This window comes from Pan paniscus, chromosome 2 (genome assembly GCF_029289425.2).
Source record: "Pan paniscus chromosome 2, NHGRI_mPanPan1-v2.0_pri, whole genome shotgun sequence".
NCBI classification, from domain to species: domain Eukaryota; kingdom Metazoa; phylum Chordata; class Mammalia; order Primates; family Hominidae; genus Pan; species Pan paniscus.
Genome location: NC_085926.1, coordinates 75,860,200 through 76,004,378, shown reverse-complemented (window position 1 = coordinate 76,004,378; position 144,179 = coordinate 75,860,200). Strand labels below are relative to the sequence as shown.

The 144,179-nt window shown below is 40.0% G+C and overlaps 1 protein-coding gene and 1 long non-coding RNA gene across 2 annotated transcripts in view; both read left to right on the top strand.

Annotated features, from left to right (window-relative positions):
- Positions 1-64,722, top strand: part of LOC134730005 (uncharacterized) — a 98,177-nt gene extending 33,455 nt beyond the window's left edge. The window contains exons 2-3 of the long non-coding RNA XR_010111587.1: positions 59,589-59,739; positions 63,122-64,722. This is a non-coding gene — a long non-coding RNA (uncharacterized LOC134730005). The remainder of the gene's footprint in view (positions 1-59,588; positions 59,740-63,121) is intronic.
- A 19,180-nt stretch (positions 64,723-83,902) lies between these two features.
- ZNF717 (zinc finger protein 717) lies at positions 83,903-143,887 on the top strand. The gene is given in 11 exon segments (XM_063602827.1): positions 83,903-84,028; positions 84,888-84,915; positions 86,046-86,104; positions 132,117-132,243; positions 132,485-132,577; positions 134,503-134,826; positions 134,829-135,309; positions 135,311-135,888; positions 135,891-136,228; positions 136,230-136,436; positions 136,439-143,887. Coding segments are annotated over 9 exon segments (2,733 nt in total). The 5' UTR covers positions 83,903-84,028; positions 84,888-84,915; positions 86,046-86,047; the 3' UTR covers positions 136,967-143,887.
- Positions 143,888-144,179: the final 292 nt, after the last annotated feature.

The window sequence follows — 144,179 nt, the reverse complement described above, 5'->3', positions numbered from 1 at the left end:
TGAGAAGCACCAGAATTTAAGAGCGGATGAGAGAAGCCTAGAAAGAATAGCAATGGGAGACCTTAGAGGCATAAGTAAGCCAAGCAAACATGGTGTCACAGAAGCTTATAAGAGAAGGTAATTTAAAGAATGAGAGGCCAAAAACCATATACTTACTTACATAAAAAACAAAACAGAAACTGGAGCCTGCAAATGAATACAGCCAAGAATCAAAAGTTTGACCAACACTTCAAGGCTGGCACTACTGGCAACTTGATAATGTTTGTATCAGTTGGGATTATCCCGTGAATTAATGAAAATTTAGCTACAGGGCACATAGGATCAACTTCAAGCAACCTGAGGTTAATAATTGTGAATTACCCATTTTTCTATCACTACTCCCCCAACATATTTCATAATACCTAGAGTATTGTGAGTGATTATTATATCAACTATACCTTTTGTTATTCAGTAGCAGACTGAAATGGCAAAAAGATTGGATCCAAAGTGACAGCACATGAGAAGTTAATGTCATATTCATTCATTTTTATTGTATATTTAATGTTTTGATACACATATACATAGTAAAATGGTTTCTATACTCAAGCAAATTAACATATCCATCATCTCAGTTACCTTTCCTTTTTTTAAAATCATACTTTAAGTTTTAGGGTACATGTGCAGAATGTGCAGATTTGTTACATATGTATACATGTGCCATGTTGGTGTGCTGCACCCATTAACTCGTCATTTAACATTAGGTATATCTCCTAATGCTATCCCTCCCCACTCCCCCCACCCCACAACAGTGCCCAGTGTGTGATGTTCCCCTTCCTGTGCCCCTGTGTTCTCATTGTTCAATTCCCACCTATGAGTGAGAACATGTGGTGTTTGGTTTTTTGTCCTTGTGATAGTTTGCTCAGAATGATGGTTTCCAGCTTCATCCATGTCCCTACAAAGGACATGAACTCATCATTTTTTATGGCTGCATAGTATTCCATGGTGTATATGTGCCACATTTTCTTAATCCAGTCTATCATTGTTGGACATTTGGGTTGGTTCCAAATCTTTGCTATTGTGAATAGTGCCGCAATAAACAAACGTGTGCATGTGTCTTTATGGCAGCACGATTTATAATCCTTTGGGTATATACACAGTAATGGGATGGCTGGGTCAAATGGTATTTCTAGTTCTAGATCCCTGAGGAATCGCCACAATGACTTCCACAATAGTTGAACTAGTTTACAGTCCCACCAACAGTGTAAAAGTGTTCCTATTTCTCCACATCCTCTCCAGCACCTGTTGTTTCCTGACTTTTTAATGATCGCCATTCTAACTGGTGTGAGATGGTATCTCATTGTGGTTTGGATTTGCATTTCTCTGATGGCCAGTGATGATGAGCATTTTGTCATGTGTCTTTTGGCTGCATAAATGTCTTCTTTTGAGAAGTGTCTGTTCATATCCTTCGCCCACTTGTTGATGGGGTTGTTTGTTTTTTTCTTGTAAATTTGTTTGAGTTCATTGTCGATTCTGGATATTAGCCCTTTCTCAGATGAGTAGATTGCAAAAATTTTCTCCCATTCTGTAGGTTGCCTGTTCACTCTGATGGTAGTTTCCTTTGCTGTGCAGAAGCTCTTTAGTTTAATTAGATCCCATTTGTCAATTTTGGCTTTTGTTGCCATTGCTTTTGGTGTTTTAGACATGAAGTCCTTGCCCATGCCTATGCCCTGAATGGTATTGCCTAGGTTTTCTTCTAGGGATTTTATGGTTTTAGGTCTAACATTTAAGTCTTTAATCCATCTTGAATTAATTTCTGTATAAGGTGTAAGGAAGGAATCCAGTTTCAGCTTTCTACATATGACTAGCCAGTTTTCCCAGCACCATTTATTACATAGGGAATCCTTTCCCCATTTCTTGTTTTTGTCAGATTTGTCAAACATCAGATAGTTGTAGATATGTGGCATTATTTCTGAGGGCTCTGTTCTATTCCATTGGCCTATATCTCTGTTTTGGTACCAGTACCATGCCATTTTGGTTACTGTAGCCTTGAAGTACAGTTTGAAGTCAGGTAGCGTGATGCCTCCAGCTTTGTTCTTTTGGCTTAGGATTGACTTGGCAATGCAGGCTCTTTTTTTGTTCCATATGAACTTTAAAGTAGTTTTTTCCAATTCTGTGAAGAAAGTCATTGGTAGCTTGATGGGGATGGCATTGAATCTATAAATTACCTTGGGCAGTATGGCAATTTTCACGATATTGATTCTTCCTACACATGAGCATGGAATGTTCTTCCATTTGTTTGTATCCTCTTTTATTTCATTGAGCAGTGGTTTGTAGTTCTCCTTGAAGAGGTCCTTCACATCCCTTGTAAGTTGGATTCCTAGGTATTTTATTCTCTTTGAAGCAATTGTGAATGGGAGTTCACTCATGATTTGGCTCTCTGTTTGTCTGTTATTGAAGTATAAGAATGCTTGTGATTTTTGCACATTGATTTTGTATCCTGAGACTTTGCTGAAGTTGCTTATCAGCTTAAGGAGATTTTGGGCTGAGACGATGGGGTTTTCTAGATATACAATCATGTCATCTGCAAACGGACAATTTGACTTCCTCTTTTCCTAAGTGAATATGCTTTATTTCCTTCTCCTGCCTGATTGCCCTGGGCAGAATTTCCAACACTATGTTGAATAGGAGTGGTGAGAGAGGGCATCCCTGTCTTCAAAAAATCAATGAATCCAGGAGCTGGTTTTTTGAAAAGATCAACAAAATTGATAGACCGCTAGTAAGACTAATAAAGAAGAAAAGACAGAAGAATCAAATAGACACAATAAAAAATGATAAGGGGATATAACCACCGATCCCACAGAAATACAAACTACCATCAGAGAATACTACAAACACCTCTATGCAAATAAACTAGAAAATTTAGAAGAAATGGATAAATTCCCCGACACATACACTCTCCCATACTAAACCAGGAAGAAGTTGAATCTCTGAATAGATCAATAACAGGCTCTGAAATTGAGGCAATAATTAATAGCTTACCAACCAAAAAAAGTCCAGGACCAGATGGATTCACAGCTGAATTCCACCAGAGGTACAAGGCGGAACTGGTACCATTCCTTCTGAAACGATTCCAATCAATAGAAAAAGAGGGAATCCTCCCTAACTCATTTTATGAGGCCAGCATCATCCTCATACCAAAGCCTGAGACACAACAAAAAAAGAGAATTTTAGACCAATATCCCTGATGAAGATCAATGCAAAAATCCTCAATAAAATACTGGCAAACCGAATCCAGCAGCACATCCAAAAGCTTATCCACCACGATCAAGTGGGCTTCATCCCTGGGATGCAAGGCTGGTTCAACATACGCAAATCAATAAACGTAACCCAGTATATAAACAGAACAAAAGACAAAAACCACATGATTATCTCAATAGACGCAGAAGAGGCCTTTGACAAAATTCAACAACCTTCATGCTAAAAACTCTCAATAAATTAGGTATTAAGGGATGTATCTCAAAATAATAAGAGCTATCTATGACAAACCCACAGCCAATATCATACTGAATGGGCAAAAACTGGAAGCATTCCCTTTGAAAATCTCAGTTACCTTTCTTTTGGATATGTGTGTGAGGAAAGAGTACCTATAAACTACCCTTTTAGTAAAATGTCAAATACAATCAATATTAATTCCTACAGTCCTCATGTTGTACATTAGCTCCCTCAACTTGTTAATTCTACATATTTGCAACTTTGCATCCCTTGAATTCTCTATCTCCATTTTCTCTCCTCACCCCCAGCCCCTGGAAACCACTGTTTTATACCCTATCTCCATGTATTTAACTTTCTGTTGTTTTTGTTCTGAGAAGGTTTGTTGGGACTTTCAGCTAGGAAATAACATGTTCTGAGTCTTGGGTATCTCAAATGATAGCACGTAAGAAGTTTCTCTTGTCTGGAGAGCAGAGTGCCAGTGAATAATTTTATGCAGAAGAGTGAATAAAGAGAATTCTCTACTTAAAATTTGAATCAGAAATATGGCTCATATTTTTATGTACAACAATCTCTAAGGCTTCTTGGAAAGGAACTAGCTGCCTGATTTTTTTTCATTTGAATCCACTGATACATGAAGAGGATGATTCTCCCATACCAATCACAAGAATGATATCTGTAGAATCAGAAGTTGAAATCCTATTATCCTAGAACTTTTTAAAGAAAACTTTCATATGTATTGAAATGTCATGCTGGTCATATATTTGATAGCAATGAGGAATTTATTTATTATATACTTCAGCTTTTTAGCCCTTTCCCTGCCCACCAGAAATGTTTCTTTTGAATCCAATTTGGTCCTCAGAGTTTAAGAATGTTAAGGCATGTATAGGGGTTTCTTTTTTCCTTTCTTTCTTTTTTTTTTTTTTGTCAAGCTATTGTATATTTTTACTTTACCTGTTTGAAATGTAGTTACTATTTGTTTGGACTCTCATATCAGAAAAAAAATTATAGTGAATTTTACATGTATGGAGTCTTCATTAATCTGTATAAACTGACAAGTTTAGAATACCAAAGTCAACACTGTAAGAAATGAAGTGATCCTTTATCTGGTCTATCTCCTTGCAAATAAAAGAATAATAAATTCTGTACTATTATGAAATATATGAGCTTGAAAATTTTTCAAGTGCCTTGTATAAAATGGCTTTTCGAATTCAAGGTATAAACTACAACAAAACACTTTCGAGATCTAGTTTGATTGCAGAGTGCATGCTTACTCATTTATATATTCTCTGCAATTTCTGATTCAAGATATTTCACAATTCTAAAGGAAAACCAAAATAGGATAATAATTACAAAACAAAACAAAAAGTAATTGAGGAAGATAATTGAGCAACTTATTCTCAACAACTAGCTTTTTAACAAACAGAAAAATGCACTAAAAATACTGCCTAGTTGTTTAAAGTAGGCTGAGATTGACTGTATGCCCTAAGTGAGTGTCATAAAGAAAAAATTACCTTTGAGGGAGCACAGTGGTTAAATTTAAAAGATTTATTGTTTAACCTCAGGAAGACTTTCAGTAACTTCTTATAAAATGTATACATTTAATGGAAGACATGCTATGCTTCTTGTAAGAATTTGTTCCAAGTCACTGTGTATAATTAATGGCTTGTCTACATATTTTTTCAATAAAACTGTTCGTGCAGAATTTTAAGTAGGCACTTTCAATACCAGAATGAATGTATCTTTGTGAAGATACCATTTATGTACCATAACATCCAAAGCATAATAAGGAGATTTTGATACACTGCAGATTTAGAACTGAGTTGGAAAACAAAACTTCAGGATACTGTCTTGTCAGCACAAAGCAAATAAATTCATGAAAGTTGAGATTTAAATTCACAAACTTATCAGCAATAAAATCAAAGTAATTTTATTATAAGTTTTTTGACACCAGATTATATGGGGTAGATAATTTACTTTCTAATCAAGCAATTGATACATATAAACCTGAAATAGAGAGTTCTGCCTTTTAATTAGATACATTGTTAAGCAAAGAATGGTTGAAGCAACAGTTGAGAATTACCTTTTTCTCTTTTTGCTGTTCTTACAAGGACAGTTTCTAGAATTGTTTTCAAAACAATAGAAAAGAAAATTTCACTTACTCACTTAATTTAACTTTTGTTAATGTACTTTGCCAAAATTAGCAAACTATGAAAGGAAAGTTTGCCTTTTCAATATATATGTAAGTGGCAAGTAAAAGTTGTTCTTAAATCACATGATCTGATAGAAATAACATGGGATCCAAAAGAGTTCTGAAGGTGTTCAGGAAATGCCAGCCCTAAGTGGATTGCTTTGGTGTACTGATTACATCGAACTGAAAATATTTGAAAAACAACAAATGCGGGACATGCTTTCTCTGCACTCCCTTTACCTTCCTCAAGAGAGACCCTCCAAAAGGAACTTTCAGTACCAGAATGAATGTATCTTTGTGAAGATACCATTTATCTACCATAATATCCAAAGCATAATGAGGAGATTTTGATACACTGCAGATTTAGAACTGAAATGGAAAACAAAGCTTCAAGATATTGTCTTGTCAGCACAAAGACATTCATCTCCTTCCTAGGAGTTTCATTAGCCAGGGAAAATTGACTCCTCCTATCACAGGAGAGAAGACTAAGAGTCCATACCACACCAAGACAGACTGTCACAAACTATCATCTATTCTGCTAAGGGTCTGGTCATCTTTCCCAAAAGTCATTTGCTCTCCCCTAAGTTTTCTACATTCTCCCTCCTGCCTTCCCTATAAGCTCCTAAATCTCACTGGGTTTTTTCTTGGTGGCGTTTTGTTTTGTTTTGTTTTGGTTTTGCATCCACTTTTCTCTCCTGTGATTCCCCCATGCATGTAATAAATGTGTACACCTTTTCTTCTTTTGACATGCCTGTTATCCATTTATTTCATAGACTCAGTTATCATTACGATAACCTTCAGAGGGTAGAGGGAAAGTTCTCCCAGTCCTACAGTTCCAAAAGAAAAGAGCTTGTAATTGAAAATGCAAAAGTCATATAAACTTTGGACAAAGTTAGCTTCTTATACAATATGTTCAGAAAGAAGAGGTGTGTTGCAGACGAAGGGACATTTCCCTGGTCTTAGCTCCTAAGTTTCTCTGAGAAGAAGCAGTTACCAGCAGTTAAACACCGGACTCCCAAATTATAAAAGCCCAAGTGTTGAGGTTAAATCATTAGTTGTCACCTGTGAATCATAAAGTCTGAACTCTTTAAATTACAAACACACATAGAAAGGGGATTCTTATACAGGGATCCATGTGTGGAACTGCAAAGTTTTGTCAAAATCTGTATATATGTTTTCTTTTTAAGGGTCATAGATTTCAATATATGTTAAAAAATATCTGGAGCCAGTAAAGATTAATAATCATTTTCAGTTTTGTGCTGAAGCTGGCTTATCCTGGCCTGTACCAGCTTTTGAGAGCTGATTATTAAATTTTCAAAAATGTTGTGAACTGGTTATCAAATTGCTGGTAGCTTAAAATTGGCCAGGGTGGGAGTATTTAAAACATGGAAATGGGCAAGTTGTACAAATTATGGCTTTTCCCCCTCCAACACACCCCCTCCCGCCCCAGCACACCACTGGCTCATCTTTATTTTCAGGAGAGAAAAAGATATTTCATATGAATAAAGGTAAATTATACACTTGTTTGTTTTATACTTTTCCACCTCTTAAGCTTAATTGTGTTTTAATAATGTGTAATTGAATACATTAACATTTAGATGTTAGTAAACTAATAACAAATGTTCATTAATTATTTCTCTTGAGTAGAGGAATACAAAATTTGCACCTGTTGTTGTATAGAATGATTTTTAAAATCTCATTCAATCCCCCAGAAATTTAAGATTTTTTTTCAAGAATTTATATATAAAATTTTTACTTATAAACAGATAGCTCACAAAAAGTATGGGGTTTTTTTGGATTATAAATGAACTATTCCACTCACCAAACTGCTGAGACATTTTATTTTCTGGTATTTTGAAATGAAAACAAAACACAAGAATGTGATGATGAAGCAAGTGAAAATTAAAAGGGTACAGACTTTAGAAGTATCATAAGCTAAAAATAAAATGAAACAAATCTGTAAATGAACCAAAAGCCCAGGCAGATATAACACAGTAAATTATGAGAGGCTAAAAAAATGAGGAGGTGACAAACAATAAAGTGAAAATCTCTGATAAAGCCAAAAATATTTGAATGGCAGTCAACAAAATAGAAGAAAAACATGACACTCATGACAAGGCAGAACTATGGAAATGCATCCCCGGGATAAATACAATAGAGCTGTGAATTAGTGGAGGCGGATCACCAATACTGGGCAACTAAAGCCCGCTAACATAATTCAAAGGATGGAGAAATTCTGTAAAGACAAAAAGTCTGAAATCTATTATGGTATAGTCAAATGAGTGTCATTTCTAATATACACACTTATTTTTCAAGAGTTGATAATATGAAGTAAAAATTTAGTATGCAAAGTTCAAATTTTCCATTTGTTGACCAATTCATTTTTATTAAATATTTTCCAGCAATTAAGCTAAAGTGGTACCAGAACAGAGTAGACATTCTGAGCTTTCACTTTACAAAAGCTACACATAAATCTAGATACTTTTTAAGGGTATAAACAAAGTCAGAGCCTGTGTGATATTTCAATAAACAACTGGAGAAAAATTTTCTTTAAGAACAGATTACATACATATTGACCTCTTTGAGATACTTATTCTGAGATTCAGTTCAGAATCTGGGGTTTTGTTTTGTTTTGTTTTCAGACGGAGTCTCTCTCTGTCACCAGGCTGGAGTACAGTGCACAATCTGGGCTCACTGCAACCTCCGCCTCCTGGGTCCAAGCGATTCTCCTGCCTCAGCCTCCCGAGTAGCTGGGACTACAGGCACGTGCCACCACACCCAGCTAACTTTTGTATGTTTTTTTAGTGGAGATGGGGTTTCACCATGTTGGCCAGGATGGTCCCGATCTGTGGACCTTGTGATTTGCCTGCCTCGGCCTCCCAAAGTGCTGGGATCACAGGCGTGAGCTACTGCGCCCAGCTCAGAATCTGGGTTTTAACCAGATTTGCCATTATAAAATGAAATGAAACCAAAACCACCAGTCAATATCTGTAGCAGTGTTATTGTTGGGGAGCATGCACATTTGTTTGAGCTTATTTATATATACAGAGCTGTTTAGCTTAATATTTAAATTGAAAATTTTTAGTATTTTTAGAATGTTTTAGATACTTTGATGAATAAATTTTGTGTTAACAAACTACTATTAAAAAAACTTATAGGTTATATATTTCTGAACACATTGGCAGATGTAAATGACAAAGTTATATTCACACAATCATCAGTTTTTCTTGTACAGAATTGACATTTTGTCAAAAAGTTAAAATCTTTGAAATGTATTTTCTGTCCTCATCCTTCCCCTTTTGAGCCTTTTTTTCCCCCTGGGTTGGTTATAAAATGTTCCCTAACTTCAGGCATCTGATTAAGTTTTGGGTTTTCTCCCTTCCTCCCAACTCATATGGATTGGTAATGATCTGATAGAAGACAATTGCCAAAAATCAATGAAATATGTTTTAAATTAAACTTCTCCAAGATAATATTCATATTAATCCTTCTTTAATTGCTGAATGAGGAATAATTGTTCATTGACCCTTAAAATCCTAAAACTTAATCAGCTCACTGGAGTGGATGAATGGATATTTGTCCAGATGAGAATGCTAAAGGTCTACTTCAAGGGGTTCATAATAGTAAAAATGTCCTTTTCTTCCATCAGAAGCTTCATCCTGGATCTTTTCATCCTTGTTTTTCTACTAGCTCTCCTTCTCCAAATACACTGACTTGGAACCCCAGTTTCAGTGGTGGACTGCATGGATTTGATTCTAAGCTATGCTATAATGAGAAAGTAGCTCTAACCCTATTCTTATTTTCTTCATCTGTAATATAGAAATCAGACAATATACAGACAGGGGCCAGTTACTTCATGATAATAATAGGTGAAAAGGGAGAGTATGTGGGTGTAGACATGGGAAAGTGAGTTTAAATGGTTTCAGGAGTCTGTGGAAGTTGTCTTTGGGTGATTCAATGTTCTCAGGGAAGCACAACCATAAAAGACATTGAGGATTTCTGGGGAAGTGTTAGGGATTAGAGACAGGATAAGATACAAAACTAGGTAAATTAGTGAGTGAATAGATGGGAACATACGTAGTATGATTGATTGATAGGCGGCACTGAGATTCTCAGTTTCAAGTGGGATATTTTTCAATTTGCTCCATATAGCTAGTTGCTCAAATATATGTGGGGATTTGGTGGAAATTTGGATCTAACCAGGGTTATTTTCCTGGTTATATTCAGCAAAGTGAAAGAGAAACAAGAAAGTTGAAGTTTCCTGGGAATGGTTGGCCATGGAATTTAGGCAGGAGAACAGGCAACAGAGTACATCAAGGAGGTAAGGGTCATTGTGAATATGATAAAATAATAGTTTGGAGGTCTCAGAGAGATTGAAAGATTTTATGTCAGGGTATGAATGGGAATGATTATAGGAGGAGCACAGAGAATGGGATAAATGAAATTGTGACTAGAGAGAAGTTGCTGTTCTAAGTAATGACGATGTTTCACTCAGTCCTTCTGGAAGTGTGGTCCCTGTGCTAGCAGCATCAGCATCACCTGGGAACTTACTAGAACTGCATATTCTCAGGTTACACCCCCAGATCTACCAAATCTGAAATTCCAATAGCAGGCCTCAGCAATCTCTTATTTTAACACAACTGTAGGCAATTTTGAGGCACACAGTAGTTAGCACAACTGGTCTAGGGTATGTCCTATTTGGTCTTCTTCCCCAGTTCATGGTACAGAGTTCCTAAAACTTGAAATTTCCTGATAGAGATGAGAGGACCATCCTTTACTAGTCATAAGTCCCTTTTAGCCATACCTGAGTTTATGCTATTGACATGACATGACTGGTGGCTACAGACCCGTATAGCTTCAGGGTGGGTGCTGGACACCAGAAAGATGAAGGCATAACTAGATGGTTGAAACTGTCAGCCCTCTCCTCCATCACCTCTGAGGTGCTGGGAGGGTGACACAATGATATACCCAGAGGGCATATGGCAGCTTTGTGTCCCTTTTCACCATACCTGGCCCGATGTGTGTCTTCTATTTGACTATTCCTGATTTGTATCAGACAGTAAATGTAAGCAAAGTGCTTTCGTGGGTTCTGTGAGCCATCTTAGCAAAGTATAGAACCTGGGGAAGGAATCCATGGAAGTCCTAATTTACAGCCAGTTGGTCAGGAGTGTGGGAGGCCCACAACTCATCTCTAATGGTTGTGGGGGGGGCAGTCTTGTGGGTCTGAACCCTGAACTTGTGGGATCTGATGCTATCTCCAGATAGATAGTCTCAGGATTGAATTGAATTGTAGGACACCAGTTGGTGTCCTGAGAGTTGAAGAATTGGTTGGGGTGAGACTAAATCCACAAATTTGATCTCAGAAGTTTGAGTAGAAACAATTCTGTTGGAAAACATTATCATTAGATCAAAGGTGTTCATAGAACTGAGAGATCAAGATGAGATTAGAATTTAGTAAATGCTATTTTTAAAGACATTAATCTTTACTTAATTAATGGAGATAATTACTTAATTATCTCCATTTTGACTTTAAATTTATAACTAAAATATTGCTATTTTATCTATTTCCCATAAATGGAAATTGAAAAGCAGTAGCAAAATGCTTCGACAGAAAATCTGCCCTTTTTATTCTCAAGAGGAAGAATGGCCTTAAGCACAAAGTTAGAAAAACTTTCATAATTTTTTAAGTTGCCATATTTTATAGCTTTGAACAAGTTGAATTGTTAACTAGTCTGCCCAGGGAATGGAGCCCTCTAATATAATTTCCTTACTATTTAGATAAGATCTTTGTTGTTGAAAATCTTAATCTTTTTAATGATCCTGTTTTCAGAGCCTGATATTAATGATTCATGAAACTCATTAAATGCAGTTGTGCATCTGATTTGAAAATCATGAGGGAGATATTTGGTCAGATATGCATAGCAAATCTATGTCACTAGATATATGTCCCTGCTACCCATGTCACAACCTTTATGTCTACTCTTGAATTGAGCTTTTGCTACATGTTTTATTTTTGAGGTTTAAGAATTATTCATTTATCTGATGGAAAATTGTGTTTCTCTTGGTAGAACAGAGCCCAATTTATCTTTTCTATTTTTCATGGAGACATGAAAGCATGTGAATTTGGAATCAGACAAACCTGAGTTCCACCATGCTTTCTTCCTCTTGCAAGCCATGAAATCCACAGTGGGTTAGTGGACATTACAAAGCCTCTGGTCCCACCTTCTTAAGACGGAAAAAAAAATACTAATTGAAAGAATGAATGTGATAATGAGAAGAAATGGTATCAATAAAGTTTTTGGAACCCAGTAAGTTCTAACAAATGCTAGTTCTTTTCTTTCATTATTCAAAATCTAAATAGAAGCCAGTTGGTAATTCCAAAATAATAGTATGAAGACAAACAAAAAGTTTGTTAACTGACCTTCAACCATTGAGACCTTATGTTATAAGAAGCAAAATTAACAAATATTTTCTCCCTTTTACAACTGTACACCCTCTGAGAAAGACAGACAGTGTTCCAATCAAGACAATGATAGTATTCTGTGCACACATAGGAAGGGAAGAAGAATAAGAGAGAACCTTTAAAAAGACAATTTTAGATAGGCACTCTATTTTTACCAGCAATAATATTTTTTAGAACTTATGGCATACAAAATAGACCTTAAAAGGACTCAGCGCTGAGAAATTTTTATAAGGGTGCGTTATTTTCTTCTATGGTAAATCTAGGAACCAATAAAATAGCTTTGATAATTCACTCATTACATTCTTTCCTAACTAAATTATTTACATTATACACTTTGTTGATATGCTATGCTTTTGCATTAATAACTCTCGCGTGTCTCATTTGTGAATACGTGAAAACTAGTTGTACGATAAGGAAAATGTAATTTTGAAACATCTTCAAAAACAGTTGCATAATTTAACAAATGTTTATAAATTTTCATCCTTACTCTAAAAGCATAGATATCCTAAAAGTGATTGAAGGTAAAATGATTTCTTTAAAGAACTGGATTTCTCACCATGAGTTATTTTATCTTCATACAAACTGTAGTAGTGTTATACAATGGTTAAGAAGAAATTACTTAAAAGTGAGAATAAAGATACAGCTTATTAACACTTCATTTTGTGGACGAGACCTGAAAAATTAAACCTTTCTTCTAGAGACAAGTTGGAGTTAGTTGTGTATATAGAGTGTGAATAGATAGTGTCCATATTTTAGTGTCATTATTTAAACAGAAACATGTAATTTGCACTTCAAAAACCTATTACAAATTAGCTGCATCATTTGGAAGTGTCAAATTTACCTCATTAATGATCAGATAGGCTTTTGGCTCATTGTAATTAGATGTTCCTATAAACCAAAGTTGAAAGACAAAGACAGGGTTTGGAGTCTTTAATTCTTGGTAAAATCAGTAGCTCTATTTAGGGCTATATTTGCAAAATACTATTTCTACTCAAGCATATTTTTATTTACAAGGCATTTCACAAATGTTGACCACAAAAATATTTCTACCTAGCAGAAATAATTATAGTTACATATAATTGTCTAGGAATATATTAAACATAGGGATTAAAATAACTTTCAAGAACAAGAATAAATGTTATACCAGGCATTTTTGTATCTATTACTCTATTTCAGTGCGATATTTGTGGCAATTAAACAACATAAATGGCTTGGATATATAGTTAAGATATCAAAGGAAAAATATGCAAAGGCATGATTATTTTATAAATATGCTGCATATGTAAATTGAGGTACAAAACCTCTAAGTTTAAAATTGTCTTTTTAAAGAAGTCAAAATAGACAAGTGGGCAATGAGTTATGGATACTATTATAGGGTACCCTGATAACCTAGTAACAGGAAGACTTTTGGTACTGAAAATTCCAATTAGCCATGTGCCTCCATTAAGACCATGATTACTGCCAATTTTTACTCACAAAGGCAGGAGCTAGAGTTATATGGAATCCCATATGTACCTAAACTATAGATTTATCAATTATCACCTAAAACACAACTTGGAGGACACTATCCAGAATTTGTAGGGCTTGGCCTTATTCTGGAGAAACATACACTGGAATAGGCACTTGGATTTTAAATTCAATCTTAAATCTCTTAAAAATGATGCAATTTTCTGAGAGATGAGAAATTGTCCGACTCTCTTGGCTTATTTTAGATTTGATATTATACAGTTCAAACACCAGGGAGATTTACTTATCTGAATGAACACATACCAAATTAGTCTTTGCTCCAGTCTCAAAATCTGAGATTAATTCTGGCAGCTGAATAAATTTTCCAGGGTTAGGAGTACGTTTCAACACTGGTGACCGGTACTACTTTCTGGTAAACTATAGAGGACATGTGCCCTTTCACTGCCTAAACTCACTTTGTAGAACACCATTAAATGAAAATCATTACCAGCACTTTGGGAGGCTAAGGCGGGCAGATCATTTGAGGTCGGGAGTTTGAGACCAGCCTGGCCAACATGATGAAACCCCATCTCTACTGAAAATAGAAAAACTTATCCAGGCATGGTGGGATGCACCTGTAATCCCAGCTACTTGGGAGGCTGAGGCAGGAGAATCGCCTGAACCCAGGATGTGAAGGTTACAGTGAACAGAGATGTTGCCATTGCACTCCAGCCTGGGCAACAGAGCGAGACTTCATCTCCAACAAAAGGAAAAAAAAAGAGAGAGAAAGAAAATTATCAGTGTTCAGTGACTCTTTTTTTTCATGCTGATAAACTATTACACAGAAAAAGAAAATTTTCATGCTGATAAACTATTACACAGAAAAAGAAATGTATACATTATGGACAATTAAAAGGGCTATACAACCTCTCTCATTGTGTGATTCTGGTTTTCTTTCTTTTCCTTTTCTTTTTTTCTTTTTTTTTTAAAGACAGGATCTCACTCTGTCACCCAGGCTGGAGTGCAGTGGCACTATCTTGGCTCACTGCAACCTCAGCCTCCCGGGTTCAAGCAATTCTCCTGCCTTAGCCTCCTGAGTAGCTAGGACTAAAGGCATTCACCACCACGCCCCGCTAATTTGTATATTTTTTTTTTATTACAGGTGGGGTTTTGCCATGTTGGCCAGGCTGGTCTCGAACTCCTGACCTCAAATGATCCTTCTGCCTCGGCCTCCCTAAGTGCTGGCATTACAGGCATAAGCCACCATGCTTGGCCTGATTCTGTTTTTTAACACAATTCTTATTACTTCTCTTTTAATTTTACAAAGCCATAGGTTTTTAATCTGGGAAACCTTTGAGAAAGCATCCAGATAAATTTATAAATAGAAAAATAAATTCAGATATATAGAATTAAGTTTATGATCTAACTAGTGGGTGGCAACTGAAAAATTTCCAAGTTCCATAAACTGAAGTGAAAGGATCACTTTCCTGAAAATATTACAAAGGCTTGATAATTACCTAGATTGTACTAAAACCTACACAATCTAGTATATTCTATAGCAGCAATTCATAAAGACAGCTTCACTTACCATGTAGAATTCATATGTACACTAAATTTAAGGAACGCATTACTTGTTATTGGAGTAGGATAATAAACTCCCAGCAGAACTGATTTGCATGAATGCCTATTAAACTATCATCGATGTAGAAATTAAACAATATATTCAGCTATTCAGCCCCAGATGTGTGAGAGACAGAGACAAATTTCAAGAGTTCGGCACCAAATCCTTTCCTCAATAGCTCTTCGAGTCTCAAGACAGTTTCAACCACACACAGCCTCAGAGTCTTATGGTCCAAACAACATTTGACTGCAGCTCTAAAGTAAGCAAACATTTGAAAAGAAACAATCAAAGATCTATGCCTGTAGTTATGGTCAAGGAGGTCCACCTACTGGTGGATGACCATGGCAAGGATAGGGACTAACCCAAATGATGGGTTTACCAAAAGAGAAACAAGAGAAGCCACTGGAAGCAGAGTCCAGGTTATAACAGGAGCGCAGGCACTTGATGTGGGAACCCTATTTGTCTTATTTAGCAGCTGGAGTTTTAACGTCCTATGAGGCAGAGCTAATGCCCTTCATTATTATTTACTTTTTGTAATTGACTGCAGTTTAGAACTATGCTTTGAATTTAATATCTGTTGAATAAATGAATTAATAATGATGAAAATCTGTCCACAGGTTGTGTGCAGCACTGAAGAGTGACTTCAGCTATTGAGGTGTCTATCAGAAGTCTTACTCTCTAAAAAGCCTCTCGTTAATTACTGACATAGGTTGCTGACAATTTCACTCCCACAATGTACGGGAAGCAGGAATGTTATCTGGCCTTTTGGCTCCTCTTCCTTTGCCTTCCACAGCTGTCTCTGCTGGTTCACAGAGGCACATTTTTGTGGCTCTCAGTTCATTTTGCAATTCTGCTAGAATCTCGTTCCATCATCAATTGTAACCAGCTTGTCCTCCGCCCAACGCTTATTTATGGAGAGACAGACAGCAAGAAGAAATCGCACTCTGGATTACAAAGCGGGAAGACGCACCCCTTGGCCAGAATGCCTGCCTCCTATGTTCATGATGGATATTTCTAATTGATCTTGGCACTCTTTTCCATTTAGCCCATGCCCCAAATTGGCCCTGAGTTAGGGAGATGGCTCTAGAGTGGGAAAGGTGTACCCAAAACTTCCCTAATCTGACTATCGAGCCTAAAAAATTAAACTTTCAATTCAACATCCCTTGTTTCTCCAGCTCGGAGTGCCTGATGATGTGGGAAGCCCCTATTCATAAAAATTCATAGTTGAAGATTGTTGGTAATTTTGCCCAACCTCCTTCTTTCATTTTTTTTTATTATACTTTAAGTTCTAGGGTACATGTGCACAACGTGCAGGTTTGTTACATAGGTATACATGTGCCATGTTGGGTGCTGCACCCATTAACTCATCATTTACATTAGGTATATCTCCTAATGCTTTCCCTCCCCTAGCCCCTCACCCCACAACAGGCCTTGGTGTGTGATGTTCCCCTTCTTGTGTCCATGTGTTCTCATTGTTCAATTCCCACCTATGAGTGAGAACATGCTGTGTTTGGCTTTTTGTCCTTGCGATAGTTTGCTGAGAATGATGGTTTCCAGCTTCATCCATGTCCCTACAAAGGACATGAACTCATCATTTTTTTATGGCTGCATAGTATTCCATGGTGTATATGTGCCATATTTTCTTAATCCAGTCTATCATTGTTGGACATTTGGGTTGGTTCCAAGTCTTTGCTATTGTGAGTAGTACCGCAATAAACTCCTTCTTTCTTTGCCTAGTTACACCTCAATGCAACCTCCTGGCAGGCCAGCCTTAAGCCCAGCAGTCCAACCATGCATCTAAGCTGAGTTCTCATCAGAGCCAACTTCAATTATAAGCAACTGAGACGATGCCAGAGGCCAGAATCCCTGAGAACCCAATTTGCTGTCATCACCGTGGCTGAAACAAGGCACTTGGCATCTAGAAAAGCTGATGTGTAGGAAATTTCCAATAGAGTTCAATTTTTTCTAAGTTTAAAGTGTACAATATCATCAAGGTCAGACGCTCGAGATAAAACTAGGCTTGCGTTTAAATAGAATAAGAATATTTGAAGAATAGTAAGAGTGGTGACTACTTTTACATAGGAATGTTTTAAATAAATTGTTTTTTTCTTGTGTCTTTTAAATTTAGTGATTTGTCAATGAGATGCTGACATATTTTTAATGAAGCATGCCTTGTAAAATAATAAGTGAATGAAAAATACACAGTAATATTTACATCAACAAAGCTAGAAGACTGCATGTCTCAAGAGGCTCCATCATCTACCCAGTGGCCACTTGACCAAATTAAGACCCAAATACCAAAAAGAAAAGTAATTAAAATTTGTGTTGTATGCCTTACAAGACCAAACCTATAAAATGAGGGGAAACTTCACAATTACTTGTAATTTGCTCTGTGGAATTGTAACAGATGGATTATAAATATGATTCCATGATAAACATCTAAATGTGGTTACTACCTTCTGTGCTTTCTTGGTTCATATTTTTATTGTTTTTTCTTTATAAACAGATAATTCATTCTTATCTATGGCAATGCAAAATTTTCAGATGTATTGAATATGTCATGGTTTTTTTTCTATTGTAGGCGTCTCTAAAAAAGGTACAAAAAACAAACACAGCAAAGTCTGGTGTTGGAAAGGAGAGAGGAATAAAGCTTGTAAAGGAATGAAAATCAGAGCTTTCTGGAGACAAAAATTCTTAGAAGATACAAAAGCTAGTTACTGAATTAGATGAAGGTTCTTTTTCAGTTTTTCCCAGTTGTTCATCTCTTAGAAGGCACATATTCACATCAGAAAAGAAAGAAAGGGTTAAAACGAAAATACCTCCGTATAGTGAGACTGTAATTTCACGAAGGCATTACTGAAGACTCACCTTTTCCAGCATCACTCAGCATGGTATTATGCATGTGTGTAATGTAAAGGAAAGTGAATACTCATTCTTGGATGGGTGATCAAATCATGATTCCAGAATATAATCAGAAGCTGATTCATTATCCTCTTCAGATTTCACAATCTTTCCATCAGGAATTAAAATTCAGAAGAGGGTGAATGCATCTAATCTTCTGAAAGTTAAAAATTAGAGGGTGGAGACAAGATGGCCGAATAGGAACAGCTCCAGTCCACAGCTCCCAGCGTGAGCGATGCAGAAGACAGGTGATTTCTGCATTTCCAACTGAGGTACCGGGTTCATCTCACTGGGGAGTGCCGGACAGTGGGTGCAGCAAACCGTGCATGAGCCGAAGCAGGGCGAGGCATCGCTTCACCTGGGAAGCACAAGGGGTCAGGGAATTCCCTTTCCTAGTCAAAGAAAAGGGTGACAGATGGCACCCAGAAAACCGTGTCACTCCCACCCTAATAATGCGCTTTTCCAACAGGCTTATCAAATGGCACAACAGATTATATCCCGCACCTGGCTGGGAGGGTCCTACGCCCATGGAGCCTTGCTCATTGCTAGCACAGCAGTCTGAGGTCAAACTGCAAGGCGGCAGCGAGGCTGGGGGAGGGGCGCCCGCCATTGCCCAGGCTTGAGTAGGTAAACAAAGCGGCCAGGAAGGTCGAACTGGGTGGAGCCCACCACAGCTCAAGGAGGCCTGCCTGCCTCTGTAGGCTCCACCTCTGGGGGCAGGGCACAGACAAACAAAAGACAGCAGTAACCTCTGCAGACTTAAATGTCCCTGTCTGACAACTTTGCAGAGAGTAGTGGTTCTCCCAGCACGCAGCTGGAGATCTGAGAACAGGAAGACTGCCTCCTCAAGTGGGTCCCTGACCCCCGAGTAGCCTAACTGGGAGGCACCCCCCCATAGGGGTGGACTGACACCTCACACGGCCGGGTATTCCTCTGAGACAAAACTTCCAGAGGAACAATCAGGCAGCAGCGTCTGCGGTTCACCAATATCCGCTGTTCTGCAGCCTCCACTGCTGATACACAGGCAAACAGGGTCTGGAGTGGACCTCCAGTAAACTCTGACAGACCTGCAGCTGAGGGTCCTGACTGTTAGAAGGAAAACTAACAAACAGAACGGACATCCACACCAAAACCCCATCTGTATGTCACCATCATCAAAGACCAAAGTTAGATAAAACCACGAAGATGGAGAAAAAACAGAACAGAAAAACTGGAAACTCTAAAAATCAGAGCACCTGTCCTCCTCCAAAGAAATGCAGCTCCTCACCAGCAACGGAACAAAGGTGGATGGTGAATGACTTTGACGAGTTCAGAGAGGAAGGCTTCAGAAGATCAAACTACTCCAAGCTAAAGGAGGAAGTTCGAACCAATGGCAAATAAGTTAAAAACTTTGAAAAAAAAAGTTACATAAATGGATAACTAGAATAACCAATGCAGAGAAGTCCTTAAAGGACCTGATGGAGCTAAAAACCACAGCACAAGAACTATGTGACAAATGCACAAGCCGCAGTAACCGATGCGATCAACTGGAAGAAGGGATATCAGCGATGGAAGAAGAAATGAATGAAATGAAGCGTGAAGAGAAGTTTAGAGAAAAAAGAATAAAAAGAAATGAACAAAGCCTCCAAGAAATATGGGACTATGTGAAAAGACCAAATCTACATCTAATTGGTGTACCTAAAAGTGACGGGGAGAATGGAACCAAGTTGGAAAACACTCTGCAGGATATTATCCAGGAGAACTCCCCCAATCTAGCAAGGCAGGCCAACATTCAAATTCAGGAAATACAGAGAACGCCACAAAGATACTCCTTGAGAAGAGCAACTCCAAGACACATAATTGTCATATTCACCAAAGTTGAAATGAAGGAAAAAATGTTAAGGGCAGCCAGAGAGAAAGGTCAGGTTACCCACAAAGGGAAACCCGTCAGACTAACTGCTGATCTCTCGGCAGAAACTCTACAAGCCAGAAGAGAGTGGGGCCAATATTCAACATTCTTAAAGAAAAGAATTTTCAACCCAGAATTTCATATCCGGCCAAACTAAGCTTCAGAAGTGAAGGAGAAATAAAATACTTCATGGACAAGCAAATGCTGAGAGATTTTGTCACCACCAGGCCTGCCCTAAAAGAGCTCCTGAAGGAAGCACTAAACATGGAAAGGAACAACCTGTACCAGCCACTGCAAAATCATGCCAAATTGTAAAGACCATCCAGGCTAGGAAGAAACTGCATCAACTAACGAGCAAAATAACCAGCTAACATCATAATGACAGCATCAAATTCACACATAACAATAGTAACCTTAAATGTAAATGGGCTAAATGCACCAATTAAAAGGCACAGACTGGCAAATTGGATAAAGAGTCAAGACCCATCAGTGTGCTGTATTCAGGAAACCCATCTCACGTGCAGAGACACACATAGGCTCAAAATAAAGGGATGGAGGAAGATCTACCAAGCAAATGGAAAACAAAAAAAAAGGCAGGGGTTGCAATCCTAGTCTCAGATAAAACAGACTTTAAGCCAACAAAGATCAAAAGAGACAAAGAAGGCCATTACATAATGGTAAAGGGATCAATTCAACAAGAACTAACTATCCTAAATATATATGCACCCAATACAGGAGCACCCAGATTCATAAAGCAAGTCCTGAGTGACCTACAAAGAGACTTAGACTCCCACACAATAATAATGGGAGACTTTAACACCCCACTATCAACATTAGACAGATCAACAAGACAGAAAGTTAACAAGGATATCCAGGAATTGAACTCACCTCTGCACCAAGCAGACCTAATAGACAACTACAGAACTCTATACCCCAAATCAACAGAATATGCATTCTTTTCAGCACCACACCACAGCTATTCCAAAATTGACCACATAGTTGGAAGTAAAGCACTCCTCAGCAAAAGTAAAAGAACAGAAATTATAACAAACTGTCTCTCAGACCACAGTGCAATCAAACTAGAACTCAGGATTAAGAAACTCACTCAAAACCGCGCAACTACATGGAAACTGAATAACCTGCTCCTGAATGACTACTGGGTACATAATGAAATGAAGGCCTTTGAAACCAACGAGAACAAAGACACAACATACCAGAATCTCTGGGACACATTCAAAGCAGTGTGTAGAGGGAAATTTATAGCACTAAATGCTCACAAGAGAAAGCAAGAAAGATCTAAAATTGACACCCTAACATCACAATTAAAAGAACTAGAAAAGCAAGAGCAAACACATTCAAAAGCTAGCAGAAGGCAAGAAATAACTAAGATCAGAGCAGAACTGAAGGAAATAGAGACACAAAAAAACCCTTCAAAAAATCAATGAATCCAGGAGCTGGTTTTTTTGAAAAGATCAACAAAATTGACAGACCACTAGCAAGACTAATAAAGAAGAAAAGAGAGAAGAATCAAATAGATGCAATAAAAAATGATAAAGGGGATATCACCACAGATCCCACAGAAATACAAACTACCATCAGAGAATACTATAAACACCTCTACACAAACAAACTAGAAAATCTAGAAAAAATGGATAAATTCCTCGAAACATACACTCTCCCAAGACTAAACAAGGAGGAAGTTGAATCTCTGAATAGACCAATAACGAGCTCTGAAATTGAGGCAATAATTAATAGCTTAACAACCAAAAAAAAGTCCAGGACCAGATGGACTCACAGCTGAATTCTACCAGAGGTACAAGGAGGAACTGGTACCATTCCTTCTGAAACTATTCCAATCAGTAAAAAAAAGAAGGAATCCTCCCTAACTCATTTTATGAGGCCAGCATCATCCTGATACCAAAGCCGGGCAGAGACACAACCAAAAAAGAGAATTTTAGACCAATATCCCTGATGAACATTGCTGCAAAAATCCTCAATAAAATACTGGCAAACCGAATCCAGCAAAACATCAAAAAGCTTATCCATTATGATCAAGTGGGCTTTATCCCTGGGATGCAAGGCTGGTTCGACATATGAAAATCAATAAATGTAATCCAGCATATAAACAGAACCAAAGACAAAAACCACATGATTATCTCAATAGATGCAGAAAAGGCCTTTGACAAAATTCAACAACCCTTCATGCTAAAAACTCTCAATAAATTAGGTATTGATAGGACGTATCTCAAAATAATAAGAGCTATCTATGACAAACCCACAGCCAATATCATACTGAATGGGCAAAAACTGAAAGCATTCCCTTTGAAAACTGGCACAAGACAGGGATGCCCTCTCTCACCACTCCTATTCAACATAGTGTTGGAAGTTCTGGCCAGGGAAATCAGGCAGGAGAAGGAAATAAAGGGCATTCAATTAGGAAAAGAGGAAGTCAAATTGTCCCTGTTTGCAGATGACATGATTGTATATCTAGAAAACCCCATCATCTCAGCCCAAAATCTCCTTAAGCTGATAAGCAACTTCAGCAAAGTCTCAGGATACAAAATCAATGTGCAAAAATCACAAGCATTCTTATACACCAATAACAGACAAACAGAGAGCCAAATCATGAGTGAACTCCCATTCACAATTGCTTCAAAGAGAATAAAATACCTAGGAATCCAACTTACAAGGGATGTGAAGGACCTCTTCAAGGAGAACTACAAACCACTGCTCAATGAAATAAAAGAGGATACAAACAAATGGAAGAACATTCTATGCTCATGGGTAGGAAGAACCAATATCGTGAAAATGGCCATACTGCCCAAGGTAATTTATAGATTCAATGCCATCCCCATCAAGCTACCAATGACTTTCTTCACAGAATTGGAAAAAACTACTTTAAAGTTCATATGGAACAAAAAAAGAGCCCGCATCGCCACGTCAATCCTAAGCCAAAAGAACAAAGCTGGAGGCATCACGCTACCTGACTTCAAACTACGCTACAAGGCTACAGGACCCAAAAGAGCATGGTACTGGTACCAAAACAGAGACATAGACAAATGGAACAGAACAGAGCCCTCAGAAATAATGATGCTTATCTACATCCATCTGATCTTTGACAAATCTGACAAAAACAAGAAATGGGGAAAGGATTCCCTATTTAATAAATGGTGCTGGGAAAACTGGCTAGCCATATGTAGAAAGCTGAAACTGGATCCCTTCCTTGCACCTTATACAAAAATTAATTCAAGATGGAATAAAGACTTACATGTTAGACCTAAAACTATAAAATCCCTAGAAGAAAACCTAGGCAATACTATTCAGGACATAGGCATGGGCAAGGACTTCATGTCTAAAACACCAAAAGCAATGGAAACAAAAGCAATGGCAACAAAAGCCAAAACTGACAAATGGGATCTAATTAAACTAAAGAGCTTCTGCAAAGCAAAAGAAACTACCATCAGAGTGAACAGGCAACCTACACGATGGGAGAAAATTTTTGCAACCTACTCATCTGACAAAGGGCTAATATCCAGAATCTACAATGAACTCAAACAAATTTACAAGAAAAAAACAAACAACCCCATCAACAAGTGGGCGAAGGATATGAACAGACACTTCTCAAAAGAAGATATTTATGCAGCCAAAAAACACATGAAAAATGCTCATCATCACTGGCCATCAGAGAAATGCAAATCAAACCACAATGAGATACCATCTCACACCAGTTAGAATTGTGATTATTAAAAAGTCAGGAAACAACAGGTGCTGGAGAGGATGTGGAGAAATAGGAACACTTTTACACTGTTGGTGGGACTGTAAACTAGTTCAACCATTGTGGAAGTTGGTGTGGCGATTCCTCAAGGATCTAGAACTAGAAATACCATTTGACCCAGCCATCCCATTACTGGGTATATACCCAAAGGATTATAAATCATGTTGCTATAAAGACACCTGCACACATATGTTTATTGCCACACTATTCACAATAGCAAAGACTTGGAACCAACCCAAATGTCCAACAATGATAGACTGAAGAAAATATGGCACATATGGATGAAGCTGGAAACCGTCATTCTCAGCAAACCATCGCAAGGACAAAAAACCAAACACCGCATGTTCTCACTCACAGGTGGGAATTGAACAATGAGAACACATGGATACAGGAAGGGGAACATCACACACTGGGGACTGTTGTGGGGTGGAGGGAGAGGGGAGGGATACCACTAGGAGATATAACTAATGCCAAATGACGAGTATAATGGGTGCAGCACACCAATATGGCACATGTATACATATGTAACAAACCTGCACGTTGTGCACATGTACCCTAAAACTTAAAGCATAATAATAAAAAAAAATTAACAGGAGCCTTTTATACAGATAAGTTTGCTTTGCACCATGATCAGCATTAAAGAGCATCATAGATTTAAACCATATTTACACAGTTAAAACAATATAACCAAATATGCAATATATTATGTAACATTGTACAAGATGCTTTTCAAACATGCAAACTGACCTTTAAAACAATTTTTCATAAAATAACATTTTTAGGTAAGAGAAAAGACAGGCATGTGGTTAGGGCAAAATATTACTGTTCAAATTACAAAATCCTGAATGACAAATCACAGGATAGAAAAAAATTATATTGTACCTGGAATTTGAAATCTTCAAATTTATTTAGATATATATATCTATATGTACTAATAGAGACATATTTAACTAATTATAAGTTTAGAACATTTATATTTTGAAGATGTCATTCTTTAAAAAAATTATTAATATTTACAGGATTGCTACAGGTATTTTAATTTTAAACACATGTTTTTCACTAATGTGACCAGTATTTATGTCCTATTTCATTAAAGAGACATTTCAAGATTCTTTTGGAGTTAATTTTTAAAAATTAAGTATCACAAATATTTCTGAAGTACTACCTTTTAAAAAAAAACCCTTTCCTGGCTTTCCATATAGTTAAACATTTTCCTAATGACTAAAAAGAAAAATAAATTAACAACCATAATTAAATTAGAATTCTACTTTTTATATCAGATGAAATACTATATAAAATGTCCAGAAAATCTAGTGTTAATGAGGCTGTGCAGCCTGGACATTTGAGTCCCATCTGTGGGAATGTGAACTAACCCAACCATTCTGAATAATTATTGGCTCTGTGTGTTAACAGGCTAGAGTCCTGAAACAAGGATCTTAATTCTAAAATAAAATCCTATTCCAAGAATATGCCAAGGGTTGATAATCAAGGAAGTTTCAAAGTTATAGAGAAGAACCTTCATCCTAGCATTATATATGTAATCATCCATATAAACCAGATAGTGTTGAATGAAACTGCAGAAAAACAAAGAGCCGACAGAATATGTTTCTCTTTGTGTACAACTGTAAATGTACACATCTATCCATGTAAAAATTTACATCTCAGGAGGATAGGTACCAACATGTTAACAATGCTATATCTATAAGATAAGAAATTTTACTTTCCTGCAATTTCATACACACACACACACACACACACACACACACTCACACACAGAGGATATATATGCACACATATATATAAACATACGTATTTATATAGATACACATGCACATACATATACACAGATGGTCACCAACTTATAATGGTTCAATTTATGATTTTTTTAACATTATGTTGAAGCAAAAGTGATAGCTTTGAATAGAATATAACTATTCTGCTTTTCACTTTCAGTACAATATTCAACAAATTACATAAAATATCCAATACTTTATTATAAAATGGGTTTTGTATTCAATGATTTTGCCCAGCTGTCAGCTGATGTAAGTGTTCTGAGCATATTAAAGGTATGCCAGGCTAAGCTGTGATGTGCAGTATGTTAGGCATATTAAATACATTTTTAACTTACAGTATTTTCAATTTATGATCAGCTTATCAAGACTTAACCCCATTGTACATTGAAAAGCATTTGTATTGCATTAAGCATGTTATATAATATTTTTAATTGAAATTACTGGCAACTTTTGAAAAAATGAAATGAAATAATGTGCTTTGCTATTGGTTAAAATGTTTTTGGCCAGGGTCAGTGGCTCACGCCTGTAATCCCAGCACTTTGGGAGGCCAAGGCGGGTGCATCACTTGAGGTCAGGAGTTTGAGACCAGCCTGGCAAACATGGTGAAACCCCATCTCTACTAAAAATACAAAAATTATCCGAGTGTGGTGGCATGTGCCTGTAATCCCACTACTTGGGAGGCTGAGGTGGGAGAATTGCTTGAACCAGACAAGCAGAGGTTGCAGTGAGCCAAGATCATGCCATTGCACTCCAGCCTGGGCAACAGAGTAAGACTCTGTCAAAAAAAAAAAGAAAGAAAGAAAGAAAAGAAAAAAAATGTTTTTAGCTTCAAGTAACAGAATAGTCAACTAATTGTAGAAAAAAACAAGGAGCAAATTTTACCAAATCGCACAACAAATAGATGGTATCAGTGGTTAGTTAATTCAACATGATCCACTTCTTTGTGATTCTCTTATCTCTCTAGCTATGTTTTCAAGATGGCTATGGCATTCCCAGCCTTACAACTGAATGTGACAAAATCCAATGGCAGGAAAGAATAAGTGAGGGCGTTTTGGAACTTTAAGGAAGAACTTTCAGAATTGGAAAACAGAGATGCCAAATGTCCAGTAACATGGGATAGCCGCTCCTAATCAAGGATTGCTATATGTCCTGAATGACTTTCTAACGTAATGAAGGTGAATAACCTGCTTTGTTTAATTATACAAACCCAAATGTAACTGCCTAAGTGCCAAGTACTTTTGCATGGTTTTAATATGCCATGAATTTTGCAGGAATGAAACTATGTACATGAGAAAAGATGGTAGATTTTTTCATTTAGATACTCATTTCACAGTCTCAATAGGAAAAAGAGAACACACCCAAACTAAGATAATTTAACATGGGTTTATTTCCAAAGAGACTACTTACGAAAATATCAGGGGAGAAGGGTGAAGGAATCACAGAAATCACACCCCACAATAACTCTGGGTTAGTAGCAGCAGGCAGAGTTCCGGGGAGTAAACTGCCCTGATCACACAAGGAAACACTGATTTTCTTATGAAAAAGATTGGTCAAGGAGACCTAGCAGAGAGGGAGTTTAGGCAATAACCCCCAATCCCATTTCCTCCTTCCCTTTAATCTCATGAACATGCATAGAAGGTAATGAGCAAGGGAACCTATTGAGATATTCAATATGGACCATTCCACTTGGACAAAAGCCAGTAAATAGGGGAGTATAACAGGGGACAAGCAGCAAACAGAAAGTATCTATTACATTTACCAATGCAGATCAATCATGTCAACAATAGAAATGGCAGTTTTGGTATTTGGTTATTCAATGAAACTATATTTGTAGCTTTATATTTACAATGTTTCAAGGTATGGGTGAAGATATGAAAATTTCATCATGTTCTATTGTATTTGATATGTAAATATTCTGGCACAATTATATACATTTTGGATTATATATTGACAGTAAATTATTTCTTCTTTGTTAGCTGCAGCATAACATTAATATTTTCAACAACTTGAATGCATACATTGTGTTTATTCTAATAGTTTAGAATAGTGAACGGGTCTTTGAAGAATTTCTTATGAAGTAGAGGCATTGGGTCAGACAGAGCTGAAACCATTGGCTTAGATTAATCACTATTTATCCTAGGGCTGAAGAGGGCCAAATGAAGACACAAATGTCCAATCCCTCTATGACCTGGGAGTTCTATGAACCAGAGAAATAGAGACTGGTTCTTAAGGAGGTAATAAGTATGCCTTCTATGGTTTATAATAATATGCATTGTCTTAACAATCGAATACTTAAAAGTTAATGCCCTAATAATATGCAAAATTTTTAATAAGTACTTTGGTCCCTGTGTTCAAGTAGTTGGCAATCAAATTGCTGAAGTATGTAAGTCTTTTGAAGAGCATTAAAGAGCAGAGAATGTAAGAAATTTGTCTCTATAATAGTGTGGGCCTTCTGTGTTTCCTAAGGGCACATTCATATGATCTAATAACTGAGCAGAGAGAAGCCTAAAGGACAGTTTATGGTTTCATTTGTTTGTTTTTGCTAATTAACATACATTTCTAGATTAAAAGTCAACTATCCTTTTCTCAGGAGTTGACTATAGGAGAAGATAGCAAAGAGGCAAGGAAAATTACAGCAGCTCAACAGCTTTACCCTGGAAATATCTGTATTGTGTCCCGCTATAGCCTACCTTTATCAGTCAGATAACAATGTCAAAGAGGCAAGCTCGGCACCATTGCTCTTAGTGAATCCCTGCTGCCAGCCTTTTATCCTAAGTGCTCTCAAAAGACCCATTTAATGGACCTTCCTGAAATTGTGCTCAGGATCAATATAAGATTCATTGATACAGCAATTTTGGAACTCACCATCTGCTTATTTATTAAACCTGGGATAGTTGCCCAACTTCTATCATCTGAAATCGTCTCCATGACTTTCAAAATTACCAACATTGGTTCCAACATCATTCCTAGAAAACGTTTCAGTGGAGTATATTTATCTGACATTTGACTGTATTTATAGCAGTAAGAGTCTATGATGATTCCTCCCAAAAGAATCCCACAATTACCCATTTTGGGTCACCTTTGAGGGTCTTATCCTTATTATCAGAGATCCGTTCTATACATTTGAGTCTTAGAAACAATTACTAGTTTCTCTCTGAATTTAACTGAAGTTCCTTACTTTTATTCAGCCTATTACCCAAATTACATAATGTATTGAAGGCTAAAAACTGTCCAAATTTCTGACTACATTTAGTTAAAAATGGGAATATGACTTTTTCTTTTTCTAACTTGGCAAAGATTATTTTTTTTTCATGAAGAAATATAGGCATATTTAAACACTCAGGATCTGAGAATTTGAAATACATGAAACTTAGCAAGTGGTCTTTAAGTAGTTTTTGTTTCTAAATTATAGTACATACCATTGAATTCTACAGAAGAAAAGACAATGGGAGATTACTCATAAACATTGCCTTTATGATATCCTTCCAAAGAAAACCAAGTGTCCCTGTGCTTGGACTCATAGAGCAGGAATGTTTACCTTGCTTTGATGTCACTAACAAACACTTGTGCCTAGTCATTGAATTCTAATGCATTTAAGCCATCTTGAGAGTAGAGAACCTAGGGAAAACTACAAATGGAAAATTCATTGATTTTTGATTTTGCTTTCCTATGGATTAAATTTAACACTTTCTTATAAACCTCTCCCTTTGCAGACCATATGTGATAAATAGTTATCCAACTTTCTAGATGTCCACCCAGAGCTGCTTCCATATGAAGAGGTGGAAATGGATTCCATGCATGATACTGGTTAGGCTTGGGCACTGTTTTTTTAAAGGAGATTTTAAAGAATTTGTTTGTTTTCCTTGTACTCATAGCCATAATATTGTGTTGCTAACTGCCTCTGGGAACAAAGTCATACCAATCACAAATACATTGTCTAAAGCAGGAGGCTTATTACTCTGCTGTGAATTCCATCTCCTATTATGTTTTAAAGATGCTACAAACTTGAGACATTACTATGTAGATGACATTCCCAGCAAATCCCCAAATAACACTTAATGAGATTTCAAATACCAGGATTATGAAACAGTAAAAGATATAAGGAAATAAAGAAAAGCACAGTATATGTGTAGAAGGCATTAAAACACAAATTTTATAATTATGAAAGCAATTATAACTATTTTATAATTATGAAAGCAATAAGAACAAGTTTTATTCTAAATAGCAATTAAATCAGAACTACCACACAGGGAATAAAAGTGAATATTAAACCATTGTACCAACAATAACAGAGCCCTTTTTCTGCTGCGTGATGGAATTTAGTGTTTACTAAGGAAGAGAAAAATGCAAGATATCTTAAATTTGGTACTTTTCAACAAATTTAAGAAATGTGTACACACTTGAGGAGGCTTAAGTCTCTGACTAAAACATTGGGAAAGAAAAGCAGTGAAAAGAAAAATAACTATTACTCAACAATAACAACATTTATTACTATTATATTAATATTAAACACACTATTAAGCAACAACATTTCAGTTACTCACTGAGCCCAAAGTCATTTTTCATGAACCATTCATGACACTGATAATCTATTGAAAAATGACTGAAAACAAAAAAGCTTATTGCTCTCCAAGTCCTTTTAAAGCCTTCTCACGTGTCATTTCTTATAATCCTTATAACGAATCTATGAGGTATATACTGACTTTATCTCTGTACAGAAAAGAAACTGAGTCATATTCAGAATAAGTTGCAGAGTTCCCCAGATAATCAGTGTCATAGGTGAAATTTGATGTCACAGTCTAGTCAAGTATAATTAAGGGAAGCAGTACAAATGATGGTTGAAAGCACAGGCTCTGGGGTAAATAACCTGAAGTCAAAATCTAGTTCATATCCTTAGTGGCTGTGTGATCTTGGGAAATTTCCCTTAACTCTGTGACTTGGTTTTATAGTTTCATCCATTTTTGCCTCTCATATGAGCTGGTGAGCATCACACTAGTTTATGCTTCTAGGAAACTTAAAACAGTACCTGGCTCTTGATAAATATTAACCATTTTGTTTCATTTTCTTCACCTCGAGTATTTCATGGCCAGATGGAAATCAATGTCAATATGAAAAAATGTTCATAATTCAACAGGAAGAAATACAAAACCATATAAACAACTCTGTTTTACTGGCAAGTGTATTTGGAAGCTATGTTAAATTGAGAAAGGGAAGGGAAAGCCTTTAAGGGCATCGATTAATCAATGACCAAAAGCTGATGAGATTATCTGGAATTTTTTTGGAGACTCTGAGACTTAAAATTTTGACACAGATAAGGAGATGAATTGAGTAGTGTAGAACAGACATTTTCTGAAGTCAGCAGAGAAAGGAGAGACAAATATGGTAAGGGGAAAATGGTATTAAGTAATAATATCTATGAAGTGCTTTCTAAAGTATAACACAAGTAAATTCTGTTAAATGTAAACTATCATGATTATATCACTACTGTCTGACTGATACAACTATATCCACCTCAGTTAGCCACATAAGATCAATTTTCCTATACCTTAGAGAATACCAGTAACCTACAGTTCAGAGACAGCATAAATATCTATCCACAGCTGAGCAGACACATACAGCTAGCTACCAGATGAAATGGGCTATATCTTCAAATACTATTGTTTTCCATTTTTTAATTGTGGCAAAATACACTCAACAATTTGCATCTTAACCACTGTTAAGTATACAATTCAGTGTTATTAAATGTATTCACAATGTTGTGCAAGCATCATCACGACCCATCTCCATAATTCTTTTTGTCTTGTAAAATGGAAATCCTGTACCCATTAAACAGTGACTCCCCATTCCCCGCCCTCCCAGGGCAACTACAGCTTTACTTTCTGTCTTGATGAATCATACAATATCAAATGCAAATTTTAAGATATTTAAAGTCTTTTAGAGGGGGAGCCAAGATGGCCGAATAGGAACAGCTCCAGTCTACAGCTCCCAGCATCAGCGATGCAGAAGACGGGTGATTTCTGCATTTCCATCTGAGGTACCGGGTTCATCTCACTAGGGAGTGCCAGACAGTGGGCGCAGGTCAGTGGGTGCAGCACACCGTGTGTGAGCCGAAGCAGGGCAAGGCACTGCCTCACTCGGGAAGCGTAAGGGGTCAGGGAGTTCTCTTTCCTAGTCAAAGAAAAGGGTGAAAGGCAGCACCTGGAAAACTGGGCCACTCCCACCTGAATACTGTGCTTTTCCAATGGGCTTAAAAAACGGCGCACCAGGAGATTATATCCCGCACATGGCTCAGAGGGTCATACACCCACAGAGTCTCGCTGATTGCTAGCACAGCAGTCTGGGATCAAACTGCAAGGCAGCAGCGAGGCTGGAGGAGGGGTGCCCACCGTTGCCCAGGCTTGCTTAGGTAAAAAAAGCAGCCAGGAATCTCAAACTGGGTGGAGCCCACCACAGCTCAAGGAGGCCTGCCTGCCTCTGTAGGCTCCACCTCTGGGGGCAGGGCACAGACAAACAAAAACACAGCAGTAACCTCTGCAGACTCAAATGTACCTGTCTGACAGCTTTGAAGACAGCAGTGGTTCTCCCAGCACGCAGCTGGAGATCTGAGAATGGGCAGACTGCCTCCTCAAGTGGGTCCCTGACCCCGACCCCCGAGCAGCCTAACTGGGAGACACCCCCCAGTAGGGGCAGACTGACACCTCACATGGCCGGGTACTCCTCTGAGACAAAACTTCCAGAGGAATGATCAGACAGCAGCAATCACGGTTCATGAAAAACTGCTGTTCTGCAGCGACCACTGCTGGTACCCAGGCAAACAGGGTCTGGAGTGGACCTCTAGCAAACTCCAACAGACCTGCAGCTGAGGGTCCTGTATGTTAGAAGGAAAACTAACAAACAGAAAGGACATCGACACCAAAAACCCATCTGTACATCACCATCATCAAAGACCAAAAGTAGATAAAACCACAAAGATGGGGAAAAAACAGAGCAGAAAAACTGGAAACTCTAAAAATCAGAGCGCCTCTCCTCCTCCAAAGGAATGCAGCTCCTCACCAGCAACAGAACAAAGCTGGATGGAGAATGACTTTGATGAGTTGATAGAAGAAGGCTTCAGAAGATCAAACTACTCCGAGTTACAGGAGGAAATTCAAACCAAAGGCAAAGAAGTTAAAAACTTTGAAAAAAATTTAGACCAATGCATAACTAGAATAACCAATAAAGAGAAGTGCTTAAAGGACCTGATGGAGCTGAAAGCCAAGGCTTGAGAAATATGTGAAGAATGCAGAAGGCTCAGGAGCTGATGTGATCAACTGGAAGAAAGGGTATCAGTGATAGAAGATGAAATGAATGAAATGAAGTGAGAAGGGAAGTTTAGAGAAAAAAGAATAAAAAGAAATGAACAAAGCCTCCAAGAAATATGGGACTGTGTGAAAAGACCAAATCTACATCTGATTGGTGTACCTGAAAGTTACAAGGAGAATGGAACCAAGTTGGAAAACACTCTGCAGGATATTATCCAGGAGAACTTCCCCAATCTAGCAAGGCAGGCCAACATTCAAATTCAGGAAATACAGACAATGCCACAAAGATACTCCTTGAGAAGAGCAACTGCAAGACACATAATTGTCAGATTCATCACAGTTGAAATGAAGGAAAAAATGTTAAGTGCAGCCGGAGAGAAAGGTCAGGTTACCCACAAAGGGAAGCCCATAAGACTAACAGCGTATCTCTCAGCAGAAACTCTACAAGCCAGAAGAGAGTGGGACCAATATTCAATATTCTTAAATAAAAGAATTTTCAACCCAGAATTTCATATCCAGCCAAACTAAGCTTCATAAGTGAAGGATAAATAAAATCCTTAACAGACAAGCAAATGCTGAGAGATTTTGTCACCACCAGGCCTGCCTAAAAAGCTCCTGAAGGAAGCACTAAACATGGAAAGGAACAACTGGTACCAGCCACTGCAACATCATGCCAAATTGTAAAGACCATCCAAGCTAGGAAGAAACTGCATCAACTAATGAGCAAAATAACCAGCTAACATCATAATGACAGCATCAAATTCACACATAACAATAGTAACTTTAAATGTAAATGGACTAAATGCTCCAATTAAAAGACACAGACTGGCAAATTGGATAAAGAGTCAAGACCCATCAGTGTGCTGTATTCAGGAAACACATCTCACGTGCAGAGACACACATAGGCTCAAAATAAAAGGATGGAGGAAGATCTACCAAGCAAATGGAAAACAAAAAAAGGCAGGGGTTGCAATCCTGGCCTCTGATAAAACAGACTTTAAACCAACAAAGATCAAAAGAGACAAAGAAGGCCATTACATAATGGTAAAGGGATCAATTCAACAAGAACTAACTATCCTGAATATATATTCACCCAATACAGGAGGACCCAGATTCATAAAGTAAGTGCTGATGACCTACAAAGAGACTTAGACTCCTACACAATAATAATGGGAGACTTTAACACCCCACTGTCAACATTAGACAGATCAACAAGACAGAAAGTTAACAAGGATACCCAGGAATTGAACTCAGCTCTGCACCAAGCGGACCTAATAGACATCTACAGAACTCTCCACCCCAAATCAACAGAATATACATTTTTTTCAGCACCACACCACACCTATTCCAAAATTGACCACATAGTTGGAAGTAAAGCTCTCCTCAACAAATGTAAAAGAACAGAAATTATAACAAACTCTCAGACCACAGTGCAATCAAACTAGAACTCAGGATTAAGAAACTCACTCAAAACCGCTCAACTACATAGAAACTGAACAACCTGCTCCTGAATGACTACTGGGTACATAACGAAACGAAGGCAGAAATAAAGATGTTCTTTGAAACCAACGAGAACAAAGATACAACATAGAGGAATCTCTGGGACACATTCAAAGCAGTGTGTAGAGGGAAATTTATAGCACTAAATGCCCACAGGAGAAAGGAGGAAAGATCCAAAATTGACACCCTAACATCACAATTAAAAGAACTAGAAAAGGAAGAGCAAACACATTCAAAAGCTAGCAGAAGGCAAGAAGTAACTAAAATCAGAGCAGAACTGAAGGAAATAGAGACACAAAAAACCCTTCAAAAAATTAATGAATCCAGGAGCTGGTTTTTTGAAAGGATCAACAAAATTGATAGACCGCTAGCAAGACTAATAAAGAGGAAAAGAGAGAAGAATGAAATAGACGCAATAAAAAATGATAAAGGGGATATCACCACAGATCCCACAGAAATACAAACTACCATCAGAGAATACTACAAACACCTCTACACAAATAAACTAGAAAATCTAGAAGAAATGGATAAATTCCTCGACACATACACCCTCCCAGGACTAAACCAGGAAGAAGTTGAATCTCTGAACAGAACAATAACAGGTTCTGAAATTGTGGCAATAATCAATGGCTTACCAACCAAAAAGTGTCCAGGACCAGATGGATTCACAGCTGAATTCTACCAGAGGTACAAGGAGGAACTGGTACCATTCCTTCTGAAACTATTCCAATCAACAGAAAAAGAGGGAATCCTCCCTAACTCATTTTATCAGGCCAGCATCATCCTGATACCAAAGCCAGGCAGAGACACAACCAAAAAAGAGAATTTTAGACCAATATCCTTGATGAACATTGATGCAAAAATCCTCAATAAAATACTGGCAAACCGAATCCAGCAGCACATCAAAAAGCTTATCCACCATGATCAAGTGGGCTTCATCCCTGGGATGCAAAGCTGGTTCGACATATGAAAATCAATAAATGTAATCCAGCATATAAACAGAACCAAAGACAAAAACCACATGATTATCTCAATAGATGCAGAAAAGGCCTTTGACAAAATTAAACAACTCTTCATGCTAAAAACTCTCAATAAATTAGGTATCGATGGGACGTATCTCAAAATAATAAGAGCTATCTATGACAAACCCACAGCCAATATCATACTGAATGGGCAAAAACTGGAAGCATTCCCTTTGAAAACTGACACAAGACAGGGATGCCCTCTCTCACCACTCCTATTCAACATAGTGTTGGAAATTCTGGCCAGGGCAATTAGGCAGGAGAAGGAAATAAAGGGTATTCAATTAGGAAAAGAGTAATTCAAATTATCCCTGTTTGCAGATGACACGATTGTATATCTAGAAAACCCCATCATCTCAGCCCAAAATCTCCTTAGGCTGATAAGCAACTTCAGCAAAGTCTCAGGATATAAAATCAATGTACAAAAATTACAAGCATTCTTATACACCAATAACAGACAGACAGAGAGCCAAATCATGAGTGAACTCCCATTCACAATTGCTTCAAAGAGAATAAAATACCTAGGAATCCAACTTACAAGGGATCTGAAGGACCTCTTCAAGGAGAACTACAAAGCACTGCTCAGTGAAATAAAAGAGGACACAGAGAAATGGAAGAACATTCCATGCTCATGGGTAAGAAGAATCAATATCGTGAAAATGGCCATACTGCCCAAGGTAATTTATAGATTCAATGTCATCCCCATCAAGCTACCAATGACTTTCTTCACAGAATTGGAAAAAAACTACTTTAAAGTTCGTATGGAACCAAAAAAGGGCCCACATCACCACGTCAATCCTAAGCGAAAAGAACAGAGCTGGAGGCATCACGCTACCTGACTTCAAACTATCCTACAAGGCTACAGTAACAAAAACAGCATGGTACTGGTACCAAAACAGAGATATAGACCAATGGAACAGAACAGAGCCCTCAGAAATAACGCCACATATCTACAACTATCTGATCTTTGAAAAACCTGAGAAAAACAAGCAATGGGGAAACGATTCCCTATTTAATAAATGGTGCTGGGAAAACTGGCTAGCCATATGTAGAAAGCTGAAACTGGATCCCTTCCTTACACCTTATATGAAAATTAATTCAAGGTGGATTAAAGACTAAAACGTTAGACCAAAAACCATAAAAACTCTAGAAGAAACCCTAGGCATTACCATTCAGGACATAGGCATGGGCAAGGACTTCATGTCTAAAACACCAAAAGCAATGGCAACAAAAGCCAAAATTGACAAATGGGATCTAATTAAACTAAAGAGCTTCTGCACAGCAAAAGAAACTACCATCAGAGTGAACAGGCAACCTACAAAATGGGAGAAAATTTTCGCAACCTACTCATCTGAGAAAGGGCTAATATCCAGAATCTACAATGAACTCAAACAAATTTACAAGAAAAAAACAAACAACCCCATCAAAATTGGGTGAAAGACATGAACAGACACTTCTCAAAAGAAGACATTTATGCAGCCAAAAAACACATGAAAAAATGCTCACCATCACTGGCCATCAGAGAAATGCAAATCAAAACCACAATGAGATACCATCTCACACCAGTTAGAATGGCAATCATTAAAAAGTCAGGAAACAACAGGTGCTAGAGAGGATGTGGAGAAATAGGAACACTTTTACACTGTTGGTGGGACTGTAAACTAGTTCAACCATTGTGGAAGTCAGTGTGGCGATTCCTCAGGGATCTAGAACTAGAAATACCATTTGACCCAGCCATCCCATTACTGGGTATATACCCAAAGGACTATAAATCATGCTGCTATAAAGACACATGCACATGTATGTTTATTGCAGCTCTATTCACAATAACAAAGACTTGGAACCAACCCAAATGTCCAACAATGATAGACTGGATTAAGAAAATGTGGCACATATGCACCGTGGAATACTATGCAGCCATAAAAAATGATGAGTTCATGTCCTTTGTAGGGACATGGATGAAATTGGAAATCATCATTCTCAGTAAACTATCACAAGAACAGAAAACCAAACACCGCATATTCCCACTCATAGGTGCGAATTGAACAATGAGAACACATGGACACAGGAAGGGGAACATCACGCTCTGGGGACTCTTGTGGGGTGGGGGGTGGGGGGAGGGATAGCATTAGGAGATATACCTAATGCTAAATGACGAGTTAATGGGTGCAGCACACCAGCATGGCACATGTATACATATGTAACTAACCTGCACATTGTGCACATGTACCCTAAAACTTAAAGTATAATAAAAAAAAACCCATACATTAAAAAAATAAATTAATAAAATAAAATAAAATAAAATATTTTGTCTGGAAGCAAAGTGGAAGTTAATATCAATGGCTATGCCTTCAGTAAGTTCTCAGACCACATTACAACATAGTTAACGATTTATCTTTTATTACATTCTAGACCTATTCTTTCTTCCTGGCACAAAAATATCTTCTTTGTACATTATGGCATCTACGTCTATCTCCACACCTTTTTGTGTCTCTCATCCACGGATCATCAGCCTCTTGCTTAGTCTTCCATTTAATGACAATTTCTGTTTAGTATACAACAGCCCTTCCCCCTGCAATGCAATTTCTTCACTCTGAAAAGCTCTGACTCTGGCTACTGGTCTCTGTTATGTACTGATTCCTAGAGCCACGTCTTCAAATATTTCTCAGAACTTCTTCACATCTAAAAATCCAGGATTAATTTATTGCTCTCTGACTATATTCTTCTGGTATTTCAAGTATCCTGTATAACTTCTTCATCTGCCCTTGCTTTTCTTCTACATCGAGATATCAAGTTCATGGACTTCCCAATTCATCATTTTAAAAATTTATTTCAAGCCTTTATGAGTCACTACAATATACATATGTTCTCAGGAATTATGGCCTTACAATTTGTGTGTGAGAATAGGTCTTCTGTCAGGCATTATGGACATAAGAGTAAATAAATTCTAGCCCCTGCCTACAAGCAGCTAATTCCCAGCCTAAGACAGATTGCAAGCAAATAATATGCAGAGTGGTAAGTCTAAGGAAACTGATTAGGATATACCTAATTCAAGCTGGGAATATCAGAAGAAAAACTTTTTGAAAGTCATGAGGCATGAGCTGTGCCTAAAAGAATAAAAAATATAGAGAGAAATAAGAAGAAATAAATTAGGGAATGAGATGACTATACTAGTAGGAAAAGGAAATCTCTTCAGGTCAAGGGAGCTTAGAGATGAAACAGGGTATGAGAGTATACAGGGAGGCTCATTAACTCACTGAGGTTTGAGAAAACAGGTTGAAAGGAGAAATAGGGGAGAAAGTTACAAAGGGAATCAAATGTGTTAGTAGTTGAGGGAAAAGCAAATATTGAATACGACCCACAGATCTTGGATAACCCAGCGTTTGGTAGCAGCTTACATAAAAGGTTGTGACAAAATAACCAGAGATATACGGAGAAAATAACTGAGTGTTATATTTCCTCTCAGTAAAAACCTAAAAAATAACGTGTAATCACAGCCTGATCTTTTAACTGACCTCCACTTATCTTGCTGCCTGGATTGGCATACATATTCCTCTACCTGAAAAACTGCTCAACACTTTTGAAAGGTTGTTTCTCACCATTGCACCCGGCATTTCTGCTAACACCAGCTGAGTTGTAAGGGGCCCTCCAGGAGGCCTAGGTTGTTCTCCTTATCATATACATTATTTTCATTTATCAATTTACCCAGAACATCTAATGAAATACTATGGACACCAATAACATGAATACAAAGATAGCTATAGACACTAAAAAGTAAATTGATGTCTCTTGAAAGGCTGTCATGTCTTAGACGCTAAATTTGGAGTATGTGTTTCTAATAAATAAATAGCTTGCTTTAATCATCCTTATTTATGAATGTAATATAGGGGAGCACCTTTGATTTTGCCCTTAATCTTAAAAAACAATTAGCCGGGCATGGTGGCAGGCACCTGTAGTCCCAGCTACTCAGGAGGCTGAGGCAGGAGAATGGTGTGAACCTGGGAGGCGGAGCTTGCAGTAAGCCAAAATTGCACCACTGTACTCCAGCCTGGGTAACCGTGTGAGACTCTGTCTCAAAAAAAAAAAAAAAAAAAAAAAATCATACAAGGAGTAAATGATGATTTAGCATAAAACACAACTTTAGCCTAAAACACAGTTCATAGGACTCAAACTTTGTTATTTTATGGGATTATAGTAACCAGTTAATATTCAAAATTTACCATTTCAGAAGAAGAAATATTGGTCTGGGAAAATTGCCGTTGCTTGTACAGAAGAATGGAGGAATCTTTTTGAGCACAACAATTCTAATGATATTCCTCATCACTGGTTCCAAAACCAAGCCCATGGAAGGCCTGCATAGGGATAATGTGGAGAACATGCAAAAGAAATACACATCACCAGCTCCTCAACCCGGAGCTCCAAGGGAATGGCCAAGGAAGCTGTATTGTCCTAAGAAATTTGAGACTGTTTTGACTTACATTAAATCCTGCTCAATCATATGTATGTATACACACACACACACACACACAGACACACATACAGACGGTGTTGTCAGTGAAGCCTCTAACAATGCATCTTGACTGGACAGATTTGACAATTAAAATGGCTGGAAGAAAATAGGGCTTCATAAGTGGCACTTACTATTCACATTACACATTAAATGGACATCTCCTAAATTAAATCTTGTCTATGATAAAAAGGCAGAAAATCATGACCCAAGGCTAGTTTATAACTGCAGAAGTGTTCAAGACAGACCAATGCTTGCTATGTTTAGGAACTGACAAGAAAGTACAGGTCTTTATAATCTACCATTTTGCCTCATTTGATACCAGGTGACCTTCATAACGCAGGCAATAGAGAATTGCAAGATTTGTCAGAGATTTCAGGTCTTTGGAAAGCTATCCTCTTTCACAAGAACAGCCATGGAAACAGGAAGAAAGTCAGTTCTCACTTAAGGTAATCAGAATTTACAAATATTCCTTTCTTCATTGAAATCTCAATAGGCACCTCAATATTATCTTTAATTAATTCTTTTGTTACAATCATGCGTCACATAACATTTTGGTCAAGGATGGTGCACATATATGACACTGGTGCAATAAAATCATAACACTATTTTTACTGTACCTCTTGTATGTTTAGACATGTATAGATACACTTACTGTATAGATATAAGTAAGCATAGATATACTTAACTGTTGTGTTACAACTGCCTACAGTATTCAGTACAGTAACATGCTGCACAGGTTTGTAGCCTAGGAGGAATAGGCTATACCACATAACCTAGGTATGTAATCAGCTATAGCATTTAGGTTTGTGTAAGTAAACTCTGCCATGTTCATACAATAATAAAATTGTCCAGGAATGCATTTCTCAGACTTACCCCTGTCATTAAGTGACACATGACTGTATTAGTTAACACTGTGGGAACTTCATGGGAAATGGACTCTGCAGCTCCATCATAAATAGAAACTGTTTATGTCAAAAAACACATAAAAGCATAGTTGCAAGATTACAAGTCCTTCCATATATTTCATTTAGTATCTCCACAGATCACTAACTGCCCGCATAGCATTCTTGAGTCTCCACTGCCTCACATTTGAGTTCAGGTCATTCCATCAATTGTCAAAGACGCATCCAACATTAACTTTCCAACTACTGGTTTGGATTGTGTCAACATTGTTATCCTGGGCCATGACAACACAAAAGGCTAACTCAGTGAGGTAACATAGACACTGATCAGTGAGATTTTGCTAACTGGTGGTACCATTTTTTACCAAGATCAAGGGTATTCATACCTTCAGGCATCTAGATAACATTGAAAAGGGCAGGTTCATAGATAAAAAGGCAATGAGGAAGGGTTATTGCAGTATACATGAGCTACTGTGTCTCCTGTTTAACCTGAGTCTGAAGAGATTCAAAGTACAGGTGCCATACATGCCTCTTTAATAGTTCCATGTCGATTGATTTTCTGGGCTACACTTCCCAGCATTCAAATTGCTAAATGCATATAAATTACTACTGAATATTTATAACCTGGATTTGTGCTTTTGAGTGACCTTATCTATAGTTATGTGTTTCAGTGATCTAACTTGGAGTGGACTCCAAACTTCGATAAAGTAAAGACCCTGCTTATTCCTTGAGTACTGCTACACTGACAACTGATTTAGTGAATGCCACTGTGAAAATAATAAACCTCTTGGTGAATATGTTTAGACATGTCTTGTAACCTGTACATATCTTAACCAGGGATGTTACTTGGTCTTTCTATGTACAGGAGTGTGTGGAGATAGAAAAACATACAGGATTGTAATTGTTGCCTGTGAGACTAATAGAAAATTCAAGCTAGTGAAGTATGTTTATGCATGGCACACTTCTCACCAGCAATTTTAGGAAGTTCTACCCACAACCCATATGTCTTTTGATATGTGGGTTACCTTGGAGAGAGAAAAAGAAACTCTGAACACAAGCATGAAATACGTTAGAATTTTATCTAGAGTTGGACTTCTCCCAAAGCTTTTGTATAAACTTGCTTGAGGAGCAACTGTTGTCCACTGGTACCTTCACTGTACAATCCACACACAACCAAACTTCGCAACTGGAGACCTAAATTTGCACTTTGTTTGGTAAAGTTGAATGAAAAATGTTGTCTTTTAAGCTTATGCTCTCTTATGAAAGCTGTTATTAGATTAATTTTAGTCCAAGATATGCCAGTTAGGAAACAACTTCCAATTTAATTTCACCAGCCCCCTGTGGGTGGACTAATTAGTCATACATCACACTTACTGTGGTGGTGAAATGCCTCAAAGGAAGGTCTCCAGAGTGTTGCTCTACCTAGAAGGACATGAATGAAGAGACATAAAAATCATTCATTAAGAAGGAAGAAGATTTTCCTTGCCTAGATTTTCACTTGTAGGATCCAATTAATTTTATCACTTAATATTTTGTCGTGCTGGGCATTCATTTTACAAATTTGTAAGGTCAGTAGAAATGGAAACTTTCGGAAATTGAACTGTAAATGTTCTGTAGATGTTGACGGAAATAGCTATTTGGAGCTGTGCTTTTGCCAACTAGACACTCTGAGAAAATCTGTGAGAGGATATTTTCCAGAAGTCATTGAACCCACTAAAAATCAAGTTTATTGCTTTTACCATAAATATAAATAATTTATTTATTATCAACCACTTTCAATATTCTAATAAGTAACCTTTATTATTTCATTGGCATGATCTACATAGACACATGATTTATCTTCTTTTGCGATACATTCAGAAAATTTGCTGCCTGGAAAAGCCATGTTTTGAAATTACCACCTGTTTGATGATTTTCTTTTTTATACTTTAAGTTTTAGGGTACATGTGCACAACGTGCAGTTTAGTTACATATGTATACATGCGCCATGTTGGTGTGCTGCACCCATTAACTCGTCATTTGGCATTAGGTATATCTCCTAATGCTATCCCTCCCCCCTCCCCCCACCCCACAACAGTCCCCAGTGTGTGATGTTCCCCTTCCTGTGTCCATGTGTTCTCATTGTTCAATTCCCACCTATGAGTGAGAACATGCGGTGTTTCATTTCCACTTAAGTATCTATCTCTATTTGTCTTTTATTTTCACTTCCATCCTAGCTGTATCCCTTGTCTCCTTCGTGTGTCTTGGGATAAGTGCCCTATAACATTATATATTTCTGGAAACCCTTCAGTATAAAGTTATTACATGTAAAAAAAAGTGTGTTTCAGCAAACTTTTTGTTCACAGATTATCTTTGCCTACTTGCCTATTAGACAATTTTTGTAGGCTCCATATGCTATTAATTTATATTCACTTTTAGAAGAATTTTCATCAAAAGCAAACGTCTTATGTCAATTTATTATATGCTATTTGTATTTCTATGTATATATACACATAGAGCCACATGCATATATGTAACTCCGGAGGCCTGCCTGGACTGTTTAATAACTGTATTGAACAAGAGCAAGAAAAAGCTGTTCAAATTTCAAACAACAAGTTGAACTGAAGAGCTCACATCTTTCAATAAAATAGACACTAGCAGCCTTTAAAAATTAAACATTTCTACTGTTTTAAAAAATTATAGCCATCATAGTATGAGGAAAAAATGTAATAATCCTTTTTAATTCTTGCCATTTTATTAACCACAGGGTCCTTACGCCCTAACTTCATTGGTACCCCTTTCAGATTAAACAGAACACTTAATTTAAAATTCTGATAAATAAATTAATTACACCTTTTACTTGAGGTACTCTTTCACCTTTCAAGAAATATTTTGAGAATTCATTAGCTAAATATTGCTATAATGCAGGCTAGTAATAAATGGAAATAATGAGTTCATTGTAAAGTTTAAATTAATGATGGTATAATCTGGAATTTTTGTTAACCTAGAATACATAATTAGCTCTAGAGGTGAAATGAAAGACAAAATCACTTCACATATTAGTAAAAAACAAATAATATAACTTTATAAGCTACTGCTGTTCTTTTGCTATTAAGAACCAATGACATCTGTAATTAGGGAACATTATGGAAAGGTTAAAGATGAGAATACATGCAGTCTATCTACAGGAAACCTAAACTGTTTAGGTTAATGAAATGTCTGCGAAAGTCATATTAATTAGCAGGTTCACAGGAAACTAACATTTATTGTATAAATTCCATGGTAAAATGTATTAGGGCTCCATGCACACAACTGTGCACCATCTACGTTACCACACAGTGCTTACTTCTGTCCGTCTTTATTCATTTCTCTCCTAATGGTCAGTATGTTATTACATAGTTCTAAAAATCTTCTATGAGGCAGAAATGTCATTTAATGATATAGCTTTGAAAATAATGAAAAACAGTAGAAACTTTCTATTTTTTTATGAAGCAGAATTGTTGAATTTTCAAAGTTTCATTTATGTAATGTTACAAGATGACAAATATATTTCTTTAATTCCCTCTTGTTATTTTTGTCTAACATCAACCAAAGCCATTTCTTTCATTTGAAGGTGAAAACTGCTCATCAAAATCCAGTTTAAGCTGAGAAACAACCAAATTTTGCACGAGAAATTATACACCGCATAAGTATAAAACAGGACCAGAGACAATAGTGGATTAGCAATTTTTAAAAAGACAAAAGCAGGTTATCATCAAATCAATTGTTACCAACACACCAATTCCACCTCTAGGCCAGAAAATTAGCCACTTACCCTCAGGAAAACAATGATTGAAGACAAAGTTCACCAGTGAAAGTTGGTTATTTTTTTTTCCACCCTTGCATCAACTAAAATGATATCTACAGTTCCTCTTAACACTTTTCTTACTTTCAAATATGTGGGTATGCTTAATTAGCTGAGGCCATGTTTCATATGCACATCTGGCTACAAGGGAAACTGGGAATGTGAGCCCTGATCCTAATGTTTGTAGAGTATTTAGAAATTTGAGAATTCCCTCCAAATAAAGAGTTTTTTAAAACACTGTTAGACAAAAAGTTTGAATTACAAAATGTGGTGGTAGCTCATGTCTAACTCAAATGCAGGGAAAAAAACTATAAACTCTAAAAAAAATTAAATGCACATTTGATGGTAATGAGAAACAGAAAACAGGCAGAAATACTAGAATATTCAACCACTGATGAAGTATTTGACCATTGAATAAAGAAAATTGCAATGATTTAAATTTGCATCAATGCAACTTCACACCTGATGACACTCCCTGGTCTGTGCAAAATTAGATGTCTACGAGTAAAGCGATGAGTTTTACTAGCTTGAGGATAAGAGCACAGAGTTCCAGGCTGACAGAAAAGAAGAACTGGGAAATCTGTGTGACATGGGAGGAAATCTCACACAACTGAAAGTCACAGAGGAGAATGTCACAGAGTAAAAATCTAAAATCAGCACTTAAACTTCATTCAGATATATGATGGCTGCTACATTTCACATTCATAAAAAGAGACTCCATAGAATCCAGCAGAAAACAACAGCTAAATTGCTAGTACAGAGCAGAGATTTCAACCATTGCACATAGCTCAGGAGTGAAAGTTTGGTGTTTGACTACAGAAAGAAGACTAATGTTAGAAAAGAGTCAGTCTTCAAAGGAAAATAAAAGAACCTATCTCTACAAAATATCATCCACATAATCTAACATATAATTTAACCTGCCTAGACATAGAACCAGGAAAATATGACGCATAAGAAAAAAAGTAAACAATGGATTAAGACATTGAAATGGTCCACATGCTGGGATTAGAAGATAAGAAATGTAAAATAAGCTATTATAAGCATATTCAAGGATTTAAGGAATAGATGATCATAAGAGGGAATATATGGAGAATCTCAACAGAGAAGTAAAAGTGATAAACAAATAATAGGACAAATTTTAGAACTGAGAGACAGAATATCTTATATAAAAATGTCATTGTATGCATATACCAGTAAATTAAAGATGGCAGAAAAAACTATCAGTGCACTTAAAAACAGATCAAGAACAATTTCCCAATACAGTTAAAAATACAGAGGAAGAAAAACAATAAAAATAGGGCCAGTCTAGAACTAATATAATTGGAGTCCTAGAAAGAGTAGAGAAGAACAAAATGAGACAGAAAAAGCTATTTGAAAAAGTAAAGACAAAAAGTTTTCCTAACTGTCAGCATATATCAACTTACAGGTTTAAGAAACTCAAAGAACAGAATAAAAATAAAGACAACCAAATGTAGACATACCATAGTCAAACCACTGGGCTAAAAAAGAGTAAATCTTGAAAGTAGCTAAAGGGAGGGAGAAAATAATTTACATACATGGAAACAAATAGATGACCTGTCATCAGAAATGACAGTTTAAAAAGCAATCAAACTACATCTTCAAAATAAAAAAAAACCTGTCAACTCCAAATTCTATAACTAGAAAAAGTCATTGTCGAGAAAATAAAGATTTATTCAGATAAAAGAAAGCTTCGAATATTTGTCATTAGCAGACCCAAATACAAGAAATGCAAACGGAAATGTTTTAGGCTAAAGAAAGATAACAACAGATGGAAATTAGGACCTACAGGAAGCAAGGAGAAGCTCTAGGAATGCCAAGTGCATAAACATGAAAAACTAAGGCTTTTTTCTTTTAGTTTTATAACAACTGATGGTTTAAATAAAAAATTAAGTGTACTATTGATAATGTATGTGGAGTAAAATATTCTAAGTTAATAGCTCTGACAGAAGACTAAACACAACAATTTTGCTGCAACATTTCTTCATGTTACATGAAAACGTTGACTATTAACACACTAAGTGGACTGTGATAGGCCCAGGATGCTTATTATAATCCCTAGAGAACCACCACATTATATGAAGATATTCTTCTAAAATGCCAATAAAGGAATTAAAATGGAACACTGAATGTTGTTCAGTTGATATAAAAAGGCATGAAAGAAAGAACAGAGGAGCAAAAAATGATGGAACAAATAGAACATAAGAGCAAAATAGGCCGGGTGCAGTGGCTCACGCCTGTAATCCCAGCACTTTGGGAGGCCGAGGCGGGTGGATCACAAGGTCAGGAGATCGAGACCATCCTGGCTAACACGGTGAAACCCCGTCTCTACTAAAAATACAAAAAATTAGCCGGGCGTGGTGGCAGCGCCTGTGGTCCCAGCTACCTATGAGGCTGAGGCAGGAGAATGGCGGGAACCCGGGAGGCGGAGCTTGCAGTGAGCCGAGATGGCGCCACTGCACTCCAGCCTGGGCGACAGAGCGAGACTCCGTCTCAAAAAAAAAAAAAAAAAAAAAAAAAAAAAAAAAAAGTACCTATAAGAGATGCATGCCAAATATTATGGTATAGATAAGTTGAGAGTAAAATAATTTCCAAGTATACCATGGAAACAACAAACACAAGAAATCTTATGTGGCTATGTTAATATAAGAAAACGTAGACCTCCAAACAAGCAATATTACAACAGAAAGCTATTTCATAATGATAAAATGTCAAGTAATTATGAAGACATAATGCTATATTGCTAACTGATAGAATAATTAAAGAAAGTTAAGATAAAATAATTTTGACAACAGCTTGACCTAATCGATATTGACCAACACGATAGAATATATGTTCTATTATGCTACACATGAAACATTTATCAATAGACTATAGACCACAAAATATCTCTCAAGAAGTTTCAAAACACTGTAATCATAGTAAGTATGCTTTCTGACCATAATGAAAATGAGTTGAAATGGGTAAAAACAAGCTATCCAGGAAAGTCCACACTATTGGAGGATTTAAATACACCTTAAAATGCTCTTTAGCTCAAGGAAGAAATCATAAGAAACACCTTAAAATACATTGAACTGAAGACAAATAAAAATATACTATATCAAAATGTGTGGGATAAAGTTAAGCAGACCCAAAGTAAATTTTTTGTATAAATGCTTATTCTAAAATCTTGACAAGTGAACTAATTTTCTACCTTAAAAAGAAAATCTAAAACAAGAGAGCAAATTAAGTCCAAAACAAGTAGAAGAAAGGAAATAAAACAGAAATTAGAAATCAATGAGACAGAAAACAGACACAGGAGAAAGTTAACATGGCCAAAAGTTAGTTCTGTGAGAAAGAAAGAAAACTCAAATTACAAATATCAGGGATTAATGAGATTGTACATTTGTAGACACAAGAGACATTAACTAGATAATGGAATATTGTGAAACATTTTATACCAATTTTCATTACTTGGATGAAAGGGTGAATTCCTTGAAAAAAAAAAACATAAAAAAATTCACAAGATTAAATGGAACTTTTGAAGTAATTGACATTTATTAAAGTAATTAAATTAATTGTCAAATACCTGCACATACAAACATAAAACTAAAGAAAATAAAAAAATAAGCAAACTCCAGATCCAAAGAGTTTTGCTGGTGAATTCTTTCAAATGTTTAAAAAAAAAAATTTTTAATTATTTAAGAAATAAAGAAGGGGGAAATTCCAAACTTGTTTTATGAGTCAGAATCCTGACACCAAAACTACAAAACACAGGAATGCAAAATTGATTTCAACTTAAAGAGCTATCACCATTCTAATCTGTGATTCTAATGAATTTGGCTATCTTAGATACTTTATACAAGTGGAATCATATGGCTTGTCCTTCTGTGACTGATTTACTTTACTTAGCATTACTGTCCTCTAGGTTCATCCATGTTGCATATTGCCGGGCTTTCTTGTTTTAAAGCTGAATAATATTCCGTTGTATGAATATACCACATTATCTTTATCTATTCATCTGCCAATAGACATTAAACTTATTTCCACATTTTGATTAGTGTAAATAATGCTACAATGAGCCTGAGAATCATCCCAATTTCAATTCTTTCAGATAAATAACCTGAAGTGAGATTGCTAGATCATATGGCAGTTCTATTTTCTTAATTTTTTTGAGGAACCACCATACTGTTTTCCATAGAGGCTGCACAGTTTTACATTCCCAGAAACACTGCACAAGTGTTCCAATTTCTCCCCATTGTTAACACTAGTTATCTTTTTCTAAGACCATTCTAACAGGTTTGAGGCAATATCTCTTTGTGGTTTTGATTTGCATTTCCCTGATGATTAGTGATGTTAAGCATTTTTTCCAGGTACCTGTTGGTCATTTGGATATATTCTTTGGAGAAATATCTATTGCTGATTAAAAAAAAAAAAAACTCTCAGCAAGCTAAAAAAAGAAATTTTTTCAAAGGGATGGAAAGCATCCACAACAAAACATATAAACAATATTACATTTAAGGGTGAAAGCGTAAATGTTTAAACCACATAGATTAGGACAAGAAAAGGATGTGTGTGTTCATCACCTCTATTCAACATTGTACTGGTGATCCTAGATTTTGAGTATAAATATTTAGGGGACAACTATTGTCACTGAAGCCCAAAAAGAAAAAGGTTGATTAGGTTGTATATAATCTAATTCTACTTGCTTTGGGCTTAATTTTAGAGAAATTAAGTTGCTTAATTTAAGCAAAAGTCGCTTAAATTAAATTAAATTAAGCAACTTAATTTAATTTCTCTAAAATTACAGCTTGTATGAACTCTAGAATTTATTGGGCACCTCCTAGGACATAAACACTGGAATTTGGTGAGAGACATCAAACAGGAAAGAGCCTGCCTCTGACATAAATTCAACACAAGGAGGGGGACACATGTTATGAGACTGACCTGCCTTCTTCATCTCATAAAAGGGGTTCTTGTTGCTGGTAACACAGATTAAAACTATTTCAATTACATTCAAGATAAAAGGATTAGCAATGGTATGTAAGATGAAAAAATCACCCCGCAGAAAGACAAAAGTCTCACAAAAGGATATTTAAACTAGCCAACACTTTGAAATTCAGGCAGAGTTCATGTTTTCTGGGTGAACTAAAGTAGCAAGAACAAAGTAGAGGCTCCAATTCTAGGAAAAATGGGCCCTAATACGGTTTACCATCCAGAAACTCAAGAAATCCAGACAGAAGGACGCAGTCTCCTCATTCAAGGCAGTAGCAATACCTGGATCCCCAAAGCCAGGAACTCATAAACACAAATTTGTTTGAGGAAGAAGCTTGCCCACCAGAAGATGTAGGTTATTACAAGGTAGAATGTGATAGAGAAAATGAGCATGGGACTGGAAATAAAAGGAGGTAGCCCCATGATTACAACTAGAATATATCTGTCAGAGATGGTGCAGAAATAAGACTGAAGAGAGAGCACCTTAAACCCCACGTGCCTTACCCCAGGACTAATCCTGGACACAGGCTGGAAAGCATAGCCTACAGGTGGTGAGGGAGGAGGAGGGGGCTCAGCTGTGAGAAGAAGGAAATACAGCTGAAAACAAGATACGGGTCTTGAAATCACACAGAGGTTTTGGGCCTTTGTTGCTGTCTGCCAGCAGCTGCCAGTAGTTCTCACATTTTGGCTGGCATCAAAATCACCTGGGGCAGTGGTGGGGAAGCGAGGGAGTGTTGTAAAACCACAAGTGACCAGGCAAAAAACACCTGTATGTTTTCCAATTCAGTAAGTACAGAAATCTTAATTGGAACAAGGTGGAGGTCACACGTTGATAGTGCTGTGGACTGCTCCAGGGACATAAGCGTGATCTTTAGAGAGGTGGCTCTAATCAGTTGAGGGCAACCATTGGACAGAGAGAGGTCCAGACCAACCGTACACAGAGACATCATACAATTACACTTGAGCAGCCTCTCCAAATAACATGTCTCTTAGTGAAACCTGGGAGGTTGAAAATTAAAAACATAAAATCCAGTGGCATTTATGCATCCTAGGGACTTACATTTGTCTGGTTCTTCCAACTTGCCTTTGCTTGGTTAGAATTTTGGGTAGATAAGAGGTGGATTTACATGTGCTAGTGTGAGAAATTTGATACACTCATTTAGACATCGACCTACTATCTTGATGTTTGAAAGCTACAACCCAAAGAAATTTGTCTTTTTACATAAAACAAATTCAGCCCTTGCCTTCCTTATAGATTACATCTTCCACTAGCAGTAATAAAAAAGTAACAATATGCATAAGTCAAAGTATCTTCTTAGATCCTCTGTTTTATTAGTTAGTTGTGTGAATTAAAGTAACTGTCTCAAAATTTCAAGGAATGCCTGAGAAGCAATTCATGTTCAAAGGCTGCCCTCTTGTGACAATGTGTTGTATGTTTTACCGTAAAAGTAATTTTACCTTATAACCTCTACAATCCAATTCATAACAGTATGAAAAGGAAATAAAACCTTACATAATTTTGAATTTTAAAAAGTACCTTGTTTATATGGCTCCTTTAGATAATGAATAGTTAATTTGGTAAATATTCCAGTGAGTTGCAGGTTTGAATCTACATCACTTAACTAGCTTAATGGATGTATTTCTAAACCTATACAACCCACTCCTCTGCTTTTCAAAAATTAAAGTTAGCTGTAGATTGAGATATCAGTGACACAGTTTATTGAACATAACTTAGATTGTCATCTACATTACTGTAACTACAAATGCCATCCTCAGATCGAAGAATCAGTTTTATCAGTAAACATCTCTAATTGAACTATAAATGGTGTATGTCTTCTGTCTTTTACAAGCTTTTGGTCTAACACAGGGGATATATGATGTAAAAATTACAAAGGAAGGCCGCGCGCGGTGGCTCACGCCTGTAATCCCAGCACTTTGGGAGTCCGAGGCGGGCGGATCACAAGGTCAGGAGATAGAGATCATCCTGGCTAACACGGTGAATCCCCATCTCTACTAAAAATACAAAAATTAGCTGGGTGTGGTGGCACAGGCCTGTAGTACCAGCTACTCAGGAGGCTGAGGCAGGAGAATCGCTTGAACCCAAGATGCGGAGGTTACAGTGAGCCGAGATGGCACCACTGCACTCCAGCCTGGTGGCAGAACAGGACACCATCTCAAAAACAAACAAACAAACAAATAAATAAATAATAAAATAGCAGTGACTATAATGTTTTGTGATGTTAAACTTTGAGAGCTTTTTTTTTCTTTTCCCAAGTCCCTTTCCCAGTTCCAGGAGTAGTTACTCTAAGCTCACTGATGTGAAGGAATAGAAAGAAAAGGTTTGGTGGAAAAAAAATAATAACCTGCTATCATTTCTGTCTTTTGTTTTTAAAAGCTTGAGGATTTGGGAGAATTTGGAAAGACTGTGGAGTAAGTGCAAAGAAGGAATTCGCTAACAAAAATATGTATGGTAAAATGAGTTTTTTCCAGGTTAGAAAATATCCACTCCCTACACCCCTACATTCCTTTCCCATGGTTAAGAGGAAAAAGCAAAGGCCTCTTGGTGAGCAGTGGTGAGCAGTTTCTTAGAAATATTCTAGAAGGCATAGTCATCTTTAAAAAAAAATAGCTACAAGGATATGTCTAAGCAGAAGAGACCATGGGCCAAATTACGAGTAGATTTTTGCATTCCAAACTGGTAAAGAAGCAGCAGGAAGCCAGTGGGCCTAAACAGGCCACAATGAAATGGACAAGGAAGAGGCCAGCAGCAGCTTGTGGGGACAAGACGTCAAGCCCCAAATGTTAAACCCACCATCCATCCTCCACATTCTGGCTCTGTTTAACAAGGCTGTGGTCTGGCACTAGATGCCACCTCAGTGACTAAAGCATAATTCCCCGTCTCCTAGGAGTGTTGACAGCTGACTCCTGGCAACAATACTCACAGCACAGTAAAGTTCCTTCATCCAAGTTCATGTGCCTTCTCAAGGCATCCCACATCCGAGAACTGCTTGGTACAGAAATATAATGGCCTGGCTTGCGTGCTCCAATTTGAGGTCGTTAGGTAAACTCACCAAGATCCCTGTAGAGTGGGCTGCGGCCATGATAGTGATTGCATTCCAGCCGACTCCTGCTCTGCCCAATCCTATTGCTTTCACTCTCCCACAGGTGTTGGGAATATCCATTTCAACTTCCTTGCATGCAAATCTCCATCTCGGAGTCAGCTTCCTAGGACTCCTGACTGGTGACATCTCTATCACTATCACAGTACTTAGAACGGAGCATCTTAAAATGATTTAAGGCTAACTGCCCTAACAGCACAGACAGATGGTGGCTTAAAATAGAATTTAAGCGGATTTTAAAAAAACATGAAAAAAGTTGACATTGCACGCTCATATGAGCTTATGGATCAAACCGTGCATATGATTTCTAAGATCCCTCATGCAGTATATATTTGCACTGTTTATAAATGACATCCCCTTAAATTGAATTCAGTGCAATTTAAAACAGTAATTTGTGGGAAAAATTAGGTACGCAGATAGTCTGGACTCTAGAGAGGCACACATCATTTGGAGAATAATAGTGAACTGGCTGGTCTATGAGGGAAGAAAACAGAGTGAACATAGACTATTAGTGAACAAGGATATTTTCCCATATATATTCAAATTAAGGTGAATTTCTTTACAGAATTATGCCTTACAAAGAAAAAGTATTTCCCTATATTTGAATCCTCACAAGTTTTCCTACGATGAGTGCTTTTGTGATTATTTTGAATAGCAAAGTAATATTTAAGGAAACTCTTGCCCTGAATGTACTTTAATTTATGTCAATTGATGTTGCATATAGAGATCATCAGAGTCAAGCTACAAGAAAAGGAGGAACATAACTTAGCAAAGACTTAGAGGATTAGTCTTAATAGTGTGAAATCAAAATTTCAAGTGAGGGAATAAATGCAGCTTTAATGATTACGTAAATGAAGTTTAACTGTAGCAGGATCTACAAGAAATTGGCAACCTTTGGCTTCAGTAACAGAAACTCAGGCTGTATGCCCTTCAGTGCTTTTGGATTCTGCATCATATTGAGAGAGACTCCTTTAAACAAGCAATAGGAAACTTCCTGTGACAACATAATAAATTCAAAAAGTTCTGTAACTCAGACAATTTAGATAGAAGTGAGGACTTTGGCCTAGACAGCCCTGTTCACCCTAAAGATGGATTAAACAATGAAAAAGATATTGATATCAAAAATTCAATCAGGAATTTGATTAAAGCATTTCATTAAATGTGATAATTTCTTAGTATATTATCTTACATATGCAATATTCATGTGTAACAAATTAAATACAAGTAAACATTTGACTATATTATCTGCAGCATAATTTACATATCAATTTACATATTGGGTTTTGCTCACATGAAAACTTGGATCTTCTCAATAAGAAAATCTGTGAAATCTTTAATTCCTCATCCCCAGGAATGTAAATAAGTCAATATAAATACTGTAAGTCAGTGATTTTTTCCTAGAAAGACAGTAAAAATTTTACAAAAATACTTTAGACCCCTTCTCATTGTAAACCTAAATAACAAACAGAGAAAGGCTCTTTAAAGGAAAAAGACACATCTTAGGGAGGAGGGCATTTCAATGGGAATATGCATGACAAAGTAAACTATGTAGATTCAAATGGTAAAGGAAGACAAGGTCTTTAAAAGAAAAACGATCAACCTGGAAGTATGGGGGAGTAGAAAAAAATAAATAAAGGAAAAATGAAGAGGCTTATATAATTATTTTGATACAGTTGTCTTTGACTATAAAGATAAACAACAAGGTCGATGTCAGTTGAAGGTTGGGCAGGCAGTTGCTGGATAGATGTCCTCACAGAAGTATATTTTGTGTAAGGTTGCTATGGCCTGTGTGCAAGGTTGTCGTTTTTGTGGTATTTTGTGATAGTTTTTGTTATCAGGCCTAGAAGCATGAGAACCCTCTCTTAAGGCCTTCTCTGAATCTATTTGTGCAGGTTTTTTCTTTTCTTTTTAAACATTAGTGACAGTTTTGATTCTGATAACTTTCATATCATGATCCCTAATTTCAAAAAAAAATTAAATGTGTAACTTATTTATGATGTATTTGATAGGCTTGGATTTGTGAATCACCCCTACTATCTATAGTGGTAGATATATCTGAGCCTGCTTACACAGGACTTCCATCAGATTTTCTCTTCAGTGGAATTGGAAGAGGGGGTTTTGGAGAAGGGGATGAAGGAATTGTGCTGCATCAGAAGTCCCCACATAACAGCACAGGGACTTTTTCTGTGCTCTTGCCAGGCCGTTGTATTAGGCTGATGCAAAAGTAATTTTGGTTTTGTCATTGAAAGTAATGAGACCATCTGACTTACAATGTCTGTGCCATGACCAGCTCCTAATAGCCTCCAAGGACAGCTCTACCCTGACATATACTGTCCTGAAACCACGTCTGCTTTGTAACTCCTGAGTAGCTGCCACCATGACCAATGCCTTCTCATCTTTACTCTACATGCAGGTAACATTTATAATTATATCTCTGTGTATTCACAGAACAATTAGTACATGTAGGACTTCTACAAAATTTCCCTAGCTGATTTTGGTGTTCTGGTGTCCTGGCAGCTCTAGCCGTGAAGGGATGATGCTTTATCAGCATTTCTGTTGAGTTTTTGCTTTTTCTCAGAAACCGATTCCACTTTTCCCACATAGGTTTGACAATTTATTTGAACTCATTTATTCTAAACCCATTATTTTTTGTCTATTATTTAATAGGGAGGGGGGTGAGGGATAAAAGATTACAAATAGGGTGCAGTGTACACTGCTAGGGTGGTGGATGCACCAAAATCTCACAAATCACCACTAAAGAACTTACTCATGAAACCAAATACCACCGTACCCCAATAACCTATGGAAAATAAAATAAAATAAAATAAAAAAGAGTCGGAAGAAAAGAAAATAATCACTGTACTTACCATGACACTTACAAATGATGACTAGTATTATTTGTGTCACCTAATAATATTATTATTTTTTCTTTATGCTACAAACTAGCTCTGCTATTACAATCACTACTATTTGAAGTGTTACTAAATTAAATTAAATTTATTGTATCCTTCTGGACTCAGAAGTGGGGGTAAATGCTAAGACAATTTCAGAATATGATCACATATTGAAAGCATATTATATGGGGACAATATGATTTTAAAAAAATAGAAATTGGTAGATAAACAATTTTTGGGTCTCTTTAACTTCTGCACATTTTGCAAGTATGGATGCTGACTATCTTGTTCCAAATGATTGTTTTCAAGCATGTTTGTATGGAAAACAGCCTTGGAATAGAAAACTAGTACCTCCTTCTGGACAAAGGAAAAGTTTATTTACTGTCTAGTATAATGCAGATAATTTCTCCCTCTGGGGAAGGGTACAGCCAAGTGAACTTCCCATAATACAAGTTGGGGTTTCTTGAGCTTGGGTTTTTCTCCCACAGTGTAATGTGCAGGTGCCGCTTGGCTCTTTTTGTGTTACCCTGGGAAAGCTGATGGCTGTAGGTGCATGTGTTTATTTTGGGGTTCTCTATTCTGTTTCATTGGTCTTTGTGTCTGTTTTCATATCAGTACCATGCTACTTTGTCTACTGTGGCCTTAGAGTATAGTATGAAGTCAAGTAATGTGATGTCTCCAGCTTTGTTTTTTTTTGCTTAGGTTTCCTTTGGTTGTCTGGGCTCTTTAAAAATCCATATGAAATTTAGAATAGTTTTTTTCTAATTCTGTAAAAAATGACATTGGTTGTTTGATAGGAATAGTGTTGAATGTGTAGATTGCTTTTGGCAGTATAAGCCATTTTAACAATATTGATCTTTCTAATCCGTGAGCATGGAATGGTTTTCCATTTGTTTTGTCATCTATGATTTCTTTCTGCAGTGTTTTGTAGTTCTCCTCTTAGATATCCTTTACCTCCTTGGTTAGACATATTCTTGCTTTATTTTATTTTATTTTATTTTATTCTATTTTGGGGGTTGCTATTGTAAACAGGATTGCATTCTTGATTTACCTCTCAGTTTAAACATTTTTGCTGTATGGAAATGCTACTTCTTTTTGTATGTTGATTTTTTTTAATCCTGAAACTTTGCTGAAGTTGTTTATCAGTTCTAGGAGCCTTTTGGCACAGTCTTTATGGTTTTCTAGGTGTAGAATCATATCATCAGTGAAGAGAGATAATTTGATTTCATTTCCTATTTGGATGCCTTTTATCTCTTTCTCTTGCCTGATTGCTCTGGCTAGGACTTGTTGAACAGGAGTGGTGAGAACAGGCATCCCTATTTTATTCCTGTTCTTAAGGGGAATGTGTTGGGAGAAAAGCTGAGTGTTGGGAGAGAAGCTGAGGCAGGGCCATATGTTTCTCATTCACTTGATACACCGTTTCCTTTCAACCTCCACATCCTCACCACCTGTTTCTTTGTTTGAGCGCCAATAAATAGCATGGGCTCCCAGAGCTTGGGGACTTCGCAGACTCCACACTTGTGATGGTCCCCTGGTCCCACTTTCTCTCTCAAACTGTCTTTTTCTCATTCCTTTGACTCTACTGGACTTTGTCACCCCCACAACCTAGTGTTGGGTCTGATCACCCCAACATTCCGGGTGCCCAACATGGGGTGACAAAGACCCCGGTGAAGGAAGGCTAGAGCATGTGAAAGCAGAGGACACATCATCAAAAGACACCTGGGGACATCTAAAAGAAGCTCGGCGGAAAAGCTGAGTGCTCAGAAGAACCAGGGTAACAATGAGACAAAGTGAAAGCAGACATTCTACTTGTTTAAATTTCTTAAGGCATTTATTACAAAGATGGGAGTGAAAGTTAGTACTTTGTTAGAATTTGTTATCACTCTTTAGTACAGTAAAGCAGTTTTGCCCATGGTTTCCAGAACAAAGGACTATGAAGTTGGATGAATGGGAGAGAATTGGAAGAGATTTTTAAAAGGCATATAAAGATGGAGCAGAAATTCCAGTTTCTGTATGGTCAGTGTGGGCGCTAATAAAGGCAGCCCTTGAGCCACTTCAAACGGATCATGAGGCAGATTCAGATGAGGAAGAGGAGGATGAGTGTAAAAAACTAACTTCAAATTCTGAGTGTGAGGAACAGCTACCGCAGGAGATTAAAGAAAAGAAAGAAAAACTTTAAAAAGTATGTTTTACTAGCCCGTTGGCTCCACCTGCTGAATTAAGTGAATGGCCACCTCCTCTCTCTCCCCTAAATGGGTGAGAAAATAAATTAGCTGAAAAACTTACTGCTCCTGTAGTTGCAACATTAAAACCTGGAGCAATTGGTGGTGCTATACAAAATTCTATTCAAAAAGCTAAAGCCAAGGGAGACCTTGAAGCATGGCAATTTCCCGTTACTATAATCCAGCAAGTAGCACAGAATATAGCTAATTAGGCTGCTTTTTCTTTTAAGGTACTAAAGAATTTAAGCAAGCCATTAGTCAATATGGACTGAACTCTCTTTTTGTGCAAGCTTTATTAAAAATGGCTCTTGATAATAGATTAATACCATATAATTAGGATACTTTGACAAAACCTGTTCTCACTCCAGCTCAGTACTTGCAGTTTAAAACTTGGTAGGCTGATGAAGCTCAAACTCAGTCAAAAGAAAACACACAAGTGCAGCCACTTGTGCCTGTTTTCTTTTATCAGTTAATATGAGTTGGCCCTAACTGGGGTTGTTTAGAGAATCAAGCAGTAATGGAAGATGTTGCCATTGTTCAGCTGTGCTTCATGTGCTTACAGGCATAGAAAAGGATAAATGTTACAGGGAAAAGTGCCCTTATTTCAGTTCTGTCTGACAAGGACCTAAAGAACCATATATTAATTTTATTGCTCGGCTCCAAGAGGCTGTGTATAAAGCCATAAATGATAAAAACAGCTCAGGATGTTGTAATACAGCTGCTTGCATACCAACAATGCTAATGCAGAGTGTCAAACTGCTATTAGACCCCTGAGAGAGAAGGCTCATTTAATGAAATATATTAAGGCTTGTGATGGCATTGGAGGTAACTTACATAAGGCTACTCTTTTAGCTCAGGCTATGGCTAGATTAAGAGTAAGAAAAAATGTGCTTCATTTCTCAGGCTCTTGCCTTAATTGTGGGCAAATTGGACACAAGAAAGGAATGTAGAAAGGAACTCAAAAGACAAAAACTACTACCATCAATCAACAGAAAAGTCCCAATGTATGTCCCTGTGTAAGAAAGGCAATCACTAGGCAAGTCCGTGTCATTCTAAATTTGGCAAAGATGGACAACCTCTTTCAGGAAATAGGAAGGGGGCCTGCCTCGAGCCCCTCAACAAACCGAGGCATACCCATCACAGCCACTGCCCTTACAAATGTGCAACAATTGTCCCCCACCTCAGCAAGCAGTGCTGCTGTAGACCTCTACAGCACAATTCCCATCTCCTTACTTCTTGGGGAGCCACCAAAGAAGGTCCCCGCAGGAGTTAGGCGATGCTTACCCTGAGGAACTGTTGGGAACAAGCCCCTCCAAATCTGGCCATAAACTGGCCCCAATATGGGCCATAAACAAAATCTCTGCAGCACTGTGTCATGTTCATGATGGCCATAACTCCCACGCTGGAAGGTTGTGGGTTTACTGGAAGGAGGGCAAGGAACACCTGGCCCACCCAGGGTGGAAAACCGCTTAAAGACATTCTTAAGACACAATAGCATGAGTGATCTGTGCCTTAAGGACATGCTCCTGCTGCAGTTAACTAGCCCAATCTATTCCTTTAATTCAGCCCACCCCTTCGTTTCCCATAAGGGTTATTTTTAGTTAATTGAATATCTATAGAAACAGTGCTAATGACTGGCTTGCTGTTAATAAATATGTGGGTAAATCTCTGGGGCTCTCAGCTCTGAAGGCTGTGAGACCCCTGATTTCCCACTTCACACCTCTATATTTCTGTGTATGTGTCTTTAATTCCTCTAGTGCTGCTGGGTTAGAGTCTCCCCAACCTGGTCTTGGCAAGTGGTGCCCATTCATGGGGGCTTGAATACAGCTTGAAGGATCGCCAGAGCAATGGTTGGAGAATGTGGAACTAGCTGGAGGACACCCAAGTACTCTTAAAGCAATCCCCATGGTGAGTAAGAAGGGGAGCTCAGAAGCATCAGAGTAACAATGGGACAAGTGTGGGCTGTGGTTCATTCTACCTTGGAACTTTTTCACACTGATGAGGAGGAGGAAGGAGAGTATAACAAAGTAACAGTAGAGGTTACAGACCAGGTTTATTTGCCACCTAAAGCTAAAGCAGCAAAGGAGGGAGAGGTTCATCCCTACCCTTCTGTACCCCCTCATTATTATTTTGAAGAAAATGACCCTCCAGATCTTTCTTTTCTGGAGGACACTGGGTGAAAAGTAGTTGCCCTGGTGACTGTTCAAGAAGTGCCTTGAGCAACCACTCTTAGTTCTATTCGGGCAGGAATTCAGCAAGCTAGACAAGAGTGGGATTTAGAGGCTTGGCTGTTCCCTGTAGAATAGAATAGAATAGAATAGAATAGAATAGAATAGAATAGAATAGAATAGAATAGAATAGAATAGAATAGAATAGAATTAGAATAGAATAGAATAGAATAGAATAGAATAGAATAGATTAGAATAGAATAGAATAGAATAGAATAGAATAGAATAGAATAGAATAGAATAGAATAGAATTAGAATAGAGTAGAATGGAATAGAATAGAATGATCTGTTAGACCCCCAGATCAACAGGGAAATATTATAGCTACATTTGAGCCTTTTCCTTTTAAATTACTCAAAAAATTTAAACAAGCCATAAATCAATATGGACCAGGTTCTCCTTTTGTAATGGGACTGTTAAAGAATGTTGCTGTTTCCAGTTGGATGATTCCTACTGACTGGGACGCTCTTACTTGAGCTTGTCTAACTCCTGCTCTGTTCTTACAATTTAAAACTTGGTGGGCAGATGAAGCTTCCATTCAGGCTGCTTGCAATGCCTGGGCCTAACCTCAAATTAATATAACTGCAGACCAACTTTTGGGGGTTGGTGGCTGGGCTGGTTTGGATGCACAACTGGTCAGGCAGGATGATGCCCTAGAACAGCTTAGAGGAACGTGCATTAGAGCTTGGGAAAAAAATCACTTCAGGTGGGGAACAATACCCTTCCTTTAGTGCTATAAAACAGGGACCAAGAGAACCACACGTGCATTTTATAGCTTGGTTACATGAGTCTCTTAAAAAGATGATCACAGATTTGGCTGCTCAGGATATAGTGTTGCAGTAATTAGCTTTCAACAATGCTAATCCCGATTGCCAGGCTGCTCTGTGACCTATCAGAGGGAAAGCACATTCAGTTGATTATTTCAAGGCCTGTGATGGTATCAGAGGTAATCTGCATAAAGCTACTTTGTTGGCACAGGCGATGGCAGGACTGAGAGTGGATAAAGGAAATACTCCATTTCCTGGAGCTAGTTTTAACTGTGGGAAGCATGGTCATACTAAAAAGAATATAGAAAAAATCAGTGAGTCAGGCCACCAGATAAGGGAAAAAAGAAAACTGCTGATCCTGAAATATGTCCAAAATGTAAAAAAGGAAAACATTGGGCTAATCAGTGTCACTCTAAGTTTGATAAAGAAGGGAACCTGATTTCGGGAAACTCCCTGAGGGGCCCATCCCAGGCCCTGTTCTAAACCAGGGCATTTCCAGCTCAGGCCATTCCCTCACCCCCATACATTGTCTGTCCCCCGCCACAGCCCATAGTGCCACAGTAGATTTATGTTGCACAAAAGCTGTGAGCCTTCTGCCTGGGGAACCCCTGCAAAAGGTCCCAACAGCAGTCTGTGGACCATTGCCAGCAGGGACAATAGGATTACTTTTAGGAAGGTCTAGTTTAAGTTTAAAAGGGGTACAAATACACACTGGAGTCATTGATTCAGATTACAATGAGGAAATTCAAATTGTTATATCTACTTCTGTTCCCTGGAAAGCAGAGCCAGGAGTGCGCATAGCACAATCAGCTCCTGATTGTGCCGTATGTGGGGATGGGAAAAAGTGAAATTAAATGAACAGGAGGATTTGGAAGCACAAATAAAAAAGGGAAAGCAGCTTATTGGGTAAATCCAATTACTGATAAACATCCTACCTGTGAAATAACTATCCAGGGAAAGAACTTTAAAGGTTTGGTAGATACTATTTTTTTGGTAGAAGCAGACATTTCAATCATTTCTCTACAGCACTGGCCGTCCACGTGGCCAATTCAACCCACTCAATTTAACATAGTCGAAGTTGGTAAAGCCCCAGAAATATATCAAAGTAGCTATATTTTGTATTGTGAAGGGCCCGACAGACAACCTGGGACTTTTCAATGAATTATAACCTCTGTACCTATAAATTTATAGGGGAGAGATTTATTACAACAACGCGGAGCACAAGCTCTCATTCCGTAACAATAATACGGCCCTCAAAGTCAACATATGATGCACAAAATGGGGCATGTCCCTGGTTTGGGAGTAGAAAAAAATTTGCAAAGTTTGAAAGAACTGCTTCAAGTGGAAAGACAAAGTTCCTGCCAAAGATTAGGATATCACTTTTGATGGTGGCCATTGTTAAGCCTCCAGAACCTATACCTTTAAAATGGTTAACAGATAAGCCAACTTGGATAGAATAATGGCTGCTAAGCAAAGAGAAACTGGAGGCTTTAGAGAAATTAGTTACTGAACAATTAGAAAATGGGCACGTAGCTCCAACATTTTCCCCTTGGAATTCTCCAGTTTTTGTAATTAAAAAAAAATCAGGTAAATGGAGAATGTTAATTGACTTAAGAGCCATCAATTCAGTTATACAACCTATGGGAGTGTAACAGCCAGGATTGCCTTCTCCTACTATAATTCCAAAAAATTGTCCTTTAATAGTCATAGATTTAAAAGACTGTTTCTTTACTACCCTTTTAGCTGAGCAAGACTGAACGGTTTGCATTTACAATTCCTGCAGTAAACAACCTGCAGCCTGCTAAGCATTTTCATTGTTTCACAGATGGGTCTAGTAATGGTAAAGCTTCTTATTCTGGATCAAAAGGTAAAGTTTTCCAGACACCGTATACTTCAGCTCAAAAAGTGGAGCTTATAGCTGTAATTGAGGTATTGACTGCTTTTGATATGCCTATTAATGTGATTTCTGATTCTTCATACATGGTTCATTCCACACAGCTAATTGAAAATGCTCAGTTATGATTTCATACAGATGAACAACTAATAATAAAAACAAAAAAGGGGGAGACAGAGGGATTATGGGACAGCCCATACACAATTGAATCTAGCATTATTAACTTTCAATTTTTTGAGCCTGCCCAAAGGCCAGATGTTATCAGCAGCTGAACAGCATCTACAGAAAACAGCTGCAAAGACAGAAGCAGAACAACTGGTTTGGTGGAGAGATCTAATAACAAAAAGTTGGGAAATAGGTAAAATAATAACTTGGCATTGAGGTTATGCTTGTGTTTCTCCAGGACCGAATCAACAGCTGATTTAGATACCATCAAGACACCTGAAACTTTATCATGAGCCAGATGCCGAGAAAGAGATTAAAAGCACAATCATCATTGAAATTACAGAGCTTCTGGCTGGGCGCGGTGGCTCACACCTGTAATCCCAGCACTCTGGGAGGCCAAGGTGGGTGGATCATAAGGTCAGGAGATCGAGACCATCCTGGCTAACATGGTGAAACCCCATCTCTACTAAAAATACAAAAAATTAACTGGGCAAGGTGGCGGGTGCCTATAGTCCCAGCTACTCAGGAGGCTGAGGCAGGAGAATGGCATGCACCCGGCAGGTAAAACTTCAGGTTTTGCCAAGAATAACACTGTAAATGTAACAAAGCTTCCGTGCTTGTTAGTGAACACCAACTCAGCCACTCTCCTGTATTCGCACATCAGGATGAAATGAAAAGAACAAGCAGGCCAGGCGCGGTGGCTCATGCCTATAATCCCAACACTTTGGGGGGCTTAGACGGGTGGATCACCTGAGGTTGGGAGTTTGAGACCAGCCTGACCAACATGGAGAAACCCCGTCTCTACTAAAAATACAAACTTAGCCAGGCATGGTAGCACATGCCTGTAATCCCAGCTACTTGGGAGGCTGAGGCAGGATAAGTGCTTAAACCCGAGAGGTGGAGGTTGCGGTGAGGCGATATTGCACCACTGCACTCCAGCCTGGGCAACAAGAGTGAAACTCCGTCTCAAAAAAATAAAAATAAAAAAATAAAAAAAGACCCCCAACCTTGTCTAGACTGTGGGGTTTCAGTTTCACCCCAGGGGGGTCCTGGTTGGGTTAGAACCCTGAATCTGGTTTGAGTTTGAATCCTAAAGAATAAAGGGAATAAAGGCTGCAGCCACTGAGATACTCAATCTGGTCTGGTTCTGGCTTTTGTGTGTCTATCTGTATTTTTGGTCTAAAATATTTGGCTCAACAGAGGTTAAAGGCTTTGATGGTCTCAGCAAAAGGCTTGTGCGACCTCTAGTTTATCTGTGTGCTCAATTGGAACAAAGAGACTCCATAAACTAGAAAAACCTAAAAAAAATGGCAGATGTGAAAAATTGAGAGCCAACTCCTCTTTGTTGTTCTGTCCACCTCCCTCTCTCACTCCTCCTTCTGCCTTTGCTGTGGTCCCATGGTGTTTCTCTCTTTCTGGGGACCTGAGATTCAGTGCAGGAATGAAGTCCACGATTTTAAAAAGTCTTCATGTCTGCTTTTTAACTCTGCCTGCTTTGCTGAGCTCTTATAATGAGAAATAAACCATTCAGAACAGAAACGACAGGGCATCAGAAAATCAACTTCAGGCAGTGCTCCAGCAAGTATCTCCCTAGAGGGGAAGGGCTTACTAAAGGAGATTTAATGTTGAAAAGGCCAAAATGAGAAGCTCTAACCTTAAGCTTGCTAGGTTTTCTGGGACTCGAGCTGGCTATATATTATGGACCATTCTAGTCACACACACACACACAAACACACACACACACACACACATTTTTTTGAGACAGAGTCTTGCTCTGTTTCCCGGGCTGGAGTGCAGTGGTGCGATCTTGGCTCACTGCAACCTCCACTTCCCAGGTTCAAGTGATTCTCCTGTCTCAGCCTCCTGAGTAGCTGCGATTACAGGTGTGCGCCACCATGCCCGTCTAATTTTTGTGGTTTTAGTAGAGATGAAGTTTCACTATGTTGGTCAGGCTGGTCTCAAACTCCTGATCTCAGGAGATCCAACCGCCTTGGCCTCCCAAACTGCTGGGATTACAGACGTGAGCCACTGCACCCAGCCTATGTATATATATATATATATATATATATATATATATATATATATATATACTTTTTTTTTCTTTTTGACACAGAGTCTTGCTCTGTTGCCCAGGCTGGAGTACGGTGGCACAATCTCAGCTCACTGCAACCTCCACCTCCCAGGTTTGAGCAATTCTCCTGCCTCAGCCTCCTGAATAGCTGGGATTACAGGTGCACACCACCACACCCAGTTAATTTTTGTATTTTCAGTAGAGATGGGGTTTTGTCATGTTGGCCAGGCTGGTCTCGAACTCCTGGCCTCAAGTGATCCACCTGCCTCAGCCTCCCAAAGTGTTGGGATTACAGGCACGAGCCACTGCGCCTGGCCTATAGTGCACACTTTAAACCTGATGGTCAAATTACATGAAAGAAAATTCAGAACTCAAATAGTTACTATTTTTAAAAACCCTAAAATGAAAAAATCTCAGCTCTTTTGCCTATTTTTTTCCCCTGCCTACTTTGAATCTGATTACTTGTCTACTGGTGTTGAGATGAAACTTACTGTCTGTGGTGTTACCAATTCAAGGTTACTTGGCTGAAGAAAAACAAAAGAATGAAACAATTCTTTATTTTTTTCTCTTTTTGACACAAGGTCTCTCTCTAAGGCCTCATTCTGTTCCCCAGGCTGGAGTGCAGTAGTGGGATCATAGCTGACTGTCACCTCAACCTCCCAGGCTCAAGCAATCCTCCTGCCTCATCCTCTCTAGTAGCTGGGACAGTAGGCATGCACCACCATGCCTGGTAATTTTTTATCTTATTCTGAGTAGAGATTGGGTCTCACTATGTTGCCCAGGCTGGTCTCAAACTCCTGAGCTCAAGTGATCCTCTTGCCTCAGCCTCTCAAAGTGCTGGGATACAGGCATGAACCACTGTGCCAAGACAAAAGAGTTCTTTTATAAATACAAATAATTTAAAAAGTATTGATAAAATAAAAATAGAAATGTCTTCAGAATTGTCAGCATACATTTTTGAAGGTGTTTTATATTTACATTTGCTAGATATTTTAAGGTGCTAGGATTTGGCATGAAGGTTATAAAGCTATAAACACAGGAAAAAAGAATATTTGTTTATGTGATTTTTTAAATACATAAGACCAATTTAATACAGTTTGTTGAACAAAAATAATGGAATTTTCTGAGTTATTGGTAAAATACCCATGTATTTAACTTTGAAGTCCTCACTTACGTGAACACCTGATATTCACAGGCTATAAGATGGTTAACAAGAACATAACCTAGAAATGATGACTAGCTTTGTCTAATACCTCAGTTCTCACAAATACTCTAGATAAACTGTTAAAAATAAGTAAATGTAAATGGATAAATGTCTATACAAGACATCTTAATGTATTTTTGAAATTTTTTTGAGACAATGTCTCTGTCTGTCACCCAGGCTGAAGTGCAGTGACATGGTCACAGCTCACTGCAACCTTGACCTCCTGCGCTCAAGGGATCCTCCCACCTCAGCCTCCCAAGTAGCTGTTAATTACAGGCACGCACCACCATGCTCAGCTAATTTTTATTTTTTTTGTAGAGTCAGCATCTCACTATTTTGCTCAGGCTGGTCTCATGATACTCCTGCCTTGGCCTCCTAAGGTGTTGGGATTACAGGTATGAGCTACCATGCCCAGCCTATTTTTGAAATTTTAATTACGTTAAATTAAATAATAGATACTCATTAAATATCTGGGTTATTTCCAATTTAAAAACTTATGTTTTAGCCCAGGTGCGGTGGCTCACGCCTGTAATCCCAGCCCTTTGGGAGGCCAAGGCGGGTGGCTCACCCGAGGTCAGGAACTCAAGACCGGCCTGACCAACATGGTGAAACCCCATCTCTACTAAAAAAATACAAAAAATTAGCCAGGTGTGGTGATGGGTTCCTGTAAACCCAGCTACTCGGGAGGCTGAGGCTGGAGAATTGCTTGAACCTGGGGGGCGGAGATTGCAGTGAGCCGAGATCACGCCATTGCACTCCAGCCTGGGCAACAAGAGCGAAACTCCGTCTTAAAAAATAAATATGTTTTAGGAACACGTAATTCTAAATTATGAAATCATTCTCATCTGTAAGATACTGCTATATGACAATTCAAGATTTCTTGCTTCCTAGGTTTTTTATTAAAATAAGGGTTACTAAGTGTTAATATCGTGGTAGATGTATGTTATTAAGACTACTAGATACAAGAGAAACAATTCTGTATGCAAAATGTATACCGGTTTTTGTTTCAGAGAAAGTAAATTCGCTTAGAGATTTTTAAGGATTATTTTAAATTGAAGGAATAAAAAAGATAGATAAAACTAAATGTGTATAAAAAGTTGGGAAAGATGGAAAAAATTATACAAGGTTATTAAAAGTTTATGTAAATCTTACCTCGAGGTCAAAACTGATTGATCTCAAATAGATTGTTTATAAAGTTTATTTAAATTAGCTGTAATATTAAAAACATAGTGATACAAAACTAAAAATTTTGGTTAAAACAACAAGATTTTCTTATTTATTTGCTCTTAATAAGAGGTAATAAATATTGAGTTTTAATCCTGAAATCTGTTACTATAAAAACTTTTCAGATTTGTATATCAGAAGTTCAACTTTTCCTGTATTTTCATGTTACACATGAGTCACAGATCACATCATTGTCTTCTGTTCCTTCTTGAAAAGGGAGAGAAGGTTTGGCTTTTCTGCTTGGCTGGGATGATAACTCCTCTGCTTTTTCATCAGGTCTAACTTTGTACTCTTGGCTTTTAAATATGTCTTAATTACTTCATGTAACCAGGAAACTTCCATGCTATCACTGTGAGCTATGGATCCCCACTGCTCTATGCTCTGGTTTTCCTCTTTACATTCCTCTGTAATATTATGCTCACTCATGGCCCTGGACACACTCTTTCTATGTCTAATTAAATTCAAGTCTCCTTGTCATCGGGTTTGACTTCCAAGTGATTTAAATTAGCTTCCCATAAGAAGACACAATTATGCCACAGGAGCTTTTACCCTTTAAATGACTGGCCTCTAATAAAGATTTTAGATTGTATCAAAATAATCCATGTGTTGCCTTTATTGGTTTTTTAATTACTCGGGAAAACTGAGGGTTTTCAGTTTTCACATCCATGTAATCTTCTATGTCGCTTTTGATGTCTTTTGGTTGTCATGCTACTTAAATGAATGGCTGTTATTTAAAAATGACATGTGGCTCTGTGCAGCGGCTCATGCCTATAATTCCAGCACTTTGGGAGGCCAAGGTGGGTGGATCACTTGAACCCAGTAGTTCAAGTCCAGCCTGGGCAAAATGGCAAAACCCCATCTCCACTAAAAACACAAAAACTAGGTAGGTGTGGTGGCACATGCCCATAGTCCTGGCTACTTGGGAAGCTAAGGTGGAGGATCACCTGAGCCTGGGAGGTTGAGGCTGCAGTGAGCCATGATTGCACCACTACACTCCAGCCTGGGCAACAGGGTGAGACCCTGTCTCAAAAAAATAATAAAATAAAAAATATTTTTTTCTGTGAGACAGAATCTTGCTTTGTCACCCAGGCTGGAGTGCAGTGGCATGATCTTGATTCACTGCAACCTCTGCCCCAAGGTTCAAGCGATTCTCCTGCCTCAACCTCCCAAGTAGCTGGGACTACAGACACATGCCACCATGCCCGGCTAATTTTGTATTTTTAGTAGAGACAAGGTTTCGCCACATTGGCCAGGCTGGTTTCAAGCCCCTGACCTCAGAAAATCTGTCCAACTTGGTCTCCCAAACTGTTGGGATTACAGGCATGAGCCACTGTGCCTGGCCTAAATCTTCTTTTGGTTACATTTATAGGTATGTTATTAATATAAATGTTTTAAATGTTATATAAATTATAAAAATCTAATATGGTATCAGTGATAATTTTGATGATGTTAAATCTTTTCTAAAGTTGTATGTGTATAGATATATTATTAATATAAATATTCTAAAGATTATATAAAATTTGTGGAAGTCTGATGGATCTGATATGTTGCCATTAGTCATGATTCTGGCTGTTATCTTAAAATGCTACATATAATAGAAATAACTAAATTTTCTTGCCAGTTGAGAACTTCCACTGGATTTTAACCAAAGGCTATTCTAAGTTTTTGTCATCCACGGTGATTGTTTAAAGTTCTTCTCTGAAACCCTTTACAGGCCGGGCGCGGTGCTGGACACTGTGCAGGGCTTGGTTCTGGGCATGGTGCAGGGCACGGTGGCTCACCCATATAAGAATCCCAGCACTTTGCAAGGCCGAGGTGGGTGAATTGCTTGAACTCAGAAGTTTGAGAGCAGCCTGGGCAACATGGTAAAACCCTGTCTCTACAAAAATACAAAAATTAGCCAGGCATGGTGGTGCATGCCTATGGTCCCAACTACTTGGGAGGCTGAGGTAGGAGGATGGCTTGAGTTTGGGTGGGAGAGATTGCGGTGAACCAAGATCATGCCACTGTGCTCCATCCTGAGTGATAGAGCCAGACCATGTCTCAGAAAAAAAGAGAAAAAAAAAAGCCTTTAAAATCAGCTATCATCTAAATTACTTTTAATGGAAAGGACTCTGACAAGTTCTCTTAAATACGGTTTCTGGTAACTTTGGGGATCATACCACTGGACTAGGAAAATCTTCCAGGACTCTAAAAAGCTGAATGAGAATTTCTAATTGAAATCAAGCAAAACACAAAAAGCTGAATGAGAATTTCTATTTGAAATCAAGCAGAACAAGATTTAGTTACATGGGACTGAACTTATAAAAGACGGAAAAGATTCTATTCATGGCCCTTTCATTGGAAACATTGTTGATTCTCTTTATGTTTTGTTTTCCAAAGTCAATAATTTTTTTTCTTTTCAGCTATTTTTAACTTACAATACATTAGATAAACTATATTGTGAACAAAAATTTGAGCCATTTATCTGTCTCTCTAACTGATTTCTCCAGAATTCAGAAGGCATTCATGAGCATTCTTAAATTTTAGCAATACAATTATTTGCATAAGTTCAATAAGAATCTGTTTTTGGTAACAGGATTCAATTGGAGACACTGTTTTATCAAGGCTTTGACTCGAATGGCAGATACAACCAGACCACTTTAAGGAATTGAGGTTGACTTTATAGCACCAATACAAAGCCCCTTAGAATGACTGGCTTGGTGTCTTGTCTACAAGGGTCCTTTACAAAGTTGCTGTCCTTGTGGTAAGAAGTAAAGAATGTCACTTTCTGACGGGCCCAGGAACCTCAAGATATTTGGGGACCTTGAGAAGAGAGGACTACACCCATTCATAAAAGTATTCCAGGAGAGCTGGCAAGATGTCCGAATAGGAACAGCTCCAGCCAGCAGCTCCCAGTGAGATCAATGCAGAAGGCGGGTGATTCATGCATTTCCAACTGAACCTCCACTGGTGATACCCAGGCAAACAGGGTCTGGAGTGGACCTCCAGCAAACTTCAGCAGACCTGCAGCAGAGGGACCTGACTGTTAGAAGGAAAACTAACAAACAGAAAGGAATAGTATCAACATCACCAACATCAAAGGCCAAAGGTAGATAAATCCACAAAAATGGGGAGAAACCAGTGCAAAAAGGCTGAAAACTCCAAAAGCCAGAATGCCTCTTCTCCTCCAAAGGATCACAACTCCCCGCCAGCAAGGGAACAAAACTGGACAGACCGTGAGTTTGACAAATTGACAGAAGTAGGCTTCAGAAGGCGGATAATAACAAACTCCTCTGAGCTAAAGGAGCATGTTCTAACCCAATGCAAGGAAGCTAAGAACCTGGAAAAAAAAAGGTTAGATGAATTGCTAACTAGAATAACCAGTTTAGAGAAGAACAAAAATGACCTGATGGAGCTGAAAAACCCAGCACAAGAACTTCAGGAAGCATACACAAGTATCAATAGCTGAATCAATCAAGCAGAAGAAAGGATATCAGAGATTGAAGATCAACTCAATGAAATAAAGCAAGAAGACAAGATTAGAGAAAAAAGAGTAAAAAGAAATGAACAAAGCCTCCAAGAAATAGAGGACTATGTGAAAAGACTGAATCTACGTTTGATTGGTGTACCTGAAAGTGACGGGGAGAATGGAACCAAGTTGGAAAACACTCTTAAGGATATTATCCAGGAGAATTTCCCCAACCTAGCAAGACAAGCCAACATTCAAATTCAGGAAATACAGAGAACACCACTAAGATACTCCTCAAGAAGAGTAACCCCAAGACAGAAAATCGTCAGACTCATCAAGGTTGAAATGACGGAAAAAATGTTAAGGGCAGCCAGAGAGAAAGGTTGAGTTATCCACAAAGGGAAGCCCATCAGACTAACAGCAGATCTCTTGGCAGAAACCCTACAAGCCAGAAGAGAGTGGGGGCCAATATTCAACATTCCTAAAGAAAAGAATTTTCAAGCCAGAATTTCATATCCAGCCAAACTAAGCTTCATAAGTGAAGGAGGAATAAAATCCTTTACAGACAAGCAAATGCTTTAAGATTTTCTCACCACCAGGCCTGCCTTACAAGAGCTCCTGAAGGAAGCACTAAACACAGAAAGGAACAACTGTTACCAGCCACTGCAAAAACATACCAAATTGTAAAGACCATTGACACTATGAAAAAACTGCATCAACTAACGAGCAAAATAACCAGCTAGTATCATAATGACAGGATCAAATTCACACATAACAATATTAACCTTAAATGTAAATGAGCTAAATGCCCCCAATTAAAAGACACAGACTGGCAAATTGGATAAAGAGTCAAGACCCATCAATGTCCTGTATTCAGGAGACCTATCTCATACATATAGGCTCAAAATAAAGGGATGGAGGAATACTTATCAAGAAAGTGGAAAGCAACAAAAGTCAGGGGTTGCAATCCTAGTTTCTGATAAAACAGACTTTAAGCCAACAAAGATCAAAAGAGAAAAGAAGGGCATTACATAATGGTAAAGAGATCAATGCAACAAGGAGAGCTAACAATCCTAGACATATAATCACCCAATACAGGAGCACTCAGATTCATAAAGCAAGTTCTTATAGACCTGCAAAGAGACTTAGACTCCCACACAATAATAGTGGGAGACTTTAACACTCTACTGTCAATATTAGATCATTGAGACAGAAGATTAACAAGAATATCCAGGACTTGCACTCAGCTCTGGACCAAGTGGACCTAATAGACATCTACAGACCTCTCGACCCCAAATCAACAGAATATGCCTTCTTCTCAGCACCACATTGCACTTATTCAAAAACTGACCACATAATTGGAAGTAAAGCACTCCTCAGGAAATGCGAAAGAACAGAAATCATAACAAACAGTCTCTCAGACCACAATGCAATCAAATTAGAATGCAGGATTAAGAAACTCCTCAAAACCTCACAACTACATGGAAACTGAGCAAGCTGCTCCTGAATGACTACTGGGTAAATAACGAAATGAAGGCAGAAATAAAGATGTTCTTTGAAACCAATGGGAACAAAGACACAACGTACCAGAATCTCTGGGACACATTTAAAACAGTGTGTAGAGGGAAATTTATAGCACTAAATGCCCACAAGAGAAAGCAGGAAAGATCTAAAATTGACACCTTAACATCAAAATTAAAAGAACTAGAGAAGCAAGAGCAAACAAATTCAAAAGCTAGCAGAAGACAAGACATAAATAAGATCAGAGCAGAACTGAAGGAGATAGAGACAGGAAAAACTCTTCAAAAAAATCAATGAATCCAGGAGCTGGTTTTTTGAAAAGATCAACAAAATAGACCACTAGCAGACTAATAAAGAAACACCTCTATGCAAATAAACTAGAAAATCTAGAAGAAATGGATAAATTCCTGGACACATACACCCTCCCAAGACTAAACCAGGAAGAAGTCAAATTCCTGAATAGACAAATAACAAGTTCTGAAATTGAGGCATTAATTAATAGCCTACCAACCAAAAAAAGTCCAGGACCAGACGGATTCACAGCCAAATTCTACCAGAGGTACAAAGACGAGCTGGTACCATTCCTTCTGAAACTATTCCAAACAATAGAAAAAGAGAGAATCGTCTCTAACTCATTTTATGAGGCCAGGATCATCTTGATACCAAAACCTGGCAGGGACACAACAAAAAAGAAAATTTTAGGCCAATATCCCTGATGAACATCAATGCAGAAATCCTGAATAAAATACTGGAAAACTGAATCCAGCAGCACATCAAAAAGCTTGTCCATCATGATCAAGTTGGCTTCATCACTGGGATGCAAGGCTGGTTCCACATGCAAATCAATAAATGTAATCCATCACATAAACGTAATCAATGACAAAAACTACATGATTATCTCAATAGATGCAGAAAAGGCCTTTGACAAAATTCAACAGCCCTTCATGCTAAAAACTCTCAATAAACTGGTATTGATGGAACGTATCTCAAAATATTAAGTGCTATTTATGACAAACCCATAGCCAATAACATACTGAATGTGCAAAAACTGGAAGCATTCCCTTTGAAAATCAGCACAAGACAAGGATGCCCTCTCTCAATACTCCTATTCAACATAGTGTTGGAAGTTCTGGCCAGGGTAATCAGGCAAGAGAAAGAAATAAAGGATATTCAATTAGGAAAAGAGGAAGTCAAATTGTCTCTGTCTGCAGATGACATGATTATATATTTAGAAAACCCCATCGTCTCAGCCCAAAATCTCCTTAAGCTGATAAGCTACTTCAGCAAAGTTTCAGGATACAAAATCAATGTGCAAAAATCACAAGCTTTCCTATACACCAATAACAGACAAACAGAGAGCCAAACTATGGGTGAACTCCCATTCACCATTGCTACAACAAGAATGAAGTACCTAGGAATACAACTTACAAGGATGTGAAGGACCTCTTCAAGGAGAACTACAAACCACTCCTCAAAGAAATAAGAGAGGACACAAACAAATGGAAAAACATTCCATGCTCATAAATAGGAAGAATCAATATCGTGAAAATGGCCATACTACCCAAAGTAATTTATAGATTCACTGCTATCCCCATTAAACTACCATTGACTTTCTCCATGGAATTGGAAAAATATACTTTAAATTTCATATGGAATCAAAAAAGAACCCAAATAGCCAAGGCAATCCTAAGCAAAAAGAACAAAGCTGGAAGCATCATGCTACCTGACTTCAAACTATACTACAAGGCTACGGTAACCAAAACAGCATGGTACTGGTACCAAAATAGATATATAGATCAAAGGAACAGAACAGAACCCTCAGGAATAACACCACACATCTACAGCCATCTGATCTTTGACAAACCTGAGAAAAACAAGCACTGGGGAAAGGAATCCCTATTTAATAAATGGTGTTGGGAAAACTGGCTAGCCTTGGGCAGGAAGCTGAAAGTGGATCCCTTCCTTACACCTTATATAAAAATTAACTCAAGATGGATTAAAGACTTAAACCTAAGACCTAAAGCCATAAAAACCCTAGAGGAAAACCTAGGCAATACCATTCAGGACATAGGCATGGGCAAAGACTTCATGACTAAAACACCAAAAACAATGGCAACAAAAGCCAAAATTGACAAATGGGACCTAATTAAACTAAAGAGCTTCTGGACAGCAAAAGAAACTATGAGAGTGAATGGCAACCTACAAAATGGGAGAAAATTTTTGCAATCTATCCATCTGACAAAGGGCTAATATCCAGAATCTACAAAGAACTTAAACAAATTTACAAAAAAAAAAAAAAATCCTATCAAAAAGTGGGCAAAGGATGTGAACAGACACTTCTTAAAAGAGGACAATTATGCAACCAACAAACATATGAAAAAAAGCTCATCATCATGAGTCATTAGAGAAATGCAAATCAAAACCGCAATGAGATACCATCTCATGCCAGTTAGAATGGCGATCATTAAAAAGTCAGGAAACAACAGATACTGGAGAGGGTGTGGAGAAATAGGAATGCTTTTACACTATTGGTGGGAGTGTAACTTAGTTCAACCATTGTGGAAGACAGTGTGGCTATTCCTCAAGGACCTAGAACTAGAAATATCATTTGGCCCAGCAATCCCATTACTGGATATATACCCAAAGGATTATAAATCATTCTACCATAAAGACACATGCACACGTATGTTTATTGCAGGACTGTTCACAATAACAAAGACTTGGAACCAACCCAAATGCCTATCAATTATAGACTGGATAAAGAAAATGTGGCACATATACACCATGGAATACTATGCAGCCATAAAAAAGGATAAGTTCATGTCCTTTGTAGGGACATGGATGAAGCTGGAAACCATCATTCTCAGCAAACTAACACAAGAACAGAAAACAAAACACCACATGTTCTCACTCATAAGTGGGAGTTGAACAACGAGAACACATGGACACAGGGAGGGGAACATCACACACTGGGGCGTGTTGGGGGGTGGGGGCGGGGGGAGGGATAGCATTAGGACAAATACCTAATATAGGTGATGGGTTGATGGGTGCAGCAAACCACCACAGCACATGTATACCTATGTAACAAACCTGCACGTTCTGCACGTGTACCCCAGAACTTAAAGTATAATAAAAAAAAGTAGGTTAAAAAAAAGTATTACAGACACAGTCTGATGCAAATCTTTGACTTGGCTAGCCTCAAGGCTTTTAAAAGTCTAAGATTCCTTATTAAAAAGTTCCAACAAAGCCAATTTTAAGAAGCCTATATGGTCAATAAATATTCTTGCTGCACTTTATGCAAATAATCAGACCAGGTATGATAAGACTAAAACTTATTTTGCACACGTATTTGTCCTACTATGATTTGTCTTTGATAAAATGATGGACTAGAGAGAGAAAATTTATGTTCCAAAAGAAAACTATGACATATGTTATTAGATTCCAGCCCTGATCATTGTTTCCGAGTTTTTATTATTTGCCTATAATTTGGGCTGAATCCTGAATTATTTCCTGGCTCCAAGTGTTCCCTAGTTAACCCAGATATAACATATTTTTAAAAACTTGTTTTTTCCTGTCAGGAATGAGATGTATTTTTGAAGGACTACTTAAACTAGCAATTACAATTTGATGATTATGATTATAGAATCTCGGGATTTCTGTTCCTTCTTGTCAAGATCTTTACCTGATGTTCATCTCATTAAAAAAAAAAAAATCAGACTGATTACACTCTACTCAAGACTGAAGACATGTACTTTAACCTGTCTCTGTTACCAGTAAACCAAAGCCTTAAATTTCAGAATCCGTCAGGGACCCTGTGTGGTCCCTGGATCAAGCACCCATGGGCTTATGAATGTGTTGACCACTGGCATATGAGAGGTAATTGTCTATTAGGTTATGTGGCTCTTCCTCTTTCTATTTATAACTCCAATGTTTCTGAACGCTGAAGTAGTTCATCGAAATTATTTTCCAGGATTAGACAAACCGTACCTGCAAACCAAGGAGATGAATTTTGGCCTATGTTTGGCAGAAGTCTCTTGCAATGGTGGGGAGTAACCTCTCATGAACGTATAATTAGAAATCTGTCAACCACTCTAGGTAACTTAGCAAATGAACTAGCTGAAGCCATAGCTACCAAATAAAGATCTTCAGACTCTTTAGCCAGGATAGTCATGGATGACGGAATAACTTTAGGCTACATAGTGGTGAAACAGGGAGAAACTCATATGGAAGCTAGCTAACACATCATGTTGTGTTTAGATCCATACATCTTCTGAAGTTGAAACACATGTAAAAAAATAAGACGATATGGGAATTAATTATGACAAATCCTAGGGAAGAGGCTGAAAGAGCTGTAACACAAGCAGGGCTGAGACATGCCCCTTGCTCGCCACATTGTGGGCAAAGAGAAGGAAAGAAGAGCTGTGGCCCTTTGGGGAGCCCAGACCTGGGAGCTCCCCGAGCCAGGGCTGTGATTCCCTCTTTAGGGCCCTGTGGTTCCTGGTATCTCCAAGCTTCTGGGTGCCACTGTGTTCCCAGTGTGCCAGCTGTGGAAGCTGCTTGCAGTGCCCGTGGTCCAGCCACAGCCTTGTGGAGAGCTGGCACCCGTGTTGGCACCTGGAGCCACCTGCCCCACTGCAGCAGCCAGCAAGTCTGACTGCACAGTGGCCAGACCCCATGCTCACTCACACACCCCTTGCCACTCCATGCAGTCTCCCTTGGCAGGCATGGGATCCAACCTGGTAGCATGAGCTGAGCACAGCCTGTCAGGCTGAGTGGGCGGGGCCCAGCAAAATGCAGGCAAAGGTGCCACCAGCCATAGAGGTTTCTGTCCAGAAAAGTAACACTCCAAAGATCCCGTAACACCGCTACTCTTCCCAGCCTCTGGAAACTCTCAGTCTACTCTCTATCTTGATGAGTTCAATTGTTTTAATTTTTAGCTCCCACAAATGAGTGAGAACATGCAAAGTCTGTCTTTCTGTGCCTGGCTCATTGTACTTAACATAATATCCTTTAGTTCCATCCATGTTGTTGCAAATGACAGAATCTTATTCTTTTTCATGGCCGAAGAGTACTCCATTGTGTATATGTACTACATTTTCTTTATCCCTTCATCTGTTGATGCACACTTAGGTTGCTTCCAAATCTTGGCTATTATGAATAATGCTGAAATAAATATGGGAATGCAGATATCTCTTTGATATACTAATTTTACCTCTCTTGGGTATATACTCAGCAGTGGGATTGCTGGATCATATGATAGTTCTATTTTTAATTTTTTGAGGGACCTCCATATTGTTCTCCATAGTGAATGTACTAATTTACCTTCCCACCAACAGAGTAAGAGTGTTCCCTTTTCCCCACATTCTTGCAAGCATTTGTTATTGCCTGTCTTTTGCATAAAAGCCATTTTAATGGGGTAAGATGATATCTTGTTGTAGTTTTGATTTCAAGTTCTCTGATGATCAATGATATTGAGCATCTTTTCATATCCCTATTTGACATTTATATATCTTCTTTTTTGTTTTTGCTCATTTTTTGAGACAGGGTCTCACTCTGTCACCCAGGCTGGAGAGCAGTAGTATGATCATGGCTTAATGTAGTGTTGACTGCCAGGGTTCAAGCAATCCTCCCACCTCAGCCTCCTGAGTAGCTGGGACCACAGGCATGCATCACCATGCCCAGGTAGTTTTTAAAATTATTTGCTATGTTGTTCAGTTTGGTCTTGAACTCCTGGGCTCAAGTGGTCCACCTGTCTTGGCTCCCCAAAGTGCTGGAATTACAGGTGTGAGCCACTGCACCTGAGCTGTGTGCCTTCTTTTGAGAAATGTCTGTTCAGATCTTTTGCCCATTTAAATAATTGGATTGTTAGTTTTTTTCTTATAGAGTTGTTTGAGCTCCTTATATATTCTGGTTATTAATCCCTTGTCAGATATATAGTTTGAAAATATTTTCTTCCATTCTGTGGATTGTCTTTTCACTTTGCCCATTGTTTTCTTTACTATGCAGAAAACTTTGAACTTGATGTGATACCACTTGTTCATTTTTGCTTTGGTTGCCTGAGCTTTTGGAGTATTACTCAAGAAATCTGTGCCCAGACCAATTTCCTGGAGAGTTTCCCTAATGTTTTCTTTCAGCAGTTTCGTGTCTTTGATTTAAGTCTTAACCCATTTGGATTTGATTTTTGTATATAGTGCAAGAGAGGGTTCTAGTTTAATTATTCTGCCAATGACTTTGGGATGCCGAGGTGGGTGGATCATGAGGGCAGGAGATCGAGACCATCCTGACTAACACGGTGAAACTCCGTCTCTACTAAAAATACAAAAAAAAATTTAGCCAGGCATGGTGGCGGGCGCCTGTACTCCCAGCTACTTGGGAGGCTGAGGAGGAGAATGGTGTGAACCCAGGAGGTGGAGCTTGCAGTGAGCCCAGATCACGCCACTGCACTCCAGCCTGAGCAACAGAGCTAGACTCCATCTCAAAAAAAAAAAAAAAAAAATTTCTGCCAATGAATATCTAGTTTTCCCAGCAAAATTTGTTGAAGAGACTGACCTCTCCCCCATGTATATTCTTGGCACCTTCATTGAAAATGAGTTAATTGTAAATGTATGGATTTATTTCTGGGTTCTCTATTCTGTTCCATTGGTCTATGTGTCTGTTTTATGCCAGTACCATGCTGTTTTGTTTACAATTGCTCTGTACTATAATTTAAAGTCAGGTGATGTGATTCTTCCAGTTTTGTTCTTTTTGCTCAGGATGGCTTTCGGTATTCTGGGTCTTTTATGGTTTCGTATAAATTTTAGGATTTTTTTTCTATTTCTGTGAAGAGTGTTATTGGTATTTCAATAGAGATTGCATTGAATCTGTAGATTGCTTTGTGAAGTATGGGTATTTTAACAATATTTACTCTTCCAATCAATGAACATGGACTATCTTTCCATTTTTTTTTGGTGTCCTCTTTAATTTTTTTGCATCGATGTTTTATAGTTTTCATTGTAGAGATCTTTCACTTCTTCTGTTATGTTTGTTCCCAGATATTTTATTTTATTTGTAGCTATTATAAATGGGATTACATTCTTGATTTTCTTCTTTAGATTGTTCATTTTTGTCATTTAGAAATGCTACCGACTTTTGTAGTTTGATTTTGTATCCTGTGACTCTGAATTTTTTGATCAGTTCTAATAGTTTTTTGGTGGAGTCCTTAGGTTTTTCCAAATATAAGATCAAATCATCTGCAAACAAGAAAACAGTAATAATTTTACTTCTTTCCAATTTGGATCCCTTTTATTGTTTTTCTCTTGTCTGAATTGCTCTAGCTAGGACTTCCAGTACTATGTTGAGTAACAGTGTTGGAAGTGGACATTCTTGTCTTGTTCCAGATCTTAGAAGAAAGGCTTTCAGCTTTTCCCTGTTCAGGATGATACTGGCTGTGGGTCTGTTGCATATGGTTTTTATTGTGTTGTGGTATGTTCCTTCTATATCTAGTTTTTTTTGAGGGTTTCTTTTTATCACAGGGATGTTGGATTTTATTAAATGCTTTTCAGCACCAATTGAAATTATCATATGGTTTTTGTCCTTCATTCTGTTGATATGGTGTGTCACATTGATTGATTTGCATATGTTGAACCATGTTGGCATCCTCGGGATAAATCCCACTTAGACATGATGAATGGTCTTTTTCATAGGATGAGTTTGGAAATACTACAGCCTTCTCTGTTTTTTGGAATAGTTTGAGTAGGATTGATAGTAATTCTGCCTTCAATGTTTGGTGAAATTAATCAGTGAAGCCAGTGAAGCCATTGGATCCAGGCTTTTCTTTGCTAGGAGATGTTTTATTATGGCTTCAATTTCATTTATCCATTTCTTCTAGGTTTGTTGTTTGGTTGTTTCTTTGTTTTCTTTTTTTTGAGATGGAGTCTTGCTCTGTCACCCAGGCTGGAGCGTGGTACAATCTCAGGTCACTGCAACCTCTGCCTCTCAGGTTCAAGTGATTTTCCTGCCTCAGCCTCTGGAGTAGCTGGGAGTACTGGTGCATGCCACCATGCCTGGCTAATGTTTGTATTTTTAGTAGAGATGGGGTTTCACCATGTTGGCCAGGCTGGTCTTGAACTCCTAACCTCAGGTGATCACCTGCCTTGGCCTCCCAAAGTGTTGGGATTACAGGCATGAGCCACAGTGCCTGGCCATTTCTTCCAAGTTTTTCAATTTATTGGAATATAGTCAGTCATAATAGTTTCTAATGATTCTTTGAATTTCCACAGTATCAGTTGTAGTATCTCCTTTTTAATCTCTGGTTTTATGTATTTGAGTCTTCTCTCTTTTTTCTTAGTCTGGTTAAATGTTTGTTGATTTTGTTGGTTTTTTAAAAATATTAACTTTTCATTTCATTGATATTTTATATTTTTAAATTTAAATTTCATTTATTTCTGCTCTGATCTTTGCTGTGTTTCCTTCTACTAATTTTGGTTTTGGTTTGCTCTTGCTTTTCTAATTATTTAAGATGCATTATTAGGTTGTTTATTTGAAACTTTTCTACTTTTTTTGATGTAGGTGCTTTTTGCTATAAATTTACCTCTTAGTACTGTAGTAGTGTTTTTACTGTATCCCATAGGTTTTTTGTTTTTGTTTTTGTTTTTGTTTTGAGACGGAGTCTCGCTCTGTTGCCCAGGCTGGAGTGCAGTGACGTGATCTCGGCTCACTGCAAGCTCCGCCTCCCGGGTTCACGCCATTCTCCCGCCTCAGCCTCCCGAGTAGCTGGGACCACAGGCGCCCGCCATCACTCCCGGCTAACTTTTGTTTTTTGTATTTTTAGTAGAGATGGGGTTTCACTGTGTTAGCCAGGATGGTCTCGATCTCCTGACCTCGCGATCCGCCCGCCTCGGTCTCCCAAAGTGCTGAGATTACAGGCATGAGCCACTGTGCCCGGCCTGTACCCCATAGGTTTTGGTTTGACTTTAAACTTTTTCTTTTCTCGAAAACTCAGTGTCATGGTACCGGCTTCTAGTGCTTTGGGCAGTGAGACCCTTTTACTTGATAACAGTGGTAGCTGGGACAACTTGGCAACGTAAATAAATAAACGGCATCCAGATTGGAAAGGAAGAAGTACAGTTATCTTTATGTACAGATGACATGATCTTGCATTTAGAAAATTGTAAGAAATTTACTAAAAAGTATTAGGACTCATGAACAAATTTAAGAATGTAACACTATATAAGATTGGTATACAAAAATAACTGTATTTCTTTACCAAGAAATCAAGAATCCAAAAATGGAATTACAAAAATAAATCTTGTTACAATAGAATTAAAGCTGGGGAAGCTTAAACTTGAACACTAAAAACTGCAATACATGGTTAGCGTTGGAGACACCCAGGTACCATCCCTGAGCCTTCTCTCCTTGGCTCTGAGGACTTTACCTTCACGGGGTGAGGAAAGGGGTTGCAGTCTTGGCTTTTACATTATATTAGGTGGGTTCGAGTTGAGGTATCTGCAATTCAAATGAGTATTACAATCTCTACTTTTATGGATAAGAGACTGAGGCCCACCAAGAGAGGGAATGACAGTCCATATCCTGGAAGGCAAATTGTCAGGCACTGATTTCCGCTATGTAACCCCTGCCAATCATCGTGTATTTAAAGGATCCCCAGATACCATACCAATAGGTGTTCAAGAGAGAGGCCTGTAATCTAGGCGTCTGAGAAAGCAAGGCTAGAGATTCCGATATTGGAGACAACAGGGCTCTGGGAAGATTAAGGTTGAGTTTTCTGGATCTGCAGAATAGAGTCACTGAGGAGCAATTCCAAGATCAGAGGAGATGAAAGAACAAGTCAGGGCATGCTTAGGAAAAGAGAAAACCAGGGATAGGTTTTAGGCAAGAGTCACACTGAGGAAGGGCAGGTTCTTGGCGTCGCTCAGGAAGGAATCCAAAAGCAAGCCTGTGGTGGAAGAAAGCAGCTCTACGGAGGCACTGGCGGTGTTACAGCCCTGCGTCCACTCCTGCAGGGCAGGGAGCCCTCCGTGGGTTGTGCTCCCAGAGTAGCAGCCTGGGGGTGGCTTGCAGTCATTTTTATAATTCACTTTTAATGGCATGCTAATTAAGGGGCGGGTTATTCAGAAATAGCTAGAAATGGGCAGTAACTTCCAGCTGTTTCCATGGCAAGGGGTGGGGACTTCCCGTGCTGCCGTGGCATTGGCAAACTGTCACGGCGCTGGTGGGAGCGTCTTCTGGTGATCTGAGGCGTGAGGTGCTTTCGCTGCCTCTCCCAGTCTCCTGCGTGCCTCTTACCTGAAAGCCCTTCACACCCCCATCTGCCCACCTACAAACTTCACTGCCCTTTCACCCCACCCCCGTTTCACACGCACTCCCACATCAACCCTGAGCATTCAAGCCTGCGTTTCCCTGTTAGGAACCTCGGTGGTAGCCGGAGCTCTGAGAAACCCCTAGGCAGAAATCCTTGCCTAGTTTGTGGCAGAAATCAGGGAAGGAAAGGCAAAGTTCAGGTCTTTCTCACAATAAATAAACAAAGATAGCTAGATTTGATTGATTGGTGGATGGATGAAACGTGGGAGTTTATGGGCAAATATTTATCAGACACTGGAAGTGTAAGTTGTCACAAAGATTATGGAGTGCACCTGTCTTATGACCCTGTTATTTTATCCCAGTATATGCACTAGAGCATTTTTTGTAACTGTGTAAATTGAAGGCTTATAAATTAGTTTAGTGAGAGAAAAGATAACGGATTGGAAGATAATTACCATATTCATTAGTTGTGTTTTTAAAATTTTAAAGTAAAATAGAGACATGATTTTTTTCATGCTTTCGAATGCATTTATAAAAAATAGACTTGAGGGCTGGGCGCAGTGGCTCACGCCTGTAATCCCAGCACTTTGGGAGGCCGAGGAGGGCGGATCACGAGGTCAGGAGTTCGAGACCAGCCTGACCAACATGGTGAAACCCCGTCTCTAATAAAAATACAAAAATTAGGCGAGTGTGGTGGCGCGCGCCTGTAATCCCAGCTACTCAGGAGGCTGAGGCAGGAGAATCGCTTGAACCCGGGAAGCGGAGGTTGCAGTGAGCCGAGATCGCACCATTGCTCTCCAGCCTGGGCGACAGAGTGAGACTCCGTCTCAAAAAAAAAAAAAAAAAAAAGTTACTCATTACTAGCATAGACTAATTGGCCTCTATTGAAATTTCTCCATTATTTTCACAATGTCCCAGGCTGTGAAACCAGGATTTAATAAAGAACCAGAATGCCACATCTGTGTCACCTGGGTAGGGACCAGTCCTGATCCATTAAGTCCGGGTCTCTGGGTAACTGGACTCACTGCTGGGCAAAACAGAATGTCCGGCGTGGGTTCCTAACGGGGGACCGCAGAGCCTCATGGGAAATGTAGTGTCACCTTCCAATGATGTTACCATCAAGGACCCTGGGAACCAGCTTTTCTCTCTGCGCATGCGCCGCCCCGCCCACTCCGCCATTTTCCTCCGGAAGTGCGGCACCCAGAGGCGGTCTTGTAGCTGGGCCAGCTTGGGGCTTGGTTCTATGTCCCTGCGGGTCGGTGCGAGGGCGAAGAGGAACCCGTGGGCCTCGGGGGATCCCGGGGGGCCGGACCAGTGTTCCCCAGTTGTGGGAGCAGACGCGTGGGCGCATCGCGGGCGGGCAGGGCCTGAAGTGCAGGTGCGGGCCGCGGACCCTGGCGAGGGCTGGGAGGACAGGCGTGGGATCCCGGCAGTGAAACGGGTTCTAGAGGCGCAGGAGCGGGTAGGCGAGGCCGGTGGCCCTGGGCCCGGAGTCTGCAGGCTGCGCTTCTGTCCTGCCACTGAGGGACCCAGTTACCAACCCGCATGACGCTCAGTTTGCCCATCTGTCCCAGTGCTAACACACAGTTCTCGGGAGACGTTCCCCATTCCCAGAGGAGTAGTGCGAAACGCGTGCGCCTCGAGTCTTAAACTGGGCGTTTGTATTAGTTGGGTTTCCCGGTGTCTCTTTAGCAAGTGAAGTTTCTGGTTCCCTCCTTCACTGTGTGACCTGCCTAGTCCTCCTGGGTTGCGTTTACAGAAGTTTATACGAGACCTAGTTTCCAGGGAAGAACTCACTGATGCCGCGAGGGAGATGGGGTACTGGATGATGGTCTTCAGCCTTAAGGGTACTTCAGTCTTAACCGTGTGTTATAAAGTTTGAAAGGGAGGGTTCCCTATGAATAAGAAGCGCACTTGAAAGAACAGCCCTCTGGTCTAACCTCTCACTGGTGCTTCAGAGGAGGATAAAAGGTCACAGGTGAAGATCCCAGTTTTCCTCGCTCGGGAAATATTAATTCTACTCCCTAGAATGCACAAGATTTGCAAAGACTAGGTGACAGTGGAAGGTTTGGACGAACTTTCAGAAGGTTGAGGTGAATTCGGCTGAGAAGAACAGGCAAGGACCTAGGAAATATTCCTTATTTGAAGGGGCCTGAAAGTGTGGTCTGGGGTACAGGAGTGACCTGTCATACCTGAGAAGATTAAAATACTCTCCAAACACGGTCCCATTCCTTCAGCCTTTCCTCGTTGTTTCCAGCGTTTGAGGTATATTAAACCTAGTCCATCACCAAATTTAGCTTTAGCATTAGATTGTGAAGTTCTGTTGATTGTATTTGATTTGTAATTTAAGACTTTCTCCCCCTACGTAATTTTGTTAAAAACATTGAATTCTGTTCACTTAGGTGTAACAGTTAATACTTGCTGTTTAAGGAACTAATTAAACCTTACTGGCTTATAAAAAACAACCACCATTTTATTTGTTTGAAGTTCTGTGGATCTGCATTTTGGTGTGGTGGGTTCAGCTGGGTAGTTGATATATTTACGTTGCCTGGATCACAAAAGAGGCCTTGGTCACCTGGTGCCTTGACTGAGCCTGGTTGGTTTAAGATAGTTTCCTTCACAATCTGGCGGCTTGTGGTGACTCTTGGCTAGGCCCTGTGTCTCCACCAGGGTAGCTCCAGACCTCCTCACAATATGACTGTGTCCAAAAAGGCAAGAACCAATGGATATTTGCATCACATTTTCCATTGTCCATTCACTGGACAAGTCAGATGGAAAAGCCCAATTTATTGTCAGAGCATAATATGAGGGCTTGGATACAGGGAAAGGTGTTATTGGGAAACATGAGTAGAATGGTGTACTGCAGGAAATACATATTATGTACATTTAAAAAAAAGTAATTGTAGGCCAAAATTGCTGGGTTGCAAGATGCACTTTCCATGATGTTCAGGTATAGAAAAGCAAGATGTACTGTCATGGGAACACTCATATGAAGTTATTTGTGGAATCCACATATTAATAGGAAAATAGTTAATACAGCCCAGTATATTTCTATAACATTTATTTTAGTGAACTTATAATGTTTCTTTGTATTAAATTATTAGATTATATCTTTAGGTAATATTGTTGCTAAATTAGTAGGTAATACATATTTTTATTCAAAATAAATTGTGCATCTAATGTCTACCAATTAATGTACTTGTAGATGTATCTTATCTTGAGTCTTTGCTGCCCCTAATGAGGCTTGAAGGACTCTTCTCCCATGGGGAAGTTTTTCTTTTTCAGGAGGGAGGAGGGCTTTTCCAGGTAATGTGTCTAGAGTGTTGGGCAGAAGAATCTGGGACCACACCACACCAGTTCTCTCCTTAATTCACGTCATTTGCCTTCTCTCCCAGCTATGTTTCCAGTGTCCTCTGGGTGTTTCCAAGAGCTACAAGAAACGAATAAATCTCTGGTGAGTTGTTTATTTTTTCTTCACTTTGTTTTACACTGTATTTTCTGAGTTTATGGGTGTCTGTGAATTAAAAAGGAAAAGTGGAAATAAGTAAAACTCAGGTTGAAGGAAATATACATAAATAAGATAAAGCTGACCTGTAGATATAGACAGGTTATAAGAGCTTAGAGTTGTCTAAGTTGAGTGCAAATTTTCCTCTGATCTTTCTGATGCAGTGACAAAAAAGGCAGTCATGGTTGTTACGTGATTGGAATGGAACCCGAGAAGAGAGCATGCTGTGTTCTTGTGGGACAGGAAAGCTTGCGTGCACCAAGTCTGAACCACCACCTTCAGTGGTGACATAGGTTATGTGCTGGAACATATTTCACACCGGCCTGGCAGTAAATACTTGTAGTGTTGTGCAGTGGAAACGGTCATCTTCCGCTAAAGCACGGCGTGTTGTGCAGTGGAAATGGTCATCTGCCGCTAAAGCACAGTGTGTTGTGCAGTGGAAAAGGTCATCTGCCGCTAAAGCACAGCTTCCATCATAAGGTATGCTCCTTGCTGTGGTGGAACATATTTCACACCAGCCTGGCAGTAAACACTTGTAGTGTTGTGCAGTGGAAACAGTCATCTTCCGCTAAAGCACAGCATGTTGTGCAGTGGAAATGGTCATCTGCTGCTAAAGCACAGCTTCCATCGTAAGGTATGCTCCTTGCTCAAAGAATGTGGTCCCAAACAGCTTTTGGGAGGTCCTCCTTGATTCATGGATGAAACCCGGAACATCTTGAGAACTGAGTTAACCACAGATCCTTAAATAACTCTCCACACCTTTATCTTAGTTTATCTCTACATGCAGGGTGTGCAGCAGCCTGTTCAAAGTGATATTTTCTGGGAAATACTTCCAGTGTTTATTTGCACTTTAGCCCACTCTGTGTAGTCCTAACTTATTTCTTCTAAACTCACCATTAACCTAAATAATAGTCAAATTTAGGGGGACTGTGTTTGCCTTACTCGAGTCTTCTACCATAGTTGAAACTGTCGTATCCGAGCGAGTTAGAGAGAAACGCCACACTTTGAGATGAATTCAGGAGTCCTTTATTAGCCGGCGACTGTGAGACGGCTAACGCACGAAATTCTCTCGGCCCCGGAGAAGAGGCTAGATTTTCTTTTATACTTTGGTTTAGAGAGGGGAGGGGGGATTCTAGCTGCAGCAACTTTACAGAAGAAAAAACAGACAAAAAAGTTAAAAAGACAGATGGTTACAGGAAAACAAACTGTTCCCGGTGCAGGGGCTTTAAATTCACCACAAAGTGATAGGTGAGGGGGCTCTGGGCGTTAGCTGCCGGACAAATGTGCGGGCTTTATGATACTATCTCTGAGTAAATTGCTGGGAACTGCAGACATCGCTTGCCTCAGCGCTTTATCAGTTAATTGCAGTCTTTGATATGTTGAAAGTCAGCTTGCACAAGTTAAAGTCCTTGAGGAAAAGGAGTGGGTAAGGAGCCCTTGATGTCTTGTAAATGAAGGAGCCAAATGGAGTTTGTCCGGTTTTCTCAGCTAAGGGAGAGTCTATTCATATTAAAAATAAGGTTAGGTATCTAAGGAAGAGTCTATTCATGTTAACACAACTTTGGGTATTACAAAATGTCTGTTCATGATCTGGAAATTCTTCTGTGTTAGTTCTGTTAAAAGAAAAACTTTAAAGGAGTTTAGTTGAGCAATAAACGATTCATGAATCGGAGAGTCCCCAGAAACACAGCAGATTCACAGAGACTCCAGCACAGTCATGTGGTGGAAGAAGATTTATAGACAAAAGGGAAGTGGCATACCGAAATCAGAAGTGAGGTACAGAAACAACTCAGCATTTGCCTTGTTTGAACACAGTTTGAACACTTGGCAGTGCCTGAGTGGTTGAAGTTTGGCCACTGGGATTGGCCAAGACGCAGCTGTTGTTCCAGGTGCATACTCTCAAGTTAGGTTTTCATTCTTGTCTACCTATTAAGGTAGGTTGCAGTTCATCCACAAGGACTCATATATGGAATTATGGAGTCCTTCTCAGGCCATACTTAGTTCACTTTAACAATTCCTTCCCTGTGGTTATTTTCTCAATTTTGAGAGATTGGCCAAAACTTCAGTCACTGGTGTCACTATTACCATTGCAAATGTGCTTACTTGCTTTAGAAACCCACTGGGAAATAGACCAGTGAGTTTTGAAAAGGTGGACCAAGGACTTGAGTAGAAGGTACCTTCTTATGCTGGAACGTCCTGTTTACAGGAGAAAAACAAAACCTGGTTTGTTCTAGGATTTATGTGTTTCCTTAAAGTCTTAGTTTGATTATGTTACATTTAGCATGAGTAACTCCATTTTGGTTTGGTTTGGTCTGTTGGAACCTATTGCATGAGCTTAGTTTAAAACAATGGCCTCTCATAATTTTGCTTAAAAAATTCCTCCTTTTGGCTGGGCGTGGTGGCTCACACCTGTAATCCCAGCTCTTTGGGAGGCCGAGGTGGGTGGATCACAAGGTCAGGAGATTGAGACCGTCCTGGCTAATACGGTGAAACCCCGTCTCTACTGAAAATACAAAAATTAGCCGAGCGTGGTGGTGGGCACCTGTAGTCCCAGCTACTTGGGAGGCTGAGGCAGAATGGCCTGAACCCAGGAGGCGGAACTTGCAATGAGCCAAGATCTTGCCACTGCACTCCACCTGGGGACAGAGCAAGACTCTATCTCAGAAAAAAAAAATTCCTCCTCTTTAGTCAAGTTCTCACTTAGTTGAGAGTGTGACCAAAATGTAGGGCCTTAGCACCACCCTTAGTTACCATTATTTTGGGTTTCCGGTTTAGCACATCACTCCCATTGTTTTGGGTTCCAGTTTTAGCACGTGACTCCCATTTTTTGGGTTTCTGGGTTTAGCACGTCACTCCCATTGTCTTGGGTTCCGGTTTTAGCACGTCACTCCCATTGTTTTGGGTTCCGGTTTTCGCATGTCACTCCCATTGTTTTGGGTTCTGGTTTAGCACATCTCTCCCATTGTTTTGGGTTCCGGTTTTAGCATGTCACTCCCGTTGTTTTGGGTTTCTGGTTTAGCAGGACACTCCCATTGTTTTGGGTTCTGGTGTTCGCACGTCACTCCCATTGTTTTGGGTTCCGGTTTTAGCACATCACTCCCATTGTTTTGGGTTTCTGGTTTAGCACGACACTCCCATGGTTTTGGGTTCCGGTTTTAGCACGTCACTCCCATTGCTTTGGGTTCTGGTTTAGCACATCTCTCCCATGGTTTTGGGTTCCGGTTTTAGCATGTCACTCCCATTGCTTTGGGTTCTGGTTTAGCACGTCTCTCCCATTGTTTTGGGTTCTGGTTTTAGCACGTCACTCCCGTTGTTTTGGGTTTCTAGTTTAGCACATCACTCCCATTGTTTTGGGTTCCGGTTTAGCACATGTTTCCCATTGTTTTGGGTTCCGGTTTTAGCATGTCACTCCCATTGTTTTGGATTTCTGGTTTAGCAGGACACTCCCTTTGTTTTGGGTTCTGGTTTTAGCACATCACTCCCATTGTTTTGGGTTCCGGTTTTAGCACATCATTCCCATTGTTTTGGGTTCTGGTTTAGCACGTCACTCCCATTGTTTTGGGTTCCGGTTTTAGCACATCACTCCCATTGTTTTGGGTTTCTGGTTTAGCACATCACTCCCATTGTTTTGGGTTCCAGTTTTAGCATATCACTCCCATTGTTTTAGGTTTCTGGTTTTAGCAGATCACTCCCATTGTTTTGGGTTCCGGTTTTAGCACATCACTCCCATTATTTTGGGTTTCTGGTTTTAGCAGATCACTCCCATTGTTTTGGGTTCCAGTTTTAGCACATCACTCCCATTGTTTTGGGTTCCGGTTTTAGCATGTCACTCCCGTTGTTTTGGGTTTCTGGTTTAGCAGGACACTCCCATCGTTTTGGGTTCTGGTTTTCGCACGTCACTCCCATCGTTTTGGGTTCTGGTTTTAGCACATCACTCCCATTGTTTTGGGTTTCTGGTTTAGCACCTCACTCCCATTGTTTTGGGTTCCGGTTTTAGCACGGCACTCCCATTGTTTTCGGTTCTGGTTTTAGCATGTCACTCCCATTGTTTTGGGTTTCTGGTTTAGCAGGGCACTCCCATTGTTTTGGTTTACGGGTTTTACACATCACTCACATTGTTTTGGGTTCCGGTTTTAGCACGTCACTCCCATTGTTTTGGGTATCTGGTTTAGCAGGACACTCCCATTGTTTTGGGTTCTGGTTTTAGCAAGTCACTCCCATTGTTTTTGGTTTCTGGTTTTAGCAGGTCACTCCCATTGTTTTGTTTTCTGGTTTTAGCATGTCACTCCCACTGTTTTGGATTTCTGGTTGAGCACGTCACTGCCATTGTTTTGCGTTCCGGTTTTAGCACGTCACTCCCACTGTTTTGGGTTTCTGGTCTAGGACATCACTCCCATTGTTTTGGGTTCCGGTTTTAGCAGATCACTCCCATTGTTTGGGTTCCGGTTTTAGCACGTCACTCCCATTGTTTTGGGTTCCGGTTTTAGCAGGTCACTGCCATTGTTTTGCGTTTCTGGTTTAGCAGGATACTCCCATTGTTTTGGGTTCGGGTTTCAGCACGTCACTCCCATTGTTTTGGGTTCCGGTTTTAGCACATCACTCCCATTGTTTTGGGTTTCTAGTTTAGCAGGTCACTCCCATTGTTTTGGGTTCTGGTTTTTGCACATCAGTCACATTGTTTTGGGTTCCGGTTTTAGCACGTCACTCCCATTGTTTTTGGTTTCCGGTTTTAGCAAATCACTCCCATTTTCTTTGGTTTCTGGTTTTAGCACGTCACTCCCATTGTTTTGGTTTCCAGTTTTAGCATGTCACTCGCATTGTTTTGGGTTCCATTTTAACACGTCACTCCCATTGTTTTGGGTTCCAGTTTTAGCACATCATTCCCATTGTTTTGGGTTTCTGGTTTAGCATGACACTCCCATTGTTTTGGGTTCCAGTTTTAGCATGTCACTCCCATTGTTTTGGGTTCCGGTGTTAGCACGTCACTCCCATTGTTTTGGGTTTCTGGTTTAGCACGTCATTCCCATTATTTTGGGTTCTGGTTTTCGCAAGTCACTCCCATTGTTTTGGGTTCCAGTTTTAGCACGTCAATCCCATTGTTTTGGGTTTCTAGTTTAGCAGGTTACTCCCATTGTTTTGGGTTCCGGTTTTAGCACATCACTCCCATTGTTTTGGGTTCCGGTTTTATGTTTTGGGTTCTGGTTTCAGCACATCACTCTCATTGTTTTGGGTTTCTAGTTTAGCAGGTCACTCCCATTGTTTTAGGTTCCGGTTTTAGCACATCACTCCCATTGTTTTTCGTTTCTGGTTTTAGCACGTCACTCCCATTTGTTTTTGGTTTCTGGTTTTATCACGTCACTGCCATTGTTTTGGGTTCCGGTTTTAGCATGTCACTCCCATTGTTTTGGGTTTTTGGTTTAGCATGTCACTCCCATTGTTTTGGGTTTCGGTTTTAGCATGTCACTCCCATTGTTTTGGGTTCCGGTTTTAGCACGTCACTCCCATTGTTTTGGGTTTCTGGTTTAGCATGTCACTCATAGGTTACAGTGTCCTTATAGTTGCACATTTTTTTAAATCTCTTGTCATTCCAGTTGAAGAGATACCATTTGACATTTTAGACATGGCTGCATGCAAACTCTTAAAACATTTGAGGAAGTACAGTGCACCAGGGAGACTCTTATGACTGCTGGGATATCACCAAGAATTTGGCATATGCTCCTTACTCAGGGTCCCTGTAAATCAAACCACCTAAAATCAAATAGATTAAAGAATGAGTTAGATAAAGAGTTTACTTGCTTAACTAAGTCGGTTTTTTGTTAATTCCCTACAACCAAATCTTTATAATACCCCATGTTTTCTCCATATGCCATAAGTGTTAGCAGCTGCACAGATACTTAAGATAAGAGTCTCATGATAGTAGAGAAGTCTTGATCTGTGATCTTGGTAAAAGCTGTTCACATTAAGGATGCCATCTTCTTCTGTGGGAGAAACTGTCCTTGTTAGCTTTACCTTAAGGGTTCCAATGGGTATACGGTTCCGAGTGTGGAGGGACCCTTCTGAATTGTGAGACTATGAACCCAAAGTTTATGGTTTTAAAGTTTTGCTGTCATGTGGATGGCAAGGGCAGTCCTTCTCTGATGTTCTCAGAAGATCCGGTCATCAGATTCTAGATTGTGAAGGGGTTGACTGTCCTCAGTGAACCATAAAAGGCTTTCTTTACTGGTGAAAATACACTTCAGCATAATAATCTACTGTTTCAACATCAACCTTCTTGCATGGAAGAGCTTTTATACAATCAGAAAACATGCACTGAAAATGAAAACTGAATGAAATCCCTTTATAAAATGTTTAAATGGCCCATCGGGTAACCAAATGTACCTGAAGTTTTGATTGTTTTCCTAGGAATATAGGTTTGACAAACCAAACATTGGTTATAAACTATTTTAGCAATTTAGAAATCACCACAGCAATATATTTAATTTGGATCATTTTATCTTTTCCATGATGAGTTATGGAATGCAGAACTTTTAACAACAGAAGCTTTAAGGACTTAAGAAGAACAAGGCAGCCATTCTGGTTCTTCATAAGTCCGTGCTTAATTAACATTAGACTTACATCCTCTTGAATACCAGCTGTTTCTCCAAATTAGGTGCATGGCACTGGTAACTGAAGAGTTATAGGTAATTTGACTTAGACCATGGAGTTTATTTAAATTATATATCTAAACAATTTCAGTATTGGTGATTTAGCATGCAAATCTGGCAAAATATTTCCTTGGTATTCAATTTTTGTTTTACTTGGGTTAGCAGTTTTATAAACCAGTTGGTCTTTTTATTAAACTTTTGGGAATTTTTTATTTTTTATTTTTTTTGAGACAGAGTCTCATCTGTTACCTAGGCTGTAGTGCAGTGGCACGATCTTGGCTCACTGCAACCTCCGCCTCCTGGGTTCAAGCGATTCTCCTCCTCAGCCTCCCGAGTAGCTGGGATTACAGGTGCACATCACCACACCCGGCTAATTTTTGTATTTTTAGTAGAGGCAGGGTTTCACCATTGGCCAGGCTGGTCTCAAACTCCTGACCTGAAGTGATCCACTGGCCTCAGCCTCCCAAAGTGCTGGGATTGCAGACGTGAGCCACTGCACCCAGCGTAACTTTTGGGAATTCTTAACCAGTCCAGTTCTTGGGGAATCGGGGAACTTATGGGGAATATTTACCCATGATATTAAAGTTATTAGAAACCTGTGTTCATGAGTGTTTTTCAGGGTCCTTTTCATTCTTTCATGAATCTTCTAAGAGACACCATATTCTAGAATTTTGCATGCTTGTGAAATTTTTAGAAACTGCATCACCATTAAGCAATTAACTGTGGAAATGACTTTAAATAGTTATAGTTAAAGACAATTGACAAGGAAATTTGGTTATTTCTGTGGTTTACAATAACTTAATAACCATAATTAGGGTGGATGTGGTGGCTCATGCCTGTAATCCCAGCTGTTTGGGAGGCCAAGCTAGGTGGATCACCTGAGGTCAGGAGTTTGAGACCAGCCTGGCCAACATGGTAAAACCCTGTCCCTACTAAAAATAAAAAAAAATTAGCCTGGTGTGGTGGCAGGTGTCTGTAATCCCAGGTACTTGTGAGGCTGAGGCAGGAGAATCTCTTGAACCCAGGAGGTGGAGGCTTCAGTGAGCCTTGATCACACCATTGCACTCCAGCCTGGGTGACAAGAGTGAAACTCTGTCTCAAAACAAAACAAAACAGGTAATTATGATAGATAGCATATAGACATATTAGAATTTTAGAAATCCTGGCCAGGTGCAGTGGCTCACGCCTGTAATCCCAGCACTTTGGGAGGCTGAGGTGGACGGATCACGAGGTCAGGAAATCAAGACCATCCTGGCTAACACGGCGAAACCCCATCTCTACTAAAAATACAAAAATTAACCAGGCGTGGTGGTGGGCGCCTGTAGTCCCAGCTACTTGGGAGGCTGAGGCAGGAAAATGATGTGAACCTGGGAGGCGGAGCTTGCAATGAGCCAAGATCGCACCACTGTACTCCAGCCTGGGTGACAGAGCAAGACTCCGTCTCAGAAAAAAAACAAAACAAAACAAAACAAAAAAAAAACAAGAATTTTAGAAATTCTATACAATTTTAGAATGGATTGATGACATACACTAAATATAACCTGAAGAAGGTTCAACATTATTTTTTATTTTGACAGTGCTTCCCATGTGACTTAACATGTTAAATAGTCCTGTTTACCTCTCTTTTGGGTGCTTCAGGGGCCTCTGTAGCATCCCAAAGTTAGAGGTCAGAGAAGACAATTTTGAAGTTGAAATTTGATTTTGGGAAGCCTATTAAATATATTAAAGGTTTAAACACTTGATGTTATGAAATAGAATTCCAGGTCACCGTAAGTCATTCATTTACCTAAAATCATGACTTAAAAAATTTTTAAAGGGCAAAAATCTTTACTCATTGATAGAGGGAAGACTTACCTTCCCAAACAATCTGCCTCTTGTTTTTCCTGTTTTTTTTTTTTTGGTAGTTTATTTACAAGGCAAACAAATTTTTCATTATTTTTTAATATTACCTGAAAATCTTCTTTAAAGAGAGAAAGCCAAATGTCACCCAATTTTTCATAAAACCTTATAGACAAATCTATTATTCTTTTTTTTTTTTTTGAGATGGATTTTCCCTCTTGTTGCCCAGGCTGGAGTGCAATGGTGTGATCTCAGTTCACTGCAACCCCCTGCCTCCCGGGTTCAAGAGATTCTCCCGCCCCAGCCTCCTGAGTAGCTGGGATTAGAGGCATGCGCCACCATGCCCAGCTAATTTTGTGTTTTTAGTAGAGACGGGGTTTTTCCTTGTTGGTCAGGCTGGCCCTGAACTCCTGACCTCAGGTGATCCACCTGCCTCAGCCTCCCCAAGTGTTGGGATTACAGGCATGAGCCACTGCGCCTGCCCATTTTTTTTTTTTTAAAGATAGCGTCTTGCTCTGTCGCCCTCCTCACCACATTATAGCTCTGGGGGCCAAGCTGCATCACAATGGAAAATCATGGAACCACAGGAAGAATCCACTCAGCTTTGCAAGATGCTGTTCAAGGGGTTGCTTGGAGTAACCAAATTAACATTTTTCATTCTGTCCAGAGCAAAATACATGTGACAAAACAGACATGAGCCACTTTGCTTGGCATCCAGTATCAAACTGGTAAGACTCAAACTTGCTCCCAGATGGGCCGTGCCATCTCTAAATCTTTTTAGAAGCTTCTGCATATTAATAGGCATCCCTAGATGAGACTAATTTGGGAGCCCTCATTTTTAAATGCACTTCAGGGCATTATTCATTTGGAATGTTCCACTGTAAGTTATCTTTAGTAAGATTTTGCCATTTCTGTAAGACTTCGCTGCTTCCCAGGCCTAATGTATTAGCCAGAAGGAACTTAGTTTTCCAGAAATTAAGGATCCTATTTTTACCTAAAATATTGGCTTTACTCCTAGGTTCCCTTGATTAACTTAGCCAATGATTTTTTTTTCCTACCTAAGCATGCGAGAAAAATGAAACAAAGGGGTAGAACACAAAAATCCCTGTGAATTTTCAAAAGCCAAATTTTACAACCGTTCCAATATTATCATTTACTCCACTTTCCTTCTGACCCAGTCAGATGTAGGAGGCCTCTAACTGGAACTGGATTCAAGCCAGTTAACTACTGGATCAAATCTGATTCTGGACCCAGTCCCGTTTCTGTCATAACTTCTAAAGCCTATTTGGAACAGAAATTTGCTCAAAGAAACTCAGCTCAAAACACAAATCCATGGAGCTCTGAAATCCGAGAGAGAATTTACCATGATCCCCAGCTGCTCTGAGAGGTCAAAGGGCACAAGTGTTACTGAATCCTGGGGTGTCACTTTTCTGCCTGAAACCTCTGGCTGGTGTCGCCTTTACCTGTGTTTTGCTCAGGCCCACTGGGTTCGTTCCGTCCACTCGGCTCATGCTAGTTGTCTGGATCCCACGCCTGCCAAGGGCGAGCTGGGTACAGAGCAGTGAGGGGTGTGTGAGCAAGCGAGCATGGGATCTGGCCACTGCACACAGCCAAGCATGCCAGCTGCGGTGGGGTGGGCAGTTCCAGGCACTGACACAGGTGCCAGCTTCCTGTGAGGCTGCAGCTGGACCAGGCCGACTGCAAACAGCTTCCACTGTGGGTATGAGGGAATGCAGTGGCGCCCGGAAGCTTGGAGATGCAGGAACTGCAGAGCCCCAAAGAAGGTGTCATAGCCCTGGCTTGGGGAGCTCCTAGGTCTGGGCTTCCTGAAGGGCCACAGCTCTTCTCTCCTTTTTTCTCTTCTTCTTGCCTGCAATTTGGCAAGCAAGGGGCACGTTTCAGCCCTGTTTATGTTACACCTCTTTCAGCCCTGCTGGTTGGCAGGTCCCGAGTTCTTGTCCTGCATCCAGGAAGAATGAGGTATGTGGGCAAGTAGAAGGTGACAAGGTGAAGAGGTGCTTTATTGAGCAACAGTACAGCTCAGAGGAGACCTGCAGTGGGTAGCTCCTTTCTGCAGGTAGGTCATCCCGATGTCTGTTCAGCTCTCAGCAGCTGAGAGGAGACCCATGGTGGGTAGCTGTGCCCACAGTGCCCAGGCTGTTTGAGCTGAGGAGTGCCTGCAGGCCAGTGCTGAGCCACACTTAGCCCCACCTCAACCTCCCTCCTGTGCTCATCAGTGCCCAAAGTCTGGAGGGAGCCGAGGTGACAGGGGGCTGGCATGTCAGCACTGCCCTGAGCTTGCACACACTGGGCCGGGTTGCGACTGTGCCTGGGTTTGGCCTCAACTTGGATCCAAATTTGGAGTGGGCTCTGGGAGCAGAGACACGCCAGGTGGCAGGACCAGGTATGACTGAGCCTGCAGGGGCAGGGGGTCTTGCTGGACCTCTGAGAGTGCAGAGATGCCCAGGTCTGCAGTCATGGCTGCATGGCTGCAGCTGTGCCTGGGAGGGTGGGGCTCTGCCTGCCAATTTAGAAGGGGCGGGGCTCCCACCCGTTCCTGGCTCCACCAGCTTCGAGGAGCGCACAACAGCCCCAGCCACTCCTCCCCACTGCAGCCAGTGTCTCCGTAGGGACTGCTCCACATGGGCGCCTGCTGACATCACAAAGGGGTCCTTGCAGGTGCCTTGCTTGTACCTCAGCACTCTTGGGGGTCATTAGAAGCCCTAGCAACCCTGCTCACCACACTATCGCTCCGGAGGCCCTAGCAGTCCTGCTCCGGCAGATCCCACTTCTGACACCATCTAGTAAAAGAAAATCTTCAGCTGAATTAAATTTAAAGGAGCTTAATTGAGCAATGAATGATTCAGGAGTCAGGCAGCCCCCAGAATCACAGCAGATTGGGTGAGACTCCAGCACAGCCACATGGTGGAAGATTTATAGACAATAAAGGGAATGTGATGTACAGAAATCTGAAGTGAGGAGTGAGGTCCAGAAGCCAACTGGGTCCGTTACAGTTCTCAGCAGTGAGGTCCAGAAACAACTGGACTGGTTACAGTGCTTAGCATTTGCCTTATTTGAACACAGCTGAACACTCAGCAGTGTGTGAGTGGCAGAAGTTTGGCTGTTGGGATTGGCCAGGACTGAGCTGTTGTTACAGGCACATACTCCTAAGTTAGGTTTTCAGTGTTTCTACCTATTAAGTTAGGTTGCAGTTTGTCCACAGGGACTCAAATCTAGAATTACAGAGTCCTTCCCAGGCCATATTTAGTTCACTGTAACAGTTCCTATTATGACCTCACTGACAGTTCTTTTTCTCTGAATTCTCCTTTCTTCTCAACAGCTTATCCAAATGTTCTGTTGGTCCCTGTTCATCCCACCCTGCAGTTCTCCTTGACTGATTCAGCCCTTTGTGGTTTGCAGTCCTGTTTCTCTACAGCTTAGACCTCTTTAGTCTTTCCATCATAGGTTTAACTCTCTGTTGAATGCCTTTTTGTTGCTATCCAAAAGTTACCTTAAGCTCAAAAAATTCAAAGTGAAAGCCATATCCTCCTCTCTTCCCTTATGTGTATGGTATTACTACCATGCAGCCAGTGACCCAAAATGGGATTTCTTCTGGGCTTTTCTTGCTTAGATTCAGGCTCATCTGGTGTCAAGCCCTGTTACTTTTGTTTGGTTGTTCTTTTATTTTCAATTTTTTTTTCTTTTGAGACAGAGTTTCGCTCTTGTTGCCCATGCTGGAGTGCAGTGGTGCGATCTTGGCTCACCGCAGCCTCCACCTCCCAGGTTCAAGCAATTCTCCTGCCTCAGTCTCCTGAGTAGCTGGTATTACAGGCATGTGCCACCACGCCCGGCTAATTTTGTATTTTTAGTAGAGATGGGGTTTCTCCGTTTTGATCAGGGTGGTCTCGAACTCCCGACCTCAGGTGATCTGCCCGCCTCGGCCTCCCAAAGTGCTGGGATTACAGGCGTGGGTCACCGTGCCCGGCCTGCTTCTTGTTTTCATTTCATCCTGATTTCTGAATACAGGAGAAGAGCTGAGTTGGTGTTCACTAACAAGCACAGAAGCTTTGTTACATTTACAGTGTCATTCTTGGCAAAACCTGAAGGGGGTGTTTGTGGGGTGGTGAGGTTCAGTCCCCTGTGACCTGTGCATCTGGCCAGCACTGTGGTGACATCCTTAGGAATCCATGGGGAGAGAGAAAGTGTTCAGGAGTTAGTGGGACACGTTTGACAAGGGCCAATAAAGAAATATGCAAAGACAAAAAACAAGAAGCACATTGTCATATTTTCTACCTTTTGTTTATATAAATTTATGTCAATGATTCTAGCTTATGTTAATATGCAATGTATACAATATGCTAACATATACAATATATGTTTATAGTTTAAACATTTCTGTCATGTTTTCAGATTCTTTAAAGGTTATATTATGCTTCCTATTTCAGATAGCCGCTTAAAATGAGTAAGGAAAAATGGATGTGTGCATCAGTTCTGTTTATGGACTAAAACTAGTTGATTTCTTGGTTAAGAACAAAAAGTGACAACCTAATTTACTGAAAATTTTAAGTAGGCAATTGTAGTTTTAGCTTTAACGTAAAATATTAACTATGCTCCATTCTTGCATTTTTAACCTAATACTCAATATAAATCTCCACATGCCATGTTTCAGATCAAGGTTCTACTTGTGATCTCTCATGAGTTTTTCAACGTTTTAATTATCTGTGATGTAACAACGTACCAGTAACCTTGCTGGCTTAAACCAGGAATTTATCCTTTTATATGTCACAATTTTCTGGGTCAAGACACTGGACAGGGTGGTGTGGGTTGGCTGCTTCATGATGTGTCTGGTCTCATCTGGAAGGACTCTAGTGGCTGGGGACGTGGAGCAGGCACCCAGAAGGACTCTAGTGGCTGGGGACGTGGAGTAGGCACCCAGCCGTCTCTTTGTGGCCAGCACAGACTTCCTCCCAGTCTGGCATCACCAGGTAGTCAGGTTTGTCTGGCTTCTCCCAGGGCGTGTGTCCAAGAGGCCCAGGCAGAATCTGTAAGGCCTCTCATGATCGCCCCTCAGAAGTCCCAGAGCATCTCTCCTGTCACACTGTCCAGTCATACTCATCACTGAGACCAGCCACGATTCAAGTGGGGAAGGGGATTAGATTCCCCCTTTTGATGAGAAGCATAGTAGGAACCTGCAGCAGTCTAATAAACCACAGCTTGTCCTCTGGCCACAAACTATTAACATTTCTCCCACATGCAAATTATGCTTTGCCCCTCTCAAGAGCCCCAGAATGGTTTTCCTTATGGCACTGGCTGGAGCCCAACTGAATCCTGAATCAGGTTGTGATTGTGGTGGCCTGTCATCTTCACCCACACACTCAGCCGCAGTGAGGACTGAATCAGGTTGTGGTGGCCTGTCATCTGTCCCCCCACACACTCAGCGACAGAACTGAATGAGGTTGTGGTGGCCTGTCATCTGTTCCCCCACACAGCCACAGTGAGGACTGAATCAGGTTGTGATGGCCTGTCATCTACCCCCCCACACACTCAGCTGCAATGAGGACTGAATCAGGTTGTGGTGGCCTGTCATCTGCCCCCCGACACACTCAGCTGCAGTGAGGACTGAATGAGGTTGTGGTGGCCTGTCATCTGCCCCCCGACACACTCAGCCACAGTGAGGACTGAATGAGGTTGTGGTGGCCTGTCATCTGCCCCCCGACACACTCAGCCGCAGTGAGGACCGAATGAAGTTGTGGTGGCCTGTCATCTACCCCCCCAACACTCAGCCGCAGTGAGGACTGAATGAGGTTGTGGTGGCCTGTCATCTACCCCCCCACACACTCAGCCGCAGTGAGGACTGAATGAGGTTGTGGTGGCCTGTCATGTGCCCCCGCACACACTCAGCCACAGTGAGAACTGAATGAGGTTGTGGTGGCCTGTCATCTGCCCCCCGACACACTCAGCCGCAGTGAGGACTGAATCAGGTTGTGGTGGGCTGTCGTCTACCCCCCCACACACTCAGCCGCAGTGAGGACTGAATCAGGTTGTGGTGGCCTGTCATCTGCCCCCCGACACACTCAGCCACAGTGAGGACTGAATCAGGCTGTGGTGGCCTGTCATCTGCGCCCACACACTCAGCCTCAGTGAGGGGACTGGTGTGAAAACAGTCGGCATTTCTCTTTAGATGGGGTTGGTGGGAGGCAGGAGGTAGGTGCTGCCCTGCAGGCCCCGTCTAACGGTTGGTCATTCCCATGGGGCACCTGTCGCAGGTCTCTGATTAGTGCCCAGTCCTGGTCCCTGAGAACGACGCTGGGTCCTGGTCCCTGAGAATGGCGTTTGTGCCTTTTTACTCCTCCCTCTGGGTTTTTGTCATTCTCCATGTTCTTTTTCCTTCAGTGCCTGGGTTGCCATTGACCAACTTTCTCTGCCTTTTTCTTATGGTCAATAGAGTATTCAGTGGCTTCTTTTTCATTTTTTTTCCTTTTCTTTTCTTTCCTTTTTTTTTTACTTTGGCCTTTTGAGACAATAAATTATTTCTTTATATTTTCTCTAAATTCTGTCTGAAAACTGAACCTCATTCTTTAGATCATGTCCCTCTCCTATCATATTTATTCAGTGACAGTTAGGGGAGGCTGGTAGCACTTTCCACGTTCTTCTCAGATGTCTCCTTAGGCAGATCCCTGAGATGGTACAGTGCCCTTTCAGTTTCCATGTTGTGGCTGTAGTTTTCCCACAGTCCCTCAGCATGTAACTCCCAGGCCTTTTCTCCAGTTTCCAATGACATTTTCTCACTGTCCTTCAGGCCCTCGCCAAGAGTCTTGATGCCCTTCCAGCTTGCATGAATGGTCTCCTTGAGGCCCAGTTACAGCTCAGCCTCACAGTCGTGGCACATGTTGTAGCTTCTGATTACCACAGCGGCTCATTTCCAGCTGCCATATTCTGTTCCAGTTATCTATTCTGAAGAAACCATCCCCAAAACTTTGGCAGCTTAAAACAACTCATTATTACTTGTTTTTTGGCTTAGAGAGTCTTGTTGGCCAGCACATCTCACACATAGTTGCAGCAGGGCAGCAGCCGAGCTGGATTGTGTGAAAGCACAGCAGTGTGGCGTGCAGGGTGGCTCACTAGTTGTTGGGAGTGGGTGTTGCTGGAGGCTCACTGGGGGCTGTCAATGAGTGTAGCTAGTCGTGGACTGGCCGTATGGTTTCCATCATGGGAGTCTCAGGGAAGTGGGATTTCCTGCCTGGTGACTGGCTTTCTCCTGGATAAGTGTTCCGTTCTCTCAGCCTGGCTTCTGAAGTCCCCAAATACCACCTTTGTCACCTTCTGTTGGCCAAATAAGTCAGTAGACTGTCAAGGGGAATTGGTTCTCACAGAGAGAGGAGCAGGAAAGAAGTTGTCACCTTTAGTCTACCAGAAATGTGATTTTTATAACAAGTTTGTTCCAAATACATTCCAGTTCCCCTTGTGAATACTTTTTTTGACTCACAGGGTGTTTCAAAGTTTATTACTTGGTTTTCAGACATTTGAGGCTTTTCTGGATATCTATTTGTTGTTGGTTTCTAATTTAATTTCAAGCGTTGAGACAACATACTTCGTATACTATTTCAGGCTTGAACCTTTTCTCAATAGATGGACATACAGTCTGTCCTGGTAGTGCTCAACTGTGTGCTTCATAAATACCATTTGGGTCAGGATTTTGTCATTTAGATCTGTATTTTTCCTATTTTTTTTATTTGGTTGTTCCGTCAGTTACTGAGAGAGCAGTATTAATTCACCAGCTATAATTGTGGATTGTCAGTTTCCTGCTTTTGTTCTGTTGTTTTTGATTCACGTACTTTGAGGCTCTGTGTGTGTGTGTACTTCATGTGCACTTTGAGGCATAATTTATAATTTTAATATTATCCTCTCTGATTCTTTTATTTTTATGAAAGTACCCTGTTTATTTCTGGTGATATATTTTGTTCTGAAGCCTCTTTCATCTAGTGTTAACATCTCCATTGGAGCTTTTTATGATTAGTGTCTGGATACCATCTTTTTATGATTAGTGTCTGCATAGCATATTTTTTCTCATAGTTTGTTTGTGTCTTTGTGTTTAAATTGTGTCTCTGTGGATGCCATATTGTTGGGTCTTGCTTTCCTCTCAGGTCTGGCAGTCTCTGTCTTAAGTAGAGTATTTGTCCAGTTACATTGTAACTAATCATTACTAAGGTTGGATTTAGGTCTGCCATTTTTCTACTTATTTTCTATTTGTTTGTTTTTTTTTTTTTTACGACAGGGTCTTGCTCTGTGACCCAGACTGTAGTGCAATGGTGCAGTCTTGGCTCACTGCAACCTCTGCCTCCCAGGCCCAACCAATCCTCACTTCAGCGCCCTGAGTAGCTGGGACTACAGGTGCATGGCACCACACCGGCTAATTTTTATATTTTTTGTAGAGATAGGGTTTTGCCATTTTGCACAGGCTGGTCTTGAACTCCTGAGCTCAAACAATCTACCCACCTTGGCCTCCCAAAGTGTTGGGATTACAGGCATGAGCCACCATGCCTGGCCTTCGTCTGTCTTTTGATCTTCTATATATTCTTTCCTAACTTCTTTTGGGTTAATTAAATATTTGTAAATATTCCAGTTCGGTTAATCTTTTGGCTTTTTCAAATAATTTTTTATAGGCTGGGCATGGTGGCTCATGCTCATAATCTCAGCTCTGTGGGAAGCCAAGGGAGGTGGATTGCTTGAGCCCAGGAGGTGGAGACCAGCCTGCAACATGGCAAAACCCTGTCTACAAAAAAACCAAACCAAAAATTAGCCTGACATCGTGGTGTGCACCTGTAGTCCCAACTATTCGGGAGGCTGAGGTGGGAGGGTTGCTTGAGCCTGGGAGGTCGAGGCTGCAGTGAGCTGTGATCATGCCATTGCACTCCTGCCAGGGCAACAGAGTAAGACCCTGTGTCAAAAAAGATCATTTTTTATAAATAATTTATTATTTCGAATTTTGGTGACAAACACATACCTTAAAATTTACCATCATAACCAGTTGTAAGTATACAGTTTTGTAGAGTTAAGAATATTTACAGTGTTGTGTAGCAGATTTCTAGATTTTTTTTTATCTTGGAAAGCTCTATACCCATTCAACAACTATAAATTTCCCCCTCCTTCCACCTCCTGGCAAGTACTATTCTACTTTGTGTTTCTAAAAATTTGGCTTATATACCTGGGGTTATATAATATTTGTTGTTTTGTTAAGTAGGTTTCATGTTATGTGTCAGATGTGTCAGGATTTTCTTCCTTTCTATGGCTGAATAACATTTCTTTGTGTGTACATATACACACACACACACACACACACACACACACACATATACATATATATATATATATATATATATCCTTTTGTTTATCCATCCATTCCTGGATGGACGTTTTGGTTTCTTCCACCTTGTGGCTGTGTAATGCTGCTGTGAACATAGGTGTGCACATATCTGTTTGAGGTCCTGCTACTAGTTATTCTGTCTCTCTGTAGAAGTTGGATGGCTGGATCATATGGTCATTTTATTTTATTTTTTTTGAGGAGCCAGTTCATATTTCCACCAACAGTGTACAAGGGTTTCAGTTTCACCTGCACTTGTTACTTTCTGTTGGGTTTGAAGTGATGTCCCATTGTGGTTTCTATTTGCATTTCTCTAATGATTAGTGATGTTACGCATCTTCTCATATATCTCATATATCTGTTGGCTATTTGTATATCATCTTTGCATCTTTGGATAAATGTTCTTTGTCCACTTTTTAATCACTTTATTTTGTTGTTGGGTTGTAGCGGGGTTTTTTGGTCATGATCATTCATTTATCTCACAGTCCATTCTCATTACGTTGGGCCAGGGTCATGATCATTCATTATATCACAGTTCATCCTCATTACGTTGGGCAAACAGTCATGCTGCATGGTATAGATTATGTTATTCTGTTACTTTCAGGTAGAATTGGGGTCCAGGTTCTAATTGTCCCTAAGTTTAGATTCTGAATGAGAATCAGCAGAGGTAGACCACTGCTGCTGAGGCCTGGGGACTGCTGGGAAAAAGGCAGAAAACAGATAACGGACCTGACCATGGAGAGTTTGTGTTTCACGGCTCCCATCTGGGTACCCAAGGAACCTACATGTAGCTCGTGTGCGGAGAGCCCACATTGGCCACTCAAAAGCAATTGAGGATGGAACAGGCTTGGGGCTGGAGCTCATTATTTGGAATGACAACCACATCTGCACAGAGAGGACCTGATAAGATGTTGTCCTTCCATCTGTATCTGGGAATCCTGTGTAGGGTCTCTCTGTAAGGACAGGGGCAGGGTTGGCTCCTTGGCCTCTAGTTAGCCTCACGAGTAGTCTAGTAAAGATTTTGCAAACTCGTCACCATCTGTGGACATTCTGGTCAGCTCTTGTTTTCACCCTACTGACTTCTTCAGACACTAGGCTGTTGCTTTAGACCATTAATGGTTTTTCTTCCTCTTCAAATCAGTAATCAATAAATCCTCTTCAAATCAATAAATTTCCACTCCTTTAGGAAACTCTGATCTTCTGGTCACTCCAAGGTTTAATTGACTGGTTTGATTGTTTTTCTGTTTTCTTGGTTTCTTTTTCCTTCTTCCTAGGTGTTTCTAGTAATTTTAGTTTGATGTCTCACTTTCTCCATTTTTTATTTCTTAGTTTTCTTCTGTGATTATTTTCACTGCAGCTGCAGGGCCTAATCCTGGGTTGGCAGAGAACTAGCACTTACTCTGCCTTAATTGGAATCCAGGAGAGATAGGAGGTGCCCTAGTGTGAAAATGTGTTTGCTCCTCTCTACTTCTGGTAGTCTCTCTGTAGGAGTTCTTTACATATTCTGGATGTTCACTTCTTATGAGATGCATGATGTGCAGCTATAGGTTGAATGTCTCTGATCCAAAAATCTGAAATCCCAAATGCTCCAAAGTCTGAAACTTTTTGAATGCCAACATGACACTCAAAGGAAATGCTTATTGGAGCATCTCAGACTCAGGTGTTTGAATTTGAGATGCTCAGCCAGTAAGAATAATGCAAATATTACAAAATCTGAAACACATCCCAAGCATTTCAAATAAGGGACGCTCAACTGGTATTTTCTTTTACTCTACAGTTTGCCTTTTACCCTGTTGGTTGTGACCTTTGAGGTACAGAAACTTTTAGGTTTGATACGTTTTTGCTTTTACTGCCTGAGCTTTTAATGTCATATCCTAAAAATTATTGACAAATTCATTGTCGTAAAGCATTTTCCAAATTTGTTTTCCCTAGGAGTTTGATAATTCTAGTTTCACATTTAGGTTTATAGTTCACTTTGAATTAATTTTAACGTGGTGTAAGGTAAGAGTCCAAATTCATTGTTTTGCATGTGGATATACAGTTTTCCCAACACCATTTGTTGAAGAAACTGTCCTTCACCATTGAGTGGTCTTGGCATCCTTGTGGAAGATCATTGGACCCTATATGCCAGGTTTGGTTTATGAGGTATCTGTTGTGTTGGTCCATAAGTTTGTCGTGTGTCTTTATGTCATGACCACATTTTTTTTTTTTGGCTTATTGCAGTTTTGTAATTGTTTTGATACCTTTAATTTTGTTCTGTTTCAAGATTGATTTGCCTATTCATGGGCCCTGGAGATTCCATGTGAGTTTTAGGATGGGTTTTTCTGTTTATCAAAAATGTCATTGGAATCTTTATAAGGAATGTATTGAATCTAGGTCACTTCGACTAGTGTTGACATCATTCCAAGATGAAATCATCTAATCTGCAAACCCAGCTTTTCTTTTCATTTATTTGTGTTTAATTTCTTTCGACAGTGTTTTGTAGTTTTCGGCATTCAAATCTTTTGCCCTCTTGGATAAGCTTGTTTCTAATTTTTAAAATGCTGTTGTAAATGTAATTCTTTTTTTTTTTTTGAGATGGAGTCTTGCTCTGTCTCCCAGGCTGGAGTGCAGTGGCACTGTCTCAGCTCACTGCAACCTCCGCCTTCCTTATTCAAGTGATTCTCCAACCTCAGCCTCTCAAGTAGCTGGGATCACAGGTGCACGCCACCACGCCCAGCTAATTTTTTGGTATTTTTAGTAGAGACAGGGTTTCTCCATATTGACCAGACTAGTCTTGAACTTGTGACCTCAGGTGATCTGCCCGCCTCGGCCTCCCAAAGTGCTGGGATTGCAGGCATGAGCCACCACACCTGGCCAAATGTCATTCTTTTTAAAAATTTCTTTTCTTTTGTTTTCTTTTTCTTTCTTTTCTTTTCTTTTTTTCTTTTCTTTCTCTTTCTTTCCTTTCTTTCTTTTTTTTGAGACGGCGTCTCACTCTGTTTCCTAGGCTGGAGCGCAGTGGCACAATCTCAGCTGACTGCAACCTCCACCTTCCAAGTTCAAGAAGCAATTCTCCTGCCTCAGCCTCCCAAGCAGCTGGGACTACAGGTGTCTGCCACTATGCCCAGCTAATTTTTGTATTTTTAATAGAGACAGAGTTTTACTATTTACATTAGAGATGGGGTTGGCCCAGCTGGTCACGAACTCCTGACCTCAGGTGGTCCACCCGCCTTGGCCTCCCGAAGTGCTGGGATTATAAGCGTGAGCCACTGCACCTGGCCTCTGTTTTTAAAATTTTATTTGTAGATTGTTCATTGTTAGTTTATAGAAATGCAACTGACTTGTGTGTGTTACTGTATCCTGAAACTTTGTTGAATTTCATTATTCTACCAGTATTTTGTGGAATTTCAGGATTTTTACACATTACATCCTGTTGTCTGTGAACAAAATTTTGTACTTCTTCCTTTCCAATTCGCATGCTTTTTATTTCTTTCTCTTGCCTAATTATTCTGAGTAGAAATTCCAGTACTGTGGTGAATAGAAGTGAGAGGAGGAGATGTTGCTATCTTGTTCCTGATCCTAGAGGAAAAGTTCTTAGTTTTTCACCATTGAGTATGATGTTAGCTGTGAGCTTTTCATGTATGATCTTTATTTACTGAGGAGTTTCCATCTATTACTAATTCTTTGAGTGTTTTTATTATGAAAGGTGTTCATCTGGCTGTGGAACCAGATAAATGTTGACCTGATAGAATGGATTGGAATGTCCCCTCCTGGTTTTTGAACATTTTTGGAATATTTTGCAGAGGATTGGCATTAATTCGTCTTGAAATGTTTGGTAAAATTCTCCAGTGAAGTTATCTGGACCTGGAATTTTCTTTTTTGGGGGGTTTTTGATTACTGGTTGAATCTTCTTACTAGTTACAGGTCTCTTTGGATTTTTTATTTCTCCATGATGCAGTATGGTGGTTTGTGTTTCTAGGAATTTATAAATTTATTCTAGGTTGCCCAGTTTTGTGGCATATGGTTGCTGACATTAGTCTCTTGTAATCTTTTTCATTTCTGTGGCATCTGTCGTACTGTCACCTCTTTTATATATGATTTTAGTATTTGAGATTTCTCTTTTTTTCTTAATATAGCTGTGAGTTTTAAAATTTTTATTGATCTTTAAAAAAACTCAGTGTTTTTTTTTTCCTTTCTTTTTTCTGGTCTTATTCTGCTTATCTCTGCTCTAATCTGTTATTTTCTTCCTTTTGCTTGGTTTGTCATTAGTTTTTTTTCCCTTCAGGTGTAATGTTAGGTTATTGATTTGAGATCTTTCTTCTTTTTAATTTAAGCACCTGCAGCTATAAGCTTCCCTTCAGCATGGGTTTGAGATCTCTCTTCTTTTCAATCTAAGCATCTGCAGCTGTAAGCTTCCCTTTAGCATGGGTTTGAGATCTTTCTTCTTTTTAATTTAAGCATCTGCAGCTGTAACCTTCCCTTTAGCACTGCCTTTGTTGCCTCCTTCTGAGTTTGGGTATGTCATGATTTTGTTTTCATTTGCTTAAACATTTTTTGTCCTATTGTAATACAATTGTGTTGTTTTTAATAAAGGTGATTAATGAAACACATAATGAATTGTGCTTCTGTTTTTATAATATTTTAAGCATTCTTAACTCAGAAATGTAAACTTTAGAAAAAAATTCCAGGCTAGGCACAGTGGCTCACACCTGCAATCCCAGCACTTTGGGAGGCCTAGGCGGGCAGATCATCTGAGGTCAGGAGTTGGAGACCAGCCTGGCCAACATGGTGAAACCCTGTCTTTACTAAAAATAGAAAAAAAAATATAAAAGTTAGCTGGGTGTGGTGGCGGATGCCTGTAATCCCAGCTACTGTGGAGGCTGAGGCAGGACAATCACTTGAATCTGGGAGGCAGAGGTTGCAGTGAGCTGAGATTGCACCACTGCACTCCAGCCTCAGTGACAGAGTGAGACTCCGTCTCAAAAAAAAAGAAGAAAGAAAAAATTTCAGACATATTTATATGTATTTCAATTTAGAAACTATGATCTCCTAAGTGTATTGACACAGCAACCTGACATAAAGATAAATAAACATATACCAAAATGGAAACTTGCAAATACCTGTTTTTCATTAATTTTTAATTATATCTATTTAAAAATTGCCAGGTGCAGTGGCTTACACCTGTAATCCCAGCACTTTGGGAGGCTGAGGTGGGCAGATCACATGAGGTCAGGAGTTTGAGACCAGCCTGGCCAACATGGTGAAATCCCATCTCTATTAAAAATCAAAAAATTAGCCAGGTGTGATAGCATGCATCTGTAGTCCCAGCTACTCAGGAGCCTGAGGCGGGAGAATTGCTTGAACCTGGGAGGCAGAGGTTGCAGTGAGCCAAGATAGTGCCACTGCGCTCCAGCCTGGGTGACAGAATGAGACTCTGTCTCAAAAAAATAAAAATTGCCTGGGTGTGGTGGCTCACACCTGTAATCGCAGCACTTTGGGAGGCTGAGGCAGGCAGATCATGTCAGGAGTTCGAGACCATCCGGGCTAACATGGTGAAACGCTGTATCTACTAAAAATAGAAAAAATTAGCGGGGCGTTGTGGTGGGTGCCTGTAGTTCTAGCTACTCCAGAGGTTGAGGCAGGAGAATGGTGTGAACCTGGGAGGTGGAGCTTGCAGTGAGCCGAGATTGCGCCAGTGGACTCCAGCCTGGGTGACAGAGCGAGACTCCGTCTCAAAAAAAAAAAAAAAATTAAATTAAGGTGTGGTTGACATACAAAAATTACACATATTTAATATATACCTTGTGTGTGTGTGTGTGTGTGTGTGTGTGTGTGTGTGTGTGTGTGTGACGGAGGTTTTACTCTTGTTGCCCAGGCTGGAGTGCAGTGATACGATCTCGGCTCACTGCAACCTCCACCTCCCGGGTTCAAGCAATTCTCCTGCCTCAGCCTCCTGAGTAGCTGGGATCACAGGCGTGCACCCCTATGCCCGGCTAATTTTTGTATTTTTTTAGTAGAGACAGGGTTTCACCATGTTGGCCAGGCTGGTCTCGAACTCCTGACCTCAGATGATCCACCCGCCTTGGCCTCCCAAAGCGCTGGGATTACAGGCGTCTGACACTGAATATATACGTCTTAATGAGTTCAGAGATAAGTATTCACCCAAGGACTCATCAAAACAAATAATGCCATAAACATGACCATTACTCCCCAAATATTTCTCATTCTCACCCTTTTCAAAAAATGAGACCGGGAGCGGTGGCTCACGCCTGTAATCCCAGCACTTTGGGAGGCCAAGGCGGGTGGATCACGAGGTCAGGAGATCAAGACCATCCTGGCTAACACAGTGAAACCCCGTTTCTACTAAAAATACAGAAAATTAGCTGGGTGTGATGATGGGTGCCTGTAGTCCCAGCTACTCGGGAGGCTGAGGCAGGAGAATGGTGTGAACCCGAGAGGTGGAGCTTGCAGTGAGCCGAGATCATGCCACTGCACTCTGGCCTGGGCAACAGAGCAAGACTCCGTCTCAAAAAAAAAAAAAATAATAATTAGATGACCATTTCACCTAAAATATACCCTCTTAAGTTTTTTTTTAAGTGTACAATACAGGACGGCCATGCATCAGAGATATATGTGGGTTTGGTTCCAGACCACTGCAATAAAGTGAGTTATACAATTTCTTTTGGTTTCCCAGTGCATGTAAAAGTATGTTTATACTGTGCTGTATAAAGTTTGCAATAGCATATGTCTACAAAGTGTACACACCTTAGTTTACAAATACTTTATTGTTAACAAGTGCTAACAGTCATCTGAGCCTTCAGCAAGCTGCAGTCTTTTTTTGTGTGTGTGATAGGGTTTTACTCTGTGGCTCAGGCTGGAGTAGTTGCAGCCTCAACCTCCTGCTCAATCAAACCCCCACCTCAGACTCCTGACTAGCTGGGACTACAGGTGCATGCCACCATGTGCAGCTAATTTTTTTTTTTTTGTAGAGATGGGGTTTTGCCATGTTGCCTTGACGTCCTGGGCTCAAGCAATCCCCCCACCTTGGCCTCCCAAAGTGTTGGGATGACAGGTGTGAACCACTGCACCTGGCCAAGTTGCAGTCTTCTTGCTGATGGAGGGTCTTGCCTTAATGTTAGGTGGTGATTGCTGAGGGTTGGGGTGGCTGTGGCAATTTCTTAAAATAATACAACATTGAAGTTTGCTGTGTCAATTGACTCTCCCTTTCACAAAAGAATTATCTGTAGCATACGATGTTGTTTGAGAGCTTTTTACCCACAGTAGAACTTTCAAAATTGGATTCAATCCTGTCAGGCCTTCGTACTGCTGTACCAACTAAGTTTATGTATTATTGTAAATCGTTGGGTTCAATCCTGTCAAGCCCTCCTTCTGCTGTACCAACTGAGTTTATTCTAAATCTGTTGTCATCTCAACAATGTTTACACTGTCTTCACCACGAGTAGATTTCATCTCAAGAAACCACGTTCTTTGCTCATCCGTGGAAGCAACTCATCCACTCACGTTTTCTCCCGAGGCTGCTGCAGTCTCACCACATCTTCAGGCTCTGTCTCTGATTCTAGTGCTCTTGTTATTTCCACTATATCTGCAATAACTTCCTCCACAGAAGTCGTGAACCCCTCAGTGTCATCTGTGAGGGTTGGAATAATGTTGCCAACTTCTCTCTCTTTTTTTTTTTTTTTTTTGAGATGGAGTCTTGCCTGGGCTGGAGTGCAGTGACAACACGATCTCAGCTCACTGCAACCTCCGCCTCCCGGGTTCAAGCAATTCTCCTGCCTCAGCCTCCCACGTATTTTGGATTACAGGCACCCCCCACCAGGCCCAGCTAATTTTTTTTTTTGTTTTTAGTAGAGACAGGGTTTCACTATGTTGGCCAGGCTGGTCTCAAATTCCTGACCTTGTGATCCACCCGCCTTGGCCTCCCAAAGTGCTGGGATTACAGGCGTGAGCCACCATGCCCATCCCCAACTTCTCCTAATGTTGCTATTTTGATCTTCTTTATTAAATCATGAATGTTCTCAATGGCATCTAGAATGGTGAATCTTTTTGAGTAGATTTTCAATTATTTTGCCCAGATCCATCAAAGGAATCACTTTCTAGAGAAGCTATAGCTTTATGAAATATATTTTTTAAGTGATAAGACTTGAAAGTTGAAATTATTCTTTGATCCAAGGGCAGCAGAATGAATGTTGGGTTAGTAGGCATGAAAACAATATTCAGCTCTTTATACATCTCTGTAAAAGCCCTTGAGTACCAGGAGCATTGTCAGTTAGCGGTAATACTTTGAAAGGAATCTTATTTCTTGAGCAGTAGGTGTCAACAGTGGGCTTAAGATATTTAGTAAACCATATTTGTAAACAGATAGTCTGTCATCCAGGCTTTGTTCCCATTTGTAGAGTACGGGCAGAGCTGTTTTATAATAATTCTTCAGGGCCCTTGGATTTTCAGAATAGTAAATCATCATTGGTTTCAAGTTAACATCACCAGATGCATTAGCCCTTAACAAAAGAGTCAGCATGTCATTTGAATCCTTAAAGCCAGGCATCAACTCCTCTCTTGCTGGGAACATCCTAGATGGCATCTCCTTCTAACAGAAGGCTGTTTTGTCTCCACTGAAAATCTGTTTAGTGTAGCCATCTTAATCAGTTATCTTCTAGATAGCTTTCTGCAGCTTTTCCATCAGTACTTGCTGCTTTATCTTGCACTTTTATGTTACGGAGATGACTTTTTTCCCTAAACCTCATGAAACAAGCTCTTCTAGCTTCAGACTTTTCTTTTGCAGCTGCCTCACCTCTCTGAGCCTTCATAGAATTGAAGAGAGGCCGGGTGCGGTGGCTGTCACGCCTGTAATCCCAGCACTTTGGGAGGCCGAGGCAGGCAGATCACCTGAGTTCGGGAGTTCGACACCAGTGTGACCAACGTGGAGAAACCCCGTCTCTACTAAAAATACAAAACATTAGCCGGGCGTGGTGGCGCATGCCTGTAATCCCAGCTACTCGGGAGGCTGAGGCAGGAGAATGCTTGAACTTGGGAGGCAGAGGTTGCAATGAGCCGAGATCGTGCCATTGCACTCTAGCTTGGGCAAGAAGAACGAAACTCCGTCTCAAAAAAAAAAGAAAAAAAAAAAGAAAAAGGAGAGTTAGGCTTAGGCTTAATGGAATTTTTTTTTAATCTTCTATCTAGACCAATTAAACTGTCTTCATAACAGCAGCAAGATTGTTTAGCTTTTTATCATTCATGTGTTCACTGGAGTAGTACTTTAAATTTCTTTCAAGAACACTTCCTTTGCGTTCACAACTTGGCTAAGTGTTTGTTGCATGAGGTCTAGCTACTGGCCTGTCTTGCTTATAGCATACCTTCCTCACTAAGCTTAATTATTTCTTCCTTTTGGTTTAAAGTGACAGACATGCAACTCTTCTTTCACTTGAACACATAGAGGCTATTGTAGGGTTATTAATTGGCCACATTTTAATATTAATAAAAAGAAGCCTGAGAAAAAGAGAGAAAGAGAAATGGCCCGTTGGTGGAGTAGTCAGAACACACATGTTTGTCAGTTGTTTGCTGTCTTATCCGGGTGTGATTTGTGGTTCCCAAAACAGTGACAATAGTAGCATTAAAGATCACTGATTACAGATCACCATAACAGATTCAATAATAAAAAGCTTAAATTACTGTGAGAATGACCAAAATGTGACAGAGAGACGTGAAGTGAGCACATGCTGTAGGAAAAATGTTGCCAGTGAGACCTGCTTATTGCAGGGTGGCCACAAACCTTCAATATGTAAAAAACGTGGTCACAGAACACAATAAAGCAAGTGCAGTGAAACGAGATGTGTCTGTCTTTTGATAGACTCTGACAATCTCTGTCTTTGAATTGGTACATTCATACCATTAACATTCAAAGTGATTATTGATATCATTGGATTAATATCTACTGTATTTGTTACTGTTTTCTATTCATTCTCCTTAGTCTTCATTCTCTTGTCTACCACTCTTTTTCTGCCCTTTGCAGTTTTCATTGATGATTTTAGATGACTACATTTTCCCTGTCTTACTTAGCATGTACTTCTTTTTTTAAAACTTTTTTTAACTAGTTGCCATAGAATTTGCAATATACATTTACAACCAATTCAAGTCCACTTTCAAATAACACTATCCCACTGTCCCACAAATAAGACTACCTGCTTAACAAAGAAAACACCTAATTCCTCAATATACATTTACAACGAATTCAAGTCCACTTTCAGATAACACTGTCCCACTTCACGGGTGACTACCTGCTTAACAAAGAAAACACCTGATTCCTCCCTCCCATCCTTCCATTCCATTCCTTGTATTATTATTCGTTATTTTACTTGTGTATAAGCATACATAATCTATCTGTGTGTATTTATTATTATCTACAAACTTATTGGTCAGATCAATTATGAATAAATACATGTTTTTATTGTACCACAATTCCTCCCTCCCATCCTTCCATTCCATTCCTTGTATTAGCGTTACTCATTTCACTTGTGTATAAGCATACATAATCTATCTGTGTGTATTTATTATTATCTATAAACTTCTTGGTCAGATCAATTAAGAATAAATACATAAGTTTTTATTGTACCACAATTCTTTCTTTAATGCTCTTTTTAAGAAAATGTTGATCCAGGTTTCAGTTTTATATCTTTTGTTTCCCTCTAAAGAATTTCATTTAACATTTCTTGCAAGACAGGTCTCCTGGCAACAAGTTTCTTGAATTTTTATTTTTCTGAGGAAGGCCTTAATTCTCCAATTCTCCTTCACTTTTGAAGGGTGGTTTCAGTGGGTACAGAAACTTAGGTTGGTGGGTTTTTTTCTGTCAACATTTTGAATTTTCCATTTCACTGTCTTCTTGCTTTCACAGTTTCTGCAATGTTGAATGCAGTTCTTATCTTGGTGTCTCTGTAGGTAAGATGTTTTCTGCCCCACCTCTGGTTTCTTTCAGAGTTTTCCTTTATCTTTTATTTCATATAGTTTGAAAATCTTATGTCCAAGTGTAGGTTGTTGGCATTTATCCTGCCTGGTGTTCTCGGGGCTTCCTGGATCTTTGGTTTGGTGTCTGACATTAATACTGGAAGTTCTCAGACATGGTTGTTGCAGATCTTTCTTCTATTTCTTCTCCTCCTGGTATTCTCATTATCCTGTTTCACCTTTTGTAGTTGTCCCACAGTCTTGGATATCATCTTCTGTTCATTGCAGTGTTTTTCTTTTTTAGTTTTTGAAGTTTCTGTTGATAAATCCTCAAGCTCGGAGATTCTTTACTCAGCTGAGTCTAGTCTACTAATAAGCCATCAGAGGTATTCTTCAGTTATTTACCACATTTTTTATCACTACATTACGTTGATGGTTCTTACCATGTCTTTCTGATTACATTACCCATCTACACTTGCATGCTGTCTACTTCATTCATTAGAGCCCTTAGCATATTCTCCAGAGGTTTAAAAAAAAAATTCCAAAATCATAGCTTTGTCTGCTTCTGAAGCTTGCTCTGTTGCTACAAATTGTATTTTTTTTTTTCTTTTTTTGCCTTTTAGTATGCCTTGTAATTTTTTCCCCTTAATTCCAGGCATGAAGTACTCACTAAAAGTGACTGCTGTTCATATAGCTTCAGTAATGTGGTAATGAGGTGTCAGGGCAGGTGATGCTCTCTTCGTCTCTTTAGGTGGCTATAACAAAATACTTTAGACTGAGTAATTCATAAACAACAGAGATTATTGCTCACAGATCTGGAGGCTGGAAAGTCCAAGACTAAAGTGCCAGGACATTTGGTGTTTGGTGAAGGTCAAACATTCAGACACTCGCAACGACTCTAGCGGCAGCAGCAGTGTTCAGGAATCCTATGTCAGGGACAAACACTCAGACCCCAGCTGGAGTGTTCTAGAATCCTGTGTGCGGGAAGAACATTCAGACCCTCATAGCCGTGTCTGGAATCCTATGTGAGGGACAAACATTCAGAACCTTGTAGCAGTGTTCTGGAATCCTATGTGAGGAACAAACTATCAGACCACAGCAGAAGTGTTCTGGAATCCTATGTGAGGGACAAACATTCAGATCACACAGCAGTGTTCTGGAATCCTATGTGAGGGACAAACATTCAGACCCCAGCAGGAGTGTTCTGGAATCCTATGTGAGGGACAAACATTCAGACCCTCGTAGCAGTGTTCAGGAATCCTATGTGAGGGACAAACATTCAGACCACAGCAGGAGTGTTCTGGAATCCTATGTGAGGAACAAACATTGAGAGCCCAGCAGCAGTGTTCTGGAATCCTATGTGAGGGACAAACATTCAGACCACAGCAGCAGTGTTCTGGAGTCCTGTGTGAGGGACAAACATTCAGGCCGCAGCAGGAGTGTTCTCGAATCCTATGTGAAGGACAAACATTCAGACCCTCGTAGCAGTGTTCAGGAATCGTATGTGAGGGAGAAACATTCAGACCACAGCAGGAGTGCTCTGTAATCCTATGTGAGGGACAAACATTCAGAACCTCGTAGCAGTGTGCTGGAATGTTATGTGAGGGACAGACATTTAGACCCTCGCGGCAGTGTTCTGGAATCCCATGTGAGGGACAAACATTCAGACACTCGCAGCAGTGTTCTGGAATTCTATGTGAGGGACAGACATTAAAAACCCAGCAGCAGTATTCTGGAATCCTATGTGACGGACAGATATTCAGACCGTAGCAGCAGTGTTCTGGAATCCTATGTGAGGGACAAACTTTGAGACCCTCATAGCAGTGTTCTGGAATCCTATGTGAGGTATAAACATTCAGACACCAGCAAAAGTGTTCTGGAATCCTATGTGAGGGACATTCAGACCAAGGCAGCAGTGTTCTGGAATCCTATGTGAGGGACAAACTTTCAGACCACAGCAGGAGAGATCTGGAATCCTATGTGAGGGACAAACTTTCAGACCACAGCAGGAGTGTTCTTGAATCCTGTTCGAAGGACAAACATTCAGACCCCAGGAGCAGTGTTCTGAAATCCTATGTTAAGGGCAAACATTCAGACCCCAATGTGAATGTTCTAGAATCCTATGTGAGGGACAAACATTCAGACCATAGCAGGAGTGTTCTGGAATCCTATGTGAGGGACAAACATTCAGACCCTTGTAGCAGTGTTCTGGAATCCTATGTGATTAAAAAACATTAAGACCACAGCGGAGTGCTCTGGAATCCTGTGTGAGGGACAAACATTCAGACCCCAGCAGGAGTGTTCTGGAATCCTATGTGAGGGACATTCAGACCCTCGTAGCAGTGTTCTGGAATCCCATGTGAGGGACAGATATTCAGACCACAGCAGGAGTGCTCTGGAATCCTATGTGAGGGACAAACAACATTCAGAACCGCGTAGCAGGTGCTGGAATCCCATGTGAGGGACAAATATTCAGACCACAGCAGGAGTGCTCTTGAATCCTATGTGAGGACATTCAGAACCGCGTAGCAGTGTGCTGGAATCTTATGCGAGGGACAGACATTTAGACCCTCGAAGCAGTGTTCTGGAATCCTATGTGAGGGACAAACATTCAGACCCTCGTAGCCGTGTTCTGGAATCTTATCTGAGGGACAAACACTCAGAACCCAGCAGCAGTGTTCTGGAATCCTATGTGAGGGAAAAACATTCAGACCCTTGTAGCAGTGTTCTGGATTCCTATGTGAGGGACACTCAGTACCCAGCAATAGTGTTCTGGAATGCTATGTGGGGGACAGATATTCAGACCACAGCAGGAGTGTTCTAGAGTCCTATGTGAGGGTTAGACCACAGCAGGAGTGTTCTGGAATCCCATGTGAGGAACATACATTAAGATCACAGTAGGAGTGTTCTGGAATCATATGTGAGGGACAAACGTTCAGACCTTCATAACAGTGTTCTGGAATCCCATGTGAGGGACAAACATTCACATCCCAGCAGCAGTGTTTTGGAATCCCATGTGAGGGAAAATCATTCATACCATCGTAGTAGTGTTCTGAAATCTTACGTGAGGGAGAAACACTCAGAATCCAGCAGCAGTGTTCTCAAATCCTATCTGAGGGACAAACATTCATACAGTCATAGCATTGTTCTGGAATCCTATGTGAGGGACAAACACTCAGAACCCAACAGCAGTGTTCTGGAATCCTATGTGAGGGCAAATATTCAGAACACAGCAGGAGTGTTCTGAAATCCTATGTGAGGGACAAACATTCACACCACAGCAGGAGTGTTATGGAATCCTATGTGAGAGATAAACATTCAGACCACAACAGGCGTGTTCTGGTGTCCTATGTGAGGGACAAATACTCAGAACCCAGCAGCAGTGTTCTGGAATCCTATGTGAGGGACAAACATTCAGACCCCAGCAGCAGTGTTCTTGAGTACTATGTGGGGTACAAGCATTCAGACCACAGCGGAAGTGTTCTGGAATCCTATGTGAGGGACAAGCATTCAGACGCTCCTAGCAGTGCTCTGGAATCCTTTGTGAGGAATAAACATTCAGACACCAGCAGCAGTGTTCTGGAATACTATTTGAGGGGCAAACATTCGGACCCTCATAGCAGTTTTCTGGAATCCTATGTGAGGAACAAATACTCAGAACCCAGCAACAGTATTCTGGAATCCTGTGTGAAGGACAAACATTCAGACCACAGTAGGAGTGTTCTGGAATCCTATGTGAGGGACAAACATTCAAACCCTCGTAACAGTGTTCTGGAATCCCATGAGAGGGACAAACATTCAGACCCTCATAGCAGTCTTTTGGAATCCTATGTGAGGGACAAACACTCAGAACACAGCAGCATTGTTCTGGAATCCTATGTGAGGGAGAAATTCAGACCACAGGAGGGGAGTTCTGGAATCCTATGTGAGGGAAAAACATTCAGACCTCAGTAGGAGTGTTCTGGAGTCCTATGTGAGGGTCAAACATTCAGACCCTCGTAACAGTGTTCTGGAATCCTATGTGAGGGACAAACACTCAGACTCCAGCAGCAGTGTTCTGGAATCCTGTTTGAGGGGCAAACATTCGGACCCTCGTAGCAGTGTTCTGGAATCCTATGTGAGGAGCAAACCCTCAGAACCCAGCAGCAGTGTTCTGGAATCCTATGTGAGGAGCAAGGATTCAGACCACAGTAGGAGTGTTCTGGAATCCTATGTGAGGAACAAGCATTCAGACCACAGTAGGAGTGTTCTGGAATCCTGTGTGAGGGCAAACATTCAGACCCTCATAACATAGTTCTGGAATCCTATGTGAGGGACAAACATTCAGACCACAGCAGCAGTGTTCTGTAATCCTATGTGAGGGACAAACATTCAGACCCTCATAGCAGTGTTCTGGGATCCTTTGTGAGTGACAGAAACTCAGAACCCACCAGCAGTGTTCTGGAATCCTATGTGAGGGACAAACATTCAGACCACAGCAGGAGTGTTCTGCAATCCTATGTGAGGGACAAACATTCAGACCCTTGTAGCAGTGTTCTAGTATCCTATTTGAGGGAGGAACATTCAGACCCTAGCAGCAGGGTACTGGTATCCTATGTGAGGGACAAACATTCAGAGCCTCATAGCAGTGTTGTGGAATCCTATGTGAGGGACAAAAACGCAGAACGCAGCAGCAGTGTTCAGGAATCCCATGTGAGGGACAAACATTCAGACCCCAGCAGGATTGTTCTGGAATCTTATCTGAGGGAAAAATATTCAGACCCCAGCTGCAGTGTTCTGTAATCCTATGTGAGGGAAAACATTCAGACCCTCATAGCAGTGTTCTGGAATCCTGTGTGAGGGACAAAAACTCAAAACCCACCAGTAGTGTTTTGGAATCCTATGTGAGGGACAAACATTCAGACCACAGCAGGAGTGTTCTGGAATCCCATGTGAGGGACAAACATTCAGACGCTTGTAGCAGTGTTCTAGAATCCTACATAAAGGAGGAATATTCAGACCCTAGCAGCAGGGTACTGGTGTCCTATGTGAGGGACAAATATTCAGAGCCTTGTAGCAGTGTTGTGGAATCCTATGTGAGGGACAAAGACGCAGAACCCAGCAGCAGTGTTCTGGAATCCTATGTGAGGGACAAACACTTAAAACCCAGCAGCAGTTTTCTGGAATCCTATGTGAGGACTAACATTCAGACCACAGCAGGAGTGTTCTGGAGTCCTATGTGAGGGGCAAACATTCAGACCACAGCAGGAGTGTTTTGGAACCCTATGTGAGGGACAAACATTCAGACCCCAGCCACATTGTTCTGGAATCCTTTGTGAGGGACAAACATTGAGACCCCAGCAGCATTGTTCTGGAATCCTTTGTGAGGGACAAACATTCAGACCCCAGCAGAAGTGTTCTTGAATGCTGTGTGAGGGACAAACATTCAGACCACAGCAGGAGTGTTCTGGAATCCTATGTGAGGGAGAAGCATTCAGTCACTCGTAGCAGTGCTCTGGAATCCTATGTGATGGACAAACATTCAGACCCTCGTAGCAGTGTTCCGGAATCCTATGTAAGGGAAAAACAGACCTCAGCATCAGCGTTCTGGAATCCTATGTGAGGTACAAACATTCAGACCCCAACAGCAGTGTTGTGGAATCCTATGTGAGGGACAAACATTCAGACCCTAGTAGCCATATTCTGGAATCCTATGTGAGGGGCAAAAACTCAGATCCCAGGAGCAGTATTCTAGAATCCTATGTGAGGTCCAAACATTCAGACCACTGCAGAAGTGTTCTGTAATCCTACATGAGGGAAAAACATTCAGACCACAGCAGGAGTGTTCTGTAATCCTATGTGAGGGAGAAACATTGAGACCACAGAAGGAGTGTTCTGGAATCCTTTGTGAAGGACGAACATTCAGACCGTCGTAGCAGTGTTCTGTAATCCTATGTGAGGGACAAACATTCAGAAACCAGAAGCAGTTTTCTGGAATCCTATGTGAGGGAAAAACATTCAGACCCTCGTAGCAGTGTTCTGGAATCCTATGTGAGGGACAAGGATTCAGACCACAGCAGCAGTGTTCTGGAATCCTATATGAGGGACATTCAGACCCTTGTAGCAGTGTTGTGGAATCCTGTGTGAGGGACAAACACTCAAAGCCCCGCAGCAGTGTTGCGGAATCCTATGTGAGGGACATTCAGACCACAGGAGGGGTGTCCTGGAATCCTATGTGAGGGTCAAACATTCAGACCACAGCAGCAGTGTTCTGGAATCCTATGTAAGGAACAAACTTTCAGCCCACAGTAGGATTGACTTGGAATCCTATGTGAGGGACAAACATTCAGACCCTCGTAACACTGTTCTAGAATCCGATGTGAGGGACAAACATTCCAACCCCAGCAGCAGTGTTCTAGAATCCTATGTGAGGGACAAACTTTCAGACCCTCGTAGCATTGTTCTGGAATCCTATGTGAGGGACAGACACTGAGAACCTAGCAGTAGTGTTCAGGAATTCTATGTGAGGGACAAACATTCAGACCACAGTTGGAGTGTTCTGGAATCCTGTGTGAGGGACAAACATTCATACCACATCAGGAGTGTTCTGGAATCCTTTGTTAGGGACAAACAATCAGACCAAAGCAGGAGTGTTCTGAAATCCTATGTGAGGGACAAACATTCAGACCCTTGTAATGTTTTGTGTAATCCTATGTGAGGGACAGATACTCAGGACCTAGCAGCAGTGTTCTGGAATCCTATGTGAAGGACAAACATTCCTACCACAGCAGGAGTGTTCTGGAATCCTGTGTGAGGGACAGACATTCAGACCACAGCAGGAGTGTTCTGGAATCCTGTGTGAGGGAGAAACATTCAGACCCTCGTAGCAGTGTTCAGGAATCCTATGTGAGGGACAAACATTCAGACCCTCGTAGCAGTGTTCTGGAGTCCTATGTGAGGGACAATCACTCAGAACCCAACAGTAGTGTTCTGGAATCCTATGTGTGGACAAACATTCAGACCACAGCAGGAGTGTTCTGGAATCCTATGTGAGGAACAAACATTCATACCCTCGTAACAGTGTTCTGGAATCGTATGTGAGGGACAAACATTCAGACCCCAGCAGTAGTGTTCTGGAATCCTATGTGAGGGACAAACTTTCAGACCTTCATAGCGGCGTTCTGGAATCCTATGTGAGGGACACACAATCAGAACCTAGCAGCAGTGTTCTGGAATCCTATGTGAAGGAGAAACATTCAGACCACAGCAGGAGTGTTCTGGAATCCTGTGTGAGGGACAAATATTCAGACCCTCATAGCACTGTTCTGGAATCCTGTTAGGGACAAACATTCAGACCACAGCAGCAATGTTGTGGAGTCCTGTGTGAGGGACAAACACTCAGAACCCACCAGTATTGTTCTGGTATCCTATGTGAGGGATAAACATTCAGACCACAGCAGGAATGTTCTGAAATCCTATGTGAGGAGCAAACATTCTGACCCTTGGCGCAGTGTTCAGGAATCCTATGTGAGGGACAAACAGTCAGAACCCAGCAGCAGTGTTTTGGAATCCTATGTGAGGGAGAAACATTCAGATCACAGGAGGGGTGTCCTGGAATCCTTTGTGAGATTCATATATTCAGACCACTGCAGCAGTGTTCTGGAATCCTGTGTGAGGAACAAACTTTGAGACCGTAGTAGGAGTGTTCTGGATTCCTATGTGATGGACAAACATTCAGAGCCTCGTAACAGTGTTCTGGAATCCTATGTCAGGGACAACGCTTCAGACCCCAGCAGCATTGTTCTGGAATCCTATGTGAGGGACAGACTTTCAGAGCACAGCAGGCCTGTTCTTGAATCCTATGTGAGGGACAAATAGACCCTCGTAGCACTGTTCTGGAATCCTGTTAGGAACAAATATTCAGACCACAGCAGCAGTGTTGTGGAGTCTTATGTGAGGGACAAACACTCAGAACCCAGCAGTATTGTTCTGGAATCCTATGTGAAGGATAAATATTCAGACCACAGCAGGAGTGTTCTGGAATCCTTTGTGAGGAACAAACATTCAGACCACACCAGCAGTGTTCTGGAATCTTGTTTGAGGGACAAAGATCCAGACCCCAGCAGCAGTGTTCTGGAATCCTTTGTGAGGGACAAACATTCTGACCCTTGGTGCAGTGTTCAGGAATCCTATGTGAGGGACAAAAACTCAGAACCCAGCAGCAGTGTTCTGGAATCCTATATGAGGGGCAAACATTCAGATCACAGGAGGAGTGTCCTGCAATCCTTTGTGAGATTCAAATATTCAGACCACTGCAGCAGTGTTCTGGAATCCTATGTGAGGAACAAACTTTCAGACCACAGTAGGAGTGTTCTGGATTCCTATGTGATAGACAAACATTCAGAGCCTCATAACAGTGTTCTGGAATCATATGTCAGGGACAACAATTCAGACCCCAGCAGCATTGGTCTGGAATCCTATGTGAGGGACGAACATTCAGACCACAGCAGGAGTGTTCTGGAATCCTGTGTGAGGAACAAACATACAGAACACAGCAGGAGTGTTCTGGAATCCTTTGTGAGGGACAAACAATCAGACCACAGCAGGAGTCCTCTGGAATCCTATGTGAGGGACAAACATTCAGACCCTCGTAGCAGTGTTCTGGAATCTTATGTGAGGGACAGACACTCAGAACCTAGCAGCAGTGTTCTGGAATCCTATGTGAGGGACAAACATTCAGACCACAGCAGGAGTGTTCTGGAATCCTGTGTGAGGGACAAACTTTCAGACCACAGCAGGAGTGTTCTGGAATCCTTTGTGAGGGACAAACAATCAGACTACAGCAGGAGTGTTCTCGAATCCTATTTGAGGGACAAACATTCAGACCCTCATAGCAGTGTTCTGGAATCCTATGTGAGAGATAAATATTCAGACCCCAGCAGCAGTGTTCTGGCATCCTGCATGAGGGGCAAACATTCAGACCCTCGTAGCAGTATTCTGGAGTCCTATGTGAGAGACAAACTCTCAGAACCCAACAGCAGTGTTCTGGAATCCTATGTGAGGGACAAACATTCAGACCACAGCAGGAGTGTTCTGGAATCCTATGTGAGTCACAAACATTCAGACCACAGCAGGATTGTTCTGGAGTCTTATGTGAGGTATCAACATTCAGACTCCAGCAGCATTGTTCTGGAGTCCTAGTGAGGGGCACTCATCCAGGCCCTCATAGCAGTGTTCTGGAATCCTAAGTGAGGGGAAATACTCAGAACCCAGCAGCAGTGTTTTGGAATCCTATGTGAGGGACTAACATTCAGACCACAGCAGGAATGTTCTGGAATCCTATGTTAGGGACAGATATTCAGACCCTCGTAGCAGTGTTCTGGAATCCTATGTGAGGAACAAATATTCAGACCACAGCAGCAGTGTTGTGGAGTCCTATGTGAGGGACAAACACTCAGAACCCAGCAGCAGTGTTCCGGAATCGTATGTGAGGGACAAACATTCAGACCACAGCAGGAGTGTTGTTGAATCCTATGTGAGGGACAAACATTCAGACCCTCGTTGAAGTGTTCTGGAATCCTATATGAAGGACAGACACTTGGAACCCAGCAGCAGTGTTCTGGAATTCTATGTAAGGGTCAAAGATTCAGAACACACTAGCAGTGTTCTGTAATCCTAAGTGAGGGAAAAACATTCGGACCACAGCAGGAGTGGTCTGGAAGCCTATGTGAGGGACAAACATTCAGACCCTCGCCATGGTGTTCTGGAATCCTATGCGGGGGACAAACCATTCAGACCCTCGTAGCAGTGTTTTGGAATCCTATGTGAGGGACAATCACTCAGACCCTAGCAGCAGTGTTGTGGAATCTTATGTGATGGACAAACATTCAGACCCTTGTAGCAGTGTTCTGGAATCCTATGTGAGGGACAAGCAGACCACAGCAGCAGTGTTCTGGAATCCTATGTGAGGGACAAACACTCGGACCACAGCAGTAGTGTTCTGGAATCTTATGTGAGGGCAAAGAGACCCCTGCAAACAGGGACAATTTGACCTCCTCTTTTCCTAATTGAATACTCTGTATTTCTTTATCCTGCCTGATAGCCCTGGCCAGAACTTCCAACACTATGTTGAATAGGAGTGATGAGAGAAGGCATCCCTGTTTGTGCCTGTTTTCAAAGGGAATCCTTCCAGTTTTTGCCCATTCAGTATGATATTGGCTGTGTGTTTGTCAAGAATAGCTCTTATTATTTTTAGATATGTCGCATCAATATCTAATTCATTGAGAGTTTTTTAGCGTGAAGGGCTGTTGAATTCTGTTGAAGGCCTTTTCTGCGTGTATTGAGATAATCATGCAGTTTTTGTCTTTGATTCTGTTTATATGCTGGATTACGTTTATTGATTTGCATATGTTGAACCAGCCTTGCATCCCAGGGATGAAGCCATCTTGATCATGGTCAATAAGCTTTTTGATGTGCTGCTGGATTAGGTTTTGCAAGTATTTTATTGAGGATTTTTGCATTGATGTTCATCAGGGATATTGGTCTAAAATTCTCTTCTTTGATTATGTCTCGTCCAGGCCTTGGTATCAGGATGATGCTGGCCTCATAAAATGAGTTAGGGAGGATTCCCTCTTTTTCTATTGATTGGAATAGTTTCAGAAGGAATGATACCAGCTCGTCCTTGCACCTCTGGTAGAATTCAGCTGTGATTCCGTCTGGTTCTGGACTCTTTTTGGTTGGTAAGCTATTATTGCCTCAGTTTCAGAGCCTGTTATTGGTCTATTAAGAGATTCAACTTCCTCCTGGTTTAGTCTTGAGAGGGTTTATGTGTCGAGGAATTTATCCATTTCTTCTAGATTTTCTAGTTTATTTGCGTAGAGGTGTTTACAGAATTCTCTGATGGTAGTTTGTATTTCTGTGGGATCAGTGGTGCTATCCCCTTTATCATTTTTTATTGTGTCTATTTGATTCTTCTCTCTTTTCTTCTTTATCAGTCTTGCTAGTGGTCTATCAATTTTGTTGATCTTTTCAAAAAACCAGCTCCTGGATTCATTGATTTTTTTGAAGGGTTTTTTATGTCTCTGTATCTCCTTCACTTCTGCTCTGATCTTAGTTATTTCTTGGAAGTCAAATTGTCCCTGTTTGCAGATGACATGTTTGTATATCTAGAAAACCCCATCATCTCAGCCCAAAATCTCCTTAAGCTGATAAGCAACTTCAGCGAAGTCTCAGGATACAAAGTCATTGTACAAAAATCACAAGCATTCTTATACACCAATAACAGGAAAACAGAGAGCCAAATCATGAGTGAACTCCCATTCAAATTTGCTTCAAAGAGAATAAATTACCTAGGAATCCAACTTACAGTGGATGTGAAGGAGGTCTTCAAGGAGAACTACAAACCACTGCTCAACAAAATAAAAGAGGACACAAACCAGTAGAAGAACATTGCATGCTCATGGATAGGAAGAATCAATATCGTGAAAATCGCCATACTACCCAAGGTAATTTATAGATTCAATGCCATCCCCATCAAGCTACCAATGATTTTCTTCACAGAATTGGAAAAAACTACTTTAAAGTTGATATAGAACCAAAAAAGAGCCCACATTGCCAAGTCAGTCCTAAGCCAAAAGAACAAAGCTGGAGGCATCACGCTACCAGACTTCAAACTATACTACAAGGATACAGCAACCAAAACAGCATGGTACTGGTACCAAAACAGAGATATAGACCAATGGAACAGAACAGAGCCCTCAGAAATAATACCACACATCTACAACTATCTGATCTTTGACAAACCTGACAAAAGAAATGGGAAAGGATTCCCTATTTAACAAATGGTGCTGGGAAAACTGGCTAGCCATATGTAGAAAGCTGAAACCAGATCCCTTCCTTACACCTTATAAAAAAATTAATTCAAGATGGATTAAAGACTTAAATGTTAGACCTAAAACCATAAAAACCCTAGAAGAAAACCTAGGCAATACCATTCAGGACATAGGCATGGGCAAGGACTTCATGTCTAAAACACCAAAAGCAATGGCAACAAAAGCCAAAATTGACAAATGGGATCTAATTAAACTAACGAGCTTCTGCGCAGCAAAAGACATCAGAGTGAACAGGCAGCCTACAGAATGGGAGAAAATGTTTGCAATCTACTCATCTGACAAAGGGCTAATATCCAGAATCTACAAAGAACTCAAATTTACAAGAAAAAAACCCATCAACAAGTGGGCGAAGGATATGAACAGACACTTCTCAAAAGAAGTCATTTATGCAGCCAACAGACACATGAAAAAATGCTCATCATCACTGGCCATCAGAGAAATGCAAATCAAAATCACAATGAGATATCATCTCACACTAGTTAGAATGGCGATCATTAGAAAGTCAGGAAACAGGTGCTGGAGAGGATGTGGAGAAATAGGAACACTTTTACACTGTTGGTGGGATTGTAAAGTAGTTCAACCATTGTGGAAGACAGTGTGGTGATTCCTCAGGGATCTAGAACTAGAAATACCATTTGACCCAGCCATCCCATTACTGGAATTATACCCAACAGAATATAAATCATGCTACTATAAAGACACATGCACACGTATGTTTATTGTGGTGCTACTCACAATAGCAAAGACTTGGAACCAACTGAAATGTCCAAATGTCCAACAATGATAGACTGGATTAAGAAAATGTGGCACATATACACCATGGAATACTATGCAGCCATAAAAAATGATGAGTTCATGTCCTTTGTAGGGACATGATGAAGCTGGAAAACATCATTCTGAGCAAACTGTCTCAAGAACAAAAAACCAAACACCACATGTTCTCACTCATAGGTGGGAATTGAACAATGAGAACACATGGACACAGGAAGGGGAACATCACACACCGGGGCCTGTTGTGGGGTAGGGGGAGCAGGGTGGGATAGCATTAGGAGATATACCTAATGTAAATTACGAGTTACTGGGTGCAGCACACCAACATGGCACACGTATACATATGTAAGAAACCTGCACGTTGTGCACATGTATCCTAGATCTTAAAGTATGATAAAAATATATATATAAATAATTCAATACGGACAATATATTAAAAAAAGAAAGAAAATGTGGTATATTATTTGGCAGTAAAAAAAAAAAGAAAACCCTGTCATTTTTGAACAACATGGATGAACCTGGAGGACAACACATTAAGTGAAATAAGCCAGGCACAGAAAGACAAATATATCATGACATGACTCCTACTGGTATATAAAAAAGTTGATCTCATAGAATTACAAAGTACAATGGTTGTATCAGAGCTAGGGGTAAAGGGGAGTTGCGGTGATGTTAATCAGAGGATACATACTTAGGGTTAGATAGAAGGAATAAATTTCAGGAGATGTATTGTAGAGCAAGGTGATTGTAATTGATGACGACCTATTGCATTCTTGAGAAATAGAAAGTTAATGTTATGTGTATTCACCAGAAAAATGATAGCTATGTGAATTGATGTATTTGTTAATTAGCTAGATGTGACCTTTTCACAGTGTATGCATACTTTGTCCCTCACATAGGATTTCAGAACACTGCTGCTGGGGTCTGAATGTTTGTCCCTCAGATAGGATTCCAGGACACTACTGCGAGAGTCTCAATGTTTGTCCCTTACATAGGATTCCAGAACGCTACTGCATTGGTCTGAATGTTTGTCCCTGACATTTTACATTACAAAAACTTGCAATGTCATGTGTCAATTAAAAATAAATATTAATAAAGTAATTTTAAAAAGACAGAAAAAAAAAACAGACCACAGCAGCATTGTGAGGGACAAACATTCAGACCCTCGTAGCAGTGTTGTGGAATTCTATGTGAGGGAGAAACATTCAGACCTCAGGAGCAGTGTTTTGGTATCATATGTGAGGGACAAACACGCAGACCCCAGCAGCCGTGTTCTGGAATGCTATGATTGGGTCTATACTGTGAACCTCAGAAGTGTTCCTCTGTTAATTAATTTTCCACCTTGGGCGGAACATGATTAGAATGGGCTGCAGTGGAAGGGGATAATTCCCTTCCCCTAGGTTATTTAGTCTCTGATTATACTAGAGCGGATTAGGCTGAAGTTAAGTAGTTTCTCCTGTGGACAAGCCTTGTTAAGAACTGGGTGCTCTGACATATTTCAAAATGGTTTTCCTTTTTTCCTTCCGAAAGGTTGAAGCAGGAGGGGAGTTTTCTCAGGTATTTGTCACAGGAGCCTGGTGAAGCTCCATGAGACAATTTTACAGTATTGTGCCCCCTCCCCCACAATAACTCTATCTCTTTGTAGTTTTTAACACTTTGAGTTGTCCACACGGATCCTCCAGCCGTTCACCAGTTACGGTTTGAGTTTTTCTACTCCAGCACTGGTTCCAAAGTTGGTTTCAGTAGTGAGTCCATTTTCCTGTAAGCCATTAAGTCCTATATTCACTTCTCTGTCTCTGCAGTCCTGGGGGCAGTGGTTTGCCCTGTGTCCTCCCCTGAGTTTCAAATCTAGAAAGAACTGTTGATATTTTAGTCTCTTCAGCTTTTTATTTGTTGTTAAGATTGTGTCATATTAATTTGTTAAGATTGTTATTAAAATTAATTATTGTAAAGTAATTATTGATTACTTCCAAGCTTCTTACATGCAGAAATAGGAACCTGGAATGTGTTTCTAAAACTATCTTCTCAATGCCTATATGCACAGTTAAAGGATTTTTTTTCCACAGGACTATGATCATGATGGATTATATTAGTAGACTTCCGAATATTGAACTTTTCTTTATTCGTGGAATAAACTCAGAAAGTTCCTTCTTGGTCTTCACAGTCTATTTCTCTTCCTGTGTAAATGTTAGTGTTTCTGTAGATTCTGTACTTGTTTCTTTTATTCTTTCATTCTCTTATTTTCATTTGGTCTGATGGATTCAGGTACCATTGAAATTCTGGTAATTTCCAAATCTTTATCTTTAGTTTTGATCTCTCTTCTGAACCACTGGAGCCATTTTCCCAGTTGCCAGTTGGACATTCCCACATATGGAACCTCAGATGTTTCAAACATGATATGTCCAAGCCTGTGTCACTTCTGGTTATTGTATTCTTTTATTTTTTGCAAATTTCACTTCACAACACCAGTACCAAACTAGCTGGATCATGGCAGATAACTTGGAAACAAAACTCCCCTTTTTACCCACTGCACAGCAAATTGGTACCAAATCCTGTTTCTACATTTTTTTCCTCTTAAGAACTGCTTCCCTATTGTGTATTCTTACACTCCATGTCCTGATGTAGGTGGTCATCTGTCTTCCTCTTTACTCCCTTCTGGCTTTCCCTTAAGCCCTTTCCCATTCTCTTCCTCAGGGATGGCTGTTAAAATGCCAATATGGTCATGTAACTTTTCTGTCCTTACTGGACCTCCTTATTTACACCTGTATGTGAAGTGGCTGTGTTCACCCTGGGTGGATACAGCAATTTTTTGTCCCGTAGAAAGGAAATTTTGAAATGCCAGTGTATATGCTTTTAATTTAAGTATATTCACCCTTTTGTATCCATGGGTTTTGCATCTGTGGATTCAGCCAACTTCAGATTGAAAATATTCCCACAAAAATAGATGGTTGTCTCTGTGCAGAGCATCTGCAGAAATTTTTCTTGTCATTATTTCCTAAACAGTACAGTATAACAGCCATTTATGTAGCATTACATTGTCTTCAGTATTATATGTAATCTAAAGAGTTAAAGTTCAGTCATGCATGGCTTACTGATGGGATTACTTTCTGAAAAATGCATCTTTGGGTAATTTCATTGTTTTGTGAACATCATAGTGTTACGAAAACCTACATGATATGTATATTTTTATTTATGTTTTTGGTATATAGGTAAACAGATGGCTCAGAGCCATTATTGAATATCATTTTCTGCACTTCATCTGCAATGCCAGTATCAGGTTTCTGTGTATGTTTCATCATCATCTTATGGGACTATTGTGATATACATGTTTCATCATTGACTGAAATGTTATTATGCAGCTCATGACTGTATGCAGGAGGATGTGCATAAGTTATATGCAAATATGAGAATAGTTTATATAGCAGAGTTATCCAATCTGTGGATTTTGATATCTGGGGGTATCTTGGAATCAGTCCCCATGGATACTGAGGAAGTAATATAATGTAAAAACGATAGGCGCATAAGAATTTTTGAAATAGCGTCAAATATTTAAATGCAGAATCACTGCATAATCAGTTCCTTAAATATTGCATTTAGCTTTCCTCACTGCCCAGGATCATTCATCTAGGCATGGTGCTGTCCAGAGTTCCATTAAAGTGGTGTGTGTTCTCTTTGCCTTTGTGAGTAGACTTCTGATACTTTCTCATAGTCATGAGAATTCATGGTTCATGTGGAAGAGCCAAACACCTGATTTTTCAGTAAAGTGGAACCTCATGGTGCAAAATTAACAAAACTTATTTTCTCCTTCTCTCTTATCTTAGTCTGCATTGAACTTGTGTCTCAATGAGTTCACCTAAACATTATTCCCAGTATGTGTTTATACTTATATATTCATAACCAGATCATGAGCTCCTTTGAGGAGTAGAATTTTATTCTTTTTTTTTTTTTTTTTTTTTTTTTGAGAGGTAGGCTCTCTGTTGGCCAGGCTGGAGTGCAGTGGTGTGATCATAACTCACTGCACTGTCAAACTCCTGGGCTCAAGCAATCCTTCAGCCTCAGCTTCCAGAGTAGCCAGGACTACAGGCATGCAGCATTATGCCTATTTTTTTTTATTATTTTTGTAGAGAGAGGGTCTTGCATTTTGTTTATACTTTTATCGCTAGCAATAAGGGTGGTTCTAGATCTATAAGGTGAACTTTGTAATACAATTTTATTAATTCATAAGTTATTACAGTGGAAGCATATTTCTACTGTGATTACTCCTTCTCCCACCATAAACAGTGCAAAACAAACTACATCTTATGTAAAATACATAAGACACATGGACACACAAAGGAGTGAATTCCCAGATTCTTGTTCTTTTGACCCTGGGCTGATGCTTTGACTTGAGGAAAAATGTGCCATTACAGGGGTTGGTGTCCTTTGAAGATGTGGCTGTGCACTTCACCTGGGAGGAGTGGAAGGACCTGGATGATGCTTAGAGGACCCTGTACAGGAACGTGATGCTGGAGACCTACAACAACCTGGTATCATTACAGGAGTTGGTGTCCTTCGAGGAGGTAGCTGTGCACTTCACCTGGGAGGAGTGGCAGGACCTGGATGACGCTCAGAGGACCCTGTACAGGGACGTGATGCTGGAGACCTACAGCAGCCTGGTATCATTGGGTGAGTGAAACTTCCCAGTAACTCCCAGGAATGTATTTTGTTGCTGGTAAATATAGGAACCCTTTTAAGGTGTAATAATATTTACTTGTAAGCTTCCAGTTGATGAAAAATGTGTCACTACTCTAATGAAATGTTCAAATTGGCTCCTTCATTGCACAGTCCCTGAAACCCAGCTGTTGTCATTCTGAGAAGGATTTGACTTAGTGGTTTGACAAAGTCTTCCATTGTTTCTCGTTACCAGGGCATTGCATTACCAAACCTGAGATGATCTTCAAGCTAGAGCAAGGAGCAGAGCCATGGATAGTAGAAGAAACCCCAAACCTGAGACTTTCAGGTCAGTCAGTGAATACCGGGCAGGGAGGCCTGGAGGAGTAATGCCCAGCAAATTTTTGTAGTGTTATCTTGTTTTCACCACTTTTTTCCCTAGGTCTTCAACCTGAAGGCTGTTGGTCTGCATTAAATGTGCATTATATAGTCCCCAGGGGTAACTCTCATGCATATATCCCAGTCTCTTATTTTTCTGAGTATCTTCTTCTATTTACCCCAAATCCAATCCCTGCCATCCTCTCCTTAGGCCTTTTTCTTTGCTATTTATTTTCTCTATTTCCCCCTTTTCCTCTATTCTGATGTAGTATCTTAAAAAATTTTTTTAGACATTCATGCATTTATTTATCCTTTGAATGTATCTTAAGCGATTTTTAAGAATCAGTCATTATAACGATGATGAAAATGGTGTTTCTTTTTAAGCCGTAGCTTTATTCTTGTTTTATTTTTTATTAAACAGATGGTTCTCACTCTATTTCTCAGACTGAAGTGCAGTGGCATGATTATAGTTCACTGTAATGATGAACTCCTGGGCTCAAGTGTTCCTCACACCCTAGCCTCCCAAGTAGCTAGGACTACAGGTGTGTGCCACAACACCCGGCTAATTTTTTATTGTTTGTGGAGATGAGGTCTTGTTCTGTTGCCCAGGCTGGTCTCAAACTTCTGGCCTTAAGTGATCCTTGTAGACCCCCACCTACAAAAAAAAAAAAAAATAGCTGAGTATGGTGACAAGGGTTTGTAATCCCAGTTTTTATACTTGGGAGGCTGAGATGGAAGGATTGCTTGAGCTCAGGAGTTTCAAGCTTCAGTGAGCTATGATAGCAACACTGCACTCCAGCCTCGGTAACAGAGTAAGATCCTGTCTCAGAAGGAAATTATGAAGCTGAGGAGGACCCATCATAGGGGCCTGGATAGGGATGGTGCTGGACTTGGGAGGAGAACCAGAAGATTCTGGGTCTCAAGTCCAAAGAAACCAATTATTTCCTGTTGAAGGGCTCAGATTTCTGTTTGAGAGTGGAGTTTGTAGTTACCATTTGAAGATGAGAAATGTACAGGAAACTTCATTTTTATATAAAACTGTGTGACATCTGAAACTCCAAAACACAAAATAAAACCCTTCAAAAATGGTGAATTATCAAGCAGCGATTGGTGAGTGGAGAGGGGCAGGGCTGTTGATCTCAGAAGGAACCAGAAATACACTTTTCAAAGATGACGGGCACAGCCTGAGTTGCAGAACCAATCCTTCAGATCACCAGTGTGGTTTTTTGACTGGAGCTTCTGTGCCTATTATGGTTCTGGGAAGCAGGGGATGTCATGTTTCAGTAGGAATTTGCCAGGATCTGTTTTTGTTTAACATGGGGAATAAGAGATTTTCTGCTTGGAAAACCTCCAGACACATTTAACCATTCTCAGGGAGGAGTGAAAGGTTAACATATAGGCAAAATCCTGTCCACAAGCTACTTCCATGCTTAGGAGACAGAAAAATGGCCATCTCCTGTACCTGCCAGTTGCTGACCCAGGAAAAACTGGCTATCTTCAAAGAAGAATAAAGAAAAAATAGCAGCTATTAAAACAGCCACTATTGTTATATGAATAAATAGAAAAAAAGAGAGAAAACAAATGACAATAATGAGCACTTATTAAAACCTATGAGTAGGAAGTAGATGCATATTATTACCAAATAATTCTTTGTGAAATAAAAAACAGGAAAACTTCAAAATGCAAAGAAAAACTCAATTGAACATTAGAAAATATACTGATTTATTACATTATGTCAGTAGGAACAGAAACCATATGCGTATAAAACCAATACCCATATTTATTTTTGTCAAATCTTACTCCACTGAGATAGGAAGTAATTTTTTTTACCTTTACACAAGCATTCTGTAAGACATGCTCATGTGTGGTTCATGGATACCTTTTTTCTCATTTCAGCTGTCCAGATCATTGATGACCTTATTGAAAGGAGCCATGAAAGTCATGATAGATTTTTCTGGCAAATTGTAATCACCAACAGCAACACATCAACTCAGGAGAGAGTTGAATTAGGAAAAACATTTAATTTGAACACAAACCATGTTTTAAATCTGGTTATAAATAATGGAAACAGTTCAGGAATGAAGCCTGGGCAGTTTAATGATTGCCAGAACATGCTTTTCCCTATTAAGCCTGGGGAGACACAGTCTGGAGAGAAACCTCATGTCCCTGATATAACCAGGAGATCCCACAGACATCATGAACATCTTACTCAGCATCACAAATTCAAACTCTGCTGCAGCCTTTTCAATGTAATGAACAAGGGAAAACCTTCAACGCGGAGGCAATGTTCTTTATACATAAGAGGGTTCATATAGTACAGACCTTTGGTAAATATAATGAACATGAGAAAGCCTATAATAACTCAGCTGTTATTGTCCAAGGGATAACTCAGGTAGGACAGCCAACTTGCTGTAGAAAGTCTGACTTCACTAAACATCAGCAAACACACACAGGAGAGAAACCCTATGAATGTGTTGAATGTGAGAAACCCTCCATTAGCAAATCAGACCTTATGATACAGTGCAAGATGCCTACTGAGGAAAAACCTTATGCCTGTAACTGGTGTGAAAAATTGTTCAGCTATAAGTCCAGCCTCATTATCCATCAGAGAATTCACACAGGGGAAAAGCCCTATGGATGCAATGAATGTGGAAAAACCTTTCGCTGTAAGTCATTCCTCACTTTACATCAGAGAACTCACACGGGATAAACCCTACAAATGTATTGAATGTGGAAAAACTTTTCACCATAAGTCACTTCTCACTTTACATCACAGAACTCACTCAGAGGAAAAGCCCTATCAGTGTAGTGAATGTGGAAAAACCTTTAGCCAGAAGTCATACCTCACAATACATCATAGAACTCACACAGGGGAAAAGCCCTATGCATGTGACCATTGTGAAAAAGCATTTAGCCATAAGTCAAGGCTTACTGTCCATCAGAGAACACACACAGGGGGAAAACCCTATGAATGTAATGAGTGTGGAAAACCCTTTATCAATAAGTCGAACCTCAGGATACATCAGAGAACTCACACAGGGGAAAAACCCTATGAATGCAATGAATGTGGGAAAACGTTTCACCGTAAGTCATTCCTCACTGTCCATCAAAGGACTCACACAGGGGAAAAACCCTATGAATGCAATGAATGTGGGAAAATCTTTTGCTGTAAGTCATTCCTCACTGTCCATCAGAGAACTCATGCTGGGGAAAAACCATATGCATGTAACAAATGTGGAAAAACATATAGCCACAAGTCATACCTTACAGTACATCACAGAACTCAGGGGAAAAACCCTATGAATGTAATGAATGTGGAAAATCCTTTCACTGTAAGTCATTCCTAACTATACATCAGAGAACTCATGCTGGCAAAAAACCCTATGAATGTAATGAATGTGAGAAAACCTTTATCAATAAGTTAAACCTTGGGATACACAAGAGAACTCACACAGGGGAAAGACCCTATGAATGTAATGAATGTGGAAAAACCTTTCGTCAGAAGTCAAATCTCAGCACCCATCAGGGAGCTCACACAGGAGAGAAACCTTACGTATGTAATGAATGTGGAAAAACCTTTCATCGCAAGTCATTCCTCACCATACACCAGAGAACTCACACAGGGGAAAAACCGTATGGATGTAATGAATGTGGAAGAACTTTTTGTCAGAAATCATACCTTATTATACATCAGAGAACTCACACTGGGGAAAAGCCCTATGAATGTAATGAATGTGGAAAATCCTTTCATCAGAAGGCAAATCTTCAGAAGCATCAAGTTATTCACACGGGGGAGAAACCCTATGAATGTAGCAAATGTGGAAAAACCTTCAGTCAGAAGTCAGTCCTCACTGTACATCATAGAACCCATACCGGAGAAAAACCTTATGAATGTAATGAGTGTGGGAAAACCTTTTGTCACAAGTCAAACCTCAGTACGCCTCAGGGAACTCACTCAGGAGAGAAACCCTATGAATGTGATGAATGTAGGAAAACTTTTTACAATAAGACAGTTCTCACCATACATCAGAGAACTCACACAGGTGAGAAGCCATTTGAATGTAAAGAATGTAGGAAAACCTTCTCCCAGAAGTCAAAACTCTTTGTACATCACAGAACTCACACAGGGGAAAAACCCTTTAGATGTAATGAATGTAGGAAAACTTTCTCCCAGAAGTCAGGCCTCAGTATACATCAGAGAACACACGCAGGAGAAAAACCTTATGAATGTAAGGAATGTGGGAAAACCTTTTGCCAGAAGTCACACCTCAGCAGGCATCAACAAACCCATATAGGAGAGAAATCTGAAGTAGCTGAGGCAGGCTATGTGTTCCCTCAAAATCACTCTTTTTTCCCTTGAACACACAACCTACACCTCTCCAGCTACTATTATAGATTTCTCCATGCTCAGTCTAGGAGAATATGGGCACAAATGGTGACCATTACCTCCTGGCCTACCAACAAGAAGGTCTTAACCATGCTGTAACAGAAGTCCTATCATGCAGGCTTTGTTGTTCCCATTTTTACAGCACACTTTGCACTTTAATGTCACAGATATGGCTGTTTTCCTAGAAGCTCATATACCAACCTCTGCCAGCTTCAAACATTGCTTCTGCAACTTCCTCACCTCTCTTCTCCTCCATAGAATTGAAGAGAGTTAGGACCTTTCTCAGGATTGGGCTTTGTCTCAAGGGAATGTTGGGGCTGGTTTGATCTTCTATGTGGACAACTCAGACTTTCTCTGTGTCAGTAAAAAGTCTGTTTTGTTTTTTAAAAATCATTCATGTGTTCTCTGGATTAGCACCTATAACTTCCTTCAAGAACTTTTTCTTTGCATTCACAACTTGGGTAGCTGATGCAAGAAGCTTAACTTTGGCCTGTCTTAGCTTCCAACATGCCTTCTTCACTAAGCTCGATGATTTCTACCTTTTGATTTGAAGTGACAGATGTGCACACTTCTTTTCACTTGAACACATGGTGGCCACTGCAGAGTGAAGTGGCCTAATTTCATTGTATCTTGGGGAATGGGGAGCTGGAAGAGAGAAATAGAGACAGGGAAATGACTAGTCAATGAAGCAGTCAAACACAACATTTTTCCATCGCGTTTGCTATCTTCCATAGAGTTCCAGCATGCTGAGACAATTCCAATAGTAACATCAGAAATCACTGATCACAGATCATAACAGATGTGATAACTAAAATCTTTGAAAGATTGTGGGGATTGCCAAAAGATGTGACAGAGATGTGAAGTGAGCCCATGGTGTTGGAAAAATGGTGCTGGTCAGGCTTGCCGAGCACTTCGTGGCCACAAATCTTTAATTTGTTAAAAAGATGATGTTGCCAAGCAAAATAAAGTGAAGCTCAAAGTGAGATGTGCCTCTGTTTTGATGGGCTCTAACAATTTGTCTTTTCATTGGTGCATTTAGACCATTGACATTCAAAGTGATTATACAGTTGGATTAATTTTGCCATATCATTTTCAATTCACTCCTATTGTTCTTTGTTCTTGCTTTGTCCTCCACTCTTTTTCTGCCTTTTATGGAGTTGATGATTTTATACGATTTTTGTTTCCTCTCGTTGCTTTTTTTTTTTTTTTTTATTGAGACAGTCACCCAGGCTGGAGTGCAGTGGTGTGATCATGGCTCTCTGCAGCCTCAACCTCGTGGGTTCAAGTGATCCTTCCACCTCAGTCTCCCAATTAGCTAGGACTACAAGTATGCAATTAGCTAGGACTACAAGTATGCAATTAGCTAGGACTACAAGTATGCAATTAGCTAGGACTACAAGTATGCACCACCATACCTGGCCTTTTCTTTTCTGTAGGGACAGGGTCTCACTGTATTGCTCAGGATAGTCTCTAACTCCTGGACTCAAGCCATCTTTCTACCTTGGCAAGAGCCACTATACCTGGCCTGTTTTCTCTTTTAGCATTTTTATACTTTGGTTTTTACTAGTTGCCCTGGAGTTTGCAGTATAGACCTGCAACAAATCCAAGTCCACCTTCAAATAACACTATACCAGTTCAGTTACTTCGACTGCCTTCTAATAGAAATGTAATACCAGTTTCTCTCATATTCCTATGTCTTGTGTTATTGTTGCCATTTGTTTCACTTATATGTAAGCATACATAGCCTTGTATATATTAAAGTATGTAATTGGCTGGGTGCCTTGGCTCAAGCCTGTAATCCCAACACTTTGGGAAGCTGAGGCAGGTGGATCATGAGGTCAGGAGATGGAGACCCTCCTTGCTAACACGGTGAAACCCTATCTCTACTAAAAATACAAAAAATTAGCTGGACGTGGTGGCACACGCCTGTAGTCCCAGCTACTCGGGAGGCTTGGACAGGAGAATTGCTTGAACCAGGGAGGAGGTGGAGGTTGCAGTGAGCTGAGATTGCACCACTGCACTCCAGCCTGGGTGACAGAGCAAGACTCTCTCAAAAAAAAAAAAAATATATATATATATATAATTGCATGCATTGTTATTATATACAAACTGTTATATGTTAGGTCAATTAAGAATAAAAAGCAGCCAGGTATGGTGGCTTATGCCTGTAATCCCAGGACTTTGGGAAGCCAAGGTGGGCAGATCATGAGGTCAGGAGATTGAGACCATCCTAGCTAACATGGTGAAATCCCATCTCTACTAAAAATACAAAAACAAAATTAGCCGGGTGTGGTGGTGGGTGCCTGTTGTCCCAGCTACTCGGGAGGCTGAGGCAGGAGAATGGCATGAACCTGGAAGGCAGAGCTTGCCGTGAGCTGAGATCACGCTACTGCACTCCAGCCTGGGTGACAGAGTGAGACTCCATCTCACACACACACAAAAAAACCATTTTACCACCACTTATTCCTTCTCTAATGTTCTTTTTAAAATGTAGATTCAGGCCAGGTGTGGTGGCTCACACCTGTAATCCCAGCACTTTGGGAGGCCAAGATGGGTGGATCATGAGGTTAGGAGTTCAAGACCAGCCTGGCAAAGATGGTGAAACACTGTCTCTAATAAAAATACAAAAAAAATTAGCTAGGCGTGGTGGAGGGCTCCTGTAATCCCAGCTACTTGGGAGGCTGAGGCAGAGAATTGCTTGAACCTGGGAGGCAGAGGTTGCAGTGAGCCAAGAATGTGCCACTGTACTCCAGCCTGGGCAACAGAGAGAGACTCTGTCTCAAAATAAATAAATAAAAATAAATAAAATGTAGATTCAGTTTTCAGATGTGTATCTTTTTTTTCCTCTAGATAATGTTTAATATTTTCTCACTTGACACATCTGCTGGTAACAAGTTTCCTCAACTTTTGTTTGTCCAGGGAATGTTTTATTTCTCGTTTACTTTTGAAAGAAGATCTCTCAGGGCACTGAAATCTTAGTTGATGTTTTTTTTTTTTTTCCTCTCAGCATGTTTAATATGTCATTCCACTCTCTTTTTACTTTCATGGTTCTGAGATGTTGAATGTAATTTTTTTTTTTTTTTGAGATAGAGTCTTGCTCTGTCACCCAGGCTGGAGTGCAGTGGTGTGATCTCAGCTCACTGCAAGCTCTGCCTCCCGGGTTCATACCATTTTCCTGCCTCAGCCTCCCGAGTAGCTAGGACTACAAGCTCCCGCCACTACGCCTGGCTAATTTTTTGTATTTTTAGTGGAGATGGGGTTTCACCGTGTTAGCCAGAGTGGTCTTGATCTCCTGACCTCATGATCCACTCACCTTGGCCTCCCAAAGTACTGGGATTACAGGCATGAGCCACTGAGCCCAGCCTGAATGTGATTCTTATCTTTGTTTCTCTATAGGTAAGATGTTGTCCACTCCACCTTTGGTTTCTTTTGGAGCTGATGTTTTATACAGTTGGAGAATAATATGCCTAGGTGTAGGTTTTTGGCATGTATCCTGCCTGGTGTGCTCTGAGCTTCCTGGATCTTTGGTTTGGTGTCTGACATTAACAGTGGAAGTTGTCAGACGTGATTGTTGCAGATGTTTCTTCTATTTCTCTCTTTTTCCTTCTAGTATTCTCATCACTCTATGTTACACCTTTTCTAGCTGTCCCACAGTTCTTGGATATTACATTCCATTGTTTTCAGTTTTTAAAGTTTCTTTCAACGTTTCCAGAACTCAGAGACTCTTTCCTTTGTTGTGTTCAATTTACTAATAAGCCAATCAAAGACGTTCTTCAGGTCTTTTGCAGTATTTTTTTTATCTCTACTGTTTCTCTTTTGTTCTTTCCTTGGACTTCTGTCTCTGCTTACATTGCCTATCTGTTCTTGAATGCTGTCTCCTTTGTTCATCAGAGCCCTTAGCATACTACTCAGAGATTTTTTTAAAAATCCCTGTCTGATAATTCCAGTATCATAGGTGTGTCTGGTTCTGATGATCTGTCACTTCAAATTGTGTTTTTTGCCTTTTAGTATGCCTTGTGCTTTTTCTTTATTCCTAGATATGAGATACCAGGTAAAAGGAACTACTGTAACAGTGCATCCAGTAATGATGGGAAGCTGTGGAGGGGAGGGGAGGCTGTCTTAGTCCATCCACCAGCATAACTTAGAGCAAGTAATTTGTAAGCAACAGAAATTTATTGCTCAATTTGGAGGCTAGAAAATCCAAGGTCAAGGTTCCAGGAGATTCAGTGTTTGATGAGACCCATTCCTCATAGATGGTGCCAGCTATATGTCCTCTCATGTTGGAATGGACAAAGAAGCTTCATTTGGCCTCTTTCATAAGTGCACTAATCCCAATCAGGTTGGCTTTGCCATTACCTTTCAAAGGTCCCACCCCTTAATTCTAGTGCATTGGAGACTCGGTTTCAACAGGCACATTTTGCAGGCGGTCCGGCAGGGAACAGATATTCAGACTGTAGCAGAAGAGTTCTGGAGTCTTACGACTGGGCCTCATTGTTTAAGTGAGTCTCTGCTTTTGGACTATGAACTTCACATGTGTTTCTCTGTTTTTATCTTCCCCTTTAGGGATGACTGGAGTAGGCTGGAGTTGGGAATTTCCCTTCCAGCAGGTCATTTAGGATCTGGTTATATGAGAGCAGGTTAGGCTGAGGTTCAGTAATTTCTCCTGAGGACAAGCCTTGTTAAGAACAGGGCGCTCTGGCATATTTTGAGATGGTTTTCCTTTTTCCTTCCCAGAGGTGGAAGCAGGAAGCAAGTTTTCTCAGGTATTTGCCACAGGAGCCTGGTGGAGCTCCAGGAGGTAAATTTTACAATATTATGCTCCCTAATAACTGGATCTCCCTGGTGTTTGTACCTCCTTGAGTTGTCCCTATGGAACCTTCAGCAATTCACCAGTTATAGTTCAAGATTTTCTACTCCAGCACTGGTTCCTAAGGTGGTTTCAGTAGTGAGTCTCTGTTCCTGTAAGCCATAAATTCCTATATTCACTTCTCTATCTCTCCAATCTTGGAGGCAGTGGTTTGCCCTATGTCCTCTCTTCACATTCAAATCCAAAAAGGATTGTTGATTTTTCAGTCTCTTCAGCTTTTGTTTTATTTAAATTTTTTTTTTAGAGTTGGGGGTCTCACTATGTTGCCCAGGCTGGTCTCAAACTCCTGGACTCAAGGGATCCTCCTGCTTTAGCCTCCCAAAGTGCTGGGATTACAGGCATGAGCCACCACACCTGACCTTTTCAGCTTTTCATGTGTTGTTAATATGGACTAATTACTTCCATTCTTTTTTTTTTCTTCCTTTTTTTGAGATGGAGTCTCACTTTGTTGCTCAGGCTGGAGTGCAGTGGTGCAATCTCAGCTCACCTTAACATCTGGCTCCCAGGTTCAAGTGATTCTCCCTGCCTCAACCTCCTGAGTAGCTGAGATTACAGGCACCCACCACCATGCTGGCTAATTTTTGTATTATTATTATTTTATTTTTTAATTTTTTGAGGCAGAGCTCACTCTGTCATCCAGGCTGTAGTGCAGTGGCATGATCTTGGCTCACTGCAACCTCCACCTCCCAGGTTCAAGCAATTCTTCTGCTTCAGCCTCCCAAGTAGCTGGTACTACTGGCACACACCACCACACTTCGCTAATATTTGTATTTTTAGTAGAGATGGAGTTTTGCCATGTGGGCCAGGTTGGTCTGAAACTCCTGACTTCATGTGATCCACCCACCTCAAGCTCCCAAAGTGCTGGGGTTACAGGTGTGAGCCTCCATGCCCAGCCTAATTTTTGTATTTTTAGTAGAGACAGGGTTTTGCCATGTTGACCAGGCTGGTCTTGAACTTCTGACTTCAGGTGATCTGCCCACCTCGGTCTCCCAAAGTGCTGGGATTACAGGCATGAGCCACTGCACCTGGCTACTTCTAAGCTTCTTACATGCAGAAATCAGAACCTGGAATCTGTTTCTAAGACTTATCTTCTTAATGCCTATGTGGACAATTAAAGGATTTTTCTCCTCAGGACTCTGAATATGATGAATTGTATTAGTAGACTTTCTAATATTGAGCTTTTCTTAATTTGTGAAATAAACTCAGAAAGTTCCTTCTTGGTCTTAACAGTCTATTTCTCTTTGTAAATATTAGTATTTCTGTGGATTCTGTACTTGTTCCTTGTTATCCTTTCATTCTCTTAGGTTCATTTGGTCTGATGGATTCAGGTACCATTGAAATTCTGATAGTTTCAAAATCTTTTATCTCCAGGTTTGATCTCTCTTGTGAACTCTGGAACTGTATTCCCAACTGTCAGTTGGACATCCCTACGTATGGGACCTCAGATATTTCAAACATGATGTGTCCAAGTCTGTATCACTTCTGGCCATCATATTGTTCTTTTATTTTTCCGAATTTCACATCACCAGTAACAAACTAGCTGTGATCATGGCAGATAGCCTGGAAATAAAACTCCCCTTTTTACCCTCTGCACAGCAAATTGACATCAAATCCTGTTTCTACTTTTTTTCCTTTTAACTATTGCTTCCCTATTCTGTATTCTCACTGCTCCATCTTCTGATGTAGGAGGTCATCTGTTTTCCTCTTTTCCTCTCCTCTGACTCTTAAGCCCTTTCCCATTCTCTTTCTCAGGAATGGCTGTTAAAATGCCAATATGGTCTTGTAACTTTCCTGTACTTAGTGAACCTCCTTATTTACACCCTGTTTGTGAAGTGGCTGTGTTCACCCTGGGTGGACAAGGAATGTTTTTGGCATGTACAAAGAGAATTTCATGCTGTCTGTGTACAGTTATTAATTTGTAAGTACACTCAGCTTTTTGTATCTGTAGGTTTAATAACTTTATGTAAACAAACTTGGATGGAAAATATTTGAAATAAAATCAGATGCTTGCATCTGTAGTGAACATATTTAGACTTTTTCTTGTCATTATTTCCTAAACAACACAACTATTTACATCCACATTGTATTTGGTCTTCTAAGTGTGAAAGGAAAATAAAGCTTGGGACTCCAAACTCATTAAGCTAAAGGGAAAAGTCAAGCTGGGAACTCGTTCATGCAAACCTGCCTCCTTCTTTTGGTTCCTAAATAAGATGGCTCCAAGATAAAAAGCTTTTTATCTTGTAGCCCCCTCACTCATATTTTTCCCACAAGGAAATTTCTGGTGTGCTTTAAGATCTTTAATGTGTTTCTGTTAAAATT